This window comes from Eptesicus fuscus, chromosome 12, assembly GCF_027574615.1.
Source record: "Eptesicus fuscus isolate TK198812 chromosome 12, DD_ASM_mEF_20220401, whole genome shotgun sequence".
Classification (NCBI taxonomy): Eukaryota; Metazoa; Chordata; class Mammalia; order Chiroptera; family Vespertilionidae; genus Eptesicus; species Eptesicus fuscus.
In genome coordinates, this window is record NC_072484.1 from 33,150,327 (window position 1) to 33,251,993 (window position 101,667).

At 44.5% G+C, this 101,667-nt stretch overlaps 2 protein-coding genes and 1 long non-coding RNA gene across 4 annotated transcripts; 2 read left to right on the plus strand and 1 right to left on the minus strand.

Annotated features, from left to right (window-relative positions):
• The first annotated feature begins 29,855 nt into the window (after positions 1–29,855).
• Positions 29,856–53,443, plus strand: DNMT3B (DNA methyltransferase 3 beta). Of its 2 annotated transcripts, XM_054723853.1 has the most exons (23): positions 29,856–29,878; positions 30,608–30,770; positions 31,720–31,781; positions 33,739–33,846; positions 34,753–34,878; positions 35,553–35,762; positions 36,923–37,081; positions 39,128–39,235; positions 40,352–40,496; positions 41,037–41,096; positions 42,197–42,322; positions 42,444–42,488; positions 42,981–43,060; positions 43,369–43,481; positions 43,936–44,119; positions 44,636–44,720; positions 46,005–46,150; positions 46,366–46,456; positions 46,829–46,977; positions 47,839–47,924; positions 50,733–50,802; positions 51,545–51,663; positions 53,141–53,443. In XM_054723853.1, the coding sequence occupies exons 2-23, from the start codon at positions 30,614–30,616 to the stop codon at positions 53,280–53,282; spliced, it is 2,571 nt and encodes an 856-aa protein (XP_054579828.1). In that variant the 5' UTR covers positions 29,856–29,878; positions 30,608–30,613; the 3' UTR covers positions 53,283–53,443. The 2 variants fall into 2 exon arrangements, with proteins under 2 accessions (XP_054579828.1, XP_054579829.1); XM_054723854.1 differs by lacking the exons at positions 29,856–29,878; positions 41,037–41,096 and adding an exon at positions 30,391–30,420.
• Positions 48,794–64,249, minus strand: LOC129150864 (uncharacterized). The gene is made up of 4 exons (XR_008557629.1): positions 64,224–64,249; positions 60,748–60,902; positions 60,536–60,569; positions 48,794–49,070 (listed from the first exon to the last, which is right to left on the minus strand). It is a non-coding gene; the product is annotated as an uncharacterized LOC129150864 (long non-coding RNA).
• Positions 64,250–64,472: 223 nt separating this feature from the next.
• Positions 64,473–94,308, plus strand: MAPRE1 (microtubule associated protein RP/EB family member 1). Its single transcript, XM_008140940.3, has 7 exons — positions 64,473–64,568; positions 70,666–70,789; positions 79,236–79,381; positions 81,783–81,990; positions 85,272–85,393; positions 90,103–90,255; positions 92,609–94,308. The coding sequence occupies exons 2-7, from the start codon at positions 70,669–70,671 to the stop codon at positions 92,663–92,665; spliced, it is 807 nt and encodes a 268-aa protein (XP_008139162.1). The 5' UTR covers positions 64,473–64,568; positions 70,666–70,668; the 3' UTR covers positions 92,666–94,308.
• The last annotated feature ends 7,359 nt before the right edge of the window (positions 94,309–101,667 follow it).

A 101,667-nucleotide genomic window follows, 5' to 3' on the forward strand; every position in this document is an offset into this window, starting at 1 on the left:
TCCTATCGTCGTCATTCAGCAGATTCCCATTGCCAGTGCCTCCCGGGGCCCGGCCCGGAGACAGGGAGGTGTCCGGAGGGCTTCCTCGGAGTGGTGAGAGCCGGGGGTCTCCAGCTGGAACCTGCAGAAGCACCGTCTGGGGGGCTTGCTCCAGGGCGCATTGCTGGGTCCCAGCCCGAGGGTCAGATTAGAAGAGCCGGGGTGGAGTCTGAGAATTTGCATTTCCCACAAGCTCCCTGGGACCACACTTGGAGGACATCCGGAGGGGAGGAACTGACCCAAAGAAGTGCAAGGGCTGCCCTGGCCCTGGTCGGGAGGCGTGCGGGAGGCAACCAATCAACACATCCATGTTTCTCTCTCTCCCTTACACTCTCTCTTAAACACACACACACACACACACACACACACACACACACACACACACACACACACAATGGAAAATATCAGGTGAGGATTGACAAAACACACAGAAGTGCAAGGGCTGTGCTAGTGCCAGGGAGGGCAGTGACCAGGTGGGTGAGAGGAGGTTACTGGGACAGTTGATCATCACTGCAGCCCTGTTAACCCCCAGGCTCTCTTCCCAAGGACCCCTCGAATTCTCCAGCTCCCCATTGGAAAATGGAGGCATGCTCCTTGCAATCTAGGACCTGATCTCCAAGCGCGAGAGCTTTTTCACCTTCTGGGAGGGTATGAACAAGATGTCTTCCACCTTCCCTAACCGGTTTGGCTCAGTGGATAGAGCATTGGCCTGCGGACTGAAGGGTTCCAGGTTCAATTCCCGTCAAGGGCACATCCCTGGTGAGGAGTGTGCAGGAGGCAGCTGATAGATGTTTCTAACTCTCTATCCCTCTCCCTTCCTCTCTGTAAAAAATCAATAAAAATATATATATTTTTTAAAAAAAGATGTCTTCCACCCAGCCCTAGCTGGTTTGGCTCAGTGGGTAGAGTATTGGCCTGCAGACTGAAGGGTCCTGGGTTCGATTTTGGTCAAGGGCACATGCCTGGGTTGCGGGTTCGATCCCCAGTAGGGGGCACAGTAAATCAATGATTCTCTCTCATCATTGATGTTTCTTTCCCTTCCTCTCTGAAATCAATAAAAATATATATTTTTTAAAAATGTCTTCTACCCAGAGGCCAAGCTCCTCACATTTAATCATTATTTCATTCATGCATTCATTCAACAAATATTATTGAGTGCCTACTGTGAGGCAGATGCCAGGACAGGTGCTGGGACCCCTTGTGACAAAACCAGATGCAGAGCCTGGCCTGGGAGAAGTGAGTTTAGTTAGGAAGGCATACCCACACATGTGAAATTCATGTGTGTATGAAATCATTAACTGATGCCAAGAAGTACAAAGTGTTTCCAAGTTCAAGGTACCTGGAAGAGAGTAAACCTTCCAGTCACAGACAGACAGGGAGTGAACTCAGACTTCCTGACTCACCATCCAGGAATTTTTATTTTAAAATGTTTTTAACCTTTTAAAAAAAGATCCCAGGCAGAGCATTATATTTACTTATATCTTTAAGTGTTAAATCAACTTTGTTGAGTTATGACTTATATACAATTAAATGCACCCATTTTAAGTGTGTTTCTTTAAATTATTTTAGCCTTTTTTTAAAAAAAAACATCCTTGAGGAAACCACTGGATTTCCTTTATTTCTACTCCTACGGTGCTGAGCCACTTAATAAATACTTGTGGAATTTGATTAGCCTATGTGACAGAAAACAGGGAAAGGGAAAGAAATTCATTTGAAACTGTAGGCCAACACTGCAATGAGTAACTATTATCTTATAGTCTTTCTCCATATGACAGGTCATTGGGGTTTCAGTGATATGTCTTGTTTTTATATATTCAGGGCTCTCAAACGCCCTGAATTAAAAATTGTCGTCCTTGGACCAGCAGTAAGGACATTACCTGGGAATCTGTTAGAAATGCAGGCTCTTAGGCCTACCCTAGACCTGCTGATTCAGGACCTGCGTTTTTTAACAAGATCTCCAGGTGATCACTGGGAACATTTAAGTTTGAGGTACAAATAATAAGCATTTTTTTAATGCCTACCATGTATAGGGCTTTATTTTAAGCACCCAAATATATAGCATGTGTAATGTTAACACTTTGCATTGCCTACCTACTGTTGCCCATATTATTTTTATGTTAATGCTTATCCCATTGTGTTATTGCTGTTGTTTACACATTTGTCTTCCCCACTTACTAATTATGTTGTCTTGGGCAAATTACTAACCTTTCTGTGCCTTCATTTCTTTTTACAATTGTAAAAAAAAGAAATATTTAATAGAACCTACTTGAAAAGATGAAATGAGATAATATTTGTAAAACAGCACAGCAACTGGCCCATGGTAAGTGCTCAATACATGTTTGTTATTATTATTCCAATTTTCCAATCTTATAAACAGAACAAGTCAAAAAGCATCCCTGTACACAATTCTTTTGCCATATCTGTTTCTTTGGGAGAAACTCCTAGAAGGGTCAAGGATACTATGTTCCCAGTTTCTGGGTTCAAAACAGCACAAGGATGGACAAACTTCCAAGGTAGGGAGAGGCTAGGCCATCATTGATCTCTCTGAGAACACCCAGAAATTAGCATTTCAGCCTGAACAGGCACCTGGCAGCAGGTTGATCCTGCCCACAACCCACATTCCCTGAGCCGCAAGGAGAAGTTCAAGTGCTCCAAAAGAAGGCAAGAAGGCCTCAGAATCTCAGACAACCCCATTCTTGGCTTCAATTGTAAGTAGTACAAAAACATCATAAAATGCCACTGCGTACCCACATAGAATTCCCATGGTTGCCTATTTAGGTCTTTATGATTTTTCAGTTTTATTAAGAACGTCTCAACTGACAAAGACAATAGATAAAAATGGTGTTTCCAACATTCTCAGTCACAGTCCACTCTTGGATAGAGGAAGGAGCAGTGATTACTGTTAATGTGACATTGTAGCAGGAAATGCAGACCTGGGGCCAGGCCACCCTTCTAAAGAACGCTGCCCCCAACAGTTCCCATTTCATCCTTAATGAGGGACCTTGCTCCCTTCATTCACTTTAAAATGTCCCCAAAGAAAGCAAAGGAACCCCCCCTCCCCCAATCCCTGCAAGTGAAAGAAGTTCATTAAGAAGTCCTTTCTCAGGCGTGAGGATTCCTGCTGGGAATTTCACCAAGGGGCCAGATTCTCTCCAGGAGAAGGGTTGTCCCTTCACTCTGACAGGCCAAAGGACAGTTTATAAAATGAAACTTTTTATTTTGAGATAATTGTGACTCATGCACAGTTGTAAGAAATCATACAGAGAGGTCTCTGTACCCAGTCTCACAACCAGGAGATTGACATTGAAACAGGTGAGATACAGAAGGATCCTGCATGTTGCCCAAGGGTACTTTTTTATTTAAAAAATGTTATTTTTAATGTTGACATAATTGAAGGTGTCCCTCTTTTTCCCCCTTTTGCCCACTCCCATTCACCCCCAACTCTCCCTCCTCTGGCCTTCACCAAACTATTGTCTGTGTCCAAGCAGTATGCATATATGGTCTTTAGCTAATCCCTGCACCTTCTTTATCCAGTTTCACAATACTGAATATCAAACTATACCACAAGGCCATTATAGTCAAAGCAGCCTAATACTGGCATAAGAACAGGCACATAGACCAATGGGACACAATAGAGAGCCCAGAAATCAACCTATGCCTCTATGTTCAATTAATATTTGACGAAGGAGTCAAGAGCATATAATGGAATAAAGATAGTCTCTTCAATAAACAGTGCTGGGAAAATTGGACAGGCACATGCAAAACAAACAAACAAACAAAACAAAAATGAAAGAAAGAAAAGGAACTAGACCACCATACACAAGAATAAGCTCAAAATGGATAAAAGACTTAAATGTAAGTCGCAAAACCATACAAATCCTAGAAGGAAACATAAGCAATAAAATCTCAGCTATCTCTCACAGCAATATTTCTCTGCTCTATCTCCAAGGGTAAGGAAAACTCAGGAAAAGATAGACAAATAGGACTACATCAAGCTAAAAAGCTTCTGCACAACAAAAGAAACCATTAACAAAAGAAAAGAGAACCCACAGAACGGGAGAACATATTTGACAGACAATAATACATTTGATAAGGGATTAATTTTCAAAATACATAAAGAACTTATACAACTCAACACTAGGAAGCCCAAGGGCATTTTAACAGAAGAGACAAACTCCAGGTCCTCTTTTACCAAAAACAGAAAACAAAACAAAAATTATGGACATTTCTATGATTCCATTTATCTAATCATACCTTCCATATTAGGTCCTTTATTATAAAAGCACATATCAAACACACAAAATTACAGTTGGCCTAGACTTTTCAAAACACTGACGTCATGAAACTCATCAACAAAGGAAGTCTGGGGAATTTTTCCAGATTCAAAGAAACTAAAAAAGATAACTAAATGCAATGTATGATCCTGGAGGAAGTACAAAATTGCTATGGAATATATCTTGGCACAACAATGTCAATATACTTTACTAAACTGTACACTAAGATGGTAAATTTTATGTTATATAGGCTTTTTTATCACAACTTTTAAAAAGGACATTATTGGGACAATTGATGAAATTTGAACACAACTAAAGATTAGACAAGAATTTTATATCAATGTTTAATTCCTGAATTTGATCATTGTATTTGGTTATCTAAGAGAATGTTTTTGTTCTTAAGAAGTACATGCTGACGATCAATGATTCTCATCATTGATGTTTCTACCTCTCTCTCCCTCTCCCTTCCTCTCTGAAATCAATAAAAACATATTTTTAAAAAAATAAGTACATGCTAAAAGTATTTAAGGTAAAGGAAGATAAAATGTTCCAAGAAAAATTGAGGGGGTAGTGCAAATATGGCACATGTTAACAATTGGTGACATTGACTTTGTATTATTCTTGTAGCTCTTTTGTAAATTTGAATTCATTTACAAAATGAATTTTAAAGTGGTGGTTAAAAAAAGTGAAATGATCTTTGTTTCCATCCTGTCATAAGGGAAATCATTTTCTATTTGAACAAATATCTGTTTGTGTACTCACTCAGGGAGAGGTGCTGGCCATTTACATGCATTTTCTCCCTTAATCCTCTCAGTAACACCACCAGGAGGTGTTAACTCTTATCCTTGTTTTCTGTAGCAGGGGAGATGGGGCTTAGAGAGGTGTTACCCAGTCACTTGTTGGTTAGGGGCACATCAGGATCACTCTGTAATGATTAGCTTTTTCTCCATATTATTATTATTTTTTTGAACCATGGACTCGTACGTGCACTGTTTACACTATTTATAGCATCTTGCCTTTTCACTTAGCGGTGTATCTTGGAGCTCTCGCCTTATCAGCACTTTCAGATTTGCTAGTTCTTTTCCAGCGGCATAGTGTTTCATTGTATGGAAAAGTCCTATCTGATTTAACAACTTAGGGTTTGCCCAGGTTTTCACTATTACAAATGCTAGAGAGAACATTTCTGCATATACAGATATCTGATGAATAGAGTTACTCGATCTTAGAATGGAATTGCTAGGTCAGTACCTTCCATTTGGGTTGGAGTTGCCAAGTTGCCCAAGATTTGTGTTCAGCCTTGTAGATACTTTAGTCCATTCATGCAGCATGTCTTAGTTGAACACCTATTATGCACCCCCACATCTTGCTGGGTGCTGGGACAAAACAGTGAGCCAGATTAAAACTCCCTTGTTGGGAGGCTGTTAGCCAGAGAAGATGAGACAGGTAAAAAAGGAGTTTGAAAAAATAAAAACAGTAAATCCGGACCAGGTCGGATGCAAACTCACCATCATATGGAGCTGTGGCGAGATTACTGATTAGTTGTCAAATTGACTATAGAGCTTGCTGGAAGCTGGGGAAGAAGAGGCAATTCCATGTTTAGTTTTTTATCTTTATACAGGCAAATTAATACAAACACTATTCTATTGTTGGATTTCTAAGACAGCTCCAATTCTGATTTTTTCATAGGCTGGGGTGATGGATTCGCTTCTCTGTTTAAAAATATTCTTCCAAATCTCAAGATTTTTTCCTTGAGACAAATTTGAGATATGTAATTCCTGGAGTAAAGTTTAAGTATTTTCAAGATCCTTGGCCTAAACTTCAATGGACATTTAAACCGTCCCCTCTAGAAATTTGCTCTTTAAAGGACCTTTTGGTAATTCCTAGTTTGGAGGGTGGGGGTGATAATGACTCCAACCTTTTGGATATCTCACCCTTTATTTCAAATTCAAGGGAGGACTCCTTTGCCTAAGAAAATGAGGGCTCAGATCTCTATTGTCCGCTTTGTTTTTCTCCTCAGGAATGCCTGGTTTGGCCCAGGTTAAGACTGCAATGCAAATTGCTGCTGGGTGCTGTGAACACAACCTTGGGGTATAACCTTGGAGGATTTACCTGAAGAACTTTCTCTTCCAGACCATTTTTATTATCTTAAAGATTAAGGAGTCCACTCATTCATTCATTCAGGCAGCACTTATTTATTGAGCACCTACTATGTGCTGGGCCCGTTGCTAGGTGCTAGGGGCACAGCAGTGAACAACACAGACTACTGCTCCTCACCCATGCAGCTCACAATCTAATGGAGGAGACAGACTGTATTTGAAGACATTAAAAAGGGATAAATACTAGGAAAGAGTGGGGATTGTGAGCAGGTTCAAACATAACCTTGGGAGCGGGGAGAGGAAGCCAGGTGTAGGTAGACCTGAAGGATGAATAAAAAAAGTTAAGCAGACTGAGTTGTCAGGCCCTGAACAAAATAATATAACAGTCAAGGGGGAAGCCCGGGGTCTTGGGCATGCCACCTTGCCTTCTCTCATTACTGCCCAGCTCAACAGAACTGAGTACAGCAGTTCCCACTTATCTGCAGTTTTGCTTTCCACGGTTTCAGTTACCCATGGTCAATCATGGTCTAAAAATATTAAATGGAAAATTCTAGAAATAAACAATTCATAAGTTTTAAATTGTGCACCATTCTGAGTAGCCTGACAAAATCTCACGCCATCCTGCTCAGGGCGTGGGTCATCCCTTTGTCCAGCATCCCCAGGCTGAGTATGCTTCCCGCCCCTTAGTCACTTTAGTAGCCAACCTTGCAATGCTTCTGTTCATTTTACTTAATGTTGGCCCAAAAGCGCAAGAATAGCGATGCTGGCAATTCAGATATGTCCAAGAAGCCATAAATGCTTCCTTTAAGTGAAAAGGTGAAAGTTCTTGACTTAATAAAGAAAGAAAAAAAATCATAAGCTGAGGTTGCTAAGATCTATGATAAGAATAAATCTATCAATGAAATTGTGAAGAAGGAAAGAAAAATTTGTGTTAGTTTTGCTATCGTACCTCAAACTATAAAAGTTATGGCCACAACCCTGGCCAGGTTTTCTCAGTGGTTAGAGCATTAGCCTGAGGACTACAGGGTCCCTGGTTTGATTCTGGTCAAGGGCACGTACCATGTACGTTGGTTGCAGGCTTGATCCCTGGACCCCCGGTCGGGGCATGCAGGATGCAACCAGTGGATGTCTCTCTGTCTCGGTCTCTCTTCCTCCCTTCCATTCTCTCTAAAAAAGCAATGGAAAAAATATCCTCGGGTAAGGATTAACAACAGCAAAAAAGTTATGGCCACAGTACATAATAAATGCTTAGTTAATATAGAAAAGACATTAAATTTGTGGGTGGAGGACATGAACAGAAAAAATGTTGATGAATAGCTTCGGACAGCATTGAACCCCACCCAACATTAAGAGGAAATGCTTTTAATGACTTTCTCAAAGCTTTGGTCATTGAACAGGTGGTTTTAAAGGCTGTATACATTATCTACAATAATGATAACCCTGCACCCAAACATTGTTTTTCATTAATAAACTCTGTAATACTTGTTCTTGGTATAGCTATTTAAAATCCTGGAGGAAAATCAAGAGAATAAAGAGCATGGTAGTTAAAAAGAAAGAAAGAAAGAAAGGAAGAAAGAAAGAAAGGAAGGAAGGAAGGAAGGAAGGAAGGAAGGAAGGAAGGAAGGAAGGAAGGAAGGAAGAAAGAAAGAAAGAAAGAAAGAAAGAAAGAAAGAAAGAAAGGAAGGAAGGAAGGAAGGAAGGAAGGAAGGAAGGAAGGAAGGAAGGAAGGAAAGAAAGGAAGGAAGGAAGGAAGGAAGGAAGAAAGAAAGAAAGAAAGAAAGAAAGAAAGAAAGAAAGAAAGAAAGAAAGAAAAGGAAAGAAGGAAGGGTTGATATTGAGGGCAATGTGTTGCACCAGAAAGCATTGAGCCTGTATGAAGACTTCAGCAAGGGTTCCCCTGAAACAAGTGACACCGAGCAATTTACTGCAAGTAAAGGCTGGTTACACAGACTCAGGAATAGGTATGGTATTTTATCATCTCACATCATCACAAGAAGAAGAAGGGTGAGTATAGAACAAGGTATTTTGAGAGAGAGAGAGAGAGAGAGAGAGAGACTACATTCACATAACTTTTATTACAGTATATTATTATAATTGTTCTATTTTATTCTTAGTGTTACTAAGAATCTCTTACTGTGCCTAATTTATTAATTAAACTTTATCATGGGTGTGTCTAGGAAAAAACATAGTATAATGGGGTTCAGTAGTATTAGAGGTTTCAGGCATCTACTGGGGTCTTGAAACGTATCCCCTGGGAGTAAAGGGGGAGCACTACTGTAATCACTTTCCAAAGCCCAGCCCGCAGGCAGGGTTATCAGCATGCTGTGTCCGTGCACTTCCTGAAGCTTTGAGCAAGAGGGCCTGCCCAGAAGAGATAAGGACAGGTCTGCACTAGGGGGTCCATCCCCTCTATTTTATCCCACAACGAAAGAGGAGGCAGAGTCCGGATCCACAGCAAATCCAGGAAGTGGAATCCTTCCTTTCCAGTCCCTCAACAACAATGACAGTAGTTAATATTACTGCATATCAGGCATTGTGTTCAGTTTCCACAGGGCTTCTTATCTAACCCTCAGTAAACTTCTGAAGCAGATACTAGTTGGGCCAGGGAATTTGAGTGACCTTTCCAAGGTCACACAGACGTCAGAAGCCAATGTCCTAAGCCATAGGACCTCTTCACTAGCAATACTTGGGCAGTATTCTACAACGTGCATTTCCACGTACCGTGTAACGTATCATAACAACACAATGAGGAAAACTTTGGGAGCCCCCTTTTAAGGAAGAAATCCAAGCCTTAGAGAAGGTAAGTGCTATAGTAAGTCCCAAACCTGTGTTCTCTCACTCATCAACTAATATTTATTGAGCACCCACTATGACAGTGGTCGACAAACTCATTAGTCAACAGAGTCAAATATCAACAGTACAATGATTGAAATTTCTTTTGAGAGCCAAATTTTTTAAACTTAAACTTCTTCTAACGCCACTTCTTCAAAATAGACTCGCCCAGGCCGTGGTATTTTGTGGAAGAGCCACACTCAAGGGGCCAAAGAGCTGCATGTGGCTCGCGAGCCGCAGTTTGCCGACCACGGTACTATGAGCTAGGCCCTATTTTAGGTCCCAATGAACAACAGATAGCAGTGGTCAAACATATAAATAAGCTGTCCCTCAAAGACTTATTCTAGTCAGGTAGACAATAATAAGTAAGTAAATACATTGCATATTGGACGAAGATATATGGAAGGAGGATGGAAAGTGCATAAATAAGTGGAACAACAAATTGATATGTCTCTCTCTCTCTCTCTTTTCCTCCCTCTTGCTCTCTTTCTGTCTCTCTCTTATCAATAAATAGGCCTTGGCCAGTGTGGCTCAGTTGGTTAAGCATCGTCCTGTGCACCCAAAGGTTGCCGGTTCATTTCAGGTCAGGGCACATGCCCAGGTTGCAGGTTGGGTCCCGGTTGGGGTGTGGGGGAGAGGCAACCGATAAATGTTTCTCTCTCCCTTCATCTCTCTCTAAAATCAATTTAAAAAAAGATTCAAATCAATAAATAAAAGTTTTTTAAAATAATGAAGCAGAAAGGAATTCCTTCTAATGGTTAACAGGATGTTCCTGTTGAAATGAAAGGTGAGAAAAAAAGGAAAAGAAAATGAAAGGTGAGGAACCTACTTTGCAAATGAACATGACCTCTAATGACACTGCAATTAAGACTGAGTACTTTACAATGAGGTTCTTTCACAAACTTGGGCTCTGTGAATCCCTCAGTCATTCTGGGAAGTAGGCATTAGGATTATTATTATTATTCCAATTAGATGAGGAGATGACTGAGGTCCAGACTCCTTAGCATAGTACACTCAGAGCTACTCAGAGTAGGGGGGTGGGGCTGGAGGTCGGCGTCTAGTCCCAGCTTTGCCACCAACTAGCTGTGGCTTCCAGGCAAACTGCCTTCCCTCTGTTTCCTCGGCTATAAAATGGGGCTCATGATACTAGACACTGCTTGTAGACCTAGAGGTGAGCTGGGCTTGCCTTAGAAGCTGGGAGCCCATGAGATTGTGAAGGCAGGGAGAGGGCCATCTCCAAGCCTGCCAAAAGCTGGGACAGCCGGGAGAGCAGGGCAGCATGTATTCATTATTATTGATAACAATGTATGTTTGTATCTAACAAGCTCTTTTTTGATATTTTGCACGTGCCAGGAACTGTTCAAAATGCCTTACATGTATTAACTCATATAATTCTCACAAAAATCCTATGGAGTAGGTACTGCTATTACCTCTTTTACAGATGAAGACATTGAGGCACAGAAAAATGAAGCCACTTGCTCATAAAAATACCTACCATAGATGCAGTATCTATAATGCATCAGGCATTGTGTTAAGCACTTTGCATGTGTTGTTAAAAACCTGTACCTGCCCTAGAGAATTTGACTCAATGGATATAGCATTGGCCTGCGGGCTGAAGGGTCATGGGTTCAATTTTGGTCAAAACTGATTGCACGTGCCTTGATTGCAGGCTCGATTTTTGGGTCAGGGTGCATGTGGGAGGGAACCAATCGATGTGTCTCTCTCTCTCATGATGTTTCTCTCTCTCTGTCTCTCCCCCTCCCTTCCACTCTCTCTAAAAAAGAAAAAATCAATGGAAAAATATCCTTGGGTAAGGATTGACAACAACAAAACAAACAAAAACCTGTAGCTGCGCTAAGCGTTGCAAAGATGATGGCATAATTCAACACAAATATGATATTTAAACACAACATAGGTGTAAGTTCAATGTCTTGACTTACTAGCATGAGAGCTGGAAGAGTTCACCTACCTCAAGCAGGCAACTGAGAACAAGTGCTGGGCACTCCAGGAGTTGAACAAGGCCTACCGCTGAACGTTGGCAGGCCAGGAGGCATGGCTTGCACATTGGCACTGCCTCCTCCTCTTCCTGCTAAAAGGAATCCCCGCGCCACCACCCCCCCCCCCCCCAGGGACATCTTCACTCAAGGGAGTGTGGGGACACTTGCTTAAAACACTGCAGTCATTGAGGCACCCTCCTGGTTTCCCTTCTTCTTGTTAAAAAAAAAAAAAATATATATATATATATATATATATATATATATACTTTTTATTTAGATCAGAGAGGAATGGAAGAGAGAGATGGAAACATCAACGATGAGAGGGAATCATCAGTCAGCTGCCTCCTGATCACCCTCCACTGGAGATCAAGCCCACAACCCGGGCATGTGCCCTAACCTGGATTCGGGAATCAAACTGTGACCTCCTAGTTCAGTGATGGTGAACCTATGACACGCGTGTCAGCACTGACACGCGTAGCCATTTCTGATGACACGCGGCCGCATGCCGAGGATGAAACATTTGCTGCTCCTGAGGATGAAACATTTGCAAAATAATGTTTTTTCCTCAAAGTGACACACTACCCGAGTTATGCTCAGTTTTTTGGCGAAGTTTGACACACCAAGCTCCAAAGGTTGCCCATCACTGTCCTAGTTCATAGATTGATGCTCACCCACTGAGCAATGTCGGCCAGGCCTGGTTTCCCTTTTTTGTTTACATGATTGAATCTCTTCTGGAAAAGGTAGCAGATTTATGTAATTCTATGTACAGCTATTTTTAAAAACATTTTTAGGTATGTATTGATTTTAGAGAAAAAACATCAATTTGTTGTTCCACTTATTTATGCATTCATTGGTTGATACTTGTATGTGCCCTGACTGGGGATTGAACTCACAACCTTGGTGCATCAGGATGACACTCCAACCGAGCTACCTGGCCAGGGCTATGTATAACTATTTTTCAGTGTCAGCTCTGTATTGTATTTTATTATCTCCTGAATAAAGTGATAATATTGAGTCTTTTAAAAAGTTTTTTTTAAAGTATATTGATTTGAGAGAGAGAGAGGAAGGAAGGAGGAGAGAGAGATAGAAAGAGAAACATCAATTTTGTTGTTTTACTTATTAATGCATTCATTGGCTGATTTTTGTATGTGCTCTGACCAGGGATCAAACCCACAACCTTGGTATATCAGGAAGATGTTCTAGCCAACTGAACTACCTGGCCAGGGCAACATCAATTTGGAGGTGGGGGGGGGGAGGGCGGAGAACGGGCACCTTTTTAATCAATATAATCTCTAATTTATGGAAGTGTTGTAATACTAGTACTAGTACAAGGAACTCTTAAAATGTCTTTTTAATCTGACTCACCATTTATTTACATTTTGCCCATTTGCTTTATATTCTCCCTCTCCCATATATATATGCATCTTATTGTTTCTGAACCATTTAAGGGCAAATTGGTGACATTGTGTCCTTTACTCCTAAATACTTTAGTGTTTATTTCCTAACAGCAAGGACATTCTCTTATCTGTGTGTTTTTGGGTGATGAAACAAATGACCTTTAATCACAGAATTTTTGTTGTTTCCTTTATAAACATTGATTTCCATCAGGATTACAATGATTGTGATGTTACAATAAGATTTTAAGTAAATGCCGTTTTATCAGTATGCAACCAGAGGAATATTTGAAATCAGTCTAGAAACAAAAGTTTTTTTCTAACTTTCCATGTTCTCTGCTGCCTTTGTGTGTATATAGTAATACCGATATATTTTTTAAACATTAAAAAGCAAAATCTTGCTGGCGGGGGAGGGGGAAACGGTGAAAATAAAAGCAAAATCTTTCCTTTAAAAATTTTTTTCCAATTACAGACAAACAAAATCTTTCATAGAAATATTTCTGCCCTAGCCGGGTGGCTCAATTAGTTGGAGTGTTGTCCCCTACACCAAAAGGTTGTGGGTTTGATTCCTGGTCATGGCACATACCTAGGTTGCAGGTTCAATTCCTGGTCGAGGTGTGTATGAGATGTAATCAATTGATGTTTCTTTTTTTTTCTCTCTCTCTCTGTTAAAATCAATAAAAATGTGTCCTTGGATAAGGATTAAAAATACAGGGTGTCCCAAAAAAATGCATACACACTTAACAGCTGATAGCTCAATTGATGTTTCTTTCTTTTCAGATTTAACCCATTGGAATTATTAATTATTCAAAGTGTATATATATTTTTTGGAACACCGTGTGTGTGTGTGTGTGTGTGTGTGTGTGTGTGTGTGTGTGTGTGTGTGTCTTTGGGGGCCGGAGCTTTGTCTGCCCAACTGGGTAATCCAGCATCAATGTTTCATTTAAGTGCATTCCATTGTCCCAGTAGCAATTCTGTGAAGGATTCTTTTTCTATGGCTGAGGAAACTGAGGCTCAGCGAAACCAGGTGATTTATCAGAGTCATGTGATCTTGGAGGTGGAATTCAAACCACAGTCTGATAAAAAGCCTCCCCCCCGCCCCAGGACATAGAGTCAGTCCCTCTAGGAATGCATGCTGGAGGAGAGGGTGTGGTGTGGGAGATATATATGGCATGTCCTACCACCCAGACAGTGAGAGGAACACTAGAAATGAGAGGCAGGACCTGGGCGTTAGCCCCGCACACAGTGGGTGTGACTCCCCATTCACATTTACAGTCACATGGCCAAAGCAGATTGAACTCCCCTCCAAATGCACATTCTGGGAGCCTTCCTCATTCAGTTAGTGAACCTCCCTTCCCATGGGTGCTCAGGGTAAATCATCCACTCTCCCCTTTACCCCTGGAACCATCGGCACCACTTGACTCAATCTCCACAACCTATCCCAAATCCAGTCACTTTCCCACTTCCTTTGGTCCCACCATGGTCCAGGCCACCACATTCTCAGTCTTCCTGATCAGGTACCAGCCTCCTCCTCATCCACCTCCCTACTTGGGTCTGTTTGATATAGGAGTTGGATCATGGTTCAAATGGTGACATCCAAAGTCCAAAGTCACCAAAACTTATTAGACCCTGCAAAATCTTCTCCCATCCCTAGTTATTTCTCCCTTCCTCACGCCCTCTGCTCTGGCCACACTGGCCTCTAGGCTGTCCTTCCCACATGCCAAGCTGAATCCTGACCTGACTCAGACTGCATCACTTCAGTCTCCATGTTATCTTCTTCCCAGATGTGTCTATACCCGCCATTCTCTTATTTCTTTATGTTTATTGTTTGACACTCCCCAACCAGCATGTAAGCCCTGGGCCTCCCTGTCTGAATTCACAGTCAGGTACATGCCACACAGCAGGTGCTCAGCCAAGGTCAGGCTGCCTGACAGACTTACTTTGTACAGTTCCTCTCTTCTCTAGACCTCAGTCTCCTCATCTGAAAAGGGGCCCTTCATTCTCCATGCCCTGACTCCTCCTGGAGTGGCTGTGAAGCTCAAATGAGATGGTGACTATGACCAATTTTTTTCCCCCAAATTATAAAGTTTTGTGCCCTGGGGAGACATCATGCCTTTTTTCTTTCATGGTTCTCCTGGTGTTCACGCTCCTTTCCAAATGACAGGACTGAGACAGCTTGTGCATTTGGACCCTCTATTTTTTATTTCTTGGAGTTAGGTTGTCTACTGTTCCCAGAAATGTGGGCCATGTCCCAGAAAACTCAACACTCTGGCATCTTAACTAGGCCTCCCAGGCATTCCTGGTGGGGCACAGACATCCTTTACCATACGGCAGGTTTTAGCTTATGATCAGAAAACAGAGGCCCGGCAGCCTGCCCAGAGGCCCACCAGCTCATATATGTTTTCTTCCCTCTAAAGACATACCTCTTCTTCCTGTACCAACGGACTGGAACCCAATTTTGGATGTCTGTGCCGGGGGTCAAGGAGTTCCTGCTGCCCGTTCACACGGGCTCCACTGGTTGCTGAGCGCGTTCACTTTTGCATCTCCTTAGCCTCTCTTCACGTTCCTAGGTTGAACAAAAGCCAGTAAGTTTAGAAGCACTCGCAGCTTCCAGAGAATTTGCCACTTACTTATTTGCAAATACCTGGTAAGAGATGAAGGGAGAAAGCTGTGGTTTTACTCAGAGCCTAGAGCCCAGGAGGCAGGAAACCTGTGCTCATTCATTCATTCATTCATTCATCAAACTTGTATTGAACTCCTGTAGGCACTGGAAATAAAGCTTGACACAAGACAGACAGGTGTTTTCTGCCCTCAAGAAGTAGAGTTGACTGTGTGTGTGTGTGTGTGTGTGTGTGTGTGTGTGTGTGTGTGTGTAACAAGAAAACAAAGATGTAAACAAGGAATTATGCAAAATTATTCAAACAGCTGTAAGTGCTACAAAGAAAATGAAATAGGAGTGATGGAGAGGTAGACTGTTCTGGTGGCATGGTCAGGAAAAGCCTCTCCAGAAGGAGAGAGAACTGAATGGTGAGAAGCTGGCCCTGCAGAGATCTGGGCAAAGAATGTCCAGGAACATGCTTAATGTGTTTGAGGGACAGCAAGGAGGTGAGAAGATTAGAGTGATGTGAGGGAGGGTGAGGGTAGGAGGTGCTTAGAAAGGCAGGCAGGAGCCAGCCATAAGGCTTTGAAGGCCATCATGTCATCATTCATTTGTTCTTTCATTCATGCAACACATTTATTGAGCACCTACTGTGTGCTAAGACACACTGAGACCCTGTCTTCACAGTCTAATGTGTAGATACACATAAGCAGGTAAACAAACAAACAAACAAACAAAAAACAACCCAAAAACAAATACAGGGTAGGGCAAAAGTAGGCTTACAGTTGTTTGTATGGAAAATAATACCATAATTAATAAATAATAATACAGGAATAAACTTTCATTTACTTAAAACTATAAATCTACTTTTGCCCCACCCTGTAAGAAGTATAAATACCAGGTATGATAAATATTAGGAAGTGCGGTTTTCCAGTAGTTTAGTGCCCCTTTAAGGGTAGAGGAAGTTGAGACCTGCGAACAGAATGAGGCTTCTCCTGTTCCTGATGCGAGCAGATCCAAGAACCCAGGCAGCCAGGGACCGGACCGCCTTTCCTCCCCTGCTCTCCCCCCTCCCCTCTAAGATGGCTGATGAAGGCTGAGCCCGGAGGAAGGAAGGGCTGACTAGTCAGTCTGCGAGTCCAGAACCGGGTGGCTGGCTGGCAGGGGCACCGCAGCGCCCAGGTGACCTTGCAGCTGGAGGTGGGGGTAAATGGCTGCTGGGGATCGGTTCCTTCTCTGGGCCCCCGTATCCAGACCCAGAACTCTGTTTCTGGGTCCGGGACCGGGGTGGGAGCCAGAGAGGAGACTCAGAAGGAGTCTCGTGTTTTGGGGGGACCTCTGCGAACTCCCTATTAAGTCTTGGTATCTCGGTGGGTGACTTAACTGGCCCGGGTACGAGAGGCGGCGCCTGTGCAGGAGGGGCGGGGGGGGGAGGCTCCGGAGTGATTTCAAATTTCCCTCGTCCCCACCCCTCGCTCCCCCCGGCGCCGGAGGCCGGGCTCTGAGTGGCTGCGGCGGGGGCGCCCCAGGGCGGGGGCGGGGCGAGCGCCGGGCCGGGGCTACAAGGGGACTCGGCACCGCCCCCAGCCCACCCTGTCCCGCAGCCCCGCCCGGCCCGCGCGGCTCCCTCGCCGCAGCCGCCCCGGCCGCAGCCCGCGTGGAGCTCCGCGAGTCCCGGCCCGACACCACCGGCCCGCTGGCCCGCCGACGAGCGAGAGGCCGCGCCCGGCCGGCAGCGCGGGGGTTAAGTGGCCCAAGTAAACGCAGCTCCGCGATCGGCGCCGGAGATTCGCGAGCCGAGTGCCCCGCACGGCCGCCCGCCGGCCTCCCGCCCGCCGGTCGGGACCTGTGGCTTGACCTCGGAGCCGCGTCCGAGCCGGGTTCTCGGCAGGTGAGCGCCCCGTGGTGCGGAGGGGGCTTGCCCGTCCCGAGGCGCCGGGGCTGGTGGGGGAGGGGGGGCACCCCAGCGGTGCCGGGACTGCGAGGAGGAACCCTGTCCTGGGTATCTGCCGGGACAGCGGCTCCCGTCCGGCTGGAGACCAGGCGTGCCAGGGGAGGAGAGGTCCCCCGGCCCTACTTGGGGGAAGCGCGCGCGAGAAGGGCAAAATGGGGGGTGGGTGGTGGAGGGCGGAGTACGTGTCTCCCAGGGATTCGAGTGGAAGGGCTACCCTTGCGGGACTCCCAAGTCCCCTAGGAGAGAAGTTCATTCCAAGGGAGGAAGACCGGGCGGCCTTCCTGGGGTCTGGAGTCGAGCGGAGGAGGTGTCCCTATGGAGAAAAGGGGAGCTCAGTGGGAGGGGGTGTCCTTACCTAGCCTCGGCTTGTGGGGGATCCTCCTTGGAGCGGGGGAAGCGGAATAGGAGAGAGTTCTGCCTAGGAGGTGGGCATCCGGCGTCCGTTCTTCTGGCTTGGACCTGGGGGTTCAGCTGAGAGAACTTGTTTTATTTCCCCTACGAGGGGTGGGAAAGAAGTGTTGTGCGTGGGTGCCGGCGAGCAGGTGGGCCGGGGTGTGCGCGCCGCCGGGGAGGGGCGGGCTCCCGGGGTCCTCCCTCGATGAACCGCGGGGGGTGAGGCGCAGCGGGGCTGCAGGGATGCCCGGAGGGGGGCCCGGGGGGAGGCTGCCCTCTCTCTCCCAGTGCACACCTGGCCGAGAGGAGCGGCCCGGGGGCGGCGCCTCCCTGCCTGGCCGCTGCCTGCCCTGGGGGCTCACTTTCCATTTTTTTTTTTAACCCCTCTTCTGGAATGAGGCTGGTCCCACTTCCCAAACCTGTAAGCTGAGGCCTCAAGACTGCTTGCTATCTATCTAGCACCACCTCCTAGAAGACGGGCTTCTTGACCTGGGTGACGGTTTGGCGAGGGAAGGTGCATGGTGAGTCCCACTTCACAGGTGAGAAAGTGGAAGACGGAAGACGGAGGGCGGACTTAGCAAGTTAGCAACCAGGAGCAGCTCTGGGGCCCAGCTTTTCCTGCTGGAGTTACTCACCTGTGGCAGGGAGAGGCTGCAGGAGTTCTGGGCCCAGCCCCAGGCCTGTGCTTCCAGCCGGCCTCCTTCCTTTACCCCCTGGGCTGAGAGGTAGGCTGGGCCTTTGTGCTTCCACCTCCCCCCACCTGCTTCCCCATCCCCCCAAGCCCAAAGGTTCATGAATCAAACAGAATTAAAGACAGTGTAAACCTTGAACTGCCTCCTGATTTCTGGATGCTGTGGATTTTTGGCCAACTGGTGGCAATTGTTTTTGGGAAGCAAATCCCTGCTGGGGCTCTCACTTGAAGTGCCCAGGAGGCTGACCTGCCTCTGCCCTCTAGGAGGCCTGCTTTGCTTCTTGAGTGGAGGCCATTGGACTCCCCAGGTGCAGACTTGATTATTTTCTGGAGTCGGGATGGTGGTACCATTTTGATAGGAATTGCATAGAGTAATCCCTCAATCTCAATACAAGTTTGCCACTGTTGGCATCCTTATCTAGCACCTGGGCTAAGCAGGCTGCCCTGTTTGGGGGGGGGAGGGGGATGCATGAATCTTTGGCCAGTGTTTAAATCCGCCCCAATCAGTCCATTGTTTTCTATGTCCGTGTTATTACTACTTCTGTGAAATGGGAACATGCAAAATAACCCCAGATTGTGTAAATGAAGCCAGTTTGAGTGATTTAACCTCTAACCCCCAAAGCTCCTGAGATAATCTGATGGGTGGAGTAGTCCCTATCACATACCATAGTAGGCTCGGGTGGAGACTCAACGAGATAGTGCGTGACAAAGCAGGTGGTGAATATTGACATCTGTATTAAGTAACCAGTAGCTCCTCTTTTAAGGGTAACCATTAATAAAACTTGGGGATGAGGGGAGGCACCCCTAATCATCATCCTTGATTTGGGAGTTGGCAGGAAGGAGTGCCTTGGTTCCTTTTTGAAAGGAGCCATGGTTTTTTTCGTTGAATGGGTTGGGGACATTTTAAACTGCCCATCTTCCTCCTCCCCCCAGCTTGGGGCCTTGAATTCTTAATTTCAAGCTAAGGAAGGTCCTTTACCTTGCCCCTTTGGGGTGGAGAGGGCTGAGACAAAGGGGCCAGGTTGGGGCTAGCTGCATCCTGCTCCTTAAAACCATAGGCATAATCTCCACCCCTTGCAAATGTTTGAAGGTGGGGGTGGGGGGGGAAGCATCTGGGAGCTGCAGGGGTCTAAGGGGAGGAGCTAAGGAGAAGAAGTTGGGGGAGGCTGCTTCCCTTTCTTCCCTTCCTCCAGCCACGTGGGGGGGGGGGTGCCCTATGACCCAGAAGTGCCTGTCGCCCCTTATTATTGCAACCCCAGAGACCTGCTTCTGATGTTGGGTTTGGGCAAGTTCTTCTGGGAAAACTTACCTTGAGATTGAGTCCTTTGTCTCAGACCAGCTCTCATGTCAGTTGCCGCGCTTCCAGGCTCAGACCCCCTTTCCAATTTCATCTGAGATGGCCCTGGCTGAATGTGAAACTCCGGGTCCTACCCTATAGCAAGTGTCCCCTCCCCAGAGCCCTTGATAGGTACAGGGCCTCAGTTCAGAAATGCCCTTGTGTTGAGCAAGTTTTTTAAAAATCGCACTTGATTTTCAGTTTCTTGGTGGACCAGGGCTGAAGGAGTCCAGAATACCTCCTTTTCCTTGCAGACCACCCTCTTTGTAAAGTGATGGATGGACTTGCCTCTCTTCTTGGGGTGGGGGGTGATGTTCTCACTGGGCCCCGTTTGCAGCTGATGGGACTGAGGGCCTGGGATATCCAGTCACTTTCAAAATTTGGTGGTTAGTTCTTTTCAGAACGCTTTTACATCTGCCACTATTTCAGGACAGAGTTTGGGAGGAAAATGCCTGGAAAATGGCAGAGGAAGCCTGCACACAGGGCTGCTGCATCCTGCTCTTTAAAACCACAGGCAAACCCCCCTCCCTTTCTCGATTTTTGTTTCCATCTGTGTAATGGGTACAAGCACACATCTACCCAGTAGAGTGCCTAGGAGGACTAAATGGAATCCAGGGGCCTTTTAGTAGTTGCTCATTCACAATAAGTTGGCGGGGAGGGGGGGCTCTAAATATTATAAAGATGCTGTTATTTGTTGGGTCATGTTATTTGTCCCAGACAATAGACTAAAGGGGTTTGGGCTTTGAAATTAACTTTTGATTTATAGTCCTATTTCCTTCATTTATAAACCAGTGACCTGAGCCTCAGTTGTTCCATCTGAAAAATAGGGGAATTGTTGGCCAATCCCAGGGGATGTTGAAGTTTAAATAAATTGAGTTGCTACAGATTAAAAAACGCACAAACTGAGGGTTCAATAAATGTTGCATGTTATGTATTAAACACTCAAATATTGGTAAGTGGTTATGATTCACTTCCTGAAAGAAATGCAGTCTCAGTTAGTTAGCATTCCCGAGTTTTCCAGGTAATAAAGAATTTGGGGACTGTTTTGTGTAGGGAATTTGAATATTTCAAAAAAATGATATTCACTGTATTTCATACAAATAAAAATCAAATTCACCTTCTGATGCTAAAAAGAAACAGATCATCACCTGTGAGCTCAGTCCCAAAGTACCTCACCTTTTTCCTAAGCATGGAGAACAGGGTAGTCAGGAAAAGACAGATTGGGGAAGAAGGGTGAAGTCTTAGATTTAGAAGGCACTGCTGTCACCGTGGGCCTGATCGAAGGCAGTTTTGGGTAACAGTGGGAAGAGATTCTTTGGAATTTGCAAAGCTTTGACCAGCTTGCCTGACCAAAGTACTTAAGTCACATCACCCACAGAGCTTTCCATTCATTCAGTGTGGTCTATGGCCTCTGCCCTTGCAAACCCCGGCCTGTTCCCCACACCCCAACCACTCTGCTTTTTAGTTTTGCGACATAAGAATTAAACTTAAAATTTCCAGAAAATTGTCTTTTACAGCCTTTGAAATTTGTGGGAGAGCGGTAGCCATTGAAAAGATTATGAGCAGGAAATTAGAAATGCATTTCCAAAAATGCCCGAGTGGATGGGTGGGAGATAAATAGTTGTCAGTGGGGAAAGGTTCTTAACCAGTAAATTTCCTTTTGGGGACAGGTTGATGCTGATCAGATGTGTGAAAGAAGGGGGTGTGGAGGGAGAAGGGAGGGGGACCCTATCTTAAGGTTGAGGGAATAAATTTTCTTGGATCATCATCTTCCTTGTTTTTTTTCCTGCTCTCATCCTATAATTCTTATTCAGATGTTGCTTATTCAGATGTTGCCTCTCCTGGCCTGGTGGAATTTTCCGTGATCATTTGTTGATTTCAGAGAGGGAGAGTAAGAGAGAAATTGAAACAATGATGAGAGAGAATCATCTGTTGGCTGCTTCCTGCACGCCCCCTACTGGATGGAGCCCGCCACTCCCCAGGCATGTGCCCTGACCAGGAATCGAACCATGACCTCCTGGTTCATAGGTCCACGCTCAACCACTGAGCCATACTGGCTGAGTGACCATTGGCCCTTACTGTTTTATTTTCTGGGTGATATCCTCAGCTACCAACCCTCTGTTTGAACTTTTGTTCTGTGTTTTGAAGAGTTCTTATTCTACAAATTCCATTTGTAATGGTATCTTCATCTTGTTTTTATCTCCCTGAGAAGATTAATTCTAGTGTTTAGTGATCCCTTTAATATTTATTTCTGAATATAGTTGTGTTTTTGGTGTTTTGTTTTTTATTTTTTTACTGTTCAAACTTTATCGCCGTATTTGAGAGCAACCAAAATTGTCTGGGACTTGAGTACTGAAGGATTTCTTTGTGAGACAATGCCTTGAACTTGTCTTTTGGTTTCCCAAGATCTGAAGGAACTTCTTGGCTGTTGGGTCTGTCTTATTTCCCAGAGCAGAGGAATCTTCTGGTGCCCTGCCTAGGAGGTACAGGCCTGGCTGTAGGGGAAGGGTACTGCGGGGTAGGGGGGTAGAGGGGGGGGGCAGGGAGTGTCAAATCCGGGGGAGGTCTCAGTTTGCCCTCAGAAGTCTTCAGCTGTTGCATGCTGGGTAGAGGACTGGTTGCCTCTAGAACAGGCTGGAGAAGGGGACGTGGGGTGTACCTATTTTCCATTCTTCCCTGCAGCCCCATGTTAGGTTAATTGGGCCTCTTCCTAAGTAGCATTTGTTTCCAGTTGCATTTGCTTCCTGTTGCAAGTAAACATGCTTGGGCCACCGCTGGGGCTGGTTCCCAGGCATTCACTGGGCCCCTGGCACCTGGCTCCTTGGCTATGTTCTGTAACTTGGCTAAAGCAGCAAAAGCAGGCATTGCTCTGAGTGCCATGTAGCTGCAGCAATGGAACCCACAGGAGACACTGAGAGTGAGTGGAAGGAAACCAGCTCACCTGGGATGCGGTGAGAAATGGAGTGTTAACTAGGCTGGATGCCTGAACAGGCAGGTGCTGTTGACAGATTTTCAGGGTTGTTCTGGGTTTTCTTGGGTTACTTGGGAGGCAGTGTGTAACTGGGTAGTAGGATTTGGAAAATTCTGAGCAAATGTGTAGAATCTCGTCTTGAGCTCTTGGCAAAAGGGTATCTGTAGTGTAAGAATAGTGTAGATTTTGGGGTGAACCAACCTTGTTGTTATCGTAACTGTCTCCTAGCTTTCTTTTCCCTACACCCTCTCTGAACCCACTGGCAGCTGCATGAAGACAGGGGCTATCTGGCCTTCATCGATTCTCAGTACTGAGCATGGTTCCTGAAGCTTAGCAGGAACCTCCTATCTGATGAATGGGTAAGAGTGGCCTTTCCCAGTGTCTTGAACTGTCCTAGGATGTTATGTGTGGAGCTATAAGCACAGTTATATTAAATATTAACATATTACCCTAACCAGTTTGGCTCAGTGGATAGAGCGTCGGCCTGCGGACTCAAGGGTCCCAGGTTCGATTCTGGTCAAGGGCATGTACCTTGGTTGCGGGCACATCCCCGGTGGGGAGTGTGCAGGAGGCAGCTGATGGATGTTTCTCTCTCATCGATGTTTCTAACTCTCTCTCCCTCTCCCTTCCTCTCTGTAAAAAAGCAATAAAATATATATATATTTAAAAAAATAAATATTAACATATTATTGCTCTAATATTAAATAGTCACCATTACATAAGGCCACACAGCTAGTGAGGAGTAGAATCTTGATTGAAATGCTGTTAAATTTCTTTGAGACCCTAGTCTCCACTGGGCTTGGAGCCACAGAACTGGTAGGATGCACAGATGTGTTTGGTTAAGATGCTTTGTCTGCAGGCCTGCTACACTGCACCACTGCTGAGGTGGGTAGACCTGAAACCTGTTACCCTATCATCAGGTAACTTTTTGGTTTTTCAAAAAATATATATTTAATATTTTATTTTTTTTTTTTTTTTTTTTACAGAGAGGAAGGGAGAGGGATAAAGAGTTAGAAACACCGATGAGAGAGAAACATCAATCAGCTGACTCCTGCACACCCCCTACTGGGGATGTGCCCGCAACCAAGGTACATGCCTTTGACCGGAATTGAACCTGGCACCCTTTAGTCCGCAGGCCGATGCTCTATCCACTGAGCCAAACTGGTCCTAGGGCTCAAAAAAATATTTTAAGCCTTAGCCAGTTTGGCTCAGTGAATAGAGCATCAGCCTGCAGACTAAAGGGTCCCGGGTTCTATTCCGGTCAAGGGCACATGCCCGGGTTGCTGGCTTGATTCCCAGTAGGGGGTGTGCAGGAGGCAGCCAACCATTGATCTCTCTCATCATTGATGTTTCTATCTCTCTCTTCCTCTCCCCTTCCTCTCTGAAATCAATAAAAATATATTTTAAATTTTAAAAATTGATTTTTAGAGAAAGGAAGAGAGGGAGAGAAACATCCATGCAAGAGCAAAGCATCAATTGGCTACCTCCAGCACACCCTTTACTCAGGATCCAGCCTGCAACCCCAGCACGTGCTCTCACCAGGAATAGAACCTGACCTCCTGGTTCCTAGGTCGATGTTCAGCCACCAAGCTAAGCTGGCAGGGCTAGTTACCTCATTCTTTTCTTTCTTTCTTTTTAAAAAATATATTTTTAATGATTTCAGAGAGGAAGGGAGAGAGATAGAAACATCAGTGATGAGAATCATTGATCAGCTGCCTCCTGCATGCCCCCTACAGGCGATCGAGCCTGCAACCCGGGCGTTGTGCCCTTGGTCGGAATCAAACCCGGGACCCTTCAGGCTGCAGGCCAACGCTCTATCCACTAAGCCAAACCGGCTAAGGCGGGATCAATTTTGATAATTCTGATCAATATTCCAAGGCCCGGTGTTTGTACAAAGACCTAGAGGCACTGAGCAATTCTCAAGTGCCTTCTGAGTCATCAGGGATGAAGGGATACTTTGCTTTGTGTGAGGCATAGCTGGGAAGTCTGGCAAGATGGCATAGAATGCGTTATTTCCATGTCTCAGGATTTTTTTTTTTTTTAAATATATTTTATTGATTTTTTACAGAGAGGAAGAGAGAGGGATAGAGAGTTAGAAACATCGATGAGAGAGAATCATCGATCAGCTGCCTCTTGCACACCCCCTACTGGGGATGTGCCCGCAACTAAGGTACATGCCCTTGACCGGAATCGAACCTGGGACCCTTCAGTCCGCAGGCCGACGCTCTATCCACTGAGCCAAACCGGTTTCGGCCATGTCTCAGGATTTTGTCACCTACCTTGGGATCCTTAGCACCAATTACCTAGGGCCGTGGTGGGAAAACTCATTAGTCAACAGAGCCAAATATCAACAGTACAACGATTGAAATTTCTTTTGAGAGCCAAATTTTTTAAACTTAAACTATATAGGTAGGTACATTGTCATTAACTTAATTAGGGTACTCCTAAGCTGGCCTTTGCTAAAAACTCAAGGGGCCAAAGAGCCGCATGTGGCTCGCGAGCCGCAGTTTGCCGACCACGGACCTAGGGAATTAATTAGGCAGGGTCACTTCATTTTACAGATGATAACACTGGGGTTTGAGAAAAACATTGGAGGCTTTTGCTTTCCTGTGAGTCTGTTCTCTTCTGGAATTTAGGGGTTATTTCCTTATCAAGCAAAGGCAATGAACTGGGACCTTGTGCTCTGCTTTCTGGGCCCCCTGCCTGGTGCCTCCCTGTTTTCTACGCATGTGGGTGGTGCTCTTCCCGGGGCTTAACTTTATAACTGTATTTGCCACATTGTTTTAAAGATGTTCCCAAGTTCTGTCCCTTGGATGAGGCCTAAATCGCCATCATTTTGTTGCTGTGTGAGCCTGGACAGGGGGTCTGCTGATCTGCTTCCACTGAGATTCAGTGTACTCATCTGTAAAGTGGGACAATCAGAAGTGCCGGTAGCTTGTTTTTTGGTGAGGTACATAATGAGTGGTCCATCTCAGCTCTTCTTTTGGAATCTTGGACAGTGGGAACAGCTAAAGAAGACCTGAGCCCTTCAAGGGGAGATTCAGAAGGCTAGATTTCCCTCCCGTAGGTTTTAAAATAGGGGAGGTGGGAAGATCTTCCAACCTCTCCCTTTTTATTTCAGTCTCACTTCCTAGTAATACCCTCCAGCCTCCCTTTCTGCATTGTGAGTTTAATTAATGCAATTAACATTTACAAGGTGCTGCTGCCAGCCTGCAGGAAATGAATGACATCACTTCTCAGCTTTATAGAAGGTTTGGGGGGAGTTCCTGGGCCTCCTCCCAGGGTCTAATTGGGGGTGCCACTCATCCTTAATGTCTGCCACATCTCATTTGGACACATCTGACCTGGTTCAGTTTGAACACAAGCACCGTTCACTAATGAGGCAGGGCCTTGCAGGAAGAACCTTGAGGGTGAACCCACCTCGCACGGCTGCACACCCCTCAATCACATGCTGGACCCCAGCCTCTGGGGAAGGGTCAGAGTTCACCCTGCCTCAGGAGGTTAGATCACCACCTCCTGTCTAGCTAAACACTCAGTTGGTATATCATGTCCCTCAGCCAAAAAAAAAAAACTATAGCTCCTGGGATGGAGGATGCATTGTTAGAACTTTAATATATTCTCCGCGGCCTTGTTTCCTGTACAGCAGTTACAGGCACGTGCCCTGGACTGCCTGGGCATGAGTCTTGGTGCTGCCACTTTGTTGAGTGACTTAACTAATCTGAGCCTGTTGAGAGCAGATTGATAACAGGACCTGCCTCAGGATGGGGTACAGGATAAGAGATGTTTGTACTGCCTTTAGCTTAAGTAGGAACTGGGGAACTGTTACTACAACAGTGGAATGACGAGGTGCAGTTCGAAAGCTGGTATGCCAGCCATTCTGGAAAAATCTCACAGGAAGGTGCCACCTCTTCCAATGAGGTAACCCAGCCAATTTTTCCTCTAGCCCTGGCATGATCACACTAGATAAAGCAGTTGGCTTGTGTTGGGAGAACACATTATTCGGAAAATGCCAATCTTGAATCACCAGAAACCAAACTGAGATACATGGGATGAGGTGAGGGAGGTGTGTATCTGTCCTTACCCACCAGTCCCTGGTGCTAATTTATTCCTGTTGCCAAGGGCATGTATTTTTCTTATTTAACTTCCCTGGACGATTGCACTTCAATGCACATTGATCAAGTATGTCTTAGGTTACTTAACCTATCTGTCTCAGTTTATCCATCTATACAACAGGGATAACAGTATTCACCACATTTAAGGATTAAATGAATTAATACAGGCGAAGCACGGAAGAATGCCTGGCATCTAGTAAACACTGAAAAAGTTAGTCTATTATCAGGTGAGAGGGTTTGTATATTTACTTGAGGAGCAAAGGCCTGTGGGAGAAACCTTCCCGGCTTTTGAGATGTGGTTTCTGAAACCTGAGTAATAAGGAGGCAGGTGATAGGGAGATGGAAGGACTTCAGCAGCAGTCCACACCTGGAGGCTGGCTTTATTTGTCGCTGTAGAGTGTGGACGGGAGAGAGGAAATGGGCTGGGTGCAGGTTGTGGCAGAAAGGCAGCACAGGGTAGTTAATGTTATCACAAACCCTCTGATGAAAACTACAGAGAGCGAATATATATATATATATTTTAGAATATATTTTATTGATTTTTTTAACAGAGAGGAAGGGAGAGGGATAGAGAGTTAGAAACATCGATGAGAGAGAAACATCGATCAGCTGCCTCCTGCACACCCCCTACTGGGGATGTGCCCGCAACCAAGGTACACGCCCTTGATCGGAATTGAACCTGGGACCCTTCAGTCCGCAGGCCGATGCTCTATCCACTGAACCAAACCAGCTAGGGCGAGAGCGAATATTTTATGAAATCACATTGAATTATGCAACTGGAAAGAGTATTTTTATCTGCCCAGCTCACCCCGGGGCACCGAGGTAGCTGGTTGGTTTTCTTCCCTGAATCTTCCTCCAGGTCCCATGGATCTGGTTCTAGGGGCAGATGTTTCCTGAAAGTTGAGATCTGGCTTTGGGAAGGTGCTCTGCTCACACGTCCCTCAGGCAGGCCTGCAGCACAAATTGGCAGTGCTGAGCCCTGGAGGGAAGCCTGGGGTGGTTAATCATTGCTGGCTCTGGGCAGCAGGCTCACCTGGGCCTGTCTAGTTAATTGACCCCGTTAGGAGCTGTCTGAGGGAACTCTGGGTCCCCCAGATGAGAGGGAAGTCATGCACTTTGATTCAGCATATGATCTGCTACCAGCTCCTGATTAGAAACCATGTCTACCCCTCCACCGGGCTCCTGGTGTCTTTCACTCAATGGCCCAGCCTCCCACCTTTTGCCAGGTTACTTAGTTCACTGGTTTGGCCTGGAGTGAAATGCAGGGAATTATTACTTTGAACCATACTCCAGCAGTTTTCCTGGGATTCTGCCTGTTTGATCTCACCGGAACTGGCCATAGGTCAGGTAGCCTGTTCTAATTCCAGGTCAGGGCTTGGTAGGGAAAGGTACTGAGAAGCAGCCTAGTAGGCCGGGTCAGGCATTCCTTTTCCCTGGGGCTGGTGAGATTCCTTAACATGTGTTGAGGAACTGTGAACCTGCGTGTGTGTGTCTGTGTGTGTGTGTGTGTGTGTGTAAATATTACATTGTACTCTCTATCAGTATATACATTTATAACCAGAACAGTATCTCTCTTTTTTTTTTAATCCTCACCTGAGGATATTTTTTTTATAGCTATTTAGAGAGAGTGGAAGGACTTTTTTTTTTTTTCCCATTGATTTTTCGAGAAAGTGGAAGGAGAGACAGAGAGAGACACATAGATTGGTTGCCCCCCACACGTGCCCCGACCAGGGCTGGGGATTGATCCTGCAACCTAGGTATGTGCCCTTGACTGGAATCGAACCTGGAACCCTTCAGTCCGCAGGCCCACTCTATCCACTTAGCCATACCAGCTATGGTCAGAACCTTGCCCCTTTAACTTGCATATTAATCATCCATGGATCTTGTGAAAATGTCTGTCCTGATTTAGTAGTTCTGGGATGGTGCCCGAGATTCTTCAGTTCTAATTGGCTCCAGGTGATGCCAAGGGCACTGGTCCTTGGGCCATGTGGAGAATAGCAGAGGTCTAGTTGCCCTACACCAGTGGTCGGCAAACTCAGTCAACAGAGCCAAGTATAAACAGTACGACGATTGAAATTTCTTTTGAGAGCCGAAAACCGACTTCTGCGCACGGGCCACGAAGTTTCAATCGCACTGTACATGCGTGCCCGCACGTGGTATTTTGTGGAAGAGCCACACTCAAGGGGCCAAAGAGCCGCATGTGGCTCGCGAGACGCAGTTTGCCGACCACTGCCCTACAACCATGCCTGGGGAATGGACAGTTGCAGAGGATGGAAACTGGGACCCCCCCTCCCGGTGACATTGGGAATCCGCCTGGGGGCGCTATAGGCCACTCAGACTAAGCCCCACAGCGCCCCCTGGTGGGCACGACACCAGCGTCACCACTGCAGCCCTATATACTAGATGCTTCTAGAAGGAACCCCGGGATGCTAGTGTGAGTCATCTGGCATTTTGTGTCATCTGGCTTCCTGTGTAATCTGTCACTACATGGTAAGTCCCTGAGACAGGACTCCGGGACTGAGACAGGGCTCCGGGTCCGGAGTGCCTGTAGGCAGCCATTTGCTGGGGAAGCTTTCCCAGGCCTGGTTCCACGTCATGAAGGTGTGGTACCAGATACTTCTGGAATTGTTTTGGGGAAACTAAGAAATAGGAGTCTACCCCTGGCCAGATAGCTCAGTTGGTTAGAAGGCCGTCCCAATAAGCCACGGTTGTGGGTTTGAGTCCTGGTCAGGGCGCACGTAAGATTCAACCAATGAATGCATAAGTAACTGGAACAACAAATGAATGTTTCTATTTCTCTCAAAAAAAAAAAAATCAATAAAATAAATTAAAAATATTTTAAACAAAAAAAAAGAGAAAGAAAAAATATCAGTCTGAGGGCCTCACCCTGTACTTAGGCTCTAGTTTTGCATTGGCCCCACTTCTTAGATGGGATTTTTGACTTAACAGTAGTAAGGTCTGTGTGTCAGTTTTCCTCTTCTATAAAATGGGCCCACAATGACATTAGGAGGGATAAATGAAAGGTACAGGTTCTTGCTGCCAACATATGTTATAGGTGGTGGGCCAGGTCGAAGGTCACGTAGCCCTTGAACCCATTTGTGAAGACCTGGCCTGAGCTGGTCTTAGCTGAGTCAGTGATGGTGCATTTACCAGGAGGAGCAGCAGTAGGAAGACAAAGGCCCAGAGTGGGGTAAGGCTGGAGCAGATTGGGGGCATGCCTCCTGTTAACTGTCCCAGTCCTTTGCCTGTGCGTCCTCTTATCCCTTCCCTCCTTGGGAACTTGGGACACTCAGCCTCAGCTGGTGAGGGTGGAGAGGAGAGAGCGACAGGCAAGCAGACCAATGGGTCCCTGAGGTTGGGGTGGGGCGGGGCTTGTGCTGCCATGGAGAAGAGAGAAGCTGTTCTGTGGGGGAGGAGGGGGCGGTGGGAAGAGGACCTGGAGATTGAGGGGAAGGGAGAGAGCAAACAAAGGGGTCAGGAGGGAAAATAATGCACTGGCTTCCTGAGGCCCCACAGAAGCTGGGCAGGGAGAAGGGGCCGGGGGCAGAGGGGACCAAGGCCAGCGGCAGTCGAGGCTGAGGCAGGCGGTTACTAAATGGCATTGTTTGAAGTGGCCAGCTAATTGCACAGAGCAGCCCGAGCCTCAGACCAAGGCCCAGCCTCCTGGGTGCTGGCGTCTGAGCCTTCGGGCAGCCTGGTCACATGGAACCAAGTCCTGAGCCTCCGAGTTTGGTGAGGGGGGCAGGCTATGGGGGCAGTCTGGGTGGGGTCCTGGGGAAAGGAGTATCACCCTGAGCCTATGTCCTAGGGTTTCTCTTGCCCCGAGGGCCTAGAACCATAGGTGGGAAGTTTGGGGGGCATGCTGCCCCCCTCTAGCCCTTGCTTCACTGCTACCCTATCCATTCTGACCCTCTCACAGGAAACAATGAAGGGAGACACCAGGCCACTCAGCAGAGAGGAGGATGCCAGCGGGAGGGAAGACTCCATCATCACCAATGGGGACTGCAGCAACCAGTCTTCTGACTCCAAGGACGCGCCGTCACCCCCGATCTTGGAGGCCATCAGCACCCCGGAGATCAGAGGTGGCCGGGCCTGTGGGGAGGTGGGGTGGCACAGACACTGGACCGCAGCTGGGACATGAGCCTCCCTTTGAGCAGGCTGCAGGCAGATTGTGGGGAGAGGGTCTGGTCCCCGACTACCTCCCAGGGAAGGGAAGAGGAGGATGCAGGCAGAGCCAAGCCCGCTTGTCATCCCTGCCACAGCCCTTGGCCTCCTTCCTCTCCTCACCTCAGCGGAGACTTTGAGGAGGCGACGATCCCTGTTTTTTTTCCAGTCACAATGGGGGTGGTTGCAGCATAGCCTAGGGTCTTTGGCTCTTCTGGGACCCTGTTCCCTGGCATCTGGGACTGTGACCGGGAAGAAAATCACTCAGGCTGGAGGGGCTGAGGCTTCTTTCCACCTTTCCCTTGCCTCAGCAGTTCCCCAGGTCAGGTGACCTGGGATCCACCTCACTGAGCTTTTTCTAACCCAGATGGTTAAAAAAATCCTGTATTGCCCCGTCCTATTATTGACAGCTCCTCACACTGTACTGTCTGATAGAACTTTGCAAGGGTGAAAGTGTTCTATTTCTGTATTCACTACAATAGCCAGTGGCCACATATGAGCACTTAAAATGTGGCTGATGTGGGAGGCACTGGACCGTTCATTTAAGTGTAGTTAGTGCCACTGAATTGGGCAGCACAGTTCTGGAAGGAATTTTTGATGCCTTCTCTCATGGGAACCTCTAGTTTTGTTTTGGATCGTATAATGTGCCTGGCCCTGTTCCCTGTTGCCTTATGAATACACTGAGGTGACTACAGGTCCCCAGTGGATAGGTGTTAACCCTTGAGGATGCCAGCAGCTTAAGTGAGATCCCGTCAGCCCAAAGAGGAAGCTACAGAAGGTTGCCCATGAGCAAAGGAAGACGTGACTCCTGACCAGCCCCGTGCTGCCCCTTCCACAAAACAAGCTGCGTTCCTCTTTCCTCCACAGGCCGCAGATCAAGCTCACGATTGTCCAAGAGAGAGGTCTCCAGCCTGCTAAGTTATACTCAGGTATGGGCTCCGCTCTGCCTCTTCCAGGATTCAGGGGGATTCCCTTTAGCTTTCATTAAGTGGGGTACACAAGGCCCACCCAAATATTTGTTTTTTTGTTTTTTTTAAATATATATTTTATTGATTTCAGAGAGGAAGGGAGAGGGAGAGAGAGAGAGACATAGAAACATCAATGATGAGAGAGAATCATTGACCGGCTGCCTCCTGCACGCCCCCCACTGGGGACAGAGCTTGCAACCCTGGGCATGTGCCCTCGACTGGAATCGAACCCGGGACCCCCCAGTCCCCAGGCCGATGCTCCATCCACTGAGCCAAACCAGCCAGGGCCCAAATATTTGTTGAATGATGAGTCTGTGGACTGCTAGGCACACGGTACGTTGAACAACCTCACACTCAGAATGGCATGTGCTGCCGTTGTATGCCAAGTTTTTAAAAAAATCATAAACATTTATTTTACTAAATTATGAAGTTTTTTACTAGCTGCTTCCTGCATAATTTTTGAAATCACTTTTTCTCAACCTGAATAATCAGTTACTTAAATCAACAAATTCCTAATGAAGCAAATTGTCCTTTTATTCCTGGAATGAGTTCAATTTCAACTTGGGCATGTTATGTTTTGAATTTGATTTATGTTTTAGCATCTATTCCATGAATTAGATGTATGATTTTATTTCTCATAATATATCTGTGTCTGGTTTTGATGCACATTGGAAATAACTCACCTGGCTTGTTCTAGGGAATTTTTTCGCAGTCATTGCAGTATCAGACTTTCTACTTGATCAGTTTTTTTCCCCAAGTTACAGTTTTCCTGACATTATTTATGCCTTCTGTCTTGTTAATGCCCTTAGAGTTTTGTCAACTTGGTTAACTTTTTTCAAAGAACCAGTGTCAGGCATAAGAGACAACGTCATGATAAAAGTGCATAAATGAAAGCTCGCCCTTTATTACAGCTTCTATTCTGGGGGGCACCCAGCTGCTGGGGACAGTGTGCTAGATGAGAGGCTCAGGGCAGCTGTTTTGGTCGGTAGTTACCAGTAATGGTAATGAAGTCTCCTGCCTGGGCAATTTCTCAGTGCTGGCCTTGGCTAAAATGTGCTATAGCCCTGTTTGTTTTTTTAATTTTTATTTTTAAATTTTATTGATTTCTCACAGAGAGGAAGAGAGAGGGATAGAGAGTTAGAAACATCGATGAGAGAGAAACATCGATCAGCTGCCTCCTGCACACCCCGCACTGGGGATGTGCCCACAACCAAGGTACATGCCCTTGACCGGAATCGAACCTGGGACCTTTCAGTCCTCAGGCCGACGCTCTATCCACTGAGCCAAACCGGTTTCAGCAGCCCTGTTGTTTTTATAAGGGAAGTACTGTTGCTCCAATTTTATTTTATCCTCCCCTGAAGGTATGTTTTTACTGGTGAGAGAGAGAGAGAAACATCAACGTATGAAAGAAACATTGATCAGTTGTCTCCCCATACACATCCCCACTGAGGATGTACCCTGACTGGGAATTGAACCAACAGCCTTTCACTGTAGGGGACAATGCTCCAACCAACTGAGCCACACCACCCAGGGCTGCTGTGCCCATTTTAAAGATGGGAATGGACACACGGAAGGCCACACAGTTGAGACTGGGGTCGGTCTCCCTGCTAGAGATAGCCAAATTAGTCTAAGGCGTAGACAAAGAAGTCTTCATGATGTATATTGCCGTCACACAATTTCTTTGGTTTTCTGATTCCACTGGGGTTTTATCTTTCATGTCTTGAATTCATGATCCCATGGTTTGAGCTATTGTAAAATTTGTTTGGAACCTAATTAGGTAGTTGAAAATATTTTTAGGTCTCTTGGACCAACATTAAGATTGCTTGTTTTTAATATGATTGACTATTCATTTTTAAGCTATTTTGGTTTTATAACCTGTTCATGATATCCTGAAGCAGCACATGTTTCATTTATAAAGGATCTGACGGGTGATGGAGATGGCGATGAGGAAGATGGAGATGGCTCCGACACTCCAATAATGCCAAAACTCTTCCGGGAAACCAGGACTCGGTCTGAAAGCCCAGCTGTAAGTCCCCACCCCTGAGCCAAAGCACCATCTCCAACCACTCATAGGCCTGTAGTAAAAAAACAACACATGTTTAGGACCTAGGGGGACTTGGAAGAGAAGTAAACAGTTTTGAAAGTAGAAAAATGATAGCAAGGCTTATGAAATATCATTGTTTTCTTTCACATGGTAGTTTTTAAACTCTTAAAGCACTCTTGGATGTGCCCAAGGGTGATAGAGTTGGCAGGTGGTTGGCTCAGTGCCAGTTACCTATGAGAGTCACTTCTGTGGGTGGATTCTGTGAATGGAAGATACTTATTGCTCTCGGGCAACCCAGTATGTTAGCTGGCTAACCCTTGGTGACCATTGCAGGTGCAGTTTATAATCACACTCTGCTCTAGGATATGATGTGTATCATCCCCCTTTTTATGGACGAGAGAAGATTCTGGTAACTTACCATTGGTTCAACATTAACTCTTCTGTAGGATTCCAACACAGGTCTGCAACCCCCAAGTTCATGCCACTTTGAGAAAGAAGCCCAAGGCTTTCCATCCATCTTGAGGATCCAGTACCTTCCTGAAGAATGCAATAATTATTCTAATGCTTTTTTGGGGAAAACATGTTTCGTTGAGAGTAAACTTGGATTTTATTTTTCAATCCAATTTACAGGTGCCAGTTTCAGCTGTGACAGGCAGTGGGGTCTGCTGTGGATGGTCTGTCAGCCCTGCTGGCTATCCTAACGCCTTATCGCATGAGCTGGGGAGCGTCTGGGTGGGAAGTCGGCAGTCTCCTCTACCCCCACTTACATGCCTCATGCACTTCTGTTGACCTGAAACTGCCTCTCAAGCCCAGTCCTCTGGGCCCCCTGCGCGACACCACATGCCTGCAGTCACCAAAGGCCTCGTGCTTATCCTCTCTTGCTTCTAGGTCCGAACCCGAAATAACACCAGTGCCTCTGGCCGGGAGAGGCACAGGCTCTCCCTCCGTTCCACCCGAGGCCGGCAGGGCCGCAATCACATGGACGAGTCCCCAGTGGAGTTCTCAACTACCAGGGTTGGTTCCCGGATGCTCAGACCCCTGTCCCCACTTCTGATTGGAAGATCACCATGAAAGTACCCGGTGTCTAACCCTAACTGGCTTCTGTTCTTCACACTCCTCTGCTTTTCAGGGTCTTGCCTTTCCTTTCTCTCCTGGGTGCTGGGTAAGCTTCTCTTAAGCCTGATGACCTCTCTGGCCTGATCCCGGATGGAACTGTGGTGGGAATGCAAGAATTACCTGATGACTTGGGTTCTTGCCCCTCCTTGGAAACGAGCTATAAGCCACTGACTTGGAAACTGTCTTGTCTCCCTGGTATCTTCACTGACTGTCTTGAGAACACCCGCAGGGGTTACAGCAACTCTCTGCTCCTGTTGCAAGTTTGGGCACACGGTGTAAGCACTTAGGAAGTCAGTGGTCCTCTCTGAGCGTGGCTCCGAGCCTCTACGTGAGCATCACTCATTCTATGCCTCTGTCCTCAACTGTCTGTTTTGATGGGCGTGGCTTTGCTTTCTCTCACCACTTAAGGGGTACTTGGTCACGGAAAACCATTCTTGTTGGTCTCTGTACCCTTTAACTTACGTCTTTGTCTTCATTTTCTCTGCTTGCCTGGGAAGCAATCGGGGTGCCGCTAATCTCTGGTCATCCACCTGGTTTGCTGTGGCCCAAGCTGTGTGTCTTTCTGTCCACAGTCCCTGAGGCGGCGCACGGCATCGTTGGCAGGCACACCGTGGCCGTCCCCTGAGAGCCCCTACCCCACCATCGACCTCACAGATGACAGTGTGGTGCCCCAGAGCAGTAGTACCCCTTACACCCGCCTGGCTCAGGACAGTCAACAGGAGAACTTGGACTCCCCACAGATGTATACAGAGGGCAGAGATACAGACGGCACTGAGTATCAGGTACCACCAGGAAGGAGTGAATTTAGGAGAGAAAAGCATACTGTTACTGGAGGGGACTATTTCTACAATTTTGGGTCACTCTTGGCATAATATTTGAATTGATTCAGGTACATTTCCCACATGTAACATGATCCTTTACCCTACTTGTCTCCCAGGTATCTCAAGCACATGATTCCTGATTTTCTGACATATTTACATGACATATTTACACCTGGAAATATATATACTTTGTATACATAGTGCAGGATTCTGTTCATCATTGTATAGTATACATACAAGTGTTAATTGGCTTTTTTCACATATTAGGAAAATGAGTTGTCTTTCATGTCTATAATCAACAAACTGAGCTTGTTTTCACTCAAGCACTGCTGTATAGTTAGTACATATCTACGTACACATATCGTGTAGAAATCCTTTTTTCACCATACATTACTTCAGAGTAGATTACACCATATATTTTAATAAGTTGCTTATTTTTATGGGCACCTCACATTTTATGGCAAGCTATGTGTAAATGGCCAAATTTATTTTTTTTTTTGCATTTTAATGGCTTTGTGCTACCCCATCTGATGGCCTGTGGTGGAATATTCAGCTGATTGTCATTATTTTACTCTGATCTATTTCCTGTTAGTTTTCAGTTAACATTCTTGCATACCTAAATGCTAGGTTAAATGTTACAGATCTAATATAATAAACCCCACATTCCTATCAAACAACCAATCCTGTCCATCCATTGCCCCTTATATTTTTAAATTTCTTGATTTTAATTTCATTTTTTAAAGATTATTTTAAATTTTATAGAGAGAGAGAGAGAGGGAAAAAGATTGATTTTTTTTTTTTTTTTTTTTAGAAACTGGTTTCTTCCACTTGTTTATGTATTATTGGTATTCATTGGGTGGAAGTTTGACCAGGACAATGCTCTAACCAACTGAGCTACCTGGAAAGGGCCCACTGCCTCTTGTTTTAAGCCATTCTCACTCAGACTTTTCCTACCATGAAGGGTTGGAGGTGGGTAGGTAACGTCCTGAGGCGTTCTGGCAGGCACCCTGGGTGGCTCGCTCAGGCAGTTGCTTGCCATTGGGGTCAGTGGGGCTGCAGGAGTTTCGCTTGGCCCAGGTCGTCTGTCTCATTAGGATTCCTTCATGTGGTTTATCTTGCAGGATGGGAAGGAGTTTGGAATAGGGGACCTTGTGTGGGGAAAGATCAAGGGCTTCTCCTGGTGGCCTGCCATGGTAGTGTCTTGGAAGGTCACCTCCAAGCGCCAGGCCATGTCCGGCATGCGGTGGGTCCAGTGGTTTGGCGATGGCAAGTTCTCTGAGGTGAGTCCAGGGAAGGGCAGACTGTCATGGGCCTGCAGACCCACAGCGTCTCTGTCCTTTCTTTTTGCAGTTGCCTTTTGAGATAAGGGCCTGTGCCTTGCTATTTCCAGATGGGTGAGACTATCTTTGACTCTGTATCCAGAAATAATAACAAATCTTGCTTGTAAAATGGCTTAAAGAGACACACACAGGGTCTTGTGGGCCAGAGCTCAGTCTACCCTTACAGGAGACACATGGATGGGAAGTCCTCTGGGTCCATGGCCACTTGGTCTCTGTTGTTGTTTTTCCCCCACCTCTGGGGCAGGAACAGGAAGGGTGAACCTCATGTAGCCCTGCAGACATGGCAGATAGGCACCTCTAGGTAGCCTGGAGATGGTCCGGAGTTGCCTGGTGATGGTAATCAACTTTGCAGAGTTGGTGATTTCAGGGTTTTTCAATTATTGGGGTTAGTCATTTTAAGTTCATCTTTCTTGAGAGTCTGCCCCATAAGAGTGGTGTTAGAGACAAATGAATTAGGCTGTTGTGATTCTTATATCTATTTTGAAGGCACATGCTGAAATCTCCAGGTGTTTTGTTTTGTTAATCCTCACCTGAGGATATTTAGTCCAGTGATTTTAGAGAGAGTGGAAGGGAGGAGGAGAGATGGAGGAGAAACATTGATGTGAGAGAGACACATCGATTGGTTGCCTCCCACACGAGCCCTCGGGCTGATGCTCTAACCACTGAGGACCCGGCTGGGGCTGAAGTCTCCAGGATTTGAGTAGAATGTTGGAGACAATAGTTTTCCTGGAGTGATCTCTTTTTGAAATGTTCCTTTAACCTTCAGTATGCCCAGAGATTAGGTGAGGATACAGAACAAATTAGATGGAGGCAGATGTGGGAATGAAGGACCTCTAGTAAGTACATTTGTGGGATTTGGCCTCAAGTTGAGGTTTTGGTTTCCTAGGAATTGGGCTTCCTTTGGGCCATTTGCTATAAACACATTGAAGTTCCCACAGGGCAAGTCTCCCTGCATGCTGATGTCCTCGTTGGCCAGCAGAGGGAGCAGGATAAGTGTCCTTGTCGCTGCTCGCCTTGAAGCATCTAAAGGCAGGGATTTGGGCAATGAATTCTGTGAAATGAATAAGCATGGATTATTTGTGATTGCTTTGGCTCAGTGAGACATAAAATGCACTTTGCAAGACTGAGCCTGATGCTAATAAGATAAAGTGTGGGGCTGTAAGCATTAAGGAAGGGATTACCATGTGAGGTCTGGTGCTACGCCCTCGTGCTACGTTGGAGCAGCTTGGCGTTGGGAACAGCATTTGCATTCTGTATACAACTGTGTTGAGCCCCAGTTTCTTCTAGCCCTAGATATGGATGTAGAGTTGCCTGGTGACAGGAACCCCCACCTCGTGGGACCTTGGGCTAGAGGTGTATGTGAGTGCGAGCATGTTCCGTGGAATATGAAGCATCATGTGTGTCTTGCAGTCTGATCAGCACCCCAAACACCCAGTTTCATCCCTTCCTGATTGGTTCCTGCATGGCCTTGGAACTTGGGGCATGAGATTTTATGGATCTTTAGCCCCAGTGGAAGGAAGATAGGAACAAATAGCAAAAAAAAAAAAAAAAAATCCTTACATTGTGCCAAACATATACTAAGTTCAACTAACAAATTAATAGAAGGCTAAGTAGTAATCATAGCTATTTGTCACATTTACAAAGGAGAGGGAAGAACATGTGCAAAACCCCAATGTTGGAGCATCCACAGAGAATTTCAAGACTCACCTGCAAGGGGCCCACACCAGGGACCATGTGGGTCGTGTGCCCTTAAAATATGTACAACTACAGGGTGCTTCTAATTGTATCCACTTGGAGCAGAGACTTTCTCACACTGGGAGCGTCAACCATGCTTCTGGCTGTTGGGTGCATCAGGAGTATATATCATTTCTATTTTCTCTTTCCCCTTTTTTTGAATCTGAACTTGATCCCCTGGAATAACCCTGTGAGAGATAGGTCACCCCAGATGCAGGGTAGGTGGATGTTGATGATGTCTTTCTCTTTTAGGTCTCTGCAGATAAGCTGGTGGCCTTGGGGCTATTCAGCCAGCACTTTAACCTGGCGACCTTCAATAAGCTGGTCTCTTATAGGAAGGCCATGTACCACGCTCTGGAGGTAACACGGTGGTGGGTGGTTAGGACCTGGCCCCCAGAGCAGGATTAAGGCAAGAGACATACAGAAAGCCAGCTCAGGCCACAGTGTAACCAAGGATGGCTTGTAAGGGAAAGGGGCACCAGGCAGGAGGTGAATGCAAACCTATGGGCCTAAGGGCCAGACTGGGAAGGGAAGGAAGGGATTTGAGCCTTCCATATGACTCTGAGGACTAACTACTTCAGCTTCTCCCTGGTGGTTCTCAGTATTGCTGACTGAATTAAGAAGGAGGAGCACTGGGAAGTGGGGGACAATGTTTACAACAGTGAATAATGCTTTTCCAGAGCTAGCAAAACCTCCTTTATTTATTAAAAAAATTTTTTTTTATTGATGTCAGAAATGAAGGGGGAGGGGGAGAGAGATAGAAAGAAACATCCATGATGAGAGAGAATCATTGATCGGCTGCCTCCTACATGCCCCCCACGGGGATCAAGCCCGCAACCCAGCATGTGCCCTGACTGGTTGACAGGTTGACGCTCAATCACTGAGCCACACCAGCTGGGCAAAACTTCCTTCCTTTAAACGGCGTTGTTCAAGGCCAACACAGGGCAGCCGCTGAGGACAGCTGCCTTTTCCCCCTTGTCTGTGGGATCCATCAGGTTCTATCTATCTTTCCCTTTCCCTTGACTTTAGAACTGAAAAGATCAGTGGCCTTTGCCCAGCATTTATGAACCAGCCTCTGCTTAGTTAGGAATCCTAGTGCTTCTTAAATAAGACCTAAAACTTGACACCTCGCCATCTTCATTAGGAAAATAAACCAAGAAATCTGGAGCTTTCTCAGAGTTGGTGATACTTCTGTATCTAAAAGTAGCAGTGCTAATTCTGATCCTCTGCTCTCTGAGAGGGAGCTGACCACTCAAGTTCTCTACAGGGAAGAGGTCATATTTGGTGCCGGCACGGCCTCCCGCCCGTCCCCTGCACAGGCCCCTCCCTGTCACATACCATGCCCAGGACAGCTGCCTGGTTATGAAAGGGCCCAGAGGGAAGGGGAATGCAGGCCCCAGCTGCGGGAATCCCTGGGTGCCACCTGGCGAGCACCCACCCCTGCTGTTCATCACAGACTCGCCTTTATCTCGCCAGAAAGCCAGGGTGCGGGCTGGCAAGACCTTCCCCAGCAGCCCCGGAGACTCATTGGAGGACCAGCTGAAGCCCATGTTGGAGTGGGCCCATGGGGGCTTCAAGCCCACCGGGATCGAGGGCCTCAAACCCAACAACAAGCAAACAGGTGGGAATGGGTCCCTGTGACAGCCCTGACTGCCATTGCTAGTGGGAGCACCCTTGGGAGATGCAGCCACCCCTCCTACCCCTTGCCCCACCCCAGCTTTTCAGCAACCAGTCAGTCTTGGAGACGGGCTCTGTCACCCTGTGAACCCCAGGGCTATGGGAAAACAAGCAGCCCAGCCTTTTCTGGCTTCGCTGGTCTGCGATGGAATCTGTTCTATAAACTTGAGTCAACAGGAGATCAAGATGGAATCTTCGCTAGCACCTTCACTTTTAAAAGGAAAAATTAAGCTCTGCTCATTGGTGAAAACTTGGAAAGTATTTTAAAAAACCTCCAAAACCCTAAAACCATGAGCCACCTCCAAAAGAGGCATAACCTTATTCTAACATTTTGACCAATAGCATAATTCCTCCTTTATAAGCTATGTATAGTTTCCCATTATCACTTTCTGGAAATCCAGGATGCCTGAAATCCATGATTTGTCTACTAATTCATACATTTAACATAGTGTTTTCTGTTTTGTTTTGTCTCCCCCATTAAAAGTGGTTAATAAGTCGAAGGTGCGTCGTGCAGGCAGTATGAAATTAGAATCAAGGAAATACGGTATTCCCTTCCCATCCTTTGACTATGCACTATTTTCTCTGCACTTTTCTTTCAATTTCTTTGCCTATACAGTGGTCACTGGAGAAGAAATCTCAACCTGAACTCTCATCCCCCACTTCACTCTCAACCTTCACAAGTCCTCCATCCAGGTTCATCTTGTTGGGTGTGCACATTCTTCCAACTTTTTTTGTACACTAGTTGGATTCCTGCTTTCCCTTCTTGATATTAATCATATGGCCACTGACAGATGTCACTAAAGAGTCCTTATGATTTTTAATGACTGCATAATTTTCTTTCCTAGGAACAGAGTCGAACTTAACCATGCCCCTTTTAGATTATACTGTATATATACATATTGGAGCTAGAATATATATATAAGTGGAATTTAAAGAAATGTAGAGAATTGCCACATCATATACTTTAAAGAATGTTCTAATAGCCACATTGAAAAGAGTAAAAGAAACAAAGACAGTTAGTATTAATTATGTGTTTAATTTAGTCCAGTATTTCCAACATTTAAGCATTCCTAACAGTCAGTATGAAAATTAAGTTATTTTACATTTCCTTTTAGCACTGTTTTCAAAATCTCATATTTTATATGTTTTACAACATCTCAATTTGGATGTGAAATTTTTGTTAGAAAAACTTGATCTGTATTTTCACAAATGTATAAGTTCCAAATTTTCACTTGACCAAGTTCCAAATGAACTACTTAATTGGAGCAATCTTAAAATTTACATTAAAATTAAATGCAGAATGCAGTTCCTCAGTCAGACAAGTTACATTTTAAGTGCTCGGTAGCTTTAAGTGACCGGCAGTCACTGTGGGCATCGGAGACAAATGTTTCAGGGTTTCAGCTATGGGTTAGCCTTTGCCTAATGTTTGTGCTGGGTCTAAAGCTCTTTAAAACCCTATAAACATGTTAGATATGTGAGGGATTTTGACTTATGTCCCATAGTGGGACCATATGGCGGACCCAGTGTGGACCCTGTCATGGCCCAAAAGCACCCGTCACCCAGGCCTAGCATGGTCCTGTCCCAGGCCCATGTTCGCCCTGCACCTCCTACCAGCCCCGGCTGCTATGTCCTTCCCTTTCACAGAGAACAAGAAGCGCAGACGCACAGCTGATGACTTGTCCACCTCCACGGACTACTGCCCCCAACCGAAGCGCCTCAAGACAAACTACAACAATGGCAAAGACCGAGGAGAGGAGGACCAGACCCGAGGTGATTGACGGCGCCGTGAACACCCGTTACTGGGAGGGCACATCGTGAGGACGGCTCAGCAGGGTTTAATTGATCAGTAAGAGGCTCCCTGACCCCATGTCACACCTTCTTTTCTCAACAGAGCAAATGGCTTTGGATGTTGCCAACAACAAGAGTAGTCTGGAAGGTAATGGTCATACTCTCCCTCAAAGTTCTCACTTCCCGTCTGGGTAGGTCCAGGCCTTTCCTGCTTGTCTACCCTGTCCTGCCTGCTGATAATGAAGGGAAGTCAGGGTAGCCCAATAGATAACCACCTGGGGTCTGAAACTGTGATTATGGCTGTGTGTAGAGTCTGGTCATTGGAAAGTCCTTTCCTGATGTGACAATGAGCCAATTGGTGTCACCACGAATTGTCCCAAAGTCCTGGTCTTGAAAGAGTCTCAGATTTGTGTGCCAGGCCTTCGCCGCGTGTCCTTGTGCTGGAGGTGCCCTTGCTCACTGTATGTCCCCCGTCGGCAGTGGGTCTGTTGGCGTGGAGGAATTGTTGAAAGGAATAAAGCATGAAGAGACCTTGGTATATTGCTAGCATGGAATAAATGTTCAGGAACCGTAGACTCGAGGCTTTAGCAGCTGTTATTGGTCCTGAGCTGTCACAAGCTGCGTGCATGCTTTCTTACAGACAGCTGTTTGTCCTGTGGTAGGAAAAACCCCGTGTCCTTCCATCCTCTCTTTGAGGGGGGACTCTGTCAGACATGTCGGGTAAGTCCTGTCCTCTCCCTGGACTTTATTGCCCTTTCCCTCCACACAACTTCCCTGTTGTTCCCCAGAGAAAAGCACCTGCAGGTAGCCACTGGGGAAGGTTCTAGTGAAGCCCTCCCTGGACACCATCACCCCATCCTCCCCTCGGAGGGCAGGTGCTGCCACAGAGGAAGTCATCTGCAGTGGCACGCTCACCCCAGCCAGTTGTTCCTGTAACGGGAACCAAGCCACCAGTGACCTGTCCGTCGAGCAAGCGGGCCCGGCGGTCCCTGGTCTCAGTTTTACGAGTGTTTCTCTCTGGCCGCCAGGACCGGTTCCTCGAGCTGTTCTACATGTACGACGATGATGGCTATCAGTCCTACTGCACCGTGTGCTGTGAGGGGCGCGAGCTGCTCTTGTGCAGCAACACAAGCTGCTGCCGGTGAGCTTCAGACCAGCCGTGTGGGTGAGACCCAGCAGGGCCCTGAGGCTCCCACGTCATATCTGTGATTCCTACAGCCCAAAAAAACTCAGGCCCAGGGACTGGAATCCAGTGGACCTGAGGACAGGGGCCCAGAGTTACTACTGCTCTGCAGGGGTCGTGGTTCTCATCTGTTTAAGACAGAAATGACTGAGGGTGGTGCCTGAGTGGTGGAAGCCTCCCGGGAGAATAGCCACTTTGGGGGGTAGAGATCCTTTGCTGTGCAGAGCCTGTGCACGGAGGGTACTGATATCCTAGGGAAAAGAGGTTAGTGTATCCCACATCCCACTGTAGGGCCGTTCTGCCCATGGGGAGAAGCAGCCGGTTCCTGGCCAGTGCATTACTATCTACCTGGGAAGGCGGGCTATGGATGTAGGAGAAAGGCCTGATGTCTTCCCTCCACTCCCGGCCGCAGGTGCTTCTGTGTGGAGTGCCTGGATTTGCTGGTGGGCGCGGGCACAGCAGCCGATGCCAAGCTGCAGGAGCCCTGGAGCTGCTACATGTGCCTCCCGCAGCGCTGTCACGGGGTCCTGCAGCGCCGGAAGGACTGGAATGTTCGCCTGCAGTCCTTTTTCACCAGTGACCCTGGGCTCGAATACGTAAGCCACAGGCTCCTTCTAGCACCACCTACCCCCGAGAGTCAGGGGACTGCAATGGGGTCCATTATACAAATGACTGGCTGGGTCGCTCCTACTTCAGAGACGGGGCCAATTGATATGTCCTTTGTACAGTCCTGGGCCTTCCCCTGTGGCCTTTCTCTCCTTTGTGGCCTTTCGTGGATTTTCTAAGGAAAGAGAAGCCCGTGACTTAGTCTTTAATTGTAGTGGGAGTGGATCTTCCTGGGCTCCATTCTACCAGGTCTGTGAGGCAGGCCCAGGTCCTCCTGTTTAGGGTGTCGTGTCCTTTTGTGTGTGTGCATCTGTCTCAAAGTCTCTGTGTTCCATGTCTTAAGGGTAGACTAGCCAGTCTGTGCCAAAGCTCTTAAGGGGATCCCTGCTAAGAAATGGCAGAACTTAGGGCTTGAGTTCCTCAGAGGAAGGTCAGCTCGCCCCTCGCCCAGAGGTTGAGCCTTTTCCCCTGCACCCTGACCTCCATGACCTTCTTTAACCTGGCAGGAAGCCCCCAAGTTATACCCTGCGATTCCTGCAGCCCGAAGGCGGCCCATTCGAGTCTTGTCCCTGTTTGATGGAATTGCCACAGGTGAGTTTGGAATTCACCTTGGGATGCTCACCTGGTCCAGGTGTCTGTCCTGAATGCCAAGCAAGACCCCTGGGATTATCTGTCTGTCAACAGTTTCGAGAAAACCAGTGGCTTCTTGTTTCTCTCCTCAAATCCTCTTCACGTATTTCACCCGCTTTGGTCCTCTTGTTCCTTTTAAAAGTCTTATATACATATTTCATATCTTACATTTTATTTGTATTATATGTAGATATCTTGGAAAATTATTTTTACTCCATAAACATGGATATATTGGAGATTAATAGACAATTCCTATTAATATCCATTTTTTTCTCTCCCATTCCTCCAGTTTCCACATGTGTAGAATAAGCATAACCAACAAGCATGTCGCCCTTGGGGAGCTTTGCCTAACTTAACACACTTAATACTCAAAATTGCCTGGGAATGTAGGAATATCTCCATTTTACCAGAGCAGGAAGCAGTGGGGATGAGGTGCTATGCATTTAGCATCATTTGTACTTGTGTGTGTCTACCAGTGTCCACCTGCCTAAAGCGGACAGTTTTTAATGATTCTCAGGGTCATGGCTAGCTGCTTGTTTTCCCCACCCTGCTGCATCCTCCACACCTGTGTATGCTGGCACAGGTAACCCACAATAGAAAATGGAGCCTTGGCCATTGTCCCCTGACTTTGAGGTTATTTTCTAAACACGGTTTTGGTGAAGATCCCTGTCCTTGTGTCTGTGCTTGACTATGCTGGGCCAATGGTTGTAAACCTGTCAGGTTTCTGTGTGTGTGTGTGTGTGTTTGTTTTCTTAATCCTCACCTAAGGATATTTTTCCATTGATTTTTATTTTTATTTTATTTTAAATAGAGTGGAAGGGATGGGGAGGGTGAAAAGAGGGAGAGAGACATGAGAGAGTCACATTCACTGGTTCCTCCCGCCACCCCAATCTGGGCCAGGGATCAAGCCTGCAAACGAGGTACATGTCCTTGACCAGAACTGAACCCCGGAACCTTTAGACTGCATGCCTACAACTATCCTCTGAGCCAAACCAGCCAGTGCTAGACATGCCAGTTTTAATTAGTCCTACCAGTGGGCTGTACCAGTTGATACATACCTATTTTCTTCACAAAACTCTCTACTCTGCAGACCCTGCTGTTTCAGCTAGTTTGTGCCATATGCAGGGTTGCACGTGAGGGCTACAATGTACTTTTTGGGTCTGGTGTGAGTTCTTAGATATGATGTAGAATCACAGGAGTCAAGATGAGCCTGAGTGTATTTTATGTCTCCCCAATCCCACACAGGGTACTTGGTCCTCAAAGAATTGGGGATCAAAGTAGAGAAGTATGTCGCCTCTGAAGTGTGTGAAGAGTCCATCGCCGTTGGAACTGTTAAGCACGAAGGCAATATTAAATACGTGAATGACGTCAGGAACATCACAAAGAAAAATGTGAGGACAGCCTGCACCCCTGGGGGCTTTGTAACACCCTCCTCCTCCAGGCCCTGAGTCCCACACAACCTCACAGCCGTACCCAGGGTTGTGGGAAAAGGTAACCTGTGGTCATAGCAGCAAGCTATCTTGACAGGTTACCTGGAACCCAGGCTGTCTGTCCCTCCATCCTTGCTCCTATCCTCCTGTGAGAATACTGTTTTTTTTTCCCACAGGTTGAAGAATGGGGTCCCTTTGACTTGGTAATTGGTGGGAGCCCATGCAATGATCTCTCAAATGTGAATCCCGCCAGGAAAGGCCTATATGGTGAGTATCCCTTCGTTTGGTAGCCCCAGAAGACCCTATGTCAGTGGTCGGCAAACTCATCAGTCAACAGAGCGGTAAACCGCAGCTCGCGAGCCGCAGTTTGCCCACCACTGCCCTATGTCAACTGAGTGTTGGTCCAAGAGTGCGCTGAGAAAGAGCTCTTAGCTTCTTGCCAGCCTTACCTGTCAGCTCTGTCCATGTCACATTGTGAAGCCTCAATCCCACAAGATACTTCAAAATATTGCACTGCCGATTAAGGGAATGTAGGGATGTAGAGCACCAGCCTCAGTTAGTTGATCTCTGGGAACCCATTGGTTGCAATGTGGAGGGGTGGTTTTGACCCCAGCCAGCCATCTTCTTTTGTGGGCTCAGAGGGCACAGGCCGACTTTTCTTCGAGTTCTACCACCTGCTGAATTACGCACGGCCCAAGGAAGGTGACGACCGGCCCTTCTTCTGGATGTTTGAGAATGTGGTAGCCATGAAGGTTGGCGACAAGAGGGACATCTGTCGGTTCCTGGAGGTGAGGGGACCTAGGGTCCTGATTGTCAAGACGACATGGGCGGGGAAGGCCCTACTGGCAATGAGAGTGGGGATTTCTATGTTGTGAATTATTTTGGGGATTTTGACTGAAGACCTGGCTAGATCCCAGAATCATGGAGTCAAGTTGGTGAGTCTCTTTTGTTCAATCTTCTTTGGTTCAAATATTTTTGAGGGGAAAAGAAAATGATCTCTAAGTTCACCCCGAACCTATTGAAGTTGGATGATGAAACAAACCATCACTTTTAGAGATCTCATGAGATTTGACTCCGATTTTTACTCTAGAGAGTTTTTTAATCCTTACTCTGAGAATTGTTTCTTTAGGGCACATAGATAGGTTCATTATCCAATCCTTAATATGCATTAAGCATTGTAGTAATACTTTTTATACACTGACAACGTCATTTAATTTTCCCCAAAGCTTTACAGCTTAAGTTCTGTGAGAACGATTATAGAACTGGCTAGTTAGTTCTTTCATGCTGTGTGAACCTGACAGTTGGGTGTCATGGGGCATATGTTGCCAACACTGAATTCCTACACTAGGGCCTTGATTTGCCAGATTTTTGTTTTGAGCTGTTCTTGTCATCTGTGCATCATAATAATCTGGTGCGCTCCAGCCCTTCTCAGAACTTGCAGGTCTGATCTGGTCTCTTTTCCCACCATTAATATGGGGCACTAGCTATGCCTCCAGCCAGATTCTTGCTGAGAATTGGTCTGTCCGTTGGCTGGCAGGAATCGTGTGTCCTCGATAGCCAAGGAGCAGCCCTGTCACCTGCCCCACTCTGGTTACTACCTGGATTCTGCTGTGGGCTCCTAGCAGAGTTGTTCTTCTGTCTCCCTACAGTGTAATCCAGTGATGATTGATGCCATCAAAGTGTCTGCTGCTCACAGGGCCCGATACTTCTGGGGCAACCTGCCCGGGATGAACAGGTAACACAGGGCTCTGAGTGGGACAGATAACCGCCAAGTGAAATGCATCTAATGGTGTGAGCTCTGACTGGTTTACTCACGTGAGACAGAGCCACCCTGGGCTTCAGACCAATCTCTGGTGTTACAGATTGACATCTGGTAAGACGTCCAGCTACCTGGAAATCGCAGGCCCAGATTCCTCAGTCTGCTCCAACTTGTTTCCTGCTCTGCCCAGGGGCCTGGTGCTTACAGTGCCATGTGCTGGAGCAGACAGGCGTCTTCTCCCCGCTGGAGATGCTCATGCTTTATACCCCACCTCTTCTCGTAGTGCCTGTCCCATTGGGAAATAGAGGAGAGTGTTAGACATGCCCTTCTCCCTGATAATGACCAAGCAGGTGGCAGAGCTGAGATGACAACTGGGAGCCCAAAGCCTGTCATCCTTGGATTTTCTTAGCCAAGAACTTTTCCCAGCTTTTCATTAGTCCATTCATATTACTGAGGATTAGTTATATTCTATATATGTGGTTTCAGGGCTGTGTGGTGTTCTAATTAAGATACAAAACGTGATGGTAATTTGATTTCCCGGACTGGCAAATAAGTTTTAAGCTTATAAAGATTCTCCTTTAGAAGGAAGAGTTGGAAGCATAAATAACTCTGGCCATTTAGCAAAATGTAGACCGAGGCGAGAAGGTACTGGTATAGCTTGGAGGAATTCTGCTTGGACATCTTGGCATTAAAAAAAAAATTAAAAATATATTTATTGATTTTAGAGAGAAATATTGATAGGTTACTTCTTGCGTGCTCCCCACTGGGGATGGAACCCAAAACCCAGGCATGTGCCCAACATGGTACATGGGCCAATGTTCAACCACTAAGCCACAATGGCCAGGCATCTTGCAGTTTTATTCGGTAGTCACCCAATCAGATAGTGCAATGCCATCTGAATTTGGAGTGAAGTGGGCTCATTCACTGACCTCTCCTTCTGTAGCAGTCACTGTTGTACATGCTGTCAGTTTACTGGTGAACACATCAGATGTAAGTCTTCTTTCAGAGTTAACATGCTAGTGGAGGATGGTTAGAGAAGACAGTAAATGATTTCAGGGTCATGGCAGGAGGGGGCAGGGCATTGGAAGAGTTGATGGGAAGGCTTCTCATTCCAGCAAGGACCTACAGTAGGAATGGAGCCATAGTTAGTTGAGAGAACATTCTAGGCAAAAAGAAGAGGGTAAGGGGGTGGGGTTGCAGGGCACTGTGTTCCTCATTTGGTGAGGGGCTGTGAGAGTAGGACAGAGAACTCATTAGTATGGGCCAAATTACATGGGGCCTATGGGTCCACTTAGATCTACTTTTGGAATTCTAAGAAGTTTTAAGCTGACGAGTTGTGTCCTAGATTCATGGTAGTTTCTGGTAAAATAGATGATAGTGGGATGAGGGCAGAAATGAAGAGAAACTTGAGATGGTCATGGTCCTTTAGAGGAGGAGTCTAATTATTGTTGATGGCCCAGGAAGTGCCATTCATACACACATTGCACCTTGGGGCGTTGTATTTCCCTCCAGTGCTGTGAAACTTAGCAGGAGGGATTAGATTCTAGATAATGTGAGTGTTGGACTTTCAGGATTTGCTGAGGCACTGGATGTGCTGCAATAAAAGACGATAATCAGAGTCAGCAAAGATGCCACCAAGTTTTCTGTCTGAGCTGTGATAAGAATCAAGCTGTAGTACTATAGCCGACGCTACAGGGTTCTAGAATGATGACTCGAGCACAAACCAGGGTTCACAGACCCAAATCCAGCCTGGAGGTGGAAAACTTTATATGTGCTCTGTCCTTTTCTCCAAGTCCCTCAGCCCCCTTGGATTATAAGAAAAGCTGGGAATGGGAATAGAGTGGCATTGGAAATGTGGAAGGTAAGGTCAAGGAAGATTGATGAATCTTAACGGAATGTTTTGTGTGATTCAATGGCCTCTCTTGTGGGCACTTGTTTCCATTCTTATGTCTGTTTTGTTTGTGACCTTGAAGTTCCTTACACGGGAGCTGCCGAGGTATTGATCAAATGTGGATACAGAGCTCTTGATGGTTTCTGCTCTTGAACTGCTCAACCACTTCGGTTCTAAAGCTCTATGCCCCTCTAAACACCCGTTTGCCTTTCTCTGCATTTGCAGGTTTGTTTGATGGTGAAAGGTACAAGGATAATTAAGGTTTTTTGAACCACCTCCTGTCCTTCCTACCTGCATCCACTTTTAGTCCTGAGACCCTCCCATGGCTGCATCTCTAGCAGTAAGCCACCAAATCATGGCTTTGCAATGCTCTTTGTAGCAGGTAGACCCACAAAGATCTAATCCAAGCTCCTGAGACACTAGGTTCTGTGTAACTGCTCAGATCATCACTCGGTTAGTAATCGGGCTGGGATCGGACAGGGTCTCCCGACTCTTTCCAGTGTGCGTCCCCATTCCTGCTCTATTCAATGAGAGCCTAATTTGACTAACCTTTTGCACTCGGATGTCAAGTGTGTCTCGACACGGTTAGCATTAGAATAAAGGTATCGAGAAAAAAGCAAGCAAGTGCAAAGGGCTAATATTAAAATTTGAGGTAGAGGATCATTTATTCCTCGACATTGATCTTGCCCCCTGAAGGGACTAGTCTGTCCCTGACTTCGGCACACAGCTTTGTGCTTATGCCAGGATCTTTTTCACCATATAATTTATTTATTTGTAACAGTTCGCTGCCAGAGCACATTTTGCAGGCTTAGGCCCTCACTCCCACCTTGGGAGGTGCCTAGCTATGGCCCATTGGCAGATGGTAGAAAGTAATGGGTTTTGGCTGTTCCCAGGCCCGTGATAGCATCAAAGAATGATAAACTCGAGCTGCAGGACTGCTTGGAGTTCAATAGGACAGCAAAGGTAAGCTGTGCTCACAAACAGTCTGCGGAAAATGCACTTGGTGACCTCCAAGCGGGACTTGATCTTGGTACCGTTTGTTCCTGTCCCCTCTCCCTCACATGTAACTCCTTGGTGCTGGGACTCTTTCCCCACATAATTGTTCTGTCCTGCCTGTTAAGTACAGAGTAGGAGAGGTACTTGATAAACAATAATCACTATAAAAGAAAAGGCAACTGGACTTTCTAATTTTGAATGCACATGCCATAGAGACACACACATAATTTCAGCTGGTCCTCCCAAGAAGTAATTAATACTTTGGCCAAAGGAAAAATTACCTGCTGGCAAGTCATAGATAATTATATTAAGATGTCCATAAACTAAATTCTTAATGTTAACATCAAGCCAAAATCCTGGTTTGGCTAACTCTTCCCTATAATCTTGGGTGGACTGTTACATTTCGCTTAACGTTGCTTCACCAGTTGTGTTCTCTTGGCACCCATGTGGTCTCATTCACGGGCACATGTTTATCTCTTGTCCTGAGGCTGATCCTTTCTGTGCATTAACATCTTGGTGCTTGTGGGAAGCACAAAATGTCCTTGTCCTTCCAACTCTCCTTTTCTTATTCTCTCTGCGAGCCCAGCACTGCCACCTTCTCTCCCCCACCTGCCTCCACCCCCCATCTTCCCTCGGTGCTTCTGAGTCTTGACTCATCCCCAGAATCCTTCATTCCGTGCTCACTGCATGATGTCATTTTGTTCTCCAGTTAAAGAAAGTACAGACAATAACCACCAAGTCGAACTCGATCAGACAGGGGAAAAACCAACTTTTCCCTGTTGTCATGAATGGCAAAGAAGATGTTTTGTGGTGCACTGAGCTAGAAAGGTGAGCGAGGCTGCATGTGGAAAGGGAATGATGCAGACGGAGAGGAAGGGGAAGAAATGTGGTCAAGGCCAGCAACAAAAATTAGGCTTGCCTGCCTTCATGCTGCATGGACCCACTGACCTTCCATGTTAGCGGGGCTGGGAGGAATACCTTTTCAGAGTTAGTCCTTATTTCCTGCCATAAATGGCGGAAGGGTGGTGGTGAGGAGGAATCTGAAACATGAGGTCATTAGACAGCACAGTGTGTGTGTGTATTGGCTGTGCTGCCCTGGCATCTGCCTGCCTCAACATGCTGGGACACTAGGATGTAAGGAACCAGCTAAAGAAAACCCCACCAACATGCCATTGCTCTTTCTCAGAAGACTTCCTTCTGCCAAGTTGCTCTTCTATAGCTGATTCCCACTGAGCCACAAATCTCTGTGTTTGGCTAAGTTTGGTAGCTTATCTATTTTGATTCAAAGAACCAACTTCTAAGTTTCAGTTCTCCTATTCTGGTTTCAATTTGTTTTTCTCATTCCTTTTGTTTTTCTTGTTTATTGTCTTATTTTTGTTAGAATATTATTGTTAAAGATGTAAGAAGGGCTATAGATATTTCCTCTACATTTTTGGCTTTGTCTTGAAGGATTTGATAGGCAGTATTTTCATTCCTGATATTTCAGTTCTACAACTACTTTTATTCTTTACTAAACAGTAGTTTTCTTAGTACAAAAGTTCTCATTAGTAAAAACAAACTGGTCCTGTGGATTATTCTGTACAGTTGATCCTTGAACAACATAAGTTTGAACTACGTGGGTCCATTTATATCCAGATTATTTTCAATAAATATTGGAACATTTTCAGAAATTTGTGAAAGGTCCAAGCGTAACATGTTTGTGCCAGACCTGTGATACAGAATTGGTGCAGATGGCTCTCCATTATGTAGACAAATTAAGACAGAAGCCTCTGGAGCTGCAACGTTACATATTTCTTTTGATACCCATTCAGCATTGGCCCATTGATGAGAATTTTAGTGTTTGTTAAAAAGGTAAACCTCGATAAGAATAAGGTCCTCCTTGCCAGGCCTGATAAAATCCCATAAGGGAGGCTTTTGGTATATTTGGTTGTTACCCACCATGGGGAAATGCTGGGATGCACATAGCAGGTACCCTCCTGGAGGGGCCATGCCCTCATGACTTAACATTTGTGTTCTGAAAGAACCCTGCTCCTGACCTCTGGGGGTCAAGGAATGCTCATGTGCAAATGAGTAAAGGGGACATAATGTATATTCTTTTCCAAAAATTTTAATTTCCAATAAAAATGAAAAAGTAAAAATAATAAAATAGTGTCTTTCTAAAATAAGAGGGCTCATAGAGTGGGCCCGGACAAAGGGCAGAGAGTGGCGCCTGGTGCCATCTTGGCCATGGTGAGGATCTCCCATGGGCACTAAGTAGCTGCAGGTGGCAGTTGTGACTCCTGTCTTTTTACTCTGGTGCCCCCAGGATCTTCGGCTTTCCTGTACACTACACGGATGTGTCCAACATGGGCCGTGTTGCCCGCCAGAAGCTGCTCGGGAGGTCCTGGAGTGTGCCTGTCATCCGACACCTCTTCGCCCCCCTGAAGGACTACTTTGCCTGTGAATAGCCCCCCAGCCACTCTGGGGCACTGGGGTGTGTGAGACGGAGCTGGGACCCCGGAGGTACATCCCAGGCTCTGTCCTTCCTTAGCTCAACTGTGTGGGGCCACAGCATGTATCTTGGGCCACAGCCACCTGACACCCTCCTGGCAGAGGGTGCCCAGGTGCCACCTCCTTGCGCACAATTCAACTTGGCCCTCTTGGAATGGCCAAACACGGTGCTCATATTATCTTCTAAAACTTTGAAACTTGAAGTAGTTAGTAAAGATTGCTTTTTTTTCCTCCTCCTGGGTTTACCGCTCAGAAACAATAGCTAATATACCAAAACCACAGTGCTGACTGCTCTCCCGTACTCAGGTTAAGGCTGAAAAGTTAACCGAGACAGTGACTGCAATACTTTATTTTTTAAGCGTCTGCAGCAGCTTGTTTCCAGGAGTGTACAGTGGTAGACATGTAGCTGAGGGACATTTTAAGGGACCAGGATGCTTTTTTCTAGGGCAGATTTGGAAATGATGTCTGCCATTCTTGAATTTTACCCAGCATGTTCCCCTCACCTCAGTATAAAGGGCTGGGATGCACTGTTGGGGCCCATTGAGAGTATTGTCCACACTGGTGATAATTTCAGGGCTATTTTCCCCTCTAGACTCAAGGGAAGGAAGGGTCACCCTTAGCTAAATCCTTCCCAGGGACTGCAATAAGAACCCTTTAGGCAGTTCAGGAAGGAAGGAGTGGGCTGGGTCATATTATGTAGGTAGGTATGGCCTCTCACTATCTCTTCCCCATGTGAGGAGTGAAAGAGGATGCTTGGGTAAGGACTCCCCCCCCCCACCCCCCCCACACACACACACAAATGCACCCTCCTGACATCACAGATACAAGTCCCCCAGATTGGAAGTATGACCCTAGCTCCTCAGTCTTTCTCAAAACGCAGAAGCAGTGATAGCCAGGGGCAGAAGCACATTCCTCGCATCTAAGAGATTGCAGGGGGAAACTGATTAAAAGCGTGACCCTCCTTCCAGAGATTTTTAAAGTCCTTTTTTATTCCATGATAATTCTTTTGTAGGGATAACATGAGGTGAACAAGCTGCATTTCAGAAATGCTGTCGTAATGGTTTTTAACACCTTTTACTCTTCTTACTGGTGCTATTTTGTAGAATAAGGAATAATATTGACAGGTTTTGTGGGCGTTTTTTTTAATACATTTTTTTAAAACTCAGACTTCTATTTTTGTTTTACAATTTTCATAGAAATTTTTTGTGTGTGACTGCAGTCACATAACAAAAATGGGGGTAAATTGTGCCTTGTTTCAATAGTTTTGTTAATTTTTAGGCTGAAAGATAAAGGATGCCTATTGTTTACCTTATGTTGGATTAAAATCAGTATTTCTCTATAACGGTCTGGTGTCCTTTGTGTTCTTTTGCAGGTCAGATGGGTGGGGATGGTGGGCTGCTGAAGTAGGTCAGTCATCCAAAGCACAGTGAATCCCTTGGTGACTAAGCAGGCCAGCTCTAGGGCCCTGGTCTCCAAGCTCCAGTGTAGTCCCCGACAGGCTTATTCAAGAGATTTCTGGGCCCCACCTTGTGTTCGATTCATTGAATGTGTATAGTGGAGACAGAATTCCATGCCTCTGGGTCAGAGATCACACTGGGCTAGTAAATGGGTTTCTAAATCTTGGCTTCAAACGTAAGTGACTGGAATCTTAAAGGCTTGTTGTCTCCCAGTTCTTTATGCTTCTCTAGCACCTCTTTCCACTGTTCCCGTGTTGCAGTTCAGCCACATTCATGGGGGGACTTGGCCCAGGGAAAGGACTGGTTGGGGTGGCCCCATGATTCTAACATAGCTGCCCATGGCTTTAGCTTTTTGGGAGGAGTGTGTGCCTGTTGGTCTAAATTTAACATTGCAACTCCCTTCAGTAGTTCTGTCTTCAACCACTTAGCCAGGTGCCCCAAGACCAGAGTATGCCATAATCCCAGTGTCTCACTGAGGTAGGATAGTAAGAAGCTAGAAAAATTCCTTGGCAAGTGGAATAGGGAAACGGTTCATTTGCATCCATCTCGTAAATCCTATCTTCCTTAAACCAAGAACACAATGGCTTAATCCCTGGCCAGATGGGTTTAGTTGGTTTGAGAAATGTACTGATACACTAAGGTTGTGGGTTCAATTCCTCGTGAGGACACATATAAGAATCAACCAATAAATGGATAAGTGGAGGAACAAAATGGATGTTTCTCCCCCTAAAAATAAGTTTTTTGGAAGCTTTTTAAAGAATATTTTTATTGATTTCAGAGAGACAGGGAGAGATAGAAACATCAATGATGTGAGAATCATCGATTGGCTGCCTCCTGCACACCCCCTACTGGGGAAGATCGAGCCTGTAATTTAGGCAGGGGGCAGGGACACAGCCTGCTGAGTGGCTGGAATTGAACCTGGGACCCTTGAGTCTGCAGACTGACACTATCCATAAATAAATTTCTTTTAATGTAAATTTTAAAAAATAAATCGTTTATAGACTTCTCCCCAATCGGTAAATACCTTAAATCGCAGTACTCAGAGATAACAGAAATAACAACCTGCCATTTGTACCAACCACAGCCAAGCACAGATGAAGTTAAGGGAATAAATCTCATTTTAGCATATCAGGATAAGACATGAATATTCTATTGGGAATATGAAAGAGCTTAGCATAGAAGCTAAGCTCCCTTAAGACCTCCCCAAAACTCCCAGCCTTTAAAAACCCTCAAAATGAAGGTCCCAGGTGAGCCTGTGCCTTCCTCTCACCCCTCAGGCATGCATCTTCTAAACTAAGGGACCCCAGGAGACTCAACCAGGGGAGTAATGGGCAGCGGCTAACCCCCTAACCCAGTCTCCAAAGCCCCCTTTCCTCTGACTTCCCGGTGAGCTAAAGCAGCCACGCCTCAGCTCATTTCTTCCCTATAACTTAGAGAACCAAAGCAGCCCAGCTTAGGCTCTCCTGTTCTATGCTAAGCCTTCCTTGTTTCACTGTCCCCACCTTTAATAAGTGTACCCTCAAAATCACCAAGACTTCCTCTACCTGGTTTGGTTCAGGGGATAGAGCATCGGCCTGTGGACTGAAGGGTCCCACCCGGCTTCTATTCCGGTCAAGGGCACATTCCCAGGTTGCAGGCTCGATCCCCAGTGGGGGATGGCAGCCGATCAATGATTCTCATCATTGATGTTTCTATCTCCCTCTCCCTTACTCTCAAATCAATACAAATATATTATTTTTTAAAAATCACTTAGACTTTTGTTGTGAAATTATTTCCTGCATGAATTCAAGAACCCACACACCACCGGCCAGCCCTAGGCAGACCCTCTAAGGGCCAGGCCCCCTTTCGGTACTATCACTACCTCTAGCCTACTCAGGGAAAAGGAGTCTACAAAGATTTAAGGGAGAAAGGTGTGTAAATGGGTGATGCCTGTGTAGTGTATTTGTTGAGCATTACTTAGACTTGGTATCTCTGAGCCTCTGTTACTTCACATGTAAGATAGATTATAATCCTAGCCACCTCCATGATTGTAGTCGTGTACCTTCAGATTGAGTTCCTAAATGATATGGCTCAGATTTGGAGTGGAGAATGGGAAACCAAATACGTTTTTAAATGCTGCTGGGCTTGAAACAGCCCAGGTGTGAGTTGCTATGGTGAGACAGTTGGCAATTAGTGAGCTGGTTGGCACTCCTCTCTGAGGTACTGAGACCCCAGGGACCTTAGGTGCCCTGTTAAGCCATCTTGTGTACAGTGCTGCATCAAATGCCAGGACAGGATGAAGCAAAATAAACAGCCCCGACCTCGAAACTCCAAGAGAGGAGATGGACGAGCCTTCCAGGTGAGGGGCCTTGGTCCTAGCCTGCTTGTGGGCAGACTAGGGGAGGCCTGTTCTATGGGGGCAGTTCTTTTTTTTTTTTTTAAATATATTTTATTGATTTTTTACAGAGAGAAGGGAGAGGGATAGAGAGTTACATCAATGAGAGAGAAACATCAGCTGCCTCCTGCACACACCCTACTGGGGATGTGCCCGTAACCAAAGTACATGCCCTTTTCTGGAATCAAACCTGGGACCCTTGAGTCCGCAGGCCGACGCTCTATCCACTGAGCCAAACCGGTTAGGGCAGGGGGGCAGTTCTTTATGAGTTTTCTCAAGATGGCGAGAGTTGGTAGCAAGTGATCGCAGGCTCAGTGGCAAGGGGATGAATGTTCCGCACTTGAGGGCCTTTGATGAAGCAATCTTTCAGGGTCTGGCACGTTTCCAGGATCACTTTGGGCAGGTGACGCTTGGACTTTTTGTTTGGTTTTCTTTTTATCTCTGAAAGGTGGGGATCATAAATCCTATCTGCTTCCTAGGGCTACTGTGAGCGTTCTTGGGCATGATCTGGGTAAAGTGCTTTGCCTGGTGCCTGGCATGAGCAAGCCCTCACATGCGTTGGATGGTATTGTGATATGGCAAGCCATTAACACAGTGTGAATGACTGGGTGCTGGAAGTGATGGTAACACGCAATATTTACTAACATATTAATTATTTATTATGTATTAACTAGAGGCCCGGGGCACGAAATTTGGGCAGGGGGGCGGGCCTCAGCCAAGCCTGCACCCTTTCACAGTCTGGGAGTCCTCAGGGGATGTCTGACTACATTTTTAAAAAATCACCCTGTACTTAATTTTCTTACCAACTCCCCTCACGCTCACATTCTGTTTCTTCTTTTTATTTATTTTCCTGGCCTCACCCCATTTTAGCATCCTCTTTCCTGCTTTCTTTCCCTCCCTCCCTTTGAACCTCCCATGGCCCCTCTTCCTCCCTCCCTTCCTCCCTCCCTCCCTCCCTCCTCCCTTCTCTCCCTTCATTCCCCATGTCTGTCTCCTTCTTACTCCTCCCCTCCCCCCCATTCACCTTTCTCCTTGTGAGCCTGAACCCTGCCTCCCTCCCTCCTTCCCTATTATTACCCCCTCCACCCCCCGCCATGTTCATTGGTTTCTCTTTTAAACCTTCCCCTTTCCTCTCTGGGACCTGCTTCCAGCCCCGCCTGAGCGCACTTTGATATTAAAGCTTCCGTTTGGGGGGCATTAACCCCCAGCCCAGGACCCAGCCCCAGCCAGGCCTTTGCAGTCCCCCCTTCCCTGACCTCCCCACCACCACCCTCCTCCCATTCCCTGCCTGGGATGCCCCAACTTCTAGTCAACAAAGTACAATTAACGCGACACCAACCTAATCCTGGCCAGTGTCTTTGGGGTCCAGCCCTCAGGGACGAAAGTGGAACCCTCCTTAGTGTCCAACTCCGCCCCAGCTAAGCTGCGAGGGTGGCCGAGGCCGGTGTGGCCCGGGCACTGCTGCCACAGAGCAGGAGCACCTCCGCCTGGAAGGCCTTGGACCGTCCGTCCCAACGGCCCGCGCAGGGGGCCACTGCCCTCCTCCCACGTCTGGGCGGGGCTCCGCTCCACACTGCCTGTGCCCTGCCCCTCGCCAGGCACAGATGCTCCGACCCCCGTGGTCGCCACCCGCTCCCGTGTGCAGCCCTGCATTTTCTTCCCTTTTCCATTCCTGTGTCTTTTTCTTGTTCTCTTTCTGTATTTGTTTCTCCTCTCAGCCTGTCTGCATGCAGGCCTGCCTTCCTCTCCCTCTCCTTTCTTATCCCCTCCTATTGTATCCTATCCTACCTACCCTGGGCCTCGAAGCTGCCCGAGCAGGGGGCGGGGACGCAGCCTGCTGAATGGTCGTTATGTGATGGCATCCTGGACAATTTGCATATTCCTCTATTATTAGTATAGATAATAAAAGTTAAAAAAAAAAGGACAGGGTAATGATCCCCCAGATGTTGCAGAGGAGCTGGGCTGTAGCAACAGCAGCGTCTGGTATTGAAGTTGTGTCCATCACAACACCCACAGGGTTCCCTTGCTCCTTGTTAGGGAGAGTATATGGGGTGGACAGGATCTTTCTTGGGGGTGTAGAGACTGGCCTCTGGACAGCACCAAACAAACAGGGCCTGCCACTGGACCTCAGTTCCTAAGGTTTTCTTGCCAACTGCTACTTCTTGAATGATCCTCTGTTCCCGGCCTGGGTTGGTCCTTGATTCCTCTCTGCAGCCAGGCTGGGTGCCCATTCTAGCTTTATCCCCTCCTGAGTTGTGACCTTAGGTGTTTTCATAGCCTCTCTGACTCAGTTTATCCAACTGTAAAACAGTGATAAACGATATCAACCTCTTAAGGCTGATGTGTGAATCAAATGATTCAGCATATGTGAAGCGCATAGAAGAGTGCTGAGCAAACGGCACTGCTTTATTGCTATGCTAGAGAACCCTCTTAGCAACCCGGGAGTGAGGCTGTGATCACCATGATTATAGGTAAGAGAATTGAGACTGAGGACTCCCATAATAAACCCAAGCCACCCAGCTAGTGGAAAAGGAGCTGTGAGGTGGAATCTGTTCTGTGAAGCCAACATCTATTATTATTTCTCCTTGGTCTTACTTGCATCTATTTATTTGTTTGTTTGTTTATTTATTTTTTTTTTTTGTATGTGTAGTTTTATTTTATTTTATTTTTTAAAAATATTTTATTGATTTTTTTACACAGAGGAAGGGAGAGGGATAGAGAGCTAGAAACATTGATGAGAGAGAAACATCGACCAGCTGCCTCCAGCTGCCTCCTGCACACCCCCTACCGGGGATGTGCCCGCAACCAAGGTACATGCCCTTGACCAGAATCGAACCTGGGACCTTCCAGTCCGCAAGCCGACGCTCTATCCACTGAGCCAAACCGGTTTCGGCTATTTTTTGTTTTGCTGGAGCTTGAAATTACTTGCTAACCTTTGCAGCATGTGATGCAATTTGCCTATTTCCCTTTCTTCCTTCCCTACTTTCTTCCAGCTTACCTTCCCACCTCCCCTCTATCCTTTCTACCTTCTTTCTACCTTCTGTTTAACTTCATTGATTTCTTAAATTTATTTTTAAAAATTTTTTATTGAATTTATTAGGGTGACATTGGTTAATAAAATTATATAGGTTTCATCAGAAAAATACCCTTCACCCAAAATCTTCAAGTGTTAACATTTTGACACATTTGGTTTGTCATCCTCTCTATTATTTTTTTTTTCTGAACTATTTGAGAGTAAGTTGCAGACATGAGGTCTCTTTACCCTTAAATCCTTCACTGTGTATTTCCTAAAGACCAGAACATTGTCTTACATAACCACAGTACATTTATCACAATCAGGTAATGAATATTCATTCACTTCTTTATCTAGTCTACAGACCTTATTTACATTTTGCCAATTGCTCCAATAATGCCTTTATAGAAGAAGAAAAAAGAAATATACATAAGTAAACATATTTTGACTAATATCTATTCCAGAATCATACATTGCACCTGATTATTTTTTTACTCTTAAAACTTTTAATTAATTGTGAAATATACAAACAGAACAGTGTACATATAAGTCCTGGTGCTTCAGGCCTTATAACCTACCTGTGCTCTCTGACCTGAGGTTCATCCTAAGCTCTCAGCATTGTGTTGAAGGCAGGGGGAACCAGGTGTTAAACGGTGGGGTCAGACCGGACATGGGATCAGCAACCTTGGTACTTGAATTCTGGCTAGGAAAGAATTCAGAGCCAAGAGTCCAACTATAAGAGAACATTTATTTGGTAAGTCACAGAGGTAGAAAAAGTGATTCCTAGAAGAACTGGGCTTAGGAAACAAGTTATAGAGGTAAAAGAAGGGGCCTTGGAGCTTGGGAAGGTAATGGTATCACACCTGGGGGTGGGGTGAGGGAAAGGTGCTGGGTCCTCCTTCAGGGTGATCTTAGGGGCAGTCCCAGGGGAAAATCTTAACAATATTCAGCAGCTTTCTAGGTGTGTCCTTTCAGGGTCTAGGTCTCCACTGATTGATTGGTGGGCACCAGGGCAGGGGGCATTATCCAATGAAGCTGGTCCTGAGGTCAGCCGTGGGGTCACTGGTCTGGTTTTGTCGCTCTTTTGGGCTTGGAGCTAAAATACAACAAAGGCCTAGATGCTGTCGCTAGGGAGCAAAGGTTAGGGGTCCAAACCACATGACCAGTGATATGCTAGGGGAGGAAAGGTCACCGTGGGGGCAAGGTCCCACCTTACATTTGTCCTTTGCTGAGCACCCAGGACTTTCCACCCTGATGACCTTCTGTACCTAGCCCATCATCCTTGCTCTGCTCATGTCTGTCTAACTGCCTACCACAATTGCAGAAACAAAGCAGAGGTTGGCATTACTAGAATTAGTAACTGCTTACTCTGAGTGTTTGCACATGCTGTTCTCTGGCTGGAACAGCCTTCTCCCCTTTGCCTGACTAGTCCTCTGGTTCTAACCTCTCCCAGGAAGCCTTCTTTGCCCCCATTCCAAAGTAGGATTAGGAGCCATTCCCTAATCTGAGTTCTTCTCTGTGGATAGATGGAGGAATCTATCTCAGCACAAAGCTCTCTGCGTTATAATTTATTTTTGTAGTTGTGTCCTTTATGAACTAGAGGTCCTCAAAGCAGCTGAGACTTCCTAACACCATTTTTGAGTTCAATAAACTTGTAATACATTTGGAAAACTCAGGCCTTGAATTTTAGTTTTCTGTTTGTTTTTGGAGAGGAGACTCACAATTTGTTTCTGTGATAATGAGATTACATATTAAAACAGTTGCTTAAAGATGCCTATTACAGTCTCTAAAGCTATTTCTCCTTCTGGATGAAAATTCTTTTTTTTCTTTTTAGTCTTTGGCTCTTTGTAGTCAAGGCTTAATCTGACCCAGATGACCTTGGCTAGCTCCCTCTCAGGGACAAGAATGTACTGTGAGCCTATCACATGCCCCTGTCTCACCTCTCTGGGAGCTGTCTCCTGGGAGGGTAGATGAGTTTGATTTCAGAGGCCCTTGCTCAGAAACCTCCTGTGATGCGCTGTGTTTGCAGAACCAGGTCCAAACTCCTGGTCTAGCACTCAATGCTCTTCTTGACTTGGCTTTCTCCACTGATTTCATCCACCACACTAATGTCCTGTCCTCCAGCCAAAATGGCCTTCAGGTAATGCTGACAATAATGGACATTAATTGAATATTGACATTAATCAAAAGGGACTCAGAAATCACTAACATTTATTGAGCACATACTAGTGTGCTAGGAGTGTCAAGAACTTTACATATCTCATTTAATTCTAATTCCTAGCAGAGTCAGGATTTGAACCCGGACCTACTGGCTTTGCTACTTATGACATTCACTTAGCCTGTTGGAAACTTAATGTCCTCATGTATCAAATGAGGACACTTTTCTTTTTAAACATTTTTTAAAAATTGATTTCAGAGAGGGAGAGGGAAAGAGAGATAGAAATATCAATGATGAGAGAGAATCATTGATTGGACATTAGTGTGGTGGATGAAATCAGTGGAGAAAGCCAAAGCCAAGTCATTGATTGGCTGCCTCCTGAATGCTCCACTTGGGAATCAAGCCCACAACCTGGGCAAATGTCCTGACTGGGAATTGAACTGTGACTTCCTGATTCATAGGTTGACGCTCAACCACTGAGCCATGATGGCCAGGCAAGGGTAATACATTTTGATATGAAGCATGAGTAATTGACTAACGATACTCCTAAATGCATTTGAATATCTTTACTCGATTATCCATGCTTCCTATCAATTCACTATAATGCTAATGTTACTAATATTGCTGTAATCATTTGGGTACAGGGCTCTTGCTATATCCTCTTGCTTGCTCTACCCTAATGTTTTTGCCAGGTTACACCTAATCTTTTAGGGCAAAGATCATCTCTGAGAAAAGCCTTCCTATACTACTCAGGTGAAGTTAGGTCTCCTTGTGATGTACTCATGGAGTACTACATACCAGACAACCAGCAGTACTCATATTTAAATGCCTCCAGACTGATTGGTAAACAGCTCCCGCCACAGCTCCCCACCTCACATTCTGTCCTGAACATCTTTCCAGGAATCTGCAACTAATTGGGTGAGACCCTGGCCCGGAAGGGGTCTCCAGGAGCCTATTCCATGCAGTGATGTGCCATCACCCTTGCCACATACTGCTCCTGCATAACACTAAGTCTGCTTTGTAATTAAACAGTGATTTGTGTCATTAGTTATGATTTGCGCTTCCCCTGCCAGACTGGAAACTTGAAGAGCTCACAGGTTGTCTAGTTTTTGCTCACCATCAAATCCCTAGGACCCGACTGACTAGGGACTATACACTGAGTGGCCAGATTATGATGACCACCTGACGTTGTAGGCACATTAGCTATAATTTCGCGCTGAAGTTGCTAGAGGGCCAGACCGTTATAAATAGGGAAGCAGGTTGTTTACCATGAGAGTAGAAGTGATTTTTTTCTGAAGATAGTGCTATTCATCAGGCATGGTGTCAGATTCCTCACATCACCTTTCAACATCTCTGTGGAGTCAATGCCAAGAAGAATCGCCGCAGTATTGAAGGCAAAAGGTGGCCCAACGAAGTCCTGATGGGGTGGTCATAATAATCTGGCCACACAGTGCATATGTTTGTTGAATACATAAAGAAATGATATCTAGACCAGAAAACTAGCTCGAAACCTGGATCAGCCTCTGATGCCTAGCCAGTCAAGTGACCCACTGAGCCTCAGTTTCCTCTTCTGTCAAGTGGGTGTAATTCATTCCTTCAACAAGTCTCTAAGAACCTATGTATCAGGCACTGGGACCCAGGTGGAACAGGACTGAGAAGATTTCTGCTTCCACGGGACTTAGGAAAAGGCAGACAAAAAGGCGTAAACAAACAAGATGGCTTTATATTAACAAGAAAATAAATGCATGTCGATAACAGGGTGACAGAATGTGTCCCTGAGGTGACTTTTTACAGTTTTTCCTTAAAGTTCCTATCAAGGATCTTTACTTAATAACCTATTTTTGTATTAATTCATTGTAAAACCTAATTTTTTGGGGGGTGGGAGGGGAGGCTTACCGGGGCGGAGAGTTTGTAGCTGGATCCCGCCTTCCAGGCGGAGTCACACTTCGCTCGAAGAGAGATATCATTGGATGTGGCAGACCACGTGGCTGCGAAGACTCGGCAGTCTTGCCCCGCCCCGTGGGTGCCTCAGCTGTCGATCAAGGGGACTGGGTTCCGCCCCGGGCGCGCGCTGAGTCTCTATAAAAGGAGCCGGCGGACGATGACGAGCTTTTACGTCGATGCGTAACGGGGGGGTGCGTGTGAGGTCATCGCGCGGGCGGGCGGGGTCGGACGGTTTGAACGAGACGAAGACGGAACCGAAGCCGGGCACGGCAGTGGACGTGGTTCCGCCGCGAGCCGGTGAGCCGGCTAGCGGGCACGGGGCAGCGGGCACGGGGCGGCAGCCGGGGGGGGGGGCGGCTGTGTGGGCCTTGGGCTGGGCAGACGCCGGCGGGTCCTGCGGACGGTGCTCGGGCCGCTCCTCGCGGCGGTACGGTTCGGCCGGGTTGGGGGGAAGGGCGGGGCCGTGACCCGGCGCGCGCGGACTGGGGGGCGCGCGCTTCTCTATGCCCAGGGGGCGGGGTCTCGGACCGGAAGCGGGGCTGCCCCACGGCGCGTGGGGGCTTCTGGGTCGTGGCGGAGGTGTGGAATCCGGCCCGAGGTGTGGAATCGGGCCCGAGGTGGCGGGAGGTTCCGGGGTGGCCAACTCGGTGAGGGGGTATGTGTTGTTGAAGTGAGGCCTGCCGGGAGCTCTGGGGACCCCCCACCGTAGTAGGCGGTGTTGCCTGATGATTAAAAGTTAGGGTTTTGATTCAGACCTGGGTTCGATTCCCTGCTGTGTAACCTTGGGCAGATGCTCTAACCTCTCTGGGCTTCCGTTTCCTCATCTGTGAAATGGGGAAAAGGATAATACAGAAAACTGTAACGCAGTGCATAACAGAAACCAAGCCAGCTCAATGGTCTCCTTCCTTTCTTAATTGGGTATTTGTTGAGTGCCTAAAAGGAACTAGGCACTGTGCTAAGCTCTGGCTATACACCAGGAGCAGAGGGCAAAGGCCTGAGAGTCCTCTCCAGGAGTCTACATTGTGGTGGGGAGACAGATAGGAAGTAGAAGATGCATACATGGACAAGATAATTTCATATAACTACTAGGAAGACAATATATGAACAGCGCTTTTCCAATTCCTGCTTCACAGCTGCCCTAGGGCGCTACAGGGCAGAGCTTGGCCTCTGCCCCATTTGGCCATCCTGAGGCCCATTGAAGGATACACCAGGCCTGGCATCCACCTCTAATGGGGTGTCTCAAAGAGTAGTAATAATAATAATTATTTGCTAATTGGGCACTTGCTAAGTGTCCGGCATCGTGTTAAGTGCTTGATGGGGCATTATGTCATTTAATATATCACTCTGTCTCTAAGAGATAGCATCTTCATTTTATAAATGAATGGACTTAGATTCTTAGAGGAGGAGAGATTTGCTTTATGCTGTCCAGCAAGTGGCTAAACTCACTTCTGCGACTTGCAAGTCCAGTCTCTTAACGTCTATATTCCACTGCCTCTCTGAGGTCCAGACCTAGAGAGAGCATATTTCATACCATTGTGTCCTTTTTCCTGGTTTGTCAGTGACTAGCACAGTTTCTGGTACGTAGGAAAGCCTAGGACATGATGTACTTTTCACTGGAATGTTTTCAGTTAGATCCTCATTTAATCCCCATTGCAATGTTTTGCAGAAGATATTGTTCACTTTTTACAGGTGAGCCATTTTGATCCAAAAGGTGAGGTGTTTATTCAGGGTCACATCACTTTTTTTCTGGCGGTATCTCCTTCTCCCTCTTCATATAGCACTCGGTATGGTGCCTTGAAAGTAAGAGGGTGCTCATAGCTAGCATTGGATCAAAATGAGTTTGGGAGCCTTCTAGGAGAACTGGTGAAGGAGGAGAGCTACCTGGGTGAGGCAAGAGGAAGCTTCTTCATGGCAGTCGAAACTTGGTTGGAGGAGGCATTTAAGGGTGAAGTTTGTGGGGTGGTCATGGGGTCCATCCATTGAGACCAAGCAATGGTATCCTTATGGAGGAAGGGGGAGCTGTAGCTCTAAGAACTGGGCTCTGTTTTGACTGCCTGGAAAAGCCAGTTAATTGGTTAAGTCAGTAGATGTTTATGGCACATCCACAGAGTGCCTAACCTCATGTATTTAGTGGCTGCAGAGTTTTCGAAGCACATAGGACCCGGTATTAATGTACTGCTAATGAAGAGTTTAAAATTATATGATGATGAAAGGCCACTAATGTTTTCTGAGCTGGGGTGTGGTCAGCAGTCACACGTGGCTTAACCAGCTGCTTACATTTTATGGTAGCATGACACACACAATACCTGATGTATGTATGAATGTCACCAAAATAGATTACAAATGCTCAGTCTGGGACCATGTTTTTTGTTTGGATGTGCCCTTTGGTACCTGATAATAGTGTTTTGCACACAACACAGTATTCATGTCATTTATTTGTTCATTCAAGGATTTTAAACAGGGAGACCCTTGATCTGATTTGTGATTCAGAAAATTATCTCTGGCTGCTTTGTAAGAATAGATTGAGACTAATTTGAACACTGTGGCAGTGATCCAGATGAGAGATGGTGGTGACAGGTCTTTGTTTTTGGCACTGAAGTTAGGATGAATGAGACAAGATCCCTCCCTGCCCTGGACCTAATGTCTGTGTTAGATTGCATGCCAAGTATTTTATGTAGGTACATAAAATTTCATTTAAACCTCATCCTTCTCAAGTAGGTGGCATTAACTCATAACTGAGGTGCATTGAAGTTAAGTAACTTACCCAAGGTCATACAGCTAATGAATGACATCCTCAAGTTCAAATTCAGGTCCTTCTTGGTTGAAATCCTCAGTTCTTTGCATAGAGCAAATTGCTTTCTGGCCCAAATCTGGTCCTGGAGTGATTCAGAAATGAAGAGATAATGATAGTGCAGTGCAATAATGCCTATCATAGAGATTTGAACGAAGTGCTGTGGGGATGTGGGGATTAATTTCCCAGTGGAATCAGGAGCTCAATTATGCTGGTTCTTTTTTTTTTTTTAATATATAAATATATATATATTTATTTTAATATATTTTATTGATTTTTTACAGAGAGGAAGAGAGAGGGATAGAGAGTTAGAAACATCGATGAGAGAGAAACATCGACCAGCTGCCTCCTGCACACCCCCCACTGGGGATGTGCCCGCAACCAAGGCACATGCCCTTGACCGGTATCGAACCCGGGACCTTTGAGTCCGCAGGCCGACACTCTATCCACTGAGCCAAACCGGTTTCGGCTTTTTTTTTAAAATATATTTTATTGATTTTTTACAGAGAGGAAGAGAGAGGGATAGAGAGTTAGAAACATCGATGAGAGAGAAACATCGATCAGCTGCCTCTTGCACACCCCCTGCTGGGGATGTGCCCGCAACCAAGGTATATGCCCTTGACCGGAATCGAACCTGTGACCCTTGAGTCCGCAGGCCGACACTCTATCCACTGAGTCAAACCGGTTTCGGCTATGCTGGTTCTTTATTACAGCTTTATCATTTGAGTTTAAGATTGTAAAAGTGTTGATGGTTTGCTTCTGAAAAAAGTTTACATAGATATATATTTTTTTCTCTTTGACACTGTCCTGCCAACCTGAAAAAACAAGTAACTTTTAATGAGCGCCTACTGTATGCAAGGCACTCTGCCAAGAGTTGTGTGGGATGTGAGGGCACAAACTTGGTAAGTCATTTTCCTCTCCAGACCTCAGTCACCCTGCTCATAAAAAGGGGTTGAATGGGTAGATCTCTGTCTCTTCCAGCCTTCACATTCTGGAGCTATGTCATGAGGCTTGCAGCAGCCTAGTGCAAAAGACAGGGGTGGGTGGGAAGAACAACTCATATACTGGTCACTGGGTGGAGGGAATGAAGTGCCACAAGACAGCATGGGATCTTATGGTGGTTCTGAGGCCCCCGCCCCCGCTTCCCATGGGTAATATTGGTGTCTCATGAAATGAGGAAATTATTAAGTGCCAACGTCACTATGAAATCCAGTGTTTGACAGTGTGTGCCCTCATGGTAATTGCCCCAGGATTTCACTTAGATCTGGATTAGCTCGTCCTTAGCTCACATTGCTTGAGTCATCCCTTCCCACTGTCTATTTTCTACCAGCAGTTAGGGTGGTCTTTTTCAAACTTAAATGAGAGTTTGATTTTATCCCATAACCCTTAACAGTAAATCCTTACCATGGCCTGCAGAGTCCTAACGTGATCTGACTTGTTCGCTTTCTCCACTCTGTTCTGCTCTCCCTCTTGCCCAACTGGGATAGCCACACTTCTTCCAGATCTCTCCATGGCTGCTTCCTTCTAATTCTTAAGCTCAAACGTCTACTCAGAGAGGCTTTCCCTGCCAACATTCCCACCACCCCCATTGCCTTGGTGGTTGGTATGAAATGACATTTGTTTGAGTACTTGCTCTGTAGGACTTCCACTACTAGAATGTGAACTCTGAGGACAAGTCACTTGTCTCTACTGGTTATTTGTTTCCTGGTGCCTAGAACAGTGCTTGGTAAATGTTTGTAGATTGAATGAGGATGATGATGGCACTCGCATTTAATAGCGTTTCAAGTTGATTTGTTTTTGTGTGTTGTTTTGAATTTCAAAGCCTGGCAGAACGATGAGGGGTGGCACTTTCTAGGCTAGGGGAAAGAGTGCTGACGATGGTGCTGGGCAGGCTTGGCACACTCCGCTTCTATGTGATCGACGCCTATGGTTTCTATGCTGAAACTCTCTTTCCTCCTCTGTAAAATGAGGAGAATCAAGGGAACCTTGAAGAGAGTTGTCAGGGTTAAAGGACAAGTGTCTGTGAAGCTCCTGGTACTTAGTAGGCTATCAGATGCCCTCCTGTGACCAGGTGGCTCAGCAGAGAATTAGTACCAAGGACTCTTCATTGTAAGGTCATTTGCCACAACCTTTGTAGTACTTAAGTTATTGAAAAGCTTACTTTTGATTTTAAAAGAGTGAAAATTATAAAGAGGAATTAATAAGCCATTATGGAAAACAGTATGGAGTTTCTTCAAAAAATTAAATATGGAACTGCTATTTGACCCAGTGTTCCCACTTCTAGGAATATATTCTAAGACACCCGAAACACCAGTCAGAAAAAATGTATGTACCCTATGTGCATACCAGCACAATTTACAATAACTAAGATCTGGAAACAGCCCAAGTGCCCATCAGTAGATGAGTGGAGAAAAACGCTGTGGTACATTTATACTATGGAATACTACGCAGCAGTAAAAAAGAAGCATGTCTTATCCTTTGAGACCGCATGGAGGGACCTGGAGAGTATCATGCTAAGTGAAATAAGTCAGTCAGAGAAAGACAAGTATCACATGATCTCTCTCTTATGTGGAACCTAGGTAACAAAATAAACTGGTGGATCCAGAGACATGGAAGCATGGAACAGAGTGGAATATCAGAGGGAGGGAGTGGGGAGGGTGGGAGGTAATCAACCAAGGATCTTGTATGCATGTATGCATGGCCCATGGACACAGACAATGGGGCGGTAAGGGCCTGGGGAGGGGCAGGGGTGGGCTGGAGAGGGTCAATGGGGGAAAAAAGGGGGACATATGTAACACTTCAACAATAAAGAATTATTTTTTAAAAATTAAAAAAAGAGGAATTAATAAAAAGCCCACCATCTGAAGAATACTTATGTAAACATATATATATATATATATATATGCATGTATGTATGTATAAAAGCCTAAGTGACCATTACAACCGAAAGACTGGTCGACTGGTTGCTATGACGCACACTGACACCAGGGGGCAGACGCTCAACGCAGGAGCTGCCCCCTAGTTAGTGCGCTCCCATAGCCAATCTCCCGCGGCTGGCCAACCTCCCACGATCCCTCCCCCATGGCTGGCCAGCCAACCTCCCTCAGTCCCTCCCCCCCGGCCAGCTGGCCCCAATCGTCCCGATTGGGACTGGGCGAGATGGCCCCGATCGGCTCCAATAGCTAGCCAGGCCGAGGGACCCCACCTATGCACGAATTCGTGCACCAGGCCTCTAGTTTTAATATGTTAATGGATAAACTTGAACTGATGGTTTCTAAATAGAACGTTTTATGAAGGGAATGTTTTATCCCTTCATAAAACATTTAACCTTCCCTTTACTTAGTGTTCATTGTAGCTTAAAATTTTATACCAATCACATTAAAATGGGGCCTAAATTTTAGGCTGGCTGTTGTTGGGCAAGTCATGTTTATTCCAGGTTCATGGCTAGAATGCTGGTGTCTCAGATTTGGCCTTTTGGGAGAGAATGTGAGGCTTAAAAATTGAGAGTTCCCACAAGTCTTGTGTGATGTGTAGGAAGGAAATGCTTGCTCTCCCTTGCGTGCTTAATAATGCAAACCCTTTTCTTTTCCTCACATGCTATAGAAGATGGCAGTGAACGTATATTCAACGTCAGTCACCAGTGATAACCTAAGTCGACATGACATGCTGGCCTGGATCAATGAGTCCCTGCAGTTGAATCTGACAAAGGTCGAACAGTTGTGCTCAGGTAAGAGAAATCCACTAGACCACTTTTCCAGGAAAGCCTGTAGGTCCTTCAGGAATGTGCAGGTCTGTATTTGACTACAAAAGCCACAGGTTCAAATTTTATGTTGGGGCTGCCCCATTTCTTCTCAGCCCTGCCCTGGTTTCACTTCTGAAAGAAATGCGCTTAAAAAGAGCACGCTTCTGGCTGGCCTGTGAGTCCTCCATCTCTGGCCTTAGAAACTGAATTCTGAGGCCTGCAGCTTAGCTCCAAGTCTCCTTTGTGCTCTTTCACGTTTAGATTTGAAATGTTTTGAGGACAGTAATTATAATTGTTCTAATTAATTTATCAGTGGCATTTCTTTTTTTTGTTTTTAATTTTATTGATTGATTTTAGAGAAAGAGACAGGTAAGGAGGGAGGGAGGGAGGGGAAGAAAAGGAACATCGATTTGTTGTTCCACTTATTTATGCATTCATTGGTTGATTCTTGTATGTGCTCTGACTGGGGATCATACCTGCAACCTTGGCATATCGGGATGACACTCTAACTAACTTAGCCTCTCGGCCAGGGCCTATCTATGGCATTTCTTTCTTTTTTTTTTTTTTTTGACTAAGTTCTGTTTTATTTTATTTTTATTATTATTTTTAAATATATTTTATTGATTTTTTACAGAGAGGAAGAGAGAGGGATAGAGAGTTAGAAACATCGATGAGAGAGAAACATCGATCAGCTGCCTCTTGCACACCCCCCACTGGGGATGTGCCCGCAACCAAGGTACATGCCCTTGACCGGAATCGAACCCAGGACCTTTGAGTCCGCAGGCCGACGCTCTATCCACTGAGCCAAACCGGTTTCGGCTCTATGGCATTTCTTATTCCAAGTAGCACAAGACCAAAGTCGGACAAATGCCATTTCAGCCACAGTTTTATTGAACTTCTATTTAATAAAATTTGGCAGAGAGGCAATGATTTAAAAGAAGAAGAAAAACATGTTTTGTTTCTGTATATACGAATAATATAACATTTAGAAAACTAGAAGAAGAAAAAAATGCTGGTAGTTTATTATTCAGAGAAAGCCACTGTTCAGATGTTTTACTTTTCTGTGCACTTTTTCTGCTTAGCTTTGTATTGTGGATATTCTTTAGTGTCACTTACTCTCTTTATATTAGTTATTTTTTTTAATTTCTTTATTGATTAAGGTATCACATATTTGTCCTCATCCCCCCATTCCCATCCCACACCCTTCCCCACACATGCCCCCACCCCCCTGTTGTCCTTAACCGCTGGTTAGGCTCATATGCTTGCACACAAGTCCTTTGGTTGATCTCTCCCCTTTCCCCCCCCACCCTTCCCTCCCCTTCCCCCGAGGCCCGACAGTCTGATCCATGCCTCCTTGTTTCTGGGTCTGTTCTTGTTCATCAGTCTATGTTGTTCATTATTTCCCCTAGATGAGTGAGATCATGTGCTATTAGAAATACACTTATAAGAACCGAAAATGAGACAAGCAATAATGGTTATGGTGACAGGCAAATGAATCAGTCTGTAGTGAGTTTCTTTCTGGGCCAACAGTTCTTTTGAGACCCAATTTCAATGTCCAACAGTTCCTTATGTGTACATGTCAGCACTGACATTACAGTTCTTGTTGGTGGACAAATGGTGGTAATGCAGGTCTGACTCTCTCTGGTTTGGTCCTGGGCAACCTGCAGTGACACACAGCTGCTAACTGCTAGTATTGGAAGGCCACATCAGCGTCTTCCGTCTCTGGACTGCTGCTCTTCTGTCTTCATGGCTGGAGTAGTTCTGTCGATTCCTCTCTGTTGCTGGAATCCACATGGTCTCGGAGTTGTTTTCTGAAAATATACAAATATATTCTCTACCAAAAGTTAATAAAGGAATATTTTCTATAAATTTGGGGATCCTATTTCATTTTTTGCCCAAATGATTTTCCTCTGGCTTGTTTTGTCACCTTGTATGTTTTTCATGGGTGTCTTGCTTTTAGCCTTACAATTAATTTTCTAAAGTATTAATTTTCTAGATGTAATTTACTTACAGGATATTTTTCCTTACATGATATTCCTCTACTATCCCCTCCTGTTTATATTAGTTATTTTTAGTGACTATATGCTATTTCTTTCTATAGCTATGCTGCAGTTTTTTAATATCTTACCAATTTTTGGACATTTTAGGTTATTTCTAATTTTTCCATTGTGACTATGGCTAGGTTAAGAATCATTTAGCATAAATTTTATCTCTGTTTATTTCCTCAGTGATTCCTATAAATGGAATTAACTAGTTAAGAGGGTATGAACTTTAGGTTCTTGGTAATTATTTTTCATAAAGGCTTTATCAGTTTCTACCATCTCTAAAGACTTCTGTCTCCCCCCCCCCCCCCCCCCCCCCCCGCTTTCTTTTGTTTGCTTGAAATAATAGAAATGTATTATTCTGTCACTCTTCTGGAAGCTCAAGTTCAAAATCAGGGTGTTGACAGGGTTAGTTCCTTCTGACTGTCTCACCTTTTGAGAGTTCTGCTGTCTACCCCTGATTGTCCTGACATAAGGAATGTGTTAGGGTTATCAAAACTGAATTTACTACAGGATAGGAGGTGAAGTCAAGAATATGCCAGAAGAAAGATGAGACATGTATTCTCTGCTACTTAAATTCTTTGATTGTTTGTGGGATAGAGAATTAGAATCCTTAGGTTCTCCTAGAAATGAAAGCAGTCATTTAATTGAACACTTGTGTTCCAGGGTTATGTAAATGCTTTTTAAGTATATCTTCATTTAATTCTTACTGTACCTCCATGAGATAGGGATGTTTATTAATCTTACTTTACAGATGAGGAAATGGGCTTAGGGAAATTGAGTAATAAGTCCAGAGTTATACAGCCAAGAACAAAATTGAGACTTGAACATTCATTCAAGTGAAGAGCCCAGGCTCTTCAACCCCTGTACCCTACTTACTCTAGACTTTTCCTTACCGACCAGTGCCATTTGGATCAATTTAAAATTATTGCTCTCATTTATACGATTTTAAAAAATTAATTCAGCTTGTACTTCCTTATTTTATAACTGTGTCCTAGTCTTGGTTTCATTAGCTCGTTTTGTTATTTCCCCTGTGAAGCTTAATCTCAAGTTTTATAGATGGTCAGAGGAAGCTCCATGTGAAGTTGTTCAGTGAAACACTGGTGCCCGAGAGTCATACTGATTAAACATGAGTTACTTTGTTAGTCAGAAGCGCAGGTTGTTAGCCTTAAATCTGGACTGCTTTTTCCCCATTTCCTATTAGTTTCCTCAGTTTTATCACCACATTTCTATTTGAGGCTTTTAAAGCACTTGTTTGACCCGTGATTTATGACTAATGTGTGGATGAGGTCATCTTAGTTTTCATTGGAGCTGGCCTTTTCACCAATTTCCCCCTAAAATTTACTTCTTTCTGTAAATATATACCAAAGTATATTTCACTTAGTTAAATAGAAAGTTAGCTCTCTTTTCATGTGTAAATAAGTTGTGCATGTGCTGATCTGGCTCCAGATTTATCTCATTCCGACAGGAAGCTGTCATGATAGGACGAGGCTTAGGTCTGCTCTGAGCCTTTTGACTTTGGAGTCCCTTAATGTTCTAGTTCTTCATTTGTAAACTGGGGTAGTAGGACCTTTTGGGCTGTTGTGAGGCTCAACTGTAAAAAGAGCTGTCAGATACGGGTTCTTTACTAGACCCCGGGGGTAAGTGTAGACTTTGTTTTACAGTATGGGGAATGTCCATGGGGCATGGCTGGTTTTGAACCCAGATTTTTCTGACTACACAGCCCACACTTTTTCTGATGTATACACATTATACCTTTTTTTTTAAAAAGCATTTGAAAGAGTTAAATGTAGATTACATATAATTAATTACAACGATATTATCTCATTAAAAATCTGTGACAAGCCTGCCCCGGTGTGGCTCAGTAGTTGAGCATTGGCCTATGAACCAGGAGGTCACAGTTTGATTCCCCCGTCAGGGCACATGCCCAGGTTGTGGGCTTGATCTCCAGTAAGGGGGCATGCAGCCTATCAATGATTCTCTCTCATCATTGATGTTTCTCTCTCTCTCCCTTTCCCTCTCCTTCTCCCTTTCTCTGAAATCAATAAAAATATATTAAAAAAATTATGTGAAGAATTTTAACTTGCCTGTTGGTTGTTACTTTTCTTGCTCTAGATAAAATGCTTTTCCCCAGTACAAAGTGGTAAGTGCAGGACACTTAACTGTTATTTGTAAGCAAACCTTTATTCATTCATACCATTTCTCCTCTTGTCAGCTGCATAGGGCTTCTCTCAGAGTATGTAGATGGTTGCATTGTGTTTCATGTTAATGCTTAGAAAACCTGGTCTCAGCTTCCAGTCGGAGACCCAACAGAATAAGCTACAGACACTGTTGGGTCCCTGAAGAAGGCCTGCTGCCAGGGGCTTGGAATCATAGAAAAAGTGAGGCTCCTCAGATCCTTGTGTGTGCTGAGGCCAAAGCAGAATCCCAAGAGTCTTTAACTCTGGTGCCTAGTACCTCCTCCTGTTCTTAGCTCTGATGAGAAGAGGATCAAGCAGATTTAAATTCCCTGCCAAACACCAGCTTTAGAAGGTAGGAATAGGTTTTCCTCTTGGGGGCCTATACTATTAATGTGCTGGCTGCCTGTGAAATGGCTGAGTTTTGTCAGTATTGTGGACTCCCCTTCCCCTCCCCCAATCAGTGAAGTGAGCCTTGGCTTGGCTCTTGTAAGTGAGATATGGTGAGGATAACTTTCAGTGACAGAGTTGGTAGGTTGTTCAAGATTCACTACATTCTATAGTTCCCTGCTTTGGAAAGCTAGACATCAAGAAAACAAACCTGATCACAGAACGATTTTGATGAGGGATTGCTTATTTCAAAAAGGGATACTGGTTGCCTTTTGTCACCCATTCTCTTTTTCCTCAGGTCTATTCCCATATTCAGGCCCCTCTGCACTTTTCCAGGGGCCCAGCATCGTGCTTTGAACATGCCAATTGTCCCTCGCTGAAAGAGTTCTTGGTTCCCCTCTCTTCTGCCTTCTCCTCTCCAGCCTGGCCTCTCCATTGTTCCTGTGCTGCACTGAATAGGAGAGGTGTTCACATGCTCCCAGGCAAATGCTAGATTTCCTTTTCCCCCAGCTATAAAACAACTTGTCAGTTACCACATTCTTAACCAGGCCTACCCCACTTTTTCTCTTCAAGTTGACTCACTTTTTCAGACACTCCAGTTGGGGCCATGATTTCACCATTCTAGTGTCGCAGGCCTGAGAATCATCTGAGTCTAATTCACAAAGTTCTGTATGTCTTCTGAAGGGTGTTTCAGATCCAGCCCCTTATCAGTTTGCCTACTGCTGCCACAGTGGCCCCTGACTGGGCACTAGGTTCCCTCTGAATTCCCCCACCCTCACTTCTTTCATGTTCTACCACGTTAGTCTGCAGCCTTTCTAAGAGACCTTTTTTTTAATCCTCACTGGAAGATAGATATATATATATATATATATTTTAAAAAATTTTTTAAATTGACTTTTAGAGAGAGGGAAGGGAGAGGGAGAGAGAGAAACATCAGTGTGAGACAGAAACATTGATCAGTTGCCTCCCAAGAAACTTTTCTTCTGATTATAAGTGATTAAGTCTTTGTTATTGAAACATTAAGAAAATCATAACCATATTCCACTGTAATGCCACAAGTTAGTGACAGTTACTGTTATCTTTTAGCTGCATTTTTTCTTAGTTATGGCTTTATTTATTGAGTGCTTGTAGGCCAGGCACTTTCCAAAGTGCTTTACATCTATCACCTGGGAGGTCAGGAATATCCATACCGTTTTACACATAGGTAAGTGAAGCAAAGAGAGGTTAAACAACTTGCCCAAGGTTACTCATTTTAGTTGTACTTTCAGTATTTTCCTATAATTTTTAAATTTAATTGACATAATGTATATATGATTTTTATTTTTTTGAATAACTCAAGAGTCTTAAAATGGTTTAAAATTCAAAAGGAACAAAAAGATAAAACAATGATAAGTCTTCCTCTTAACTGGGTCTACCAGCTACCCAGTTCCCCTCCCAGAGGAAACCAGTGTTATCAGCTAGATAGCCAGCCTCGAGAGAGAGTCTGTAGTCTGTGTGTGTGTTTGTGTGTGTTGTGCACCTATTCCTCCCTTTCTCACAAATGGTAGCATATTTAATCACAGTGTATATTCTGGAGAGTGTGCCATATCCATATATCATCAGATGCCATGTTAGTTTCTTTTATGGCTGGAGTACTGTAATTTTCCTTGGATCTGTTCATGTTAATGGACATTTAGTTTGTTTCCAGTCTGTTGGTATTACAAATTGTTGCAGTAACATATACAAACATGTGTCGTACAGTTTTGTTTCCTACTTTTAAACTTACAATAGGATTATTTTTCCCCAAGTTAATTTTCTTGATGACTTTTAATGTTTGCATTAATGACTCCTCACAGTCCTTTTTTTCCACACTAGAGGCCCGGTGCACGAATTCGTGCACAGGTGGGGTCCCTCTGGGTGGCCTGCGGGGATCGGGCTGAAATCCACAGTCCAACGCCACCTGCAGTTCCTACCTGCCGCTCCTGCTCATCCCGGGCCCACTGTGCCTGCCACAGGCTCGTGCCCAATCAGTCCGGATCAGGAGAGGCTCACGCTGCCACAGCAGTGCTCACCAGCCATGAGCCCTGCGTCTGGTGCCCTCCCAAGGGGAGTGGTCTGTGGGATCGGGCTGAAACCATCTCTCCGACATCCCCCGAGGGGTCCTGGGTTGCGAGAGGGTGCAGGCCAGGCTGAGGGACCCCACTGGTGCACAATTGGGGCATGTCCGGCCCATCTCGCTCAGTCCTGATCGGCCGGACCCCAGCAGCAGTGTTGTCAGTGTTGGAGCATCTGCCTCCTAGTGGTCAGTGAATGTCATAGCGACTGGTTGACCAGTTGACTATCTGTCCCCTGGTGGTCAGTGCATGTCATAGCGAATGGTTGAGCAACTTTAGCATATCATTTGCATATTACGCTGTGATTGGTTATTTGGTTGTTCTGCCATTTGGTCTATTTGCATATTACCCTTTTATTATATAGGATTAAAACATATTTGTTTTTATTGATTTCAGAGAGGAAGGGAGAGGGAGAGAGATAGAAACACCAATGATGAGAAAATAATCATTGATTGGCTGCCTCCTGAACACCCTGTACTGGGGATGGAACCCACAACCCGGACATGTGCCCTGACTGGGAATTGAACCGTGACCTCCTGGTTCACAGGTTGAAGCTCAACCACTGAGCCAGGCCAGCTGGGCTATTTCCACACTTTATTCATCCTCTAATGACTCAAGCCTTACCTACTCCTTTAAGCCTGAATACTCTTACATTTAGTAGTCATCTATTTCCTGCCTGTTTGAGTTAAAACATTGAGAGTTCTTAACCTGGAGTTTTCTGATAGGGGAGCATCTGTTCTGTGTAGAATGTTGGCTGCAGCTTTCATCTACTTCTCCAAGGGACCCTTGACCCAAAAGGGCTGAGAGCCAGTGCCCTTGATAATATTGCAAGCTTTTGGAGCAGGGGCCACACAGTGCCCTCGTTTTGTGTTCTCTGCTTGCAGCACAGATCCTGGTAGGGTGAGGCTGTGGAGGTTAGTGAGATTTGATAGTTGATGCCATGACACAGCTAGTCCTACCTACCCTAAGTCTGTCTGCATCTTTAAGCCACAAATTATGTGGGCCTGTTCTGTGGAACATAGTTGGGACAGTGGCCATTTAAGAGGAGTCCTCTTCTAGCCCTGCTTGGGTTGCCAGCCTTTGTTATTAAGGCAGAGCCTAGAAGGAAAGCCTCTTCTATTGATGAGCACCTAGATTTCTTTCATATATTGGCTTTTGTAAGTAATGCTGTAATGAACATAATTAAATTTATTTAGATATGTAAAAAGCTCAGGAAGACAGACATCTTAGAAAAAAATTCTTTTAAATCCCAGAACATGGATCTTTGAAATACTTGGGAAATCCCTTCTCCCGCTCATGAGGATGAGGTTATGTCCTTGGGAAAAATCAGAAAATGTCAACCTCTGTTTCCCTTTTCTCAATTCTATGCATTCATTAAAATATATATATATTTTTTGCAGCGGTCATTTTATTATGTTTCTAATAAAAGAGTAGTTTTAAAATTTCATAGAAACATATTCCTTTTCCTCTCATTGCCTTCTAAGTCCCTTCACTGTCTTCCAAGTTGCAAGTGTGTTGAAGAACCGATCAGGCAAAACCAGTCTTGTTATAGATTTTAAAAATGACTTTGAAGTCAAGTAGTATTGAAGCTTTTAGGTATTGAAGGTCCACTTTACAACTTTTAAAATTGTACCTGGGTTAAGGGTCTTTGGGGTAAATTTCCCCCTGCTGCTTTAATAATAACGTTTAATGACTTATTGCATATTTGGTTCTTCTGTTGTTCATTCAGGGGCTGCCTATTGTCAGTTTATGGACATGCTGTTCCCTGGCTCCATTGCCTTGAAGAAAGTGAAATTTCAAGCAAAGCTAGAACATGAATACATCCAGAACTTCAAAATACTACAAGCAGGTTTTAAGAGGATGGGTGTTGACAAAGTAGGTAAATTTTATTCTTTCATTTAAGGTTGTTTCTTGACTAGTGATTGTTACTAAGGATACAGCTGCTGGCCCATGACTTTGGCATGTTCTTTTCCCATTTAAAAAAAGTATATATTTTATTGATTTTTTTACAGAGAGGAAGGGAGAGGGAGAGAGAGTTAGAAACATCGATGAGAGAGAAACATCAATCAGCTGCCTCCTGCACACCCCCCACAGGGGATGTGCCCACAACCAAGGAACATTCCCTTGACCAGAATCGAACCCGGAACCCTTGAGTCTGCAGGCCAACACTCAATCCATTGAGCCAAACTGGATAGGGCTCTTTTTCCAATTTATATATTTTCCTTTTCTCCAGTTAACATAGAATTTACTGGGAGCAAAGTTTTCCTCTATCCTCTCCTATCCCAGTTCCCTTGCTATGTTCTTTCTTCATAGTGAAGTTAGCAGCCATCTATAGGAGTCAACCTGTTTAATCTCTGTTACTGAGATCTAACTCTTTAATATCTGGATTTAATTCTGTAAAGCATAGAGAAGATTCTAGAAATACTTGCTTTGTAAAAGCAGGATACAGGGACGATCCCTGTGGGTTGGGAAGTTTCCTCTTGCCCCCAAGGTTTTTGAAGATACCCTCAACCAGGCTTCATTAGGACAAATATTATCCCTGTTTTAGCAGATAATAGATTAGAGTCATACGTGACATAACAGTGTTTCAGTCAATGAAGGACCACCTATTGACATGACAAAGCTAGGTGAGAAGTCCCTGTCTTGTAGTGACGTTGCAGCATATAGCACAATGCATTAAGTGGTGGTGGTGCTGGTAAATAAACCTACTGCTCTGCCAGTCGTATAAAAGTCTAGTATGTAGTACATATAATTATGAACAGTACATAATCCTTGATGATGATAATAAATGACTATGTTACCGGTTTATGTATATACTATACTATTTAATTATTATTTTAGAGTGTACATACTCTTTCTACTAAAAAAGTTTGCTGTAAACAGTATGCTGTGTCATGCCTGCAGCAGCTTCATACATCCTGTGTTTACCACATCTCTTGCATCATTCTCTCTTGTGCTTGATTTGATCTGTGAGGTTTTGTATATTTACGTTCTGTGCAGGCTTATAGCCTAGGAGCAATAGGCTATACCATATAGCCAAGGTGTGTAGTCAGCTGTATCATATAGGTTTGTGTAAGTGTACGCTGTGCTGTTTGCACAATGATGAAATTGTCTAACGATGCATTTCTTTGAGCATATATATCTCCATGGTTAAATAATGTGTAATAATTGCAAAATTAAGCAATTTCTCTCCTCACCCATTAGAAGGGTTTTTCCTTTTAAGCCGTTTCTTGGGGAAAATTCGTTTTTAGTAAAGCTTGTAATCACCCCCTAATTATTTTGCTTGTGTGTCTGGTTTTTGTTTACTTTGAAATCAGTCTTTATTTTAGTTTTGTCTCTGCACTATATAAAATACTCATGTGTATTGTAAGAATATCATTTAGTTGCCAGGAATAGTATAACTAGATGCAGCTTATTATATACAGTACTTTATCTTTTTCTTTTTGTAGAATTTAAATTTTTTTGAATAAGGTAAATTTCTAAAGTAAAAAGAGTATGGTGCATTGATCCCCCATGTACCTCAACAATTATCGACTCATGTTTTGTTTCAACTATACCTCTACCCCATACAAAGTAATTTTATGTTTATTTGCTCAGAGGGGTGGATATATTTCAGATTATTACATACATTATTTATAAAAATACCATTTCAACTGGAATCCTTGAACGTAAACTCTGGCTAGTAGTCCAATGACTTAAAGTTATATCTGATAACACAGTATTCTTGTATAATAACAAAACTTACAGAATCCTTAAAGTGTGCTTTAATAGGATTGTTTTTACTTGAAAAATACACCATTTTGTAGAAATCTGTCCTCAGACTGATTTTGTGTCTTGACTTACTTTTAAGACAATTAAATTTTTTTTAACAGTTTATTATAGATACCTGTGGTTAGTTTATGCTCTGGGTTTTATATTTTATGACAGGTACTGTGGCCATGCAAGTTACACAGGAGACTTACTTTTTATAATGGAATGACATGTCTTAGGATGTGCTTGGAATTGTGCTTGTATATGATACTTGTTCCATTTGCATTTCTGATTCCTTTTGATGGACTTGGAGGGGGCGTGGTAGGTAGAACTATTCTGTGGAAGGCAAACTGGTTAAAATTTGCTCTATAAATGTTCAGGGGCTTACTTTATAGTAAGTTCTTGCCTCTAAACTATATTTTTTTCCTTGTCAGGCAGAGCTTTATATTGATTGATGCATTGATGTGTTTAACGCTTTCCAAAAGCCTCTTGCTTTGAGCTAAACAGTCTTGATGTTTCTTTGCAGATAATTCCTGTGGACAGATTAGTAAAAGGAAAGTTTCAGGACAATTTTGAATTCGTTCAGTGGTTCAAGAAGTTTTTTGATGCAAACTATGATGGAAAAGACTATGATCCTGTAGCTGCCAGACAAGGTCAAGAAACTGCAGTGGCTCCCTCCCTTGTTGCTCCAGCTATGAACAAACCGAAGAAACCTCTCAGCTCTAGCAGTGCAGGTAAAAAACCATATAGAAATATCAATTCCAAATAATAGTTTTGCAGGTATTTATTCATTCATTCAACATTTAACCAGAATTTTTGAGTAGCCATAGGCTTAGGGAGCTTAAGGATAAGCCTAGTCACAGCCATGTGGCAAGACCATGGAATGTGGCATCAGGCTGACCTGTGGTTGTTTTTAGGTCTCTGTAACCCTGTGTGAGCTACTTGACCTGCCCTATAGTTGCCTCCTATATAGAACAGGAATTTGAATATGTGCCCCAGAGAGTTGCTTTTGAGGTCTGGATGAGTTATTATATGCAGTTTTGCCAAGGCTCTTTAGTTGTATGGAGTAGAAACCCTTCAGGTTAACTCACATAAAAGAGCTTCGAACACAAGGACATTATACAGAGCCCAATAACAGTAAGACCTGAGCTCCCAGGAACTGAAGGAGCTTTCTAGGTCTCTCAGGGACTGTTCTTGGCTCTCTGCATCATTATTCTGTCTGCAGATCAGCTTCCTGTACATTACTTACAGCTTTCCTGCCCTCCCAAGAACTTTAGCTGTTAAGTGGCTTTGGCTTGCTGTGATGCCAGCAGAATCTGGGAGGCAGGGGTGGGGGTAGGGGGCTGTTTTTTAGAGACTTTCTCTAAAAAGTCTTGGCCTGGAGGTTTCCCAAAATGTGTTTGTAGTAGTATATTTATAGAATACTAGAGGCCTGGTGCATGAAATTCGTGCACATTCATAAAAATTACCTGTCAGTCACCCTGGTCCCCTCACCCCAGCCTGCACCCTCTCCAATCCAAGACCCCTTGGGGGATGTCTGACTGCCAGTTTAGGCCCGATCCCCTGCAGTCTGGATGTTAAACCGGCAGTTGGACATCTCTCTCACAATCCGGGACCATTGGCTCCTAACTGCTCACCTGCCTGCCTGCCTGATCGCCCCTAACCGCCTCTGCTTGCCGGCCTGATCGCTCCTAACTGCCCCCCCCCCCCCACTGGCCTGGTCACCCCTAACTGTCTCTCCCCCCCAGCCTAGTCACCCCCAACTGCCCTGCTCTTCCGGCCTGGTCGCCGCTAACTTCGCGCTTCCCCCCCCCCCTCCCCCCCCCCCGTGCTGGTCTGGTCACTTCCAACTGCCCCCCCCTGCTGGCCTGGTCGCCCCTCACTGCCCCCACTGCCGGGCTGCTCACCCCACGCAGCCTGCTTGTTCAGTCGTTTGGCATCACTCACTAACCCCCCTACCGGCCTTGTTGCCCCATGCAGCCTGCTGTTCAGTTGTTACTGTGAGGGCATCCTGACCAATTTGCATATTACCCTTTTATTAGTATAGATACATATACTTTGGGGGCAGGGTGGATGTTCTACAGATGCTAATGCCTCCTTTTCAAGAATATCAGATAAGGTCTCATTATACCTTGAGAAAGAGGCTGATCCATCTGGTAGGAAGAGAAGAACATTGAGTACTTTTAAATTTTTATATGATCTGATATAAATGGGATCATAGAATATGTGTCTTTTGTTTTTTCATTTAGCATGTTTTCAACATTTATCCATGTTGTAGCATGTATCAGTACTTTATCCCTTTTTATGGGTGAATAGTATTCCATTGTATGACTAGACCACAATTTAAAAAAAAAATATTTTATTGATTTTTTTACAGCGAGGAAGGGAGAGGGATAGAGAATCAGAAACATCGATGGGAGAGAAACATCCATCAGCTGCCTCCCACATGCCCCCCACTGGGGATGTGCCCGCAACCAAGGCACATGCCCCTGACCGGAACTGAACCCGGGACCCTTCCGTCTGCAGGCCGACACTCTATCCACTGAGCCACACCGGTCAGGGCTAGACCACAATTTTATATATTCATCAGTTGATTATTTGTGTTGTTTCCACTAACTATTATGAATAATGCTGCTATGAAGATTCCTATACAAGTTTCTTTGTAGACATGTGTTTTCATTTCTCTTGGGTATAGATCTGGGAGTATATACTCTTAGAGCATAATTATTGGGTCATATGGTAACTCTGTGTTTAACGTTTTGCAGAAATACCTGTTTTCCGAAGTGGCTGAGCATTTTGCATTCCCATAAGCAGAGTATATGAAAGTTCTGATTTCTCCAAGTACTTTTATTTCTTAGCTACTTAGAATGGGGAACTGCATAGATAAACCTGTGCATTTCATATTTCAGATGTGGCTAACAGGCAAGTGGAGACTTGCATTAAGCACTTAGTCTTTGGGATAAACTTATTAGTGATAAACATACTTGAGATGATACTAGAGATCATCCAGAGGTAATACCTATTACCATATGGTTATTGAATAATTTGGGGTGTCAGGAAAATAAGATATTTCTAAGTCTGGCATAATGTATAAGCTTTCCAGAATGATTGCTGAATGAATGAATAAAATCATGAATTATACATTTGCCGTGAGGTAGCCCAGTCTTGATTATTTTAACTTGTAGATAGGTTGGCTCCTTTACTACTTTCTCCTTATCTGCTTTCGGCTACTACCACTGAGAGAAGTTTGTAAATCCTGGTCACTGTGCTCCTTTTCTCTCTGAATCCTTCTCACCACCTTCTAAAAGGTGAGCAAGATATGGGCTTTGAAGTAATTACTTGTAAGAGCAGTCTACCTCCCCGCTCTTCCAATACAAGGAGTCTGAGGTTCTGAGTTCGGAGGCATCTTACTTTCCAAGTAGGGAACTGTGAGTGCAGAGCAACAGCTGGAACTGTGAGCTCACTACTGGCATGAAGTATGCTTTTGTGCCATGAAGCTGACCTGCTGGTGGATTTGGTTGGAACTGGATTAAGGTACATCAACTGTGTGTGCCTCTTTCAGATGATACTTATATTCACCACAGCACAAAAAGACCTCATAGGAGGACTTACTCCCAGCACAAGAGATTGTGGCTAAAATTGGTACTTTGCTACCAGGATAAAAAACCATTTTGGGCAAACTTGGGGGTATTGTCATACATGCCAAGCTCTCCACATTGGGTTCCTGCATTACTGTGAAGGGAAGTTGGTCACAGCCTCCTCTTGTCATCTGGTGTTTTGTTGTTGTTTTTTAATCCTTACTCGAGGATATGTTTATTGATTTTAGAGAGAGGGAGAGAGGGAGGGAGAGAGAAACATTGATTGGTTGCCTCCCATATGTGCCTCAACTGGGAATGAAACTGGAAACCTTTTGGTGTACAGCTGATGCTCCAGCCACCTGAGCCACCTGGCCAGGGCTGGCAGGTTCTTTTTGGTTTTGAAATTTCTGCTCTTAAAAAAACCTCTGATCTCTCAGCTCCACAGAGGCCCATTGCAACACACAGAACTACTGCAACCCCTAAGGCTGGCCCAGGTGTGGTGCGAAAGAATCCTGGTGTGGGCAATGGGGACGACGAAGCAGCTGAATTGATGCAGCAGGTAGGTCCCTCCTGTATCCCAGACTGGAGTCATGTTGGTGGAAAGGATACTTGCTGCACTAGCCAGAAAAGGCTTGTTTGTGTTCTTGTAGGAAGACCCACTTTGTCTGCTTGCTGAATCAGTCATCGTCCTGACATGTGTGAGCCTGTCAGGTGCTATGTGGGGAGCAGTGTGAGTGTGGAGGTAGAAGAGGGGTGTCAGGCATTTCTGAGATCTGTTAGTGTGACAGAAACCAATGTCTTAGTTTGGAAACCCACCTATGCAATAGAACCCTGTTGAATGTCTCTGGAATGCTGTTAGGATTCTGTGGGATTCAGAGTATCTTGAATTTTTTGTTCTGAGAAAGATAAAGGAGATTTTCTTTCTGAGTAATATTAAAAAAGGATTTTACAGTTTCTCTGCTGAAATCCAAGTTGAGAGTGGAACTGATATGAAAAGCCTATTCTTCTTTTCTTAGTAGGTCAGTGGTTTGAAATGTCTTCTTTAGGATTAATTAATATCCTGAAGATACATCTCAGGTCTATGGATCAGAACAAATTTTAGATTTTTAAACATTTTCTCACAAATCCTGGTAGTTATTTTGTTTGTTTGCTTTTGAATGATTCTCTTGGTTAACCCCACTTTTAAAATTGCAGTGCTTTGTCATCTTAGTGAATTTGAGTTTGGACTCTTTTAATTTCCCAAAAGCCACGTCCTAAAACCTGGGGGTCACAACTTCATGTTAATCCTGACCCAGTCCCTGCATCTAGGAAACCAGGATAGAAACGCCTGCCCAAAGATCATGTTTTCTAATTTATTCTCTAATTTGCATGTGGCTCATGGTCCTAGGTGCCTGAGAAGTGTCAAGGTGACTGGGTCACCAGCCCCATTAGTGTGGCTGCTTTGAGCATCCCCTCTGGGTGCTGTCACTGAAGTGTAGAAGTTCTGGAGACTAAGGAGACTTCCCTGTAACTGTCGGTGTTCAGGCCTGGATGTACACAGGAAGCAGTCTCAGAAGACTGGGTGACCAGCACAAGGCTGATCTCGAACCCTCAGGAGAAGAGGCAGAGGCGCAGCGGTGTCCTGTATGAGGGAGCGCAGGCTTTGGGATGCATAGATTGGAGGACTATCCTGGCTCTGCCACTTGGAGCAAGTCAGTTAATCTCTCTGAACTTACTGCCTCCTGTGAAGTGGGCTCATCATACTGTGCTCACGAGAGTTGAGTGGATTCCATGAGCTGATGTTATGTCAGGTGCCTGGAATGGTGTTGGGATAAATAGGGTAATGACAGTTGTGGTTATTATGGTTCCTGTTCCTTGTCTTGATACAGTGAGATAGGTCTTGAAGTGTTTTTTAAAAGTTCACAGGAATAAAATACTTTGCGTATGAAATAAGTACACAAGTGTTAATACCCTGTATGGAACACTCGAACATTAATAGCAAAACCAAAAATAGTTCACACTTTTAGAGTGCGCATGCCATTATGTTATTAAGCACTTTAATTTCACTTTTACATTAGCCCTATGAGGTTTCACAGATAAGGATAGTGTGGCTCGGAGAGGTTAAGTAACCTGAGCTGGGATTTGAACCCAGCTCATACTCAGCTGGTTCAGCCCTGTCTCAGAAATATTTTGGTCTGCACAGGGTTATTATTATTATTTTTAATACATATTTTTTATTGATTTCAGAGAGGGAAGGAGAGGGAGAGAGAGATAGAAACATCAATGATGAGAGAGAATCATTGATTGGCTGCCTCCCGCACAACCCCCACTGGGGATCGAGCCCGCAACCCAGGCATGTGCCCTTGACTGGAATTGAACCTGGGACCCTTCAGTCCAAGGCCAATGCTTATCTACTGAGCCAAACCACTAGGCTGTACAAGGTTTTAATTAAAAAAATTTTTTTTAATATAAAAGATTTTAGCTTCTCTCTAGATTGTCAAAGGCTTTCCCACACCCTGTTACTCCCTTGGTTAATTACATGAACTTTCTGGCCCCTGAAAATAATTGAATTTGTGGCCCTAACAAAGGTGTGGAGGTCTGGGGTTATGACCAATAGGAGAAATAGAGCCAGATGAGTTTGTTAGGATAAGAGAAGAGTCTATTCTATACAAATTACCTTGTACTGTTCATATCATTGGGAGATCTGCAGCAATTCCACATTCTTAAGTCATTCTTGAGAAATTTACCTTTATTTGATTTTATTCCAGAGCAACACTGTTCAGTAGAAACAGAATGTGAACCAGAAATGTGAGGCACATATATAATTTGAAATTTTCTGATAGCCACATTAAAAAAAGGAAAAAGAAACAAGGTTAAATTAACTCTAATAACACATTACCCCATATATCCAAAATATCATTCTGACATAATCAATATAAATAATTATCAATGAGATGTTTTACATTTGGAAGCCCACATTTCAAGGGCTTAGATAGCCACGTGTGGCTCATAGCTGCCAAATTGGTCAGTGCAAGTCCTAAGCATTCTTCTTGGGGCTTCTTAGATTATGGTTATTACTTTACTTCAAGAGAATGTTCTAAGAGTGACATTGATTAGTAGCCACAGATTTTTAATAACCTCATAAAGAAGCATTTAGAGGAGTGCCAAGTGACATAGTGTGTACTTCTGAGTGTTTCTTGTGGAATCTTAGTTACTGAGTGCTAGTGAGGAGGAACGCTGCTTTGGTCTTATAGGTGGGGCCCAGAAGGCTGGGTTCCGGTGCCCTGGATGATGTGTAGGCCAGAGAAGGTTTTAATGATTTGTGAGGAAGGCACTAGTGAAATATGAGCCAGCATACCTTTTTAAGGTATTTTGGTTTCCCTTTCCTTCTTGGTCACTAATGTGATTAGAAGGCCTCTTCCCAGGCTTTTGGATCTTGCAACTGAAGATCCAAGGCAGCTTCCTGTTGCTGGGGTTGGTCAACTCTTGCCCTTCTATCCCTTTTTGTATTGCACTTTGGGGTAACTGATAGTTTAAGGAAAGGCAACTGGCATAAGTTAAAAGCAGGGGTGGGGAGAATTGAGGGAAATGGACAATTTAGTTTTGTTTTTTGTTTTTGTTTATCTTTTTTTTGAACAGTTTAGTGTAATCTGGTTATGGGTAATGGTAGTACTTTATTGAAACTTTCATTTATTTTAAAAAGTGATTTCTGTGGTTGATAAAGGTATTTCTTTATTTTTCTGATGTGGTCTGTTCAGGCCTTTTATGATGAACATTAACATTAAATCCTTGATAGCCCTAGCCAGTTTGGCTCAGTGGATAGAGCGTCGGCCTGCAGACTGAAGGGTCCCAGGTTCGATTTCAGTCAAGGGCATGTGTCCGGGTTGTGGGCTCGATCCCCAGTGTGGGTGTGCAGGAGGCAGCTGATCAATGATTCTCTCTCATAATTGATGGTTTCTCTCTCTCTCTCTCCCTCTCCCTTCCTCTCTGAAATTAAAAAGAAGTCTTTGATAGAATGGTCTTGCTGGTTCTAGTCACCTGCTCCACATCTCGGGATGATTCTTGACTGCAGGTTATGAAGGGGGAACTAGATAGGGGAAGTACTGATCCCTCTGGTTTTGTCTGGCTTCTTCATCAGGCTCTAGGGAAGCTAGATCAGCTGTTCACTTCAGTTTTTGCAGCTATGAGTTCGGACTAGATTTCTGTAGTGCCTTCTGGCTCAGATTCCCTGCTATCCAAATTGTTCCCATCTGCTTTACCTTTGATTTCCTGGCTTGGTTTTCCATGTGCCCCTAGCCTGTAAGTTCCATGAGGATTTTATGCTGCACAGTAAGCCTTGTAATTTACATTTAGTGAGAGTTAAAGTGAATTCACATGTCATAGATTTAAATATACTGGAATGAAGCTGCACCATGCTTAAAATACATAAAGGACCGGGAAAATTGTTATGACTTTTATTACTCTTGGCTAGTTAAGAGTCCTGGCCTAAGCACTGAGATGGATTTCTTTGTTGTCCCTTTGGAACTGAGAGCCCCTCAGTGGAGCTCCTAGAAGCTCCTGCTGCATGTGTGGTGAGCAGATGAGATGCTCAGTGGAGGGAACTAGCAGTGGAATGTGGTGGGGTTTGTTCCCTCCCCCCGCTGTCTTCTCTCCCTTTTCAGACTCTTCCGAGAGAGACGGGGGCCAGGACACTCCACAGAAGATGTTTTTCTTTTGAGTTAAGGAGCCCCCTCCCCTCAATATACAGGAGGGGTGGAAGGGAAAAACTACTGAGTTTTCTGTGCCCAGGCCTCCCTAAGTCCTAGCTGTCTTTGGCTAGTATTAGTCATCTTTAACTAGTCTTCTCCTCCTGGCTTGCCATTTCTACTCTGTCCCCTGGACCAGACCCTCTGTTTCCATTGACCACCACATGCAAAAATATATGAACTTGATTGATCGATGGTAAGGACTCAATTTATGATTGAGTCCTGGTGGGGTGGATTTTGCTTCTATAATTGTCTCAGGCTTCCATAGTTTCTTCTCCTAGATCTTTTCTTAATCCCTAAGAAGTTCCTGAATGTTCATGGCGGTATCTGCCCTTTTGTGAGAGTTATTATATTTAAGGTGGCCATGAACAAGCCCGTGTTATTTGTCTGGGGCTAGAGAAAATTGATACTAAACTGAAATGGGTTTTTGTCCATGTTAGAGAATTTGATGAAACACCACATCTCCTTTTGGGTTAGATGTTTGTGTGATATGTTACTGGTACATGAATGCCAAGTTTCTCACCCTTCTTAATGTCTTGTGCAGGTCAACGTATTGAAACTTACTGTCGAAGACTTGGAGAAAGAAAGAGATTTCTACTTTGGAAAGCTAAGGAACATTGAATTGATTTGCCAGGAGAACGAGGGGGAAAACAACCCTGTATTGCAGAGGATTGTGGACATTCTCTATGCCACAGATGTACGTTTTGACATGAGGATATTTGCCATTTTGCCACCTAAGAGAAAATGAATTTTGTCTGGTTGGTTTTGGCAAACTCAGTGCTGATGCTTGTCGAGTTCCAGCATAGCGTTCACAAAGGACTTCATCTTTGACTCTTCAAAGTCAGCCAGAGGGCACTTCTGCCAGCTCCAGCCTTTGCCTTGAGGTCTGTGAGCCCTTGAGGCAGGAATAGGAAGAAGTAGGTGGCTGGTTTGCCCTGCTTCTGTAGTTTGTGGCTACTGATAGGTAATGAGTGCCACCAAATGATCATGCTGCACCATCCCCTCTCCACACCCTGCAGCTTAGAAGTCTCAGCCTGAGTTGTTGCCTCCATTTTATCAGGGCTTCTTGCATGCTCTGGAGAACCAGGCACGTGGCTCCTTTTGTGTGTGTGCTGCCCACAGCTGTCAGAGTGTACCTTTGCTCCTCCCTCCCAAGATTGTGTCTGATTCCCATTTCCTCAAAGTGCTTTGTGGTCAGGTTTATTGGGAATCTATGTGTTTACACAGCCAAATCTGCATGCATATACACACACACAAACACACACACACACACACACACACACACACACACAACCACACACATATATATATATATATATAAATATATATATATATAAATATAATTATTTTATTGATTTCAGAGGGGAAGGGAGAAGGAAAGAGAGATAGAAACGTCAATGATGAGAATCATTGCTCAACTGCGTCCTGTATGGCCCCCACTGGGGATCGAGCCTACAACCCGGGCATGCGCATGACCTCTGGGTTCATAGGTCTATGCTCAACCTCTGAGCCATGTTGGCTGGCTGAATCTGCTGATATTATTATATTAGCTGACCAGGGAAGACTGATTTTTCTTCGATTTAGGTTTTGGTATCTTGATGTATCCACTGTTTAGTGGCTATATTAAAATTTTTCTGCATTCCTAGCAAGGTCTATAGTATATGTCTAAGTACTTTGTAGTATATATGTAGTATACTAGTACAGATATAAGGTTTATGCTGTTATTAATACTGTTCTTCAAACATATGAAGTGAATTTGAGGGATTAAAATGACTGAAAAGTGAATAATTTGTTAAATAAATTCTTATTTCAGGCTTGCTCTGTGCCAGATAATGAAAACCAAGATGAGGATATAGGGGTTCTTGTTCTAGTCTGAGTATTAATTTAATTTAATTTATTTATTTTTTGAGTATTATTTTACTTGAGTCATATCTTAAGTAAATTTGGCCATAGAGATTTGTTAAAAAAAATAAGATGATGGTTGAAGGGAAGTCTAATTTTTTAAAATATATTTTACTGATTTTAGAGAGGAAGGGAGAGGGAGAGAGAGAGATAGAAACATCAATGATGAGAGAGAATCATTGATTGGCTGCCTCCTACATGACCCCTACTGGGGATTGAGCCTGCAACCCAGGCATGTGCCCGTGGCCAGAATCGATCCTGGGACCCTTCAGTCTGCAGGCTGATGCTCTATCCATTGAGCCAAACCAGCTAGGGTGGGAAGTCTAATTTTTATGTTATTGTAGCCATTAGTATATGCCAGAATGCCCTAGAGCTGGTGTGAGGTGGGAGCCCCAAATCTGATTTCCCATGATACTAGTGTTAGGTCAGTCTTGCAGCTATTTTTGTACAGACATGTTTATGTGTAAACACTTAAAACACCCACAACACTCCTACATAGCAGGCATAGTTTCTAAATGCAGTCAAAGGAATGTATAAAGGAAAAGCTGTCTATAGACAGTTTATTGAGTGGTGATGGTAGTACTGAAATTTATGGTGACCTTAGGGATTGTTGAGGGTAACTTTTTTTTTTTTTTTAATTTCAGAAAGAGGAAGGGAGAGGGAGAGAGAGAGGGGTAGAAGCATCAGTCATGAGAGAGAATCATGGATTGGCTGCCTCCTGCACACCCCTTACTGGGGATCAAGCCCACAACCCAGGCATGTGCCCTGACCAGGAATCAACCATCACCTGGGTTGGCACTCAACCACTGAGCCACACCAGCTGGGCTAACTTTTTTTTTTAAACAATCTTATTGAAGTAGAGTTGACATAATGAACTGCACATATTTAAGTACAACTTGACGTGAAATCATCATCATAATCAAGCCAATGTATACATGTCCATCACCATTTGATTGTGCTCAGTGTTTGTATTTTGTGAGATGTGATTCCTCTGCCTAAGGAATAAAATAGGGGTTCCCTGGCCTTATGCCATTAAATGCCAAGTGTGTGGTAGAGGTAGGACTTGAAATTTGAGGAAAGTGAACCCACATTAGAAGCTGATCATTCACTGTTGAGTAATAGCTTTCCCTCTCATTTTCCTATTTTAGGAAGGCTTTGTGATACCTGATGAAGGGGGCCCACAGGAGGAACAAGAAGAGTATTAACAGCTTGGACCAGCAGAGCAACATCCTAATTCTTCACTCCAAATCATGTGCTTAACTGTAAAATACTCCCTTTTATTATTTTTAGAGGACTCACTGGTTTCTTTTCATAAGCAAAAAGTACCTCTTCTTAAAGTGCACTTTGCAGAAGTTTCACTCTTTTTTCAATAAGTTTGAGTTAGGAGCTTTTACCTTGTAGCAGAGCAGTATTAACATCTAGTTGTTCACTTATGGAACAAAGAGGCTGACCATGGGCTCACCATATGGATGCTGGTAACACTGATTGCTGGAGAAGGTGTTTTTATGTGATACGCTGAGGTGGATACCTCAGTAGCGAAATGTAAAGATTGATTTTAATTTTAAGCTAATGTGAAATCTTGGCAGAGAACGTTTTAATAAATGAATGCCTTAAGAGTATTTAAATTACGTTTGCATATTTTAAAATATAAATTTTAACCTGACAGGAGAGTTTGTGTGTTGCCCTCGTGTCTGGGAAGGAAGGGCCAGACCTTGGAACCTTTAGAACTTGCTGTTCACAGGCCTTGCAGGGCTGCTTGAATTTTCATAGGCCTAACCTTGGCCCAGAAGGAAAATTTAAAAAGTTGCTCTCGAAAGCCATTTGGTGTCCTTGACCAATTGCATCTCTGCTAAGAAGCAAGAGGCATTGTTGGCTGAATGAATAGAGGGTATGTTTCAGCCCTGAGATATTTGAGTTGAATAGCTTGATATTCATTGAGCATTTCTCTGATGGTTTTTCCAGTTACCCCTGAAATTTCTGTGTATTGTGTTTTTGGGAAATGAGGTGTGTTCAGTTTTAAAATCTAACAACTACTTTTGGGGACTTGCCCACATCTCTGGGATTTGAATGGGGGTTTGTGTCCCATTTTGCTGTCTTTTAAGTTTACATTTAACACTTTTTTCTGCATCCCTTGCCCACTGGGGACTCCTCTTTGGCTCCTTAAAGTTTGCTGCTTAGAGTGAAAGCTCAGCAGGCAGGTGATCATGCTGCAAGTTCTTTTTGGACTTCTGACAAAGGGAGTGATCAGTGAAGGCCATCGCTACCTTGAAATCTGCAAGGCTGGGTGTTTTTGGTACCTGCTGTCCACAGCCCTCCACTGTTATCAGAATACTTTGCCAGTGCACTAATCTCTTTGGAGATGAAATTCGTTAGTGTGTTACTAAATGTTAAGTTTCTTTTGCAGAAAATACAGTACCATGTCTGAATTAATTATTAATATTTAAACTATTTCATTCCTTAACACCCGTAATTTGCTTTGCTTACAGCCTATTCAGTTCCTTTGTTTGGCAGAATTCTGCAAAATGTGTGTCACCCACTACTGAGCTTGTTCAGCCCCTGATGTAATTGTATTGATTTGTTGATGGTGGTAGTTTGTCTAAAATGTGTGTAGAAAGCAGGTATTTTATAATAAATTGTTGTGTAGTGCATGCTCTGTGTGAAATTCAGAGAGAAACCCAGATTCAGTGATTAACAATGCCAAAAATGCAAGTAACTAGCCATTGTTCAAATAACAGTGGTGCTATTTCTCTTTTGTGGCCTTTAGACTTTTGTTGCCCTAAAATTCCATTTTATTGGGAACCCATTTTCCACCTGGTCTTTCTTGACAGGGTTTTTTTTTTTTTTTTTTTTTTTTCTACTTTAAGCAGTTTCTAAATAAAATTCTGTATTTCAAGAGTGTCATGTCTTCTGAAATTTGTCTTGCCCTGGTATGTGTTCTTTTAGGTTCAAATGATAAGGTACTGATACTTCTTTCTTAAATTAGTATTGATCTTTTAAAAATCTTTTACTGTTTTTCAAATGTGCTTATTTCTCAGCCTATTCCTTTCTTCTCCTCTATTCTTCATATTATATTTTTCAGCCTGCTGCTGTTGTAAATTCTCATAATACTGTGAGAGGTCTTTCAGAAGTCAAGGATTGGCCAAGCTCCTGTGAAAATAGCCTTTTTAGTTTATTTCCTCCTGAGATATACAACAGGACCATGGGGAGATACTTCTTTTTTTTCTTTTTCTTGAAAGTATATTTCAGAGGTCGGGAGCACAATCTTAATCTATAAAATAAACATGAAAATTTTCACCATTTTAAAAAATAAATATATTTTATTGATTTTTTGCAGAGAGGAAGAGAGAGAGATAGAGAGTTAGAAACATTGTTCAGCTGCCTCCTGCACACCCCCCACTGGGGATGCACCCACAACCAAGGTACATGCCCTTGACCAGAATCGAACCTGGGACCCTCGAGTCTGCAGGCTGACGCTCTATCCACTGAGCCAAACCGGTTTCGGCAATTTTCACCATTTTTTTCTCCTTTTTAAAATTCTCTCCTGTAAGAAATGAATTCAAAAGGAGACTTGCTCTCATTTTCAATACGAAATAAGTTAAATGGGTAGAGGGCAGTTTTTTTGTATGATCTTTAGTATACCTACCACAATTTGGATGCTATGTAAACCCAACTTGATGATTTTGACTAGGGTTGCACCCACATTACTTCCTCTAGAAGTTAATGGTGTTATGTATACATCTTCAGAAGGAATTTGACACCTTATGTGTTGGTAATCTAAAAGAAGATACCTCCAGGAGTGCATGGAGTTTGTGAAGATACTGTTGGGTAATGAATGTCAACTGAGAAGTTAACTTGGAAAGAGTGAAGCTGAAACTGTACCTCTGACCTAAGTCCATTGACCTGGCTCTTTAGGCTGAGCCACATAAAGTCTTTTGCTGTGACTAACTCAGGTTAGGTCACTGGTACAGTAAATTTGAATAAGCTGCTTGGTTTGCTTGGCAAGTTCTGTGGTGCATGGAGGATAGGTAAACAAATGGGTTTTCTGGCTTGGATTTAGGATTCATTCATGTTGGTGGTCCTCAAACTGATGGTCTTCAGGATCACCTGGGGAACTTGATTGACAACATATTTCTGTAGTCCATCCCCAGAAATTTCAAGTCAGGACATTAAAAATCTGCCTTTTACTATGTACCTCAGGTCACCTGGGCTTGATGTAGTCCTCAGACCTGTACTTTGCCCTTACATATTTACCTGAAAGTTACAGTCTAATTCTGGCAGGGTTGGGCAGGCAAGGGGATTAGTCCTAGGTTGCTCCTAGCTTTGTGACTTTTGAGCTAATTGACCTCTCTTCTTGTTCTGACCTGCAAAACAGGGGTGATGATGTTGAAGCGCTTCCCTCACCGGGTGCTTTTTGGGATCAGAATGAGCTGATAGAGCAACTATGATGTTAGATGGCCCTGCATGGGTTCTTCAGATCCAATCTGAAATTCTGTTTCTAGATCAGAAAAGCTTAGGGCAGGGTTTTGTATCCTGAAAAATCAGGATTCCTTAAGATAGGCTTTGAGTATTTGTAAAATAAGTAATAGGCTCTTTCAATGTTTCTTTTTCAGCTTGGTGGTTTTGATGAGCCTCGCTCCTTTCACTTTTCAGACTATGATTTTCATCGTTTTTCCAAGTGAGATCAAGGTCTAAACAAGTCAACTGTTTTCTTTTAAATGAAGATTCATGGATTTAAAAAATTGTGTTTTCTTTAAGAATATAATACCGTGTTTGAAAGGAAGCATTTTCTTTTGCTACAACCAAAGAGAATAGAGAAGTTTTTCTTTAAGGATTGTTTTTAAGATTTGGAATGAGGAACTCCTTTTGTGATGTTTACTATAGTTTACAGTAGTCCACAAATAAAACCTAGGAATTAAGCCTGGTCAACTTTTATCAAATTAGCTTGCAAGAATGTGGGTGACCTAAATCTGACTGCTGTTAATAGAGTGGGAGTAATTGCTTTGGAGCAAGCTGAACCTGAGCATGTGGTCAGTGTTTGTGAATGACCAGTCATTTTGCTGGTCTGACTCTGTTGCTATTGATTTCAAGTGAATAGGTCATACTTTTTTTATTTTTTAAACATTTTTATTTTTTAAAAATATATTTTTATTGATTTCAGAGGGGAAGGAAGAGAGAGAGACATCAATGATGAAAAAGAATCATTGATTGGCTGCCTCCTGCATGCTTCCTACTGGGGATCGAGCCTGCAACCCAGGCATGTGCCCTTGACCGGAATTGAACTGGGTTCCCTTCAGTCTGCAGGCCGATGCTTTATCCACTGAGCCATACTGGCTAGGGAAATATGTCATACTTTTGAATTCATACTTTCCATTTATAAAATTTTAAAACCAGATGAGTTCATATTTATTTCTGATGCTTGGTATTTTTTCGTATAGTTTTCACCTGTGAGGATATACCTGAGAATGCAGAGTCCTTGTCTGAAAGAAAGCCCAGGGAGGGTTTCTGTACGTTCACATCGAACTTATCTATAGTTAGAACCATTAACCCGAAGACTTAAAGCCAGATTGTTACACAGTTATAACTCGTGAAGGTCTCTTTCCCTTTTGGCTTAATCTGAATTGGAAAGTAATGTTACCTTAGTTCTTGGAGCATAGAACCTTTCTGTTGAGATTGTAGTCAGATAGCTTTATTATTTTGGTTAGGTAAGCAGGTCTAGCGTAGAGTCGGATTTCTAGGCTCCTCAATCCAGGATCTTAAGTGTGTGTGTGTGTGTGTGTGTGTGTGTGTGTGTGTGTGAAAATTTAAATAATCTGTATTTTCTTTTTTTTGGAGGCTTTGAGGTTCTGAAATGTAAAATGAAAATAGCCTTCACAGTCATAGCTAGTTTGGCTCAGTGGATAGAGCGTCAGCCTGCGTACTGAAGGGAACCCGATTTAATTCCCGTCAAGGGCATATGCCTGGGTTGCAGGCTCGTTCCCCAGTATGGGGCATGCAGGAGGCAGCAGATTGATGATTTTCTCTCATCACTGATGTTTCTCTTTCTCCCTCCCTTTCTCTCTGAAATCAATAAAAATATTTTCAAAAAAGAACATAGCCTTCACAGACATATTTTTGCAGATGAAGAGAGGCAAATCTTTGTCCTGTGACCATTTGAAAGCAAACCAGGTTAGCAACCAAAGTCTAGAGAACGTTGTATCAAGAGAGAGATTTAAAATTACAAAGTGATCTGTCAGCACTTTGGAATTCTATGTCTTACCTCAAAAAAAAAAAAAAAATTAATCCCTTAACTCTTTCCTGGTTTACTTTGGTTTTCACAGTCTGCAGGAATTATTACTGGTGGGGATAGGATGGACATGGGTATGAGGAAGAGGAGGAATAGTAATTCTATTTACTGATGTCTTTAACTTTCAGTTTTGTTGGTAGAATGAGATTTGGGAAGCTGGTAGGTGAGATTCAGTCCATCAGGGAAAGTCTTAACAAAGCTGGCTTTATGGCTTTTACTAGTTTCCACTGGGAACAGAGTTGATTCAGTCTTAAGGAATGATTCACAACTTGTAGTGTAGACAAGTCAAGTCCAAGGTTAAATAAGCATGCAGTGGGTAGGCAGAATATATAACGGGAGCGTGTGGCTAGGGCCCTTCTCTGACCTTTACCAAAATGAATGAGGGAGACTTTTATGGTCAGGAGGCCAAGGACCAGGAGTTGAGACAGGGTCCTCTTCCAGGTTTTGTATTCCTGGTCTGCAGAACACGGCTTTTCATTGGCTCAGTGAGACGGTTCCTCTTTTCTCCCTTCTGAGCCAGAAAAAATTACTTCTGTCTATAAAAGCCAATAGGATACTGGACCAGGAAAGAGTGGGGGAGTGCCTAGTTCTGGCAACTGTTGCCTCTGGAGGCAAATTCTCATCAGTTGAAGGACAATTAGGTTCAAAGGCCAGTGTTTTTCAGCATCAGCTACATATATTTTACATGAGAAATTTAGAAAAAATTCTCCTTGACAATGAAATTGTAAAGTGTATAGCTTTTGTGTTTCAATGAAAGTTTTGACTCTAAAAGAAGAGGCTTTGACAGAAGTAATGAGTGGTTCAACAAATACATTTGGCTTTCCTTCTGCAGGCTGTAGCAAACTGCAGGGAGAGCTTTGCCAATACATTCATCTCTGATCGCCGTTTAGTGCAAGAATCTAGATGTATTGTACCCAGGTCTGTCATGGTTCATCCTAGTTTAACCCTTTGCACTCGCTTGCTTTTTTCTCGATTCCTTTATTCTACTCGGGATTTAATTTTTTAAATACCCCAGATTTTACAAAGCGCGGCAGTAGAATAAAAAACTGGAGTTTCTTTTCATACAAACTTATTTATTTGGATTTTTTTATATTTCAAATTATTGATACATTCAAAAAGTATAAAAAGAGCTGCTACCGATGCTAACCGTGTCGAGTCACACTCGACATCGAGTGCAAAATTAAGCTTGAGTGACCTTCAGATTTCTCTCTTGCTTGCTTCACAGTTGTTTTATCATGTTGCTATTTATATTTCTCCTAAAGGGGCCCGTTTATATGTTTTGATTTTAAGCATACCTCAAGGTCGTCTGGATTTTAGCATTCTAAAGGTTTCTAACCTGATACTGCCATTTGGGGTGGGGGGGGTATTTTATATGTTTTTCTACAAAATAGCGTGAGAATTAACCATGTGTAATTATATATGACTGTTGTTTTTACTTTGATATTTTAAATGCTGCTTGGAAAAATGGAATAAACTATTTGTGTGTTTTACTACAGGTAGTTATAGGCTGTCCCAGTTTGTACCTGTGTGTGCACCTCCCTGCCAATTAATTTTTAATGGATGAGAAATGAAATAATTCAATGTCAAATGAAATAATTATTTTTAAAAATGTCCTAAGAATTTTTAACTCTCTGCTCCCCTTACCCCCCATCTTTAAGAAGTACTTTTCTTTCTTTTTTGGGGGGAGGAGATAGGTAAGTAGCCACATTGAGAATCTGCCTTTTTTCTTAAATTACAGCATTTTGAAATCGATCTCGTTTGTGTTTGAAAAGGAAAAAGCCTCTGTTCTTGGCTAACGTGTTTGCCTGAGATCGAAGTCTGAACAGGAGAGCATCTCCTACCCATTTCTAGGACAGTTTTACCTGCCTTTGGCCTTAAGTCACCTGCCCCTACAAATTCTTCAAACTATTCAGCAAACCAAGTTGTATATTACAAATTTTGAAAAATTCTATAAAAGTTGAGGATATAAGCGGTTTTTAAACTTTATTGAGGAATAATTAACATATAATTGTATATTAGGATACAGGTATTAATGTTTTAAAACTCACAGTGGTAAAGTTAGAGAGGACAATATTGGCATTTCTGCTGAGGGGAGTGAAGGTGCCTTCCCTGGAGCAGGTAACTCTGCCTCCCTGCAGCCCTTGCACCACACACTAGGGATGGAAGGAGAATAATTGGTTTGCTGGATAATCACTTTGTAAGAATCTGTAGGGGCAGATGACTTAAGGCAGGTACAGTTGTCCCTCTGGCAGCATCCCATCTGCACTCTTAGGGGTCAGAATCTCCTTGGGATTGGCAGTTGATGCCTGAACTAGACTCAAGTGGGACTTGGAACTTTTTTTTCAGAATTACTTTTGTGCAGAGGTTTAGCTGGGAGATTTTTTTCTTCCAAATGCCCTCCCCTCCTATTTTTTAAATTTTATTTAAATTTACGTTCTTTTTAGGTGGGAGTGTTCTGAACTTTTCCTTACCTAAAAGAATGCATCTTAATATTTCTCCTCTTTTTCTCATGTTTTGTGCCAGGGAAGGAAAAGTGTATTTATTATGACAGAATTTAGCATGGTTAGCCTGTATAAAAATATTGATAAATGCAGGAACTGCTGTAAGTAGAAATGATAACATTGAATTGGAAATGAAAGCACTGAGCCAAAACATACACCACACTGGTGAACAGTCAAATGTAGAACCATCAGCCTTGTTTTTAAAAAATAAACACTCCTAGCTTATTAAGACCTCGTTTAGTAAAACTGATTTAAAAGACCTGTATCTTTTATGACATTTCATTGAACCACTCTACTTTTAGTGTTCTACAATGTGACAAAATCTTTTCTTTATTGAAGAAATGGGAGCAGAAATTTTTCCTGTATGTTGGTGTTCTCCTTTAGGTCTGGGGAGTGTCTTGTGTGGTGATCAGTTACATGTCAGTAACATGTAGGTCACTATGAAATGCGAGTTAGCTGGATATCTTTAAATTCAGACTCAATATTCCTGGTTGAAATTCCCTGAAATTCCGCAAGAGATTTACCTTTGGCCAACCTATCCTGCTGTATTGTGCCATGGACCGAGTGAATAATGCTGCCCAAGTCCAGGCCATCTCTGAAGTCTGCATTTGTAGGACCCCCATCTCACATACAATGCTCTGTAGCCTTCTTTTCAAAGAATTGGCACTCACGCAGAGGACATGTTAAGAGAGCTGCTGTGCCCTTTCCTGTCCCAACTATGGGAGCCAGTTGGCCTTTTGGTTTTGGTGAACCCTGCTTTATCACAAGGCTCCCTGGCATTTCCACGTTTTCCATGAGAATGGGCATTCTGTGCTGTATTTGTCCTCGGGGACATTTTGTACTCATACTTGTCCTGGCTATGTGTGCTGTAGCTCCTGTCACTGTCTGCTGTAAGTTCAACTTCATCAATAAAAAGATTGTCTCAAATTGGATGAAAAATGGCTGCGTTGTTATGGTTTGTGGGATGGATTCTGTTGTTCCATTTTGTGTTCTGCACATGGAATTCTGTCTCCTTTCCTGGTTCTCAGCGTGGCCAGCTGACTCTGCAGTTAGGTGGAAGCCCCCGGAGTTCCACGGCAACTTCCGAGAGGAGCTGCTTTGGATACAGGGACAGCTGCCAAGATGTCTTCCTTGAGATGGAGGGGGAAACCCAGTAAACTTCTGTCAGATGTGTCCTTCAACATTAACTGGGGAGATCATTTTGGTTTAGGGTGAGTAAGGGTTTGGGGATAAAGTAATTTCTAAAAGATTGTACACCTGGGCCCTAACATATGTTTGCCTGAGATCAAAAGCTGAACAGGAGAGCATTTCTTACCCATTTCCAGGACAGCTTTACCTGTCTTTGGCCTTAGTCAAGTGCCTCTGCAGATTCTTAAAAACGAATTATTCAGCAACCCAATTATTCTCCTTCCATCCCTAGTGT

What these genes read in the sequence shown, in the direction of transcription:
- DNMT3B (XM_054723853.1), top strand. Translation starts at nt 30,614, where the DNA reads ATGAAGGGAGACACCAGGCCACTCAGCAGAGAGGAGGATGCCAGCGGG. An exon ending in GCCTGCTAAGTTATACTCAG is followed by an intron (nt 31,782 to 33,738) that starts GTATGGGCTCCG and finishes TCATTTATAAAG; the next exon opens with GATCTGACGGGTGATGGAGA. An exon ending in GTGACCCTGGGCTCGAATAC is followed by an intron (nt 44,120 to 44,635) that starts GTAAGCCACAGG and finishes TTAACCTGGCAG; the next exon opens with GAAGCCCCCAAGTTATACCC.
- MAPRE1 (XM_008140940.3), top strand. Translation starts at nt 70,669, where the DNA reads ATGGCAGTGAACGTATATTCAACGTCAGTCACCAGTGATAACCTAAGT. An exon ending in TCTCAGCTCTAGCAGTGCAG is followed by an intron (nt 81,991 to 85,271) that starts GTAAAAAACCAT and finishes CTGATCTCTCAG; the next exon opens with CTCCACAGAGGCCCATTGCA. An exon ending in ACATTCTCTATGCCACAGAT is followed by an intron (nt 90,256 to 92,608) that starts GTACGTTTTGAC and finishes TTCCTATTTTAG; the next exon opens with GAAGGCTTTGTGATACCTGA.